The sequence below is a fragment of the Fusarium phalaenopsidis genome (genome assembly GCF_050370095.1).
Source record: "Fusarium phalaenopsidis strain FUZ10S chromosome Unknown contig_32292, whole genome shotgun sequence".
Lineage (NCBI taxonomy): Eukaryota > Fungi > Ascomycota > Sordariomycetes > Hypocreales > Nectriaceae > Fusarium > Fusarium phalaenopsidis.
This window is the reverse complement of record NW_028145410.1, coordinates 79142-215709: the sequence shown is the minus strand read 5'-3', so window position 1 is coordinate 215709 and position 136568 is coordinate 79142. Positions and strand designations below refer to the sequence as shown.

The 136568-nt window shown below is 44.1% G+C and overlaps 29 protein-coding genes across 29 annotated transcripts; 14 read left to right on the top strand and 15 right to left on the bottom strand.

The window, feature by feature from the left end:
• Positions 1-19259: 19259 nt before the first annotated feature.
• LRP88_04385 (alpha-L-fucosidase) lies at positions 19260-21797 on the top strand (the record flags this gene model as incomplete). The annotated part of the gene is made up of 4 exons (XM_083240959.1): positions 19260-19738; positions 19791-20008; positions 20061-20493; positions 20543-21797. 4 exons carry the CDS (start codon positions 19260-19262, stop codon positions 21795-21797), a joined length of 2385 nt encoding a protein of 794 aa, XP_083102107.1.
• A 1406-nt stretch (positions 21798-23203) lies between these two features.
• Positions 23204-25253, top strand: LRP88_04384 (Zn(II)2Cys6 transcription factor; the record flags this gene model as incomplete). The annotated part of the gene is made up of 4 exons (XM_083240958.1): positions 23204-23215; positions 23335-24247; positions 24303-24367; positions 24417-25253. The coding sequence occupies 4 exons, from the start codon at positions 23204-23206 to the stop codon at positions 25251-25253; spliced, it is 1827 nt and encodes a 608-aa protein (XP_083102106.1).
• A 1500-nt stretch (positions 25254-26753) lies between these two features.
• On the bottom strand, positions 26754-28373 carry LRP88_04383 (glycoside hydrolase family 43 protein; the record flags this gene model as incomplete). Its single annotated transcript, XM_083240957.1, has 5 exons — positions 26754-27419; positions 27499-27666; positions 27725-28115; positions 28174-28217; positions 28281-28373. The coding sequence occupies 5 exons, from the start codon at positions 28371-28373 to the stop codon at positions 26754-26756; spliced, it is 1362 nt and encodes a 453-aa protein (XP_083102105.1).
• A 1286-nt stretch (positions 28374-29659) lies between these two features.
• LRP88_04382 (fungal specific transcription factor domain-containing protein) lies at positions 29660-30878 on the bottom strand (the record flags this gene model as incomplete). Its single annotated transcript, XM_083240956.1, has 2 exons — positions 29660-30462; positions 30533-30878. 2 exons carry the CDS (start codon positions 30876-30878, stop codon positions 29660-29662), a joined length of 1149 nt encoding a protein of 382 aa, XP_083102104.1.
• A 3592-nt stretch (positions 30879-34470) lies between these two features.
• On the top strand, positions 34471-35318 carry LRP88_04381 (uncharacterized protein; the record flags this gene model as incomplete). Its single annotated transcript, XM_083240955.1, has 2 exons — positions 34471-34731; positions 34830-35318. The coding sequence occupies 2 exons, from the start codon at positions 34471-34473 to the stop codon at positions 35316-35318; spliced, it is 750 nt and encodes a 249-aa protein (XP_083102103.1).
• An 825-nt stretch (positions 35319-36143) lies between these two features.
• On the bottom strand, positions 36144-38000 carry LRP88_04380 (sugar porter family MFS transporter; the record flags this gene model as incomplete). Its single annotated transcript, XM_083240954.1, has 3 exons — positions 36144-36882; positions 36961-37412; positions 37497-38000. The coding sequence occupies 3 exons, from the start codon at positions 37998-38000 to the stop codon at positions 36144-36146; spliced, it is 1695 nt and encodes a 564-aa protein (XP_083102102.1).
• Positions 38001-40474: 2474 nt separating this feature from the next.
• On the bottom strand, positions 40475-44393 carry LRP88_04379 (ABC transporter ATP-binding protein; the record flags this gene model as incomplete). Its single annotated transcript, XM_083240953.1, has 3 exons — positions 40475-40844; positions 40892-44130; positions 44178-44393. 3 exons carry the CDS (start codon positions 44391-44393, stop codon positions 40475-40477), a joined length of 3825 nt encoding a protein of 1274 aa, XP_083102101.1.
• Positions 44394-45270: 877 nt separating this feature from the next.
• LRP88_04378 (uncharacterized protein) lies at positions 45271-47333 on the top strand (the record flags this gene model as incomplete). The annotated part of the gene is made up of 6 exons (XM_083240952.1): positions 45271-45371; positions 45505-45670; positions 45723-45818; positions 45866-46569; positions 46625-46954; positions 47009-47333. The coding sequence occupies 6 exons, from the start codon at positions 45271-45273 to the stop codon at positions 47331-47333; spliced, it is 1722 nt and encodes a 573-aa protein (XP_083102100.1).
• A 1139-nt stretch (positions 47334-48472) lies between these two features.
• LRP88_04377 (alpha/beta hydrolase) lies at positions 48473-49306 on the bottom strand (the record flags this gene model as incomplete). Its single annotated transcript, XM_083240951.1, has 2 exons — positions 48473-48826; positions 48893-49306. The coding sequence occupies 2 exons, from the start codon at positions 49304-49306 to the stop codon at positions 48473-48475; spliced, it is 768 nt and encodes a 255-aa protein (XP_083102099.1).
• A 5460-nt stretch (positions 49307-54766) lies between these two features.
• On the bottom strand, positions 54767-55475 carry LRP88_04376 (uncharacterized protein; the record flags this gene model as incomplete). The annotated part of the gene is made up of 3 exons (XM_083240950.1): positions 54767-54995; positions 55051-55183; positions 55286-55475. 3 exons carry the CDS (start codon positions 55473-55475, stop codon positions 54767-54769), a joined length of 552 nt encoding a protein of 183 aa, XP_083102098.1.
• A 1211-nt stretch (positions 55476-56686) lies between these two features.
• On the top strand, positions 56687-57899 carry LRP88_04375 (glycoside hydrolase 5 family protein; the record flags this gene model as incomplete). The annotated part of the gene is made up of 3 exons (XM_083240949.1): positions 56687-57491; positions 57542-57631; positions 57688-57899. The coding sequence occupies 3 exons, from the start codon at positions 56687-56689 to the stop codon at positions 57897-57899; spliced, it is 1107 nt and encodes a 368-aa protein (XP_083102097.1).
• A 602-nt stretch (positions 57900-58501) lies between these two features.
• Positions 58502-61332, bottom strand: LRP88_04374 (beta-mannosidase; the record flags this gene model as incomplete). The annotated part of the gene is made up of 7 exons (XM_083240948.1): positions 58502-59263; positions 59321-59556; positions 59607-60037; positions 60091-60394; positions 60455-60716; positions 60771-61140; positions 61199-61332. The coding sequence occupies 7 exons, from the start codon at positions 61330-61332 to the stop codon at positions 58502-58504; spliced, it is 2499 nt and encodes an 832-aa protein (XP_083102096.1).
• A 943-nt stretch (positions 61333-62275) lies between these two features.
• On the top strand, positions 62276-64053 carry LRP88_04373 (general substrate transporter; the record flags this gene model as incomplete). The annotated part of the gene is made up of 5 exons (XM_083240947.1): positions 62276-62320; positions 62374-62755; positions 62836-62862; positions 62916-63889; positions 63940-64053. 5 exons carry the CDS (start codon positions 62276-62278, stop codon positions 64051-64053), a joined length of 1542 nt encoding a protein of 513 aa, XP_083102095.1.
• A 1396-nt stretch (positions 64054-65449) lies between these two features.
• On the top strand, positions 65450-66346 carry LRP88_04372 (fungal specific transcription factor domain-containing protein; the record flags this gene model as incomplete). The annotated part of the gene is made up of 1 exon (XM_083240946.1): positions 65450-66346. The coding sequence occupies one exon, from the start codon at positions 65450-65452 to the stop codon at positions 66344-66346; it is 897 nt and encodes a 298-aa protein (XP_083102094.1).
• Positions 66347-68006: 1660 nt separating this feature from the next.
• LRP88_04371 (uncharacterized protein) lies at positions 68007-68357 on the bottom strand (the record flags this gene model as incomplete). Its single annotated transcript, XM_083240945.1, has 1 exon — positions 68007-68357. One exon carries the CDS (start codon positions 68355-68357, stop codon positions 68007-68009), a length of 351 nt encoding a protein of 116 aa, XP_083102093.1.
• A 2412-nt stretch (positions 68358-70769) lies between these two features.
• On the bottom strand, positions 70770-71627 carry LRP88_04370 (uncharacterized protein; the record flags this gene model as incomplete). Its single annotated transcript, XM_083240944.1, has 2 exons — positions 70770-71291; positions 71346-71627. 2 exons carry the CDS (start codon positions 71625-71627, stop codon positions 70770-70772), a joined length of 804 nt encoding a protein of 267 aa, XP_083102092.1.
• Positions 71628-74151: 2524 nt separating this feature from the next.
• LRP88_04369 (uncharacterized protein) lies at positions 74152-76620 on the top strand (the record flags this gene model as incomplete). Its single annotated transcript, XM_083240943.1, has 4 exons — positions 74152-74830; positions 75029-75117; positions 75181-75394; positions 75443-76620. 4 exons carry the CDS (start codon positions 74152-74154, stop codon positions 76618-76620), a joined length of 2160 nt encoding a protein of 719 aa, XP_083102091.1.
• Positions 76621-78231: 1611 nt separating this feature from the next.
• Positions 78232-79245, top strand: LRP88_04368 (alpha/beta fold hydrolase; the record flags this gene model as incomplete). Its single annotated transcript, XM_083240942.1, has 2 exons — positions 78232-78290; positions 78345-79245. The coding sequence occupies 2 exons, from the start codon at positions 78232-78234 to the stop codon at positions 79243-79245; spliced, it is 960 nt and encodes a 319-aa protein (XP_083102090.1).
• A 6090-nt stretch (positions 79246-85335) lies between these two features.
• Positions 85336-86533, bottom strand: LRP88_04367 (uncharacterized protein; the record flags this gene model as incomplete). Its single annotated transcript, XM_083240941.1, has 4 exons — positions 85336-85761; positions 85810-85932; positions 86137-86293; positions 86466-86533. The coding sequence occupies 4 exons, from the start codon at positions 86531-86533 to the stop codon at positions 85336-85338; spliced, it is 774 nt and encodes a 257-aa protein (XP_083102089.1).
• Positions 86534-87216: 683 nt separating this feature from the next.
• Positions 87217-89046, bottom strand: LRP88_04366 (uncharacterized protein; the record flags this gene model as incomplete). The annotated part of the gene is made up of 6 exons (XM_083240940.1): positions 87217-88064; positions 88123-88320; positions 88383-88536; positions 88593-88698; positions 88756-88781; positions 88837-89046. 6 exons carry the CDS (start codon positions 89044-89046, stop codon positions 87217-87219), a joined length of 1542 nt encoding a protein of 513 aa, XP_083102088.1.
• A 742-nt stretch (positions 89047-89788) lies between these two features.
• On the top strand, positions 89789-91153 carry LRP88_04365 (NAD(P)/FAD-dependent oxidoreductase; the record flags this gene model as incomplete). The annotated part of the gene is made up of 1 exon (XM_083240939.1): positions 89789-91153. The coding sequence occupies one exon, from the start codon at positions 89789-89791 to the stop codon at positions 91151-91153; it is 1365 nt and encodes a 454-aa protein (XP_083102087.1).
• A 96-nt stretch (positions 91154-91249) lies between these two features.
• LRP88_04364 (Zn(II)2Cys6 transcription factor) lies at positions 91250-93047 on the bottom strand (the record flags this gene model as incomplete). Its single annotated transcript, XM_083240938.1, has 2 exons — positions 91250-92922; positions 92981-93047. 2 exons carry the CDS (start codon positions 93045-93047, stop codon positions 91250-91252), a joined length of 1740 nt encoding a protein of 579 aa, XP_083102086.1.
• A 566-nt stretch (positions 93048-93613) lies between these two features.
• Positions 93614-97847, top strand: LRP88_04363 (uncharacterized protein; the record flags this gene model as incomplete). The annotated part of the gene is made up of 6 exons (XM_083240937.1): positions 93614-93782; positions 93835-94599; positions 94657-95319; positions 95389-95822; positions 95871-96354; positions 96412-97847. 6 exons carry the CDS (start codon positions 93614-93616, stop codon positions 97845-97847), a joined length of 3951 nt encoding a protein of 1316 aa, XP_083102085.1.
• Positions 97848-99653: 1806 nt separating this feature from the next.
• Positions 99654-100784, bottom strand: LRP88_04362 (uncharacterized protein; the record flags this gene model as incomplete). Its single annotated transcript, XM_083240936.1, has 2 exons — positions 99654-100180; positions 100457-100784. The coding sequence occupies 2 exons, from the start codon at positions 100782-100784 to the stop codon at positions 99654-99656; spliced, it is 855 nt and encodes a 284-aa protein (XP_083102084.1).
• A 340-nt stretch (positions 100785-101124) lies between these two features.
• LRP88_04361 (uncharacterized protein) lies at positions 101125-102795 on the top strand (the record flags this gene model as incomplete). The annotated part of the gene is made up of 3 exons (XM_083240935.1): positions 101125-101180; positions 101249-101290; positions 101343-102795. The coding sequence occupies 3 exons, from the start codon at positions 101125-101127 to the stop codon at positions 102793-102795; spliced, it is 1551 nt and encodes a 516-aa protein (XP_083102083.1).
• A 1519-nt stretch (positions 102796-104314) lies between these two features.
• Positions 104315-106826, top strand: LRP88_04360 (uncharacterized protein; the record flags this gene model as incomplete). The annotated part of the gene is made up of 2 exons (XM_083240934.1): positions 104315-106440; positions 106808-106826. 2 exons carry the CDS (start codon positions 104315-104317, stop codon positions 106824-106826), a joined length of 2145 nt encoding a protein of 714 aa, XP_083102082.1.
• Positions 106827-107888: 1062 nt separating this feature from the next.
• Positions 107889-108714, bottom strand: LRP88_04359 (uncharacterized protein; the record flags this gene model as incomplete). Its single annotated transcript, XM_083240933.1, has 2 exons — positions 107889-108260; positions 108328-108714. The coding sequence occupies 2 exons, from the start codon at positions 108712-108714 to the stop codon at positions 107889-107891; spliced, it is 759 nt and encodes a 252-aa protein (XP_083102081.1).
• Positions 108715-110499: 1785 nt separating this feature from the next.
• Positions 110500-112138, bottom strand: LRP88_04358 (uncharacterized protein; the record flags this gene model as incomplete). The annotated part of the gene is made up of 11 exons (XM_083240932.1): positions 110500-110524; positions 110573-110711; positions 110761-110878; positions 110934-110968; positions 111022-111168; positions 111231-111333; positions 111385-111411; positions 111582-111656; positions 111773-111829; positions 111888-111980; positions 112034-112138. The coding sequence occupies 11 exons, from the start codon at positions 112136-112138 to the stop codon at positions 110500-110502; spliced, it is 924 nt and encodes a 307-aa protein (XP_083102080.1).
• Positions 112139-112959: 821 nt separating this feature from the next.
• LRP88_04357 (uncharacterized protein) lies at positions 112960-114906 on the top strand (the record flags this gene model as incomplete). The annotated part of the gene is made up of 8 exons (XM_083240931.1): positions 112960-113041; positions 113097-113156; positions 113212-113405; positions 113463-113622; positions 113852-114181; positions 114230-114449; positions 114505-114636; positions 114693-114906. The coding sequence occupies 8 exons, from the start codon at positions 112960-112962 to the stop codon at positions 114904-114906; spliced, it is 1392 nt and encodes a 463-aa protein (XP_083102079.1).
• Positions 114907-136568: the final 21662 nt, after the last annotated feature.

Here is a 136568-nt window from a genome sequence, read left to right as displayed (position 1 = left end):
TCGATGGTAGCTCCGTTCCTATTAGGTAGCAAGATTTCCATGCATTGCAGGAGTAGTATGACGTCAGGAGAGTGATACTCTTCGGAGGATATCTGTTGATGCAATGTCCTTTTAGAGACTGCCAAGACATACAAGTCAGATCTTGTGGTCATTCGTAATAACACGTGTCACCGATCTCACCGATAGGAAAGACAGGATGAATCATCGCAAAAAATGAGTCAACGACATTGGAGAATTGTTCTGGGCCTTTGCCTATCATCCCCAAAAACTCTTGGGGAAGAGCAGATACTGAAGGACTTGAGATTGTGCATCCCCGTTGCTTGAAGGTGTACGAGTCAAGGAAGAAAAGAGCCGGGAAGGTGTTTTGCAAGGTAGTCGGCTCCAATAGGCATATCCAAGTCAGTCAAGTCAACCCGAAAAACTATCCAGTGTCGAAGGTTAGGCAAAGTAGCTTACCACGTGGACTTGATACCCACCTCCTATGGCCTGGCTCCCAGGATACACACATGGCCGGCCGTTTTTTCGGCAAAGATGGCACGAAGGAAGTTCACGTGTGCATTTCCTCTTCTGGCTCCTACAACTCGCGCAGGCCAGTCTGCTTGACTGGTCTACAAGCCCATCCATGGCAATGTTAAAGATTGTGCTCAGATTAGTGAAGGTGTAGGATGTGGGCCAGCTGGCTTGGCTTCACTAAGGTCTGATTATCACACGTGACATGGGCTAATAATGAGAGGCGTTGATTAGTTCATCGGCCGGTATTTATGCAAGCCGGCTTGATGAGAGCATCACGTGCGCCATTTATTCAAACGAGGCGAGGATCCACCTGAGGGTGAAAAATGGGCTGCCCATAGAATACCCAAATAGAGATGAGTTTGAAAAATGAAACTAAGTCAAGACTATCACGTGGAGGAAATAAGATCTTGGCAAGTGTTAATAAGACGAGATAGTAGGTCCGCGAAGAAAGAAGCCCAAGTCCTATGGAGGCGAACCCATATCAAAAGGAACAGTTTCCCATAGAAGGCTCGGCAGTATACTACACAGCAAGACAAAGGAAAGAACTCGGGCATTCCATTTGGTTGGATCGTACCAAACCTTTGAGAAAAACTGTGCTGTGTGAGGCTGCAAGATGGTTGGGCATGTTGAAGAGCGCAGTGATGGCCATGGTATCAAGAAGCGCGTATACTTATATGGTTCTCTAAATAATTTTCATTCCATTTCTCACATTAAGATCTTTCTTCATGTTTAAATACGGCAAACAATGAATTTTATTCTGTATTGATAAAACCTGGGGGCCTCTTTATATCCCGCCTAGATTGGAGACACTTGTGACACCGCACTCATCAGCCTCAACAAGAAGATGACATAGAGTTCTGCCTGTTGACAGTATGCTTTCCCACGCCCTTCACGCCCTTCACTCTGCACGGCCGCATTGGTGCTTACACTTCTCCATCTCGCCATCTGACTAAGCCTGCATGCAGTGAATCTCGAAGGCATAAAAGAAAATCATGGCCCATGTCTGGTTAGTCCCTTTTCTTCTCCAACATCTACACAGCCTGCACCATGACCTTGTTCGTGGATCGTCCCCAAGAGATCGCTGACTCCATCCTGCAATGGCTTGCTCCAAAAGACATCTACGCATTATGCCTCGTTAATAAATCCTGCCAGGCGGTCGCCCAGCCTTGGTTGTATTCCAGGATTGAGTGGGAATGGGCCGCCAAAGTACCTCCCGTCGATGCCCTCCTCCATGCCCTACTCGAAAAGCCGGCCCTGAGCGAATGTGTTGAATCCGTTATCTTGAAAGCCACCAACATAGGGTACTATTGCTTCCCTGCTACACCAGCCACACCGCGATTTGATGATGGCGGCGTGGACGACTTGGTGGCTTTTGTCAAGTCCAGGGTATTTCCACGGCGGTACACCAACGACTGGATCAAGGGGCTACGTATTATTCACTGACTTCCGCCGAGGTGCTCGAACGGAGACGGCCTGGTGATGAGTTCTGCCAAGTAGTAGTGTTGGAAGACTCGCAGGGAGACGGATAAGTCTCGAATAGCATCTCTGATACAGATTAGGACTTTTTTATTTTAAGAAGAAACTGCCACAACAATAGAGTGAACCTTCCCTATTCGACCTTTTCGGAGGAACTTGGTGTGTTTTACTACTCGTGTGGTTTTGCATCTCGATGCTCAGGCCTTTAAGGTCGCAAAAGGTTAATAAGCAAAGCCAGCCGCCCAGCGTCAAAGATGTCAGGTCTTAGTAAGATACCTCTTTTTATCCCATTGACATGCGTAATGAGGTTATGGATGATGGATTGCCCTCTAACAAGTCTACTTGTTCCGAGTTATGGACTGGCGCTATATATTTTTACCCTTAGTGCTTAGCCGGCGTCGACAGGCTAAAATGAACCATTTACGGGAAAGAGGAAGGCTAATTCTGACTCAAGAGCAGGAGTTACAGAATCGAAGGGGAGTTAATATGCAGCCACAGGACGGAAGCTGAGGACATGGTCGCCAGGCGCGGAGGTCAGACACGAAGCCCCGGGGCCGTGCCAAAAGTCATCGGGCAGGGCACAATGCGCAGAGATGTCAAATAGAATTGAGGATGCCTCGGTAAGGAGGTTCTAATAAACTATACAGATATCGCTTGATAGGGGCGGATATTAGAAGGAGCATCCCTAGGTGGGTGTGATATTTATTTATCTTATGACATTCGCAGATTAAGTATATTACAAAGAGGATTTAATAGAAATATAATAAAACTAAAGAGTAGAGGCATCTATTATAAGGTAATTTCTTTTCTTTTCTTTTTAGCTTTAAAAGTAGTTATATAACTCCTTGACTTAAGTGGAAATATTTGATATACTAACCTCGGCGCTGTAGAGATTTTTAATATACCTATCGGCTTCATCGATAACCCACAAGCTTTGCTCAACGCTGGGAGAGTCTCGGCCCAAGGAAAGTCGCCGCCAGCTTTGGAAGAGGTCTGTCAGATGGTCTCCTAGCTTTACAACCTCGGGCTTGATAAGACCCCTGAGGACAGGTGTTTGACAAGCGCTAAGCAGAACAAGCATGGTCCCGGCCATCCTGCGGATATCTGGTCAGCGGTGTTCGTTGAATTGATCAGAATTTTAATTATTCCAAAGCTTCGGTTTTTAGACTTGCTTATCAGGGAGGGACTCACGAAAGGGAACAAATCCATGTATCAACCAGGACCGTATGTGAAAAGCTTCTTAAGTTGAGCACGTGCATGAGACAAGCGTCTAGACAAGCCTTGCAGCTGCTGAGAGCGCCCGGACTTGGTGCATCTGCAGTGATACCACTTCCTCCGCCTAAAACCCACATAAGATATGGACGATAGATCACGCCCTGGCATGTCAAGTAACGCTGCCTCAGGAATCCGCCACACTCAGTCGCCGTGGGTTCTGTACCAAGGCTGAAGGCGAATGCTGGGGGCAGGATATCGCGCCATTTGTCTAGCTGATGCTTCAGCTCGGCAACTATGCGGTGAAATCGTGCGGTGTCTAGGGCTGCGCCGGAGTCACGAGAGTAGAGGAGATGATGCACACGGTTCAGTAGACGGCGCATGCTTATGCAAGCAAGGAAGTAAAGCGAAGACTGTTCCTCTTCGGATTCCTGTAGATGGGTATGATATGTCCCAGGCAACAGTACTGATGATTCGACGCCGGCAATGCCAGAAGGTGGGCAGGCCGAAAGCTCAGCCACGTAGTCGCTGGGGGTCGATCAGCTTCATGGGAAAACAGAGTAACGTGCCAGGTTTGTACTACCTTTCAAGAATATAACAGGACCAAAATATCCTCCGGATACGTTCTTGCTCCTCAGATGTTTGCTTGGCTCGGGGGTATGCCAGGAGTAGAAGACACTTTGCCGCCGTTGTACTAAGGTACTCCCAGCCCTGGAGCGGTCGAACGAGAAACGCAAAATAAAGCCTGTACTCCGAACCAATGTCAACGTCTCAACGCAATATCGCCTGTTCCAGACACTTACGCAACGAACAAGAAGCATTGCGCTGCCTCAGAACTGACTTGCAGGTGGGCCACGTGGATCTTCTTCAGGGCAGCTTCGAAGTAGGCATCCCCTATCTTCCGCTTCAGTAGTCTCCTTTGTAGCTCATCCTCCGTAAGGCTGCGTCCCTGGTTCAACCCTTCAGTGGTCTGGCTTGCGCATCCGAGTGCCATGGTCAACAGTCCTAGACATGTTTCTACGCTGTCCTCGTCAGGCACCCCGTGCTGAAAATTGGACCGTATGTGTCGGAGTTGGCGTTGGGACATAGTCGGGTACCAGAAATTGACGTGATGTCCGAACGAGTCGAGAATAGCGCTGACATCATCTGTTGTCACATATGGACTAGTCGTCGCCCTCTTCGTGACCAGTGCAGGCTGTGACTGTTCTAGGCGAAAAATGGGCACATAGTTGGCGCGCAAAGAAGGAAAGTTATCGAAATGAGGCCATTGAAGTATTGACTCGGTGGTTGACGTATGCATTGGGTCGAGCACAGCATTGTTGAAGCTGTACTCATCGTCTCGTTGAACTTCACTGGTGGGTGTTGGAGCTAGGTGGCTAGCTTGGAGCGTGCTGATGCCATGTTGAGGGGAGGAATGGGCATACGAGCCTTTTAACGATACATTTGGTGATTGCTGCTGCTGCTGTTGGTGACTGTTGGGATGAACAAACGATGACTACGTCGGCGGTTGGTAAGTCTAACGTCTAGGCTCAGTGTGGAAGCACATATGTCAAGATTCACTTACAATGCTGGTATTCAAGTCTAGGAGAGATTTTTCGATGCGTAAAATCCCCTCCAAGACGAGATCCCCCTTTCCTCTCCTAGAACATTTGCGCGGTAAGAAGGCTGGACAAGGTTGCTGGGAGATGCGCAGACCTACGAGTTTGCCTCAGACCCATAGGTGCAGTCTATGTCGGATGCACAGCATTTGGTGCATGGATGAGCTCCATTGCATCTGATTGCCTTCTAATCAGCATTGAAACCTATGGCGTTAAGAAAGCAGATGAAACTGACCGTATCTTTCGCGCCCGACAGGTATCACACTGGCTCAAAGGTTAGAGCTCCGCGAGAACAGCACACAAATAATTGGCCTTACCGCATGTGAAGTTCGTAACCTTTTCCTTGTCGAACCAGCTGATGCAGCGTCGCTTGCGTCCATTGTGGAGATGCAAGGGGGAAGAATGAGCTGGCACGCGCCGAGGCGGGCCGAGAAACGCGGGGAACGCGTTGATATAAAAGGAAAATATCAGCCGAGAATAGGTAGGGTGCGAGTGGAGAAATATTAGTGCATGCGACTTGACGGGCTAGAATTTCTGGATTCCTGACTCGCCTGATCCAATTCCAGCCATCTGTCGATCGGGTAATTACAAGACGGTGACTACCTAAACGCCACACTTGAGGTCATGTTGTGTTGGTAAACCTACGAAATTTATTCGCCCTTTTAAGTGCGCTAAGGTAACTTTTAGTATATTCTCCTCACTAATTAACGTACTTGATAAGCGAGTTAAACAGACAAGTGAATTGAACACTTGCACTGTATAGTTAAAAGGCTAAACTTTAAATTTTTTAAAACGCGCTATATAATTTATAAAAATATAAAAAAATAAATTTTAAACTATATTTAAAAAATTTATAAAATAGGCTTTTTTCTAGATTTTAAGAAAATCTATTTAGCTATTAAATCTTAAAAAACTATAAAAAGACAGTATGAATAATATATATAATAAGCATGCGACGCATCCAAGTATGTAACACACTTTTTACTACCCTATAGCATTTAAACTATAATAAAAACGTAATAAATTAATTAATTAATTAAAACTACTTATTATACTCTTCCCTAGACGTCTTAATTACTACCTAATAGGTCCTTGCATTATGCCCGGGCTTGCCGCATATACTATATCGCTGAACGCCCAGCCTAACTGACCTTCCTTAACTACCACTTCTCAATAATTCCGCAACTACCTACGCATCCACATCCATCTAATTAATTACTTGCCTTACTTAATCTACTATTATTACCCCTCCTTTCTATAGTTAGGTCTTTTTTGCCCTATGGTTCCGGCTTAGTATCTTATTTGCCTACTAAAGGTCTTAGTTTTTAGTAACTAATAAGGCAACCTTATGCATAACTACCTTTATCCCTTTCTTAAGAGACTTTATAGCCTTAATAATTAACTAAGGAGAGCTATTATAATGCTTCCTAATTTGTCTTTCGAGGTATTTAAACTAAGACCTAGCCTTAAGCATAGTCTTTGGGGTCTTTAAGACCTAAGGGGTCATAGGGCTAATTACCTCCTTAGTAGGCATTGGAGTCTATAGCTATATATTAAGCTTTAAGACTATACTTTCTAGGTTAAAAGGAATAAGCCTAGCTCCTCTAAAGATTAACTTAATATTTCTTTTTATTATAATAGCCTAATATATAGCATAAAAGACTAAAAAGAACTTAGTCTTAGAAATATAAGTTATAAAATATTTAATTAAATACTTTATTTCTTAATTATAAGCTTATTTAAATAAGTTAAAATACTTAATATTAAGAGGCTAAAGTAAATAAAATAAATAAGGTAATATATAAAGTAATATATATAATAAGCAAGTATATTAGATAAGCAAGTATATTAAAAATCTCTACCTTAAAGATAAAAATCGCTATAAAAATACTATAAATTATTTAATTAATTAAAACTACTTACTATATTCTTCCCCTAATATCTTAATCACTACCTAATAGGTCCTTGCATTATAGCCGGGCTTACCGTAAATACTATAACGCTAAATACCTAGTCGCGCTGACCTCCCTTGACTATTACTTCTCGATGATTCGGCCACTACCTACGCATTAATATCCATCTAATTAATTACTTACCTTCCTTTCTCTATTATTATTACCCCTCTTTTCTATAGTCGGGTTCTTTTTGCCCTCCGGCGCTGGCTTAGTATCTTATTTACCTCTCAAAGGTCTTTATTCTTAGCGGTTAATAAGGCTACCTAATGCATAATTGCCTTTATCCCCTTTGCAAGAGACTATAGAGCTTCTAAAATTAACTCTAGGGAGCTACTTTAATGCCTTTTAATTTATCTTTCGAGGTATTTAGACTAAGATCTAGCCTTAAGTATGGTCTTTGGGGTCCTTAAGGCCCAAGGGGTCGACGGTTTAGCTACCTCCTTAACCGGCATTGGCGTATATAGCTACATATTAAGCTTTAAGATTATATTTTTTATATTAAGAGGAATAAGCCTAGCTCCTCTAAAAGCCCCCTTGATATTTTATTTTATTATAATAGCTTAAAATGCGGTATAGAAGGCTAGAAAGAACTTAGTCTTTAAAACGTGGGTTATAAAGTATTTAATTAGATGCTTTATTTCTTAACTATAAGTACTCTTAAGTATATTAAAGTACTTAATATTAAGGGGCTAAAGTAAATAAAAGAAATAAGGTAATATATAAAGCCTAATAATCTTATTTTCCTTATAATATCTCTTAAATTTAATAAAGTAGTAACTTTTATAGCTATTAAGGATTAAGAGATAATAGATACTAATTAATTAATTAGTTATATATTAGTTAAAGTGCTTAAGCTACTTGAGACTAGTCTTATTATCGGTCTAGCTATTTTAGGTCGTCGCAATAGCCTAATCGCCCGGGAGGTTACTTTCTCGGTACTAGTTAGCGAGATGATATTGGCTCGCACTGATGATAAACGGCGGGATCGGCCAGCCTTCCGCATTGATCGCCTGAATGACCGTAATCTATTCTTAGTTTCTAGGCTGCACTGCTTTTAGCTTTTCACGCCTTTCTATGCCTATGACGACTATTCCGCTTATAATTATGCCTATAAGAAAGCTAATCTCATTAATATTATAGATATTATCTAATTAGATGCTATACTTCGCGATTATATTTGCTATAAGCTAAAACTAATCGCAGATAATAATTAGATCTTTATACTTAGCTTTTTAGTAGTTATATTTATAAAAAAAACGCGTCTTAAGGTCTAGGTATTGCTTAACGAAGTTTAAAGCCTAGCGCACGCTAACTAATAATACGTCGCGGTTAGTAAGTAATTAATTAGTTATTTCTTTTATATTATATAGCCAGGGGGGAAATCCTTATAAATCTAGGTTAAGAATAAATTAAATAATAATCTATTCCTCTAGATCTAATAGTTTATATGATTTTAGGATAGTATTGCGTTAAGATTATATACTATTATGCCGATAATATAAGGCATAGTAGTTAACCTAGTAGAGCCTTATAGTTTATTATAGTTTTAAATCTAAGTTATTTTAAAGGGCCTAAAGTGTAAGAAGTAATCTAGCTTCTTTATTTAATTAAGATATCTCTAGTTATAAGGAATTAATTAATTAAATAATAATAATATTAAATAAGGGATTTTTAGTGCACTTGCTTATCTAGTGCACTCGCTTATTATATATATTATAATAATTTTTTTTATAATATTTCTTAAAATTAATAAAATAATAACTTTTATAGCTATTAAGAATTAAAAGATAATAAGAATTAATTAATTAATTACTTATATATTAATTAAAGTGCTTAAGTTATTTAAAACTAATATTATTATTAGTTTAATTATTTTAACTTATTATAATAACTTAATTACTTAGGAGGTTACTTTCTTAATATTAATTAATAAGGTAATATTAGCTTATATTAATAATAAATAACTAAATTACTTAGCCTTTTATATTAATTACTTAAATAATTATAATTTATTTTTAATTTCTAGGCTATATTAATTTTAGCTTTAAATACTTTTTTAAGCTTATAATAACTATTTTAGCTATAATTATATCTATAAGAAAGCTAGTTTTATTAAAGTTCTAGATAATATTTAATTAGATATTATACTTTATAATTATATTTATTATAAGTTAAAATTAATTATAAATAATAATTAAATCTTTATATTTAGCTCTTTAGTAATTATATTTATAAAAAAAATATATCTTAAGCTTATAGTATTATATAATAAAGTTATAAGCTTAGCGCTTACTAATAGGTAGCGCATCGCGGTTAGTAAGTAATTAATTAGCTATTTCTTTAATAAAATATTATCGCGAGAGAAATCCTTGCGAATCTAAGTTAAGAATAAACTAAATAATAATCTATTTCTCTAGATTAAATAATCAGCGTAACTTTAGGATCTAATCGCATCGCGATTAAATGCCTTATCTGCGACGATGTAGCCTTGGCTCAGAGACCTTATAGATCTTTGCAGCGCATCGGATGCTTAGCTTTGGGTCATTTTAAAGGGCCTAAAGGGCAATAAGGGTTCTAGCCTCTATATTTGGGTCTAATATGGTTAGTGGTTATGGAATTAATTGACTAAGTGGAAGGTTAGGTATAGGAGGGAAAAGTGCGTTGCATACTTAGATGCGTCGCATGCTTATTATATATATTAGGTTTTTTTTTAATAATAAATATAAATCTTTTTTTAAAAAAACTAAGAAAATTCTACTATATAGGATTTTACTTAATCTACCTAATCTAAAAGTTTAAGTTATTTTTACCTTAATTTAAATTTTTAAAGAATTCTTTTTTATTTAGTATAAACTAGTATAAAATTTAAGTATTTAATTCGCTTATCTGTTTAACTCGCTTATTAAGTACGTTAATAGTACTAATTTTTATATTATTTACATAGGTATTTCTAGAATTTTTAAAGTATTACCTCTTACTTTAGGCTTTTAGTATTTATAATTTTATAATAACATACATACATAGCAAACATGACAGTCAACCGAGCGAGATAAAAATCCCTCAACCTATATTATCTCTATTTAATTAATTAATTCTTAATAACTTATTATATCTTAATTAAATAATAAAGCTAGATTACTTCTTGCACTTAGGGCCCTTAAAGGTACCTAAAAATGTAAAAGACTAAAAAATATAGATTATAAGGTCTGAATAAGGTATAGGGTAGGTAACTAAAATAAGAGGAGAATAGGCAGAGGATTCAGTCCTTATAAAAAGTTAATTAGCTAGATAAGACATCATAGGCTAATAAAAGTGGGTCATAAGATAAATAAGAGTATAGGGTAAAAGGCCAGCTCCTGATTAGCGGTCTTTATACTTATATTACTTTAGTATATAAAGCTCTTAGAAAGGAAAAAATATTCTAAGAGAAAGCTATTTTTTTATAACTGTAAAAGACTAAAAAATATAAACTATAAGGTCTAAATAAGGTGTAGGGTATGTAATAGAGATAGGAGGTAAATAAGTAGTAGAATTAGTCCTTATAAAAAGCTAATTAACTAGGTAAGGAATTATAGGATAATAAAAGTAGGTTAAAAGTAAAATAGGGTTAAAATAGAGAAGACTAGCTTCTTATTAGTATTCTTATTATCTGAATTAGTTAAAGATCTAAGGAGTTATCTTAAAGAGAGAATCTATAGCTTATATATCTAATTGCTCGGAATCTATTAGCCCGATTTAGATAAAAGTTATACTATCGGATAGCTCTTTTCCTAGGCCTTTTAACTATATATAGTATATATTAATTGAATAGCTAATAGCCGGGCTATTACATAAGGAAGATAAAACCTATAGGGTTTTATATTCTAGGTATTAAAAACTAGATAGAAAATACCTATATAAGAAGACCGGCTTTAATAGAGTTATTAGGCTTTAAATAAAGTCCTAAGTCCGGGTTACGTAACTTACCCTATATATCTAGAATCACCTAGGAGGAAAGTTTATATAACTCTATAATATCTTACTTATTTAAGCAGCTATGGCTTAGGTAAGTATATTATTAAATAGCGCTAGTAGTATACTATAGGGTAATAGATTATTAGACTTATATTTTATAAGCTAACTTTCTTAAAATTATTTATATAAAAGACCTTTTTTATAAAAGTCTTTAATACCTAGAAACTTAAAATAAATTATAGTTATTTAAGTAATTAATATAAAAAGCTAAGTAATCTAGTTATTTATTATTAATATAAGCTAATATTACCTTACTAATTAATACTAAGAAAGTAACCTCTTAAATAATTAAGTAATTATAATAATATATAATATATATAACATACTTAATAAGCATACAGATTAGACAAGCATATAAATTAAAAATCCCTTATCCTATAACATTTCTATTTAATTAATTAATTCTTAACCACCCAATATGCCATAGTTAAATAGAGAGGCTAATATCCTTCTTGCGCTCTAGGCCTATTAAAATAACTTAAAATTAAGTCTCTAATGCGCCGCAAAGGTCTATGAAATCTCTTATATTACTCTCTATCGCCGATAATATAGCATATCTATGCGTTGCGATTAAATCCCTAAATCACGCAAACTATCTAATCTAGAGAAATAAATTATTATCTAATTTATTCTTAACCTAGATTTATAAGGATTTCCCCTGCGACTATGTGGTATTAAAGAAATAGCTAACTAATTGCTCGCCGACCGCAACGCGCTACCCATCGGCAAGCGCTAGGCTAGAGACTTTATTAAGCGATACTTAGAGCTTAAGACGCGTTTTTTTTTATAAATATAACTATTAGAGGGCTAAATATAAAGATCTAATTATTATTTGTAATTAGTTTAGGCTTATTAAGAATATAATCGCGAAATATAGCATCTAATTAGAAGATATCTATAACTTTGATGAGACTAGCTTTATAATAGGCCTGATTCAGAGCGGGATAGTCGTCATAGGCGCAGAAAGGCGTAGAAGACCGAAATTAGTGCAGCCTAGAGACCAGGAATGGGTTATAGTCATTCAGGCGATCAATGCAAAAGGCCGGGCTATCTAGCTGTTTATTATAGTTACGGGCTAATATTACCTCGCTAATTAGTACTAAGAAAGTAACCTCCCGGGCGATTAGGCTATTGCGACGTCTCAAAATGGCTAGACTAATAACGAGATAGGTCTCAAGTGGCTAAAACACTTTAATTAGCATATAACCAACTGATTAACTAGTCCCTATTATCTTTTAATCCTCGATAGCCACGAAAGTCACCACTCGGCCGACTTTAAGATATATTGCGAGGAGAATAATATTATTATGCTCTATATGCCGCCTTATTTATCTCATCTACTCTAGCCCCTTAACGTCGGTTACTTTGGGCTACTTAAGAAGGCTTATAATTAAGAAATAAAGCATCTAATTAGATGCTTTATAACCCATATTTTAAAGACTAAATTCTTCCTGGCTTTCTACGCTATATTTTAAGCTACTATAATAAAGAAAAATATTAAGGCAGCCTTTAAAGGGGCTAGGCTTATTCCTTTTAACCTAGAAAGTATAGTCTTAAAGCTTAATATATAGCTATAAACTCTAATGCCTACCGAGGAGGAGGCTAGCCCCTTTAACCCTTAGGTCTTAAAGACCCTAAAAACTATCCTTAAGGCCTAATCTTAGTCTAAATACCTTAAAAGAAGAATTAAAAGGCATAAAAGTAGCTCTCTTAAATTAATTCTAGAAGTATTAAAGTCTCTTTCTAAGGGAATAAAGGTAATTATATATAAGATAGCATTAATAAGGGCTAAGATCTAAGACCTTTAATAGGCAAATAAGGCATTAAGCTAGCGGCGGAGGGCAAAAAGGACCTACCTATAGAAAAGAGGGAAAATAACTCTAGATAAAGAAAAGTAAGTAATTAATTAGATAGATATTAATGCATAGGTAGTAGCTAAATCGTCGAGAAGTAATAATTAAGGAAGGTTAGCGCGACTAAGGGTTTAGCGCTATAGTATATATAGTAAGCCTAATTATAATATAAGAATATATTAAGTAGTAATTAAAATATCTAAGGAAAAATATAATAAGTAGTTTTAATTAATTAAATAATTTATTATATTTTTATTATAATTTATATCTTAGAGGTTAAGATTTTTAATTTATATACTTATTTAATTTATATACTTATTAAGTATATTAATAAATAAATAAAATAAATAAATAAATAAAATACTTTTTTTAATCTTTAAAATAAAAATTATTATAAAAATATAATAAATTATTTAATTAATTAAAACTTATTATTATAATATATATAATAAGTAAGTATACTAAATAAGTAAGTATATTAAAAATCTCTATTTTAAAGATAAAAATTACTATAAAAATACTATAAACTATTTAATTAATTAAAACTACTTGCTATACTCTTCCCTTAATATCTTAATTACTACTTAATAAGTCCTTATATTATAGCCGGGCTTACTATAGATATTATAACGCCGAATACTTAGTCGCGCTGACCTCCTTTAACTACTACTTCTCGATAATTTAGCCACTACCTATGCATTAATATCTATCTAATTAATTACTTGCCTTCCTTTCTTTATTATTATTACCTCTCTTTTCTATAGTTAGGTTCTTTTTGCCCTCCGGCGCTAGCTTAGTATCTTATTTGCCTCTCGAAGGTCTTTATTCTTAGCGGTTAATAAGGCTACCTAATGCATAACTGCCTTTATCCCCTTTATAAGAGACTATAGAGCTTCTAAAATTAACTCTAGGGAGCTACTCTAATGCCTTCTAATTTATCTTTCGAGGTATTTAGACTAAGATCTAGCCTTAAGCATAGTCTTTGGGGTCCTTAAGGCCCAAGGGGTCGACGGTTTAGCTGCCTCCTTAACCGGCGTTAGCGTACATAGCTATATATTAAGCTTTGAGATTATATTTTCCGCATTAAGAGGAATAAGCCTAGCTCCTCTAAAAGCCCCCTTAATATTTTATTTTATTATAATAGCTTAAAATGCAGCGTAGAAGGCTAGAAAGAACTTAGTCTTTAAAACATGGGTTATAGAGTATTTAATTAGATGCTTTATTTCTTAACTATAAGTACTCTTAAGTATGCTAAAGCACCTAATATTAAGGGGCTAAAGTAGATAAGAGGAATAAAGTGGTATATAAAGCTTAATAATCTTATTCTCCTTATAATATCTCTTAAATTTAATAGAGTAGTAACTTTTATAGCTATCAAGGATTAAGAGATAATAGATACTAATTAATCAATTAGTTATATACTAGTTAAAGTGCTTAAGCCACTTGAGACCAGTCTTATTATTAGTCTAGCTATTTTAGGTCATCGCAATAGCCTAATCGCCCGGGAGGTTGCTTTCTTGGTACTAGTTGGCGAGATGATATTAGCCCGCACCGATAATAAACGGCGGGATCGGCCAGCCTTCCACATTGATCGCCTAAATAACTATAATCCATTCTCGGTTTCTAGGCTATACTGCTTTTGGCTTTTCACGCCTTTCTATGCCTATGATGACTATTCCGCTTATAATTATGCCTATAAGAAAGCTAGTCTCATTAATATTATAGATATCATTTAATTAAATGCCATACTTCGCAATTATATTCGCTATAAGCCGAAACTAATCGCAGATAATAGTTAGATCTTTGTATTTAGCTCTCTAGTAGTTATATTTATGAAAAAAATATATCTTAAGGTCTAGGTATTACTTAATAAAGTTTAAAGCCTAGCGCATACTAACTAGTGATACGTCGCGGTCAGTAAGTAATTAATTAGCTATTTCTTTTATACTATATAGCTAAGGGGGAAATCCTCGCGAATCTAAGTTAAGAATAAATTAAATAATAATCTATTCCTCTAGATTTAATAGTTTATATAATTTCGGGATAATATTACGTTAAGATTATATATTATTATGCTAATAATATAAGGCATAGTAGTTAACCTAGTAGAGCCTTATAGTTTATTATAATTTTAAATCTAGGTTATTTTAAAGGGCCTAAAGTATAAGAAGTAATCTAGCTTTTTTATTTAATTAAGATATCTCTAGTTATAAGAAATTAATTAATTAAATAATAATAATATTAAATAAGGGATTTTTAATATACTTACTTATCTAGTATACTTACTTATTATATATATTATTCTTTCTTAAATATCTTAATTATTACCTAATAAGTCCTTATATTATAGCTAGGCTTATTATAGATATTATAATACTAAACCCCTAGTCACGCTAACCTCTCTTAATTACTACTCCGCGATAATTTAGCTACTACTTATATATTAATATTTATTTAATTAATTACCTACCTTCCTTTCTCTACTATTATAACCCCTCTTTTCTATAGCTAGGTTCTTTTTACCCTCTGGCGCTAACTAAGTATCTTATTTACCTCTTAAAGGTCTTTATTTTTAATAGCTAGTAAGACAACCTGATATATAATTGCCTTTATCCCCTTCTTAAGAGACCTTAGGGCTTTAAGGATTAACTCTAGGGAGCTACTTTAATGCCTTCTAATTTATCTTTTAAGATATTTAGACTAAGATCTAGCCTTAAGCATGGTCTTTAAGGTCCTTAAGACCTAATAGGTAAAGGATTTAGCCCCCTCCTTAACCAGTATTAGAGTTTATAGCTATATATTAAGCTTTAAGAGCATACTTTCTAGGTTAAAAAAAATAAACCTAGCTCCTTTAAAACCTCCCTTAATATTTCTTTCTATTATAATAGCTTAATATATAATATAAAAGGCTAAAAAGAACTTAGTCTTTAAAACGTGGGTTATAAAGTATTTAATTAGATACTTTATTTCTTAACTATAAGCCTTTTTAAGTGGCCTAAAGTACCTAATATTAAGAGGCTAAAGCAGATAAGATAAATAAGGCAGTATATAAAGCGTAATAATATTATTCTCCTCGTAATATATCTCAAAGTTAGCTAAGTGGTAGCTTTTATGCCCATCGAGGATTAGAAGATAATAGGGACTAGTTAATCGGTTAGTTATATGCCGATTAAAGTGCTTTAGCCACTCGAGACTTATCTTATTATTAGTCTAGCCATTTTAAGACATTGCAATAGCCTAATCGCCCGGGAGGTTACTTTCTTAATACTAATTAGCGAGGTAATATTAGCCTATAACCACGATAAACAGCTAGATAGCCTAGCCTTCCGCATTGATCGCCTAAATGACTATAACTTATTCCCGGTCTCTAGGCTATACTAATTTCAGTCTTCTATGCCTTTCTACGCCTATAATAACTATTCTACTCTAAATTAGGCCTATTATAAAGCTAGTCTTATTAAAGTTATAAATATTACTTAAGATAATACTATATTTTATAATTATATTCTTTATAAGCTTAAACTAATTATAAATAATAGCTAGATCTTTATATTTAGCTCTTTAATAATTATATTTATAAAAAAAATATATCTTAAGCTCTTAGTATTACTTAATAAAGTTAGAAGCCTAGTGCTTACTAATAGGTAGCGCATTATAATTAGTGAGTAATTAATTAGCTATTTCTTTAATACTATATAGTTATAGGGGGAAATCCTCGCGAATCTAGGTTAAGAATAAACTAAATAATAATCTATTCCTCTAGATTAGATAGTTTCTATGACTTTGGTATAATATCGCGTGGAGAAAGAATGCCCTACTGCTGGCGCCATAGCATCATAGGACCAACTTTATAGATCTTTGCGGCGCATTAGAGAGATAATTTTAGGTCATTTTAAAGGGCTTAAAGAGCAAGAAAGATATTGAATTGGGGCTCGGGCGAGCCTGTTAGTCACGTGCTTAAACACGTGACCACTTGATCAAAAGAGGTATCTTCCGCCGCAGCTCTTAGCTAGCCATCCTTTTCATCTTTAACTTCTAATTTACCTCTTTTTCAACTGCTTATTAAGCAGCCCTCGCAGCCTCAATTGGCTGTGGGTGGTCTGTGTGTTGTGTTGTTATTCCTCCACAGTTAAAATATTAGCTTCTTTATTTAATTATAATATACTAGGTGGTTAGGAATTAATTAATTAAATAGAGATAATATAGGTTAAGGGATTTTTATTCCACTTGCTTATCTATTCTACTCGCTTATTATATATATTATATATAGCTTGCGTAATAAACAAGCATGCGTGATATAGGTATTTATATCTTATAAAGAGAAATTAAAAAAGCTCTTAAAATTTAAGGTAAAGCTTAAAATAAATAAAATTTTAATATTAGACTTATTATATAATATATTATTTTATATATTTTTTAAAAAAATCTTATAATACTCCTTATAAGGTAGTATAAAAAAGTATATTCGCACTGTATACTTAATTATTTCTCTATAAAGGGCTTTTTTAAAAAATTTAAAAAAATTATTATAAGGTTTTTTAAAAGATTAGGTTTATAAAAATACTCTTTTTAGGTTTCTACCTATTTTATAGAAAAAGTTAAGAGGTCTAGGGTAAGTGGGATTTTAGTAATATAATATGCTGTCACGTATACTTGTTTATCACGCAAGCTATATATGTATATTAATCTAAAATAGCTAGATTAATAATAAAACTAGTCTTAAGTGGCTTAAATACTTTAACTAATATATAATTAATTAATTAATTAATTCTTATTATCTCTTAATTATTAATAGCTATAAAAGTTATTAATCTATTAAATTTAAGAGATATTATAAGAAAAAAAAGATTATCTAGCTTTATATACTACCTTATTTATCTCATTTACTCTAGTCTCTTAATATTAGGTGCTTTAGCATACTTAAGAGAGCTTATAGGCGAGAAATAGAGCATCTAATTAGATACTCTATAACCCACGTTTCAAAGACTAAGTTCTTTCTAGCCTTCTATGCTATACACAAGGCCACTATGATGGAGAGAAATATCAAGGGGGCTTTTAAAGGAGCTAGCATTATTCCCCTTGACCTAGAAACTATGGTCTCGAAGCTTAATATGCAGCTACGAACTCCAACGCCTGCCGAGGAGGGAGCTAAGCCCTTAACCTCTTAGGTCTCAAGGACCTATGACGTTTCCCGCTTAGGACATTAAAGGCGAGGCTCTAAACTTCTGCACTTGGACGGGTGATTGTGATAGTGCCGTTTCGCCGCCGGGTACCGGAACCTAGAAAATACCCGCCAGGTAACTTCCGATCATCCAGTAGTAAGCTACTCTCCGCGGGTCGAGAACATATTCCCGTAGGCCTAGTGCACTGACATTGACAGTCATAGTTCGCCCCACTTCAACCGATGCCATGACCCTGGCACCATCACCCATTAATTTCCAACAGCGAATCTCATTTGCGCTCAACTTTGAGGTTTCATCAGCTCTGCCCACCATTATCCCTGCCTTCCCCGCTCTCCCCGCTCTGTCAGGTAGGCCAAAGGGGGCTGAAGTGGGCCGAGAATGCTTGAGCAAAGGGGAACTATACTCTCCCTGTGCAGGGCGAACCATCAAGCTTTCGTCCGTGCACGTTTTCAGGGGTTGCGATACTTGGTATCAGCTGCTATTCGCTCCGGATCGGTGAAACGGAAAGTATCTCGCAGGCTCTTTGGTATGGATTTCGGCTTCACAATATCGGCGGTCGACTGGTGATGGCATTGTCTCCTACCGACGACTTCACGGTAACGACGTGTGTCCAATCCCCAAGTTGCTGTCGCTAGAGTGGTCGCTCATGCCATGGTACCCATGAGCCCTGAGAGGCTCGAGCTAGTGACACATCTGTGCTCGTTGCTGCAGGGGCTCTGAATCGATTTTATCTTCTATTCCATTACAGGCAGTTCTTCGTATTCCTGCGTTAGTTCGTAGTTCATGCCAGTGGCTCATTTCCCCACGGGGCTTCGAAGATCGAAGACCTTCCACTTTAGGAACAGAGATTGTGGGGAACTCTTGTGCCTGACAGCCGCTGATGAGCCATGCCTCATGGGGGTCACGAGGGTATGTCGAGTGGTCCTCTATTCATTGCATTTCAAGATGTGGTCACAACTCAATCTAGCCGAGCTTGAACAGAGCTGTCGGCCCGAACCGGACCAAGTGGTTATTAGCGTACGCAGCCTAATGAGCGCGAGGCTTTTGTCCCCGCATCTTGGGTTCTGCAAGCATTCGACAATACTCAAACTGGGGATAGCTCTAGCACGCACAGAGGTCTTCACACCCTAAAGTAAGCGGAGTAAGCGCCTGAATTCAGGCTTGGAGTTCTACGTTACGTGATGTGTTCCGTAACGTCAAGGACCAACAAGCCATTACCGACGTGTGTGGATGATGTAATGGTAACGATGAGCACCGTTAATTGCCCGTGCCGGAATCTAGGTCTCCCGTCGGGTATTTATCCCTTCGGGTGGATTAAGTGTGGCTTGTGTATCCCAGTTTGAAATTCAGACCCGTGGCGGGCAGAAATCAGTAACTTATATAAACAATTGAGACAACCCCTCTTGACTCATATCCAAACCAAACATCTAGACCTTCGAACCGCCGACGTCTCAAATGCACCTTTCCTTTGCAACTCTAATTGCAATCGCCGGTTTGGCACTGTGCCAGCCACCACAATATGTGGGAACACGTCACCTCTGGTATGACTGGCCGGGGTGGGATTTCAACTCTGCTCTACCCATAGGAAACGGCAGGCTGGGGGCTTTGGTATTTGGTTCCCCCTCGGAAAAGATCATCCTCAACGAGAATTCTGTATGGAGTGGGCCTTTTCAGGACCGTATCAACCCTGACTCTCTCGATGCTTTTCCCAAAGTCCGCGACTATCTGAAAAAGGGCCAGCTCACGAAAGCAAATGACCTAGTCATCGACCATATGTCCTGCTCTCCGGACGTTTCGCGATCTTACAGCGTCACAAATACTCTATATCTTGATTTTGGTCACTATGAGCAAGACTGGTCAAACTATACTCGGTGGTTGGACACCGCTGAGGGAACCATGGGTGTGAGCTATGATTATGAAGGGGTCACTTATAGGTAAGTCGAAGACTACTGGCATGCTTTTGGGTTCTAACAAAAGTGTCATCAGGCGTGAATATGTTGCCAATTTTCCGGTGGGTGTTATTGCCGTTAGGCTAACAGCCAGCGAGGCGGGTAAGCTGGGTGTCAAGGTCAGCTTGTCCCGCGATCGGGGCATAGTCAACCATTCGGCTTCTACAAATCCGAACACCATAGTACTTGATGTTGGAGGATCCGATGCTGGATCGATTGCCTTTTCTTCTGCTGTGCGTGTCCAGTCAGACGGGGGTGAGTACGAGAGCCCGTGGCAAACAAGTAAGGGAGGTACTGACATAGAAAGATGTTGCGACTTCGAACGATGGGAAGTCCCTTGAGGTCACCGGAGCTAGCAGAGTGGACTTGTTCTACGATGCGGAGACAGAGTTCCAGTGGGACAGCGAGTCAAAATATAAAGCCGAGGTCAACAGAAAGTTGAGTGCCGCCGCCTCAGCTGGTTTCAACAAGCTTCAGGCCCAAGCGAAGGAAGATCACAGTAACTTGATGAATCGGTTCACACTTGACCTCGGGTCTAGTGGTGAGGCAGGTCGTTTACGCACCGATCGGCGAGTCTCCAAATACCAGGATGATCCGCGCGCGGACAACGAATTCATCACCCTGATGTTTAATTTCGGCCGTCACCTGCTGATATCTTCCTCTCGTGATACCGGTGGCCCCGGGCTCGGTGTTCCGGCAAATCTGCAAGGACTCTGGAATGATAACTACCAGCCGGCATGGTTTGTCAGCCGAATATTGTGATAAAGCAAGGGCTAACACTAGGGGCAGGGGAAGCAAGTTCACTGTCAACATCAATACCGAGATGAACTACTGGCTCGCAGAAACAACCAACCTTGTCGAGACGCTTCCGCCACTCTGGGACCTACTCGAACGCAGTCGTCAACGCGGTAAGGATGTTGCCAAGCGCATGTATGGCTGCCCTGGCTACGTTTCTCACCACAATCTCGATCTCTGGGGTGACTCTGCACCACATGACCATGGCATCAGGTGGACCATGTGGCCCATGAGCAATCTCTGGTTGACGAGCCACATGATGGAACATTACCGCTTCACCGGTGACAAGGAATTTCTGAGAAATACCGCCTGGCCTTTATTCGAAGATGCTGCTGCATTCTTTAACTGCTACATTTTCGAATATGAGGGCTACCATTCGACTGGCCCTTCCATCTCCCCCGAGAACTTCTTCTACATCCCCAGAGACATGGCTGAGGAAGGATTGGAAGGGGCGATCGACATATCACCAACCATGGATAATTCCTTGCTCTACGATTTCTTCACCAATTATGTTGAGATCGCTTCAGCTTTGGGAATATCCGGGGATGACAACAAAATGGTCACCAAAGCGCTGGATTTCCGTTCTGGGCTTCGGCCAACTGCTATTGGCCGCCACGGCCAAGTCCAGGAATGGCGAAATGACTATGCTGAAAAAGAAGAGAATCATCGTCATATATCGCATCTCTGGGACCTTTTCCCCGGGAGCGCCATGAGCCCCCTTCTCAACAAAACGCTGTCTGAAGCTGCTAGGGTATCGATCCAGCGTCGCCTTGATGCTGGCGGTGCAGGCACCGGGTGGTCGAGAGCTTGGACAGCGGCGTGCTTCGCTCGTCTGCTCGATGGCGACGCAAGCTTGGACCAAACCAGAACATTGCTCCGGTATCACCCAATGAACAATTTGCTTCATAGAATTGAGGGCAATGACTGGACTTTTCAAATTGACAGCAACTTCGGCCTCGTTGCGGTAGTTGCTGAATGGCTTGTGCAGAGTCATGCTGGAGTGGTACACCTCCTTCCGGCCCTAGGCAGCGATCTCCCCGCCGGGTCGGTCAAAGGGCTTGTTGCACGCGGCGGGTTTGTCGTCGACCTGAGCTGGGACGATGGGATGCTGTCAGAGGCCAAGATCAAGTCGACACGGGGTGGAAGGCTGGCGGTGCGTGTGTCTGACGGCAAGGCCTTCAAAGTGGATGGAAAAGAAGTCAAGGCTGTGGATACGGAGCCTGGAAAGATCTATAGAGTCACCCTCTGAGTAGACTCTACCACTTGTATAGTTAATACTTCAACCGACAAGATACTCGGTACGGGGTTGCATCTCAAACCATGGCTCGGCGGCCCGGGGTGTTGATCATGATCGCCGATAAATATATGCTATACATTGGCCCAGAAGCTATATTTCAAGTTTCTTTTGCTTGCCCGCCGCTTCTTGATATCTCCACACGTGTCTATCGAGAAGTCCCATTCATCTCATGCAACACATCCAGATAGAAGTTATCAAGTCGGGTGCGATATGTTATCATAGCCCCGACAAGCAAGACATCCAAGCGTTCGGTCGTTAGCTTCGCTGACCCGCCTGTGATAATACAGTTACTTTTCACTTCCTCCAGCGAGGGGAAATATTCCCCAAGTTCTTGAACAGGGCCTGATGATTTGGTACTCCAGATGGTCAGCTCGCCCTCGATGATCTTTGGGTCTTGGGCTGACACTATGGCCTGGTACTTCACTATGCCGATTGTTCAAGCGAAATAACCAGTAGCGATCGATACATGACAAGGATTAAGAGATAGCAAGGGAAGGTGAGGCTCTGAGAAAACAATTTCTCAGTAGATCAATTGTGGTGGTTAGGTTAGGTTAGGCAAAAGGTGTAAATGTGGGGCCAGTGACCAAAGCATGTTGGAAGGGAGAGGGGCCAGGAGCACTCAACATGCCTCGGGGATGTCGGAGCCGAGCCAGGTCTCACCACCGGTCTGCGTGAGAGCCACCCGTCACGGATCGTACTGTGCATCCAAAGGAGTTCGGGCAATTTCTGCCTAGCACGGGACGAATACGCTAGCGACTCAATGTCACTATGCTCTGCACGGAAAGGACCCAAGAGAACCGAGCCATAACACCCCCAGCGCGCAAGGGGTCCATCCATCTGATCATTTTTTCATTTCCATTTTTCACCAGGCTCCCCGTTCGATTTCCCTCCTGTTTTACCCAAATCCCAACTTCCATCTCCTCGAAAGTGATCCACATATCCAGCTCTCACGTCCTTCGACTTCGCATCCTGGAGTTGCACTCCCAGATTTTCCCTTTCAGCCAGATTACCCCACAACGAACGCACCCACCCCATCGTCATCCAAAACGTCGTCCTAGGGCCCAGATCAGGTTCTCTGGCTGGTACAATTAAGAATGATTGAATGAGCGGATGGATGGGTAATGAGTAATTAACTAGCCTCGGACATCGCAAACCGCATCATGTTACTGTACACGAGACTTGCACCACCAAAGATCCCCAAGAAGCGCTCCCGCGCAGGTACGTTTTCCGGGACGTTTGCGACGCAGAATTTGACCTTTAAACCCCCTTGCTCTTCAGTTTAGTTTGCCCGTGATTTCCTGAAGTTTTCGACCGTTCAAGAACCTGCACTGACCGTTGGAATTTATCTCCATTTCAGGATGTTGTTCCTGGTAAGTCCCTCCACCATCTGCTGTCCATGATGTCGCCAACACGCCCTCCGCAGCAAGGAAAAGGTATACCACAACCACGGCTCCAGCCTTCGCAATCGGTCCTAACACGCTCGTTATAGAGGAAGAAATGCGACGAAACCCATCCCCAGTGCGCCCTCTGCCAGAAGCACGGCTGGGAGTGTCGATACGAGCCCATCAAACCTCGGCAAAGGCGCAAGCGTGGATCCATCGCAACCCTCCCGCTCGACGCCAACTCCTCGTCCTCCGACTCAGACAGAACCCTTCAGTCACCTGATGATACCGCTCTCATTCCGCAATGGAAGCAAGAGAGACGAGGAAGTGATACACCATTCGATGCGGCGCCGATCATTACGGAGCAGAACCCTCTCTCGGGCAAGCAGATGAGCAGCCCTATAAGTAGCCTCCTGACCCGGAGCCCGACCGATCTGCCCATCGTATCCCGGATTGACTCGATCGACTTCGAATTCCCGAGCCTTGACGAGACCATTGTCTCCAACCAAGACGATGACGCCAAGGAAAGTGCTTGGCAAGACTCACTGGCTTTGGCGAATGCAATCCTCCAAAGCCCTCGAACCCCGTCGCTATCCCTCAATGCGCCTGTCTCGGTTCCCTCTCCACGATTCGAGTTCTGCTCGCCGGCATTTACCGAGTTCTCAGAGCGCACCAACAGACGCGCTCTTGTCGACCACTTTTGCAACGTGCTCTCCCATCTCATCGTTTTGCAGGAGGAGTGCGGCAACCCGTTTCAGCAGCTGATCCTTCCCTTATGCCACTACAGCCAAGTAGTTCTAAATGCAGTGTATGCCCTGGCTAGCGCGCACTTGGAGAACAGGGGCGTTGAGAATGAAGAGAAGAGTGTCTACTTCCATAACGAGTCTATTCAAGGGCTGGCGAATTTGATTGAGAAGGGAGAGGATACCAATCCCAACGAACTCCTGGCTGCAGTTATGCTGCTAGTCTACTACGACGTAGTGGGTGAAGTGTTTTTCGAGTTCGAGGTAGGCGCTGATAGTTTTGCAGTTGGTTCAGAAAAACCATTCGAATATCGTGGATAGCCACCTCAAAGGCGCCATATCAATCATGGGCAACAATCAAGCTACCACCGACCCAACCAGAGTCTTCTTGGAGCGGGTAAGTTGATCCTCTATCTTCCTCTAAACTACCACTAACATATTCCCAGATATTCCAATACTTCGACGTGATTACAGCACTTTCATTCGGTACAGCACCCCTATCGACCGCTCCTAGGTCTAGATACCTTGCCCCGCCCCCTCCTCTGGACTCGCGCGGAGCTTCGTCTCCTCTCGGAAGCGTCGACACCCTTCTTGGCATGGCTACCTCCCTCTGGCCCATCATCCACCGTCTCCTCTACCTTCTCGCCCTCAAGGACCAGCTCGACGTCGCTGTCAGATATGGAGAGCTCTCCACCGTGTTCGTTTTGCGGACCGAGTTCGAGACTACCGCCTCGGCTATTGAAACTGCCCTAAAGGAGTGGCACCCTATTTTGCCACTTGACACAACATCCACACAGGATCCACAGGATCTATCTGCGGACAAGGCGGCGGAGAGGGCTCACGTCCAGAGCATCCTCAACAACGCATTGGCCTATTACCACTCAGCTTTCGTGTGGCTGTATCGCGAAATCCACAGCTACTCTCGCGAGCACCCACTGGTCCAACGCCATACGCACGTTAGCTTGACCCATTGCGTGGGAGTAGTGAGCAATTCCGGTCCCATGGGGGCGCTCCTATGGCCACTGTTCGTTGCGGCATGTGAGGCGACAAGTCTGGGAGACCGAGAACTCGCCCGACAAGCATTCGTTACGATCGGCCGCCGACAAGGCATGCTGAATATCGAAAGGGCATGGCGTATCGTTCAAGAGGTTTGGAGACGCGCGGACAAGGCTGAGATGATGCAACATGAAGAAGGGGCGATGATGATGACATGGATGAGAAGGGGCGGTCATCTCTGGAGGAGGGTGAGTGGCGATATGGGCATGACAATCGTTTTTGGTTAAGATAAAACACATGACATCTCGAGATGAGGTGCTGGTGGACTGAAGATACCCTCACAATGTGCCAAGGGTCAAGCACTCCTCGCCTTTCGGCCGCTTGGACTTCGGCGACCAACCGATGAGGAACAAGGTTGTTAATTATCCTGAGCTCGGTGTGGGTATTGGGACGTGACGGCTTTGTTGGACCAGCTGGGGAGATTAGGACACTGGTTTCAAGTCTCGAGGGTAGGCTATCTGGACTACTAGAGCGTCCTATGACCCCTTTGAAACAGAGAGACAATGCATCGGTATCAAAAGAGGAGGGTAACCCTAGAAGGTCAGCCATCAGTAAATGTGGGATGGATGTGACAATTGCGCAGGGCTAGCTGGGGGAAGGCCCTTGAGTACGGAGGCCGATAGGGAACACTGTTGCAAAACCCCCCTGTCAGTTATCTTTTGGGCCCTTCCCCACTCTTAAGCTAGCGCAGTATTCCTCGCGCCGGGTCAGCAGCGGACTAGCGCGGCGATCTCATGCTCAGGAGAGTCTAGTGATCATTATCCACCATAGCAAAGGGCAACATTATTATGGTTTATAAAACATTAAATTTCGTTCCCAACATCAGTTTGGTTCTTTTTTTTGCTTCCATTTTCTCAACGTCTCTCTTCAAATAGAATGGCACCCCCAGAGATCCCCCCTGAGTACGTCTACTGCGTCAAAGCTGGGAAGAAGCATTTTGATCTCTTTACCACCATAGTTTGCTTCGTTGCGATGCAAGACTGTCAGACGGCGGGGCACTCCGATATCACATAGATGTATGGTGGAATTCAACCAATGTGGCTACGAGGTCGTTCGCCCATTGTGCTTGTCGTGCGACTGTGAGATCACGTACGGCCGAGTCAGTCACACGTATGGCCTATCTAGTGTTGACTGTAATTTTAAAATTAAAGTCTAGTAGAGTGCGAAAAAGTATATTGGAATAAGAATTGTGGCATATAGGCCAAAACTAAGAGTTAATGGGATAAAGCAAATAGGCCATGAAGTGTTGCTCTAATCACCAGAGAAGCAAGACAAAAAGGATAGCAAAGCCACTTCAATCACATTTGACAAACCAGGAGTTTGTATTGTCGAATTCGAACCATACGGTCCTGCGGGCAGCAGAAGGTAAAAAAAAGGCCACTGTGTTAGCATTGGGTCATGATGCTATGATATGTTGACAATGTGTTCTTTATTATAGTTGAAGCCCGGCCCTTGATGGGTTAACTGAGCCAGAAGATCGAACCATACGGTCTCAGCCATAAGTTGGGTACTTCTTTCCAATTTATGTCAATTCCTTGTCTTTCATTGAAGCTGGACACCTTAGAGTCCTCCACTGCGAAACATGACTGGAGAAATGGAGAAATTTATTCCTAGTACAAAGATTGACCGTGTACTAATATTTAGCCCAATAGTCCTCTGCTGACGTGCCAGAGGGCTGAAGGAAACCATCTCCCCAGGGAAAGTGGCCTTAAGGCCATTCCAGTCCCCTAGTCAGTCGGCACCAAGAGCCGATCTACATCCGGACCCCAACTTTTATCCTCCGTCGAGATCACAATAGTGTTTGATCCCTTCTTCAAGTCGCAGTGGAGCGAAGCGCTACCTGCTTCCCACCAGCGCAGCTTCGTCGATTTGAATGCCAAAGTCTGAGACTTCCCATTAACCGTAACGTTTGCGAATCGCGTTTCCCAGGTTCCATTACCAAACTTGATGGTAATGGTCTTGCGGCCAGCAGAAGAGCTCTGCACATCCTTGAATGTGACAGTTCCTCCCTTGTCACCCCCGATATATCCTGCAGACTGTCCTCCACTGCACTCACTGCACCAGATGGCGACGGCGCCGTTCTCAAGGCCTGCGGCTTCACCTTCCAAGCTGGTTTCTCCAAGGCGCTCTGACCAGGTGCCTTTGGAAACATCAGGCCTCCAGCTATCGCGCCATTCAAGAGTGACCTTGGTGCCATCAAAGGTAAGGGGTAGCCAGACATAGGTGCTCGAAGCAAGGTCACCGCCATGCCAACGGTCGCCCATGTAAATCGTGTTGCTGGTACCAAGGGGCTGGATGTAACTGACTTGACTATGGTGAGTCTTTGTACCAACGGGTGCGAAGGTTGTCCAGTCAGACCAGGGGCCAGAGAGAGATTTTGCGTAGCTATACGTCTGTTAAGTAGAAAGAAAAGAGGGGTTAATACTATTTGACGAATTTAGGATGAGAGGAATGCGTTTAGTGTTCTCTTACGTTGTCGTTTGCGTCCCAGCCCGTCAGGTGAGAGCCGAAGATGAAGTAATGCCCGTCCTTCTTCAGCATGGCTGGAGATTCAGCCCAATAACCCGCGAATCCAAAGGTGATTTCGGTGACGTTGAGGTAATCGTCCGACAAGGCCATGATGCGAGTGCCATACGAGCGCTGTTCCCCATTAGTCGGTCACCATCCATCGAGTACACATAGGCAGGGTCGTCCTTACATCTTCAGTCAAAAGATATGCAGACCCGTCATTATCTTTGAAAAGGCCCATGTCTCGGCTTTCACGGTCAAGAGGCCTAAAGCTACGATGGTAGGTGTACTTGCCGCACACGGTGTCACTGGTAGCGACGCCCACGCGAGCGGTTTTGTAATCGGGGGGAGTGTCGGCATGGAAGTACATGACATACTTGCCGGTGTTGTCATTGTAAAGAACCTTAGGTCTCTCGACAATGCGGTTTGGGCCCAGATCTCCGTCCTCGTCCGTTCGGGAGAGGAGAGCGCCTTCGTAGGTCCATTCAACCAAGTCCTTGGACGAATAACAGTTCACGTTCTGAAAGAGAGCGCCGTCTGTTTTGTCCTCTCCTATCATGTAGTAGGTTCCTTCGACTTCGCTGAAGTTAAGTTAGTTTACCAGAAGATGAGATAAATGGTGAGGTCTATTTAACTTACATGATACCAGCGCCATGAGCTTGAACGGGCTTCCCGGTGTCGATCTGTCAAGGTTAGTGGTTAAACATGGATCAGCATGCTTAAGAGCATCTGCAGAAAACACGTACGGCGGTCCAAGTTGCTCCAGGAATAACATCAAGGGCAGCTTGCGCTTTGCATACTGCAAGTACAGTCAGGAGAACCGAACTAAAAAGAGCCATTGTGAAAGCAGTGGAGAGTCGAGTTGCTGAGACGGTGGCTCGAACATTTGGTTTGAGAAAGGAGCGCTTGCAAAGATTTATAGATGGTCTTGATGCACTCAGTACAGCCCAGGTGGTTCATTGCTCAGCTTCTTACGACGTCTCGTATTCACATGAAGGGAGCCATAGAATCACAATGGATGCCTCAATCGGGCGGTCCAATGGGATAATTTTTCAGGGGGGGTGATTCAAGCTCAAACAGGAAGGTTTTAATCCGGGGAAGTCGGAGAACATACTTTGCACGGCCATGAGGTGATGTTTAGTCCGTGAGTATCAATTCTCGTCTTCCAGCATTAGTTCGGGGAAATGCCATAAGCTTATTTCCCCACGGGGCTTCAGAGACCAAAGACCTTCCTCTTTAGGAACAGAGATTGTGGGGAAGTCTTCTGCTAACCGCCGCTGATGAACCGTGCATCATGGACGTCACGAAAGGGGCCCGTGTGGTCCGATACCAGTTGCAATTCCAGCTGTGGCTTCAAGCTTTGTCCGCGACTCGACCCGGGCGTGCTGGAGAGCATTTGTCGGCCCGCATCGGCCCGAGAGGATAGTTAACTCACAACAACTTGCACGAACTGACAGGGTTTTCTTCCCCACATCTTGAGTTTTCTGCCAGCATTCGATGCTCCCAAGCTCGGGATAGCCCGTTTCCCTGGCCTGGAGCTCCGATGATGTCGAGAAGTGGTGGCCGAGGAGAGTCGGCGCCACCGGAGGAAGGCCATTGTAGAATATACGGCAAGGCCGGTCATAATAGAAGAACATGTTAAATTGCTATTAAGAGATCTAGGGAGGAAGATAGCGATTGAATTTTATTAATTACCTGTCGACTTATGGTAGGGTAAGCCCTAAGGCGATTTAACTAAGTAAGCTTTATTAGCTATAAAATTCTAAGATAAATCCAATACTGAGAGATGCTTGATCCAATGTCCTGTATTTGTGTTTACAAACTTTGGTCAAGAATGAAGTGGAGCTTGACCAATGTGTTGCTGTATTTCCTTGCCATTGCACTTCGTCCCTAACCAGGAGCTCGTCTTATATCTTTCTTCTCTCCAAACACCATTGAAATGAGAACCTATATACGAAGGCCTCTGGCACCCTTGGTCCAGCGGTAAAGAGATAGAATCTGTCGTCTAGCTTGTTTAAACTCCTCCCATCCGGACGCATTTGCCCCTTGCACGCTGTATAATGTCAAACGAAACACACGACGAAGGTTTCTCTAAAGGTCTTCGGGTCAGTAACTACTGCAATGTCTAGGACCGACCGCGCTTAGCAAATACCTGGAACTCTGTGTTCAGCGTCAAGACACAAACCTCATGCGCTCTTATGATATTCTCGCATGCCTGTTCGACACTCTGATTCCGCCCCAGTTGTGGCATGCGGTCAGCGAACAGTAAGAGAATCAGGCTGCCGTGAAGAAGATAGACTCCAAACAGACACGGCATAAATGTCAACTCTGGGTCTAGCCTGAGGATCTCTGACAAAGCCGCTGAAGCATCTACAGCAGGCGAAGCGCATTCCATGAATGAAGGGGTCGTGATCCAACCATCATCGTTATCCAGCATGCTGATCGCATCCCATTTGCCATAGAGTAACACACGCAGGACGTGGAGGATGTGTGTGCTGTATGCCAGTGCCAGTCTCAGCTCAGACCATTGCGCGGCGGCGTCGGCTGCTGGAGTACCACTGCTATATCGCCCATCCTCCTGTGTTTGGGTAGATTGTTGGCCGGCACCGAGGTTGTCGGTATCCCGTAGCGTTCCCAGCGTTGTATCGCGACCTCCAACCTCTTGAGCAAGGCGTTTGACGCTTTCTTCGCACTCGGCGATCGTGTCTACAATAGCCAACGGGGCGAGTGCATTGTTCAACTTGGCAAGCCGGGGGTGATGTCGTGCGTGCCGCAGCACGATTATGTCGCCGAGTATGGCCATCAACGGAAGGAAATACTGGAAATAACCAGCTCCAGAAATGGTTGTCGGGGGACCCATGCACCGGGGTGGCAGCATATCGTAAGGGATGTCGTCGAGATTCTCCCATACATTATCAGGAAGAGGAGCTGGTCTGATGGTTAGCATGGTAAGTATCAGAGAGAGGTACTGCCGAAGAGTACTTGCTGTAAACTTCACACATGGAGTCGGATATTTGTAGTGTTTGGTTGGAAGAGAGAGCAAGGTGGCGATCGATTGAATACAGGTACCAGAAGACTCGCCGCCTCTCCTCTCGAGCTTGCAAGCCAATCAACCAAGGCGGAGACTGGTATTCTCGGGTCGGGTCGAGAGAATCGTTGCCGTTTTCCATGTCTTCAACATTCAGTTGTAGTGACATGGCGAGCCTTGTCGCTTTGCTCCACCACTTTTGGCAATCGGACTTGAAGTCTCCAGCTGAGACCCCGATGCAGAGCAGAAGGAATGTAAGGACATCGTCAATGGAGCTGGCCTGTTCGCTGCTCCCCGCCGCGTTGGGGACAGCCATGGTACTTGGACCGTAGTGGTGTACTTGTTCGCTCTCAACTCGCCATCCGCCTATCAATATCAGCCAACCCGGACTGGTGTTTCTGGAGAGGAAAGGCCCTACCGTGTGTCCGCCGCCATCCATCTGGGTCTCGACAACTTATCAACGATACTGCCAACTCGTAGAGGAAATCCGTGAGCATCGACCTAGACCCTGGGACCAGCAGCGTGGCGAGGTCCGCAGTTTGGGCACAGCACCAGAGGATTGTGGCTAACAGGGCTGGCGACGTTTGCCGCGGGTTAGTCGGATGCAGTAGAGACTTTTTGCGGAAAATACGTGTGATGATGCACGGCGATGTGCTGCGAGAGAGCGACGTTCTGTGATCCAGAAGGTAGACATCGAATAGGTCGCATGCCAATGATGCAGGAAAGGTATGGCTGAAGAATGGGAGCAGAGGATATAGACATGAATATCGACACTCAAAAACTGCAGAGGCTCGCTGCGGAGTCAAATTTCGGTCAACGCTGGCTTCGACGGCGAATTCGCTCGGGCTGAAGATACTCAGACATGGCAGGGCACCAGTTGTGCTAGCGGAGCCTGTCGAAGAAGTAGGTGTCTGTTGTGAGCCATTCGACTCTACCGGGGAAGGGCCATCTTGATTAGAGGGGTGGATAGAACTCGAAACTATAGCATGTTGAACTCTACCGGGCCCGTAACCAATGCTGCGATCCTCTCGTGAAGAGGGACCGCAAGCAGCGGGGTCTTGTTGCTGTGGATGCTGTGCACGCCGCGACTCACCCAGTCTTCTCGAAGACGGCAAGACGCCAATATCACCCTCCTGCTGGTGTTGGCCTGAATCCAAAAACTGTGCTGATGCAGGGTTCGGCGATGAGGGCGTGGATTGTTGATCATTCTGATATCCGGGTCTGGTAAAGGTTGACATCTGGGCGGCAATGACAGAATCCGCAGTCCCACATCGCCGAACTCGACCGCGCTTCTTGATCCGACGGTTGTATTGGCAGGGGTAGCCATATTCTACGGCGATAAGGCAAGTCAGAGCTATCCAACCTTTTCCAAGGTCTTGACGATTCCGAGACTCTGTGAAGTTCGCAAACAGCAAATAGTGGCACGAAACGCACCTTCACATCTACAACTAGCGCGTTGAGAGTTAGCGGATTTTGGACAGCACCAAGCGGTTTGAGATGGGGTTCTTTTTTTTCACTTACCAAGGATGCAACCCGTCACAGCGAGTCCGGGAGGAGTGACATTTGTCACACGCCATCCTGGTTCGTCTTCTCAGCCTGCCGTCGGCGGGTTGGTTTGTCTCTAGCTCGGCTGTATCGGCCCAAGCCCGGCTGCTGTGTTGATCCATATTCAAACTGATGCTGCGGGCTGACCAAGTTAATGGATCGGCCCTCTTCGGTTTGCAGGTGTGTTGTGTGTAGTGGGGAATGCCGCTTGACTGTGGGCATGCGCGCAATTTGCCGTCGGGTTTATATCCTTCATCGAATAGCGGCCTGATCCCCATCCGTCGGCATGCTTCTCCCAACCTTCCTCCATCCTTCTCTGCAGCCTAGTCAGAAGGGGGAAGGAGCACTGCAAGACACTCAGGCCGCCAACGCCACAACTCTGTAGTCAACGGAGTGGCTGGAGAGGTTGACTGAGAATGCACCTTGATGGGTGGTTTCACATCCTCGGAGCTTACGACGGACCTTGTCGTCAGAATCGAAAGTGGATGGGGGCGGGTCTGATGAGGAATAGTTCCGCCTGTGCTGGTGGCTGCGGCTGCGGTGATGATGGTGTCCAGGTCATCTGCCATTCGTAGCGGTCTTGGTGTTGCCGTCCGATTAAGGTTGGCCACACTCCATTGACGTTTTGCCACTATTCTTACAACCGTGCGCCCTTCCAGTCTGGTAACGCCCCATAGCGTAGTTTTAAACTGACGCTGACGTAGTGTCCTGTCGCAGGGGTGAAGAAGCGATGGCTCCTCCGGCCCTGCGCCCCTGACGATCCAACGCGCTCATCAGGAGAATATCAGTCTGCTAGCTTGAGTTTAGCGGGACACTTGCGAATGTTTATTCATCAAATATCTGCACGATTACTATAGCTGGACCGCAGCCCCGGTATTGTGGGTTGCGTTGTCGGGATCGGCCGCCTCGGCATCCTCTTCTCTCATTCCCCTCATGACTCAACGTTATCTTTAGCGTGACTCGGGCACCGCATTAGCGCCTATCTTCGGCATAGTTTGATTGAGGCCTCGAAATCCTTGCCAGATCGACTCGTCCAGACTAAAAAAGGTAAAACGCCGTGGGCGGCTCCGACATCCCCGAGACGGTCCAGAGGCTTCCAATCAATTGAGGCGCCTCCAGCTAGCCGGACGAGGAGGTAAGAGACAGCTGGTTGATCGAGCACAATCGCGCAGTACGGATAGCTCTTGTCGAGTATTCCCAGTCTTCTGAGTCACCTTCGGAACAGTAACACAGGGTGCTCTGAGTGCTGTTGAGAAGTAATAATAGTTTATCTCTTAATAGCTATAATAAAAAGTTAAGTATTAATAAATAAGGGGGATAATTCTATATATAGAAGTAATGCACGGAGGAAGCAAGGTGATTTAATAAAAACAGAGAATTTAAAAGAGTGAAATATATAACCGGGTCGATATACGGAGTATCAAAGATGGCATCCGCCCCGAAATACAAGGGGTGTAATCTAAGGTGTGGGCAGAAGAGACGACGGAACGCCCCGAAGCATTTAAGCTTACTTGCGGACAAACCCACCCCGCCGGCACCGCACACGTGTAACCCATTCAATAGCAAGCATTTCTTAATATATTCCTCCCAGGCAAATGAGGCATTTTATCAAGCGTGGCCGAGGTAGCTTGGCACAGAAAGCTTGAGGAGGATTTTGCCAACTTAACAGGAGTGAACCCCTTAGAGTGAACGGACGCTGGTTTATGCCTCGACCTGCAGGAGGCTTAACAGTCATGAGACACAGCGAGTCTCCATTGTGTCCTCGACAGTCTCATGCAGGAATCTGCCAACCCCGGTCCGCTTCGGACCGTCCAGGCTCTTCCACTTCCAACATGACTGAGTCGGTTACGGGCTGAAGTCCGATACAGACACAGCTTCCCACCCCCAGTCTCCTGGAGAAGCAATCACCCTGTGGCTTTCTGTGGCTTTCTGTGGCTTTTCTTTTGCGGGGTAGATGCCAGTCGAGTGGAGGGAAATCCAGTCAGTCGGTCGCCAGAGGCTTTGCTAGCCTCTCCTATGCAAAGGCCCGACTGGCTAGCCCGTAGTTAAAGCCTCTGCCAGGTCAGTGCCAAACCGCAGGGGTGGCAGGCTCCATGCAGCACCAACGAACAAACTTTGATCAAAATGTCACAAGGATGAGAACTGCCAAGAGGGACAAAGATGATATCTCCCACTCCTCTCGGCCTGGTATGTCTGTGGCTTGCTCTGCTCACTGCACTCGTCACATTCACCATTCACGCTCCCTTTCAAAATCCCTTCACGTGATAAGCCTGGGGAGGGCAGTAAAACATGCCTAAAACCACATTGCGGGTCCATGAATCACGTTGTGTCTCTCCTCACTGGAATCGTTTGAAGCTGGCGTCATGGCCGAGAGTCCTTCTCCACCATCAGCATCCGCATATTTCGAGCTCAGTTGGGCCATCCTCAGCACCATCGGACTAGCCAACGTCGTCCATGGTTTTATGGTCGTCGGCATCATTGGCTGGTCCCGTATTGTATTTGTACCCATCACCGTCTCGGCCGCCGGAGCCCTTGCCAATGGGCTGTGTTACTACGCCTTCTACTCCAACCACGCACTGGAGGGGAAGCTTGCTGCTTCTGCCTTTGGTGATTTCTTCTGGCTGGTGAGTCGCACGACAACTGAGACGGCGGTCCACGGCCCCATGTGCACGAGAGGAAGAAGACCTGCTGACCAAGCCTCCCTGTGTCGGGCACAAAATAGATAGAAGAAGCCGGCCTATCGTTGTACAACTATCTCATCCTCATCAAGATCCTTGACTTTCGCAGTCGAGTTGTGTTTCAGGCCTGCTACTGGGCAATTATTGTGGTCGTCTCCGCCTTGAAGCTCGCCATTCTATACTACCGTATCCGATTACTGTTATCCCCATCCGACGACATGATAACCCTCATCGGCCGCTTGCACATTGGTTACTTTGGCGGCATCGCGGCAGCGGAATGCATCAGTGCCGCTCTGCTGTTGAGACACTTCAGCTCCGCGTATCGGACATCCACCGTCATCGCGCTGCGTGGCGGGCTCTTCAAGTATTTGATGCGGAGCACCGAAATACGTGTCGCAATGCTCTGCTTGATTGGTGTTTCTCGAGCGATAACATATTCGTTCCAGGCCACCGCGCAGAGTGCGACTACCTTGGCGGGGCAGTTTGATCGTTTCGCGGCGACCTTGGAGATGCTTTTCCCTGTTGTCATGTAGTGTGTTGAACCATTTACCCTCCTGGCTCAAGTAGATAGCTAACTGGTGCCTTGCACGACAAGTATCGACCTTTTGGCATCGCGACTCAAGTTCGCAGACGACGTACGGGCGAACTCAACAAGCCTCCAAAGATGCTCAACCAGCGGATCAAGAGTCCATCGCCAGCCAGCAAGTGTCTTGAAGAACACTGATACATGGCATCTCGAAGATCGTGAATATGGCATAGAGATGTCGTGTAGGATGAAGAGGAGCGACGAATCGATGATCACGCAGGCGGCACCTCAGACGGGAATTAAATGACCGCGCTGAGTTGTTGAATGAGCCGAGAACAAGAAACGTTGTGAATGAAATCTTGCATGTAAAGACTGATGAGATATTTGCATTCATCGTCAACCTGGACAATACGTGCATTCCCTCAACCTGACAGATTAAGACTATCGAGCTCGGAAGCAATGATGTAACATTTGATCCAGCTTTGAGCTGGCGTACTTGTCAATGTACCTGTTTCGAAGGAAAAGGGAAATATTGTTGGTCCTGAGCACCTTGAAACCCCCAAGGTTCTGTGTATTGATCTGTTTGTCACTTGAACAGCCAAACTTCTATGTCCTAGGGTTCAGTGCCGCACTGTTGCTATCTACACGCCACCTTCAAACGCCATTCTCGCCCCACCGCATCCTGCGCCATTGTCTCGTACCACGGGTTGACATCTCGCTGTTGGGCCCGGAGGTTAAAGAGCAGCCAAGTTCGTGGCAGGTACGCGGCGAGCCCCTTACTTGTTCTGTTTCACGGAATCGGTGGGAGCCGTGGCGTTTGTTTGCTGATGCTCTAGAACCCCGAGCCATTGCGCTCGACATCAGCGCTGTTCTTCTTGACAAGCGTATTGACCCCAATAGTGCTGGAAAATGTGGTAGTTGGCTTCCACTTGGTCGACGTGCGAGGTGTAGTCTCTTCCATCATCTGATCGACCTGCTCAAGAGTTAAACCCTTGGTCTCCGGGACGAGGAAATACGAGTAGATAAAGGCGCAACTACAAAGGCCACCCCAAACAAAGAAGACAGAGGACTTCATGTTTCCCTTATCTTCACCAACCATGAAAGGTGTGATAACGGCAATGATAGTATTCCACAGCCAGTTAGAAGCGGTAGAGAGCCCAACGCCGCGGGAACGAATAGGCAAGGGGAAAATCTCCCCGATGACGACCCACGCACCAGGACCCCAGGTGGAAGCAAAGAAGAAGATAAAGATAGCGATAAAGGCGATTTGTGCATTGACGGCGGAGATGTTATCGGCGATGGCATGGTCGGGAACCTCCGGATCCGGGTGTGTCTTGTTAAAGCCGACAGTGACACCGACGATGGCGACAAGGAATTGGCATACGAGCATGCCGAATGCGCCGGCAATAAGAATGAAACGGCGGCCAAATCTCTCAACAGTCCAGAACGATATAGGGGTAGAACAGACGTTAACAAGGGTGAAGATTAGGGAGATCAAGAACGAATTGCTGATAGCTCCAGTAGACTGAAGGAACTGAGTCGAGTAGTAAAAGATGAAGTTGACGCCGGTCCTGATTACCATGTTAACGTCCGACCGATTAGTTGGGGGCGGATGGTGGGCATTGTTAGTGGAAAGTAGGACAACACACCATTGTTGCATCATCTGCAAAGAGGTACCCAGGATCGTTCGGCGCAGGTTAGACTTAGCCTCAAAAAGGCTACCCCGGAAGCAGCTGGCCCAGCTTCCCAGCCAGGTGGTCGATGGGATAAGGGCTCGTTCATACTCTTCATTGGCGATGATCTCGGAAAGTTCAGCCTGAACGTAGTGGGAATCCTCGGGCTGCCCGCGGATGCGGGATACAGCATAAATCGCGTTCTGCACTTGACCCTTCTTGATGAAATAACGAGGCGAATCTGGGAGAAAGAGGAGGCCGCCACCCAGGACCAAAGCCCATGGGAATTGGATCGCGATGGGGATTCGATACACGCCAGTGTCGTCGCGGTTTTGGGTAGCGTAAACAACACAGGAAGCGAGTAGGATCCCAATCGTGATGCAGAACTGGTATCCCGCGACGAGGGCACCACGGACCTTGCGGGGACACTGAAAACGGGACAGGAAAGTCAGCATGTGCAATCATGATCACTGTCATGCAGTGCCGCGTGGACAGTCGCATGTTCGACTTACAATCTCAGACATATAGAGAATGACAATAGCAGACTCAAAACCGACGCCGAAACCGGCAATAAGACGGCCAGCCACAATAGGGGCAAGTGCAGAGGCCGGATTAGTTATCATCTGGATTACCACCCCGATCATATAGATAACGCAACCGAAAATGATGGTCCACTTGCGGCCGATGAAGTCGGCCATGTCACCGGCGATCAGAGCGCCGAAGAAAGTGCCGCAGGACAGGATCGAGACGATGAGAGAGCTATGGCTCTCGGAGAGCTTGTCGACCCCGGGGCCTTCGACAGCCTCAATGAAGATAGAGGAGCCATTCACGCCGTTGATGTAGCCAATATCGTAACCAAAGAAGATACCCCCGAAAGACGCGAAGGCGCAAAGCAGGTAGGCTTTCCAGGTAACGGGTGCCTCGACGTGATCGAGGTCCTCGGCGGTGTGCAGGGCGACAGAACCCGTGCGGGCCTCCACAGCAATGGTCTCGGCCTTGTGTTTGGGAGAAGACATGGTGAGGCCTTATCTCGACTTGTGTTACGGCTCTGCTATCGCCAATGCCTTATGATGGTGGGGAAACGATGACGAGGTCAGTGGGAAAGAGAAGAAAGAATGGGAATGAGAAAGTCGTGTGATGCGGATCGAGTGAATCAGTACGATGGCCAACAGTTTGAAGAAGATACAAGTGGCTGCCAACAATGTGCGTTTAGGACGACGGTTGGGCTAAAGGTTCACCAGTAGGATGAGCAGAGATTTATATCATGCGGCTGGCCAAAGGATGAAGCAATCCTGACTCCGATATGCCTGAAGCAAACGCAGTTTGTGGGGCCCCACCGTTGATCTGAGCTTGTTCCCCAATCGTTCTGGAAACATGGGCAGGGACTGGGTGGCAGGTCTAGAATGGACCGCCTGCACAGCATTCGTGGAACATGCGAAGAAGCGCCATGGAAGTAAGCTAACATGACGCCCGACTCTGCGGTCGGCGACCGCGGGTCGAGCGACTCGGACCGTCACGGGCCGGATGAGGTTCACGTAACACACCAACGCGCCAATGGGCCGGCCCAGAAGAACTTCCCAGGTGCACAGATGAAACTATACATGGATTGAATGAGGTTAGAAGCGTGGTGAGGGCTTAAGGCCACTTGACAAACAGAGCCGTCGGGTAATTTATCACGTAGCGTGGCGTGATCTGTTGATAAGTCGGGTTTATCCTTGAACCTGTGTGTATTGCATGTGTTGATCATCTTGAGATAATTCCTTCCTTCCCTTTTGGGCCGCGACGTGACCTTCCTAATTGGGACTAGTCCGTCCTACTAACCGGAGATCACCCGGCCGGCCATTGAAGGCACGTGACCACCCTCAGAGCTATCATACAGAAGAGTGGCTGAGGGACTGAGGCTGTGGTTCCGTTGTGGTTTAATCTGTGCGCTTGCACGCGTGTATTACGCGCATTGTATATTGCTTATCCTTCTTAGATCCCCTTTAAATGCTCAATGAAACCTCGTGAGTCAATCCGGGTTTTGTATTCGGCGGCGTTGGCAGGATGGACTGAGTAGACGATACTGTCTAGGGGAAGGGAGAGGGATGCCCCGTAGTTAGCATTGGTCGCTGTGCAAACCGGAATAATGAGTCAGACACACCTTTTTTTAAGACGACCCAAAGCTTAGAGGGGGTCAACCGACGGGGTAAAACCGGAGTGAGAGGTAGTGGCCTGGAGATTGTTGGATCTTTGCGGGTGAAGGATCTCGCTGCTTGCGTAATTTGGGGTGAGATGTCGAATGAGGAACAATTGGAGCGGAAATAGGCACTAGACAAGGAACGGCTCCTCTAGAAGCACCCTCAAAATGAATGCATACATTGCGTGTTTGCTGGCCATGCTGCCAAACCTCAGGTATCTGAAGGTCGAGCCCGGATTTGCCTATCTCAGCAAACTGTCAAGCAGGATGTTCAGGGCTGCTCTTTCAGTCTTTCCTCGTCAAAACAGGCCCAAACTTCCCCATTTCGAGCAGCTTCGGGATGTTGCTCATCTGCGTCGGATCGGTTCAATTCCACGTGGCAGGCCCAAGGGCGCCAACTTGCTTACGCCCTTCTTCTACCTGCCGGAAGTGCACCGCGTCTCAGCCTGTATCGATAACACACCGTATTGGAGGTGGCCGGAGCACAAGCCGGCCCTTGAGACGCTTACGACACTGAACATCGCCTTTATCCATGCCAAACACCTCAGCACGTTCCTATCTGAGAAAAAAACCCTTCAAACCCTTCGGTGGGACTGGCGCGGTTGGCCATATACTCATTCTACTAACGGCCACTGGGTCAACCTGGACGAGATAACGGCTGCCCTCCAACACGTCCAGAAAACGCTCATCGAACTAAAAGTCCTAGGCTCATGCAAATATCTAGGCTTCTACCGCTGTTCAGTGCGTTGAACAGGATGCTTACAGGGCATGGTATCCTTTAAGAAATTAAAGACGCTTGAAATCCCATTGGCATTCCTGGCCGGCCTTTCCGCCTCTGTTCCGCCAACGCATATTGACGAAACCTTGCCGACAACCGTCGAGCACGTTGCTCTTAGCGACGATTTTTCAAAGAGCATAATTGGCGAGGTCAACAGCAGCTAGAGGTAGTTTCTTTGTGGATGGACAATTTGAAAACTGTGACGTCACGGCTCCGGAGGTTCGTGTGGGTGACGATGCTGAGGGACACGGTGGTGGAGTGGCACAACAAGTCCGTATGAAAAGCACGCCTTTTGGCTGTGTATGGTAAGGCTGGAGTTGAAGTTGAAGTTGTTCAGCGCTATGACAATTTAGAGAGAAAACATTTGAGTTGGGACTAGTAAGAATTGCCTGTTATTACTGCTAAATGTTCGAAGATGGGCGAGCAAAGTAGTGTTTGCGCATAATCTCACTATGTTAAGAATATTATTTCTTGGGGGTATATCTTCAAGGATACCTTTAATGAATGCGTATTTCTTCCAAACTTCTGTGCCATTAGTTGACCTCTCCAGACCCAACCTCGAGAGCCTGAGCTCGAACAAGACTATAATACCTCGCTCCCATCCTCATTAACTCGGTATGTGTACCTGACTCCACCATTTGGCCTTTCTCAATGACATAAATCTTATCTGCGCTGCGGACGAAACTGAGACGATGTGCAACTGAGATGGTCGTCCGGCCTCGTGAGGCCTTCTCCAGAGCGTCCTGCACGAGCTTCTCTGATGTGGAGTCAAGGGCAGAGGTCGCTTCATCTAGGAGGAGAACTCGGGGGTTGCGAATGAGAGCTCGCGCGATTGCGATACGTTGTTTCTGGCCCCCGGACAGCATCACGCCGCGGTTACCAACTGTGGTTGCGAGGCCGTCGCTGGGATTGTTAGCGTGGAGCCTTTTGAAGTAGGATAAATCACTTACGGAAGAGAGCAGATGAAGTCGTAGATGTTTGCATCCTTGCACGCCTGGATGATGGCCTCATCGGTCTCATCAGGGCCACAACCGAGAGTGATGTTGTCTCGGATCGTCCCAGAGTATATGGTAGGTTCTTGACTAACATAGGCCAACGCTCTCCGGTACTCAGCCACACCAAGTTCTCTAATGTCTTGACCATCGATCTTAAGAGTTCCTGAATTGGGGTCGTACAGACGCTCTAGTAATGCGAAGCATGTGCTTTTGCCGCATCCGCTGCTCCCGACAAGGGCGATGTGTTCACCTGGCTGAACGGCGAAACTCAGGCCATTGAGGGTCGGATGTCCTGGACGATTTGGGTATGTGAAATGAATGTCGTTAAACTCGATCTTCCCTTGATACTTCTCGGGTAGATGGGTGGTACTGTCGCCATCAGAACCGTCGATGGTTGGTGTCTTTTGTAGCATCGTGTGAAAGGTCCTTGCAGCCTTCTTCGCCTTGCCAATATCGGTCGCGAAGGAAAAGACCAGGCCCGCAGCTTGAGATCCAAAGATTATCTCAGCAAAGCATGCAAAGAACTGGAATATGGAGTATTCCCCATCCGCGATGCGTTGTCCGCCATACCAAAACGCTAGGGCAACGCAGAAGAAGGCAAACGACTGCGACGCTGCATACGGCACAGAAGACTTGAGAATAGAAACAAAACTCTTTCGCTCCTGGTCTTTAAGGTGTTGCTCATAGTGGCGAACGAATTGCTCCTCTGTGGCGAGGGCAGCAATGGTGCGCGCTGACATTACGGCTTCGCTGGCGTATGCGGAGGATTGCTTGTGTGCTTCGTGGGATCGCTGGGCGAACTTGGCGATCATCCAAACGCGATAGAAGCCGCAGCCCAGCAGGACTGGTATGGTGGAGATACATACAAGGGCAACCTTCCAGCCAATGGCTAGCGCAATAGCCATGGAAGCGACGAGCGTAGTGCAGCTCATGAAGATGGTCCCAAGCGTTGAGCCGCTCACACCAGAGAGACTCTTCGCCTCGACACCAAGAAGCGACGTCAGAGCGCCAGTCTTATTTTCATCTCGATCGAAGAAAGAAACGTCCTTTTCTATGATGGAGCGGAAGAGAGTGCTTCTAGCTCTATAGATAAGACGCTCGGAGCAAATGGCGAAGGACATGCCCTGGATGGTGAGGTTGAAGACGTGTATGAGGCCGACGACAAACATCATCAGACACCAGAAGTTAGCGCCTTCTCTCATGGATGAGACCATGGTGTCAGGCTTGGAAAGCTCGTTGATGGCTTTGGCCAGGAGAAAGGCCAGGGTCGGACCACCGCAGCCGGCGAGGATGGAGAATGTTAGACCGATGGCGAGGAGTTTGGCTTCGGGGCGGTTGAAGGATGCGGTGAGGGACACTAAGGACCAGAGTGACGTTTTCGCATCTTGGGCTTTTTGGTCCTCTTGATCTAAGGGAACGATCTCTGTATCGTGTCCAGCCTTGTCCATTTGGTGTGGCAGCGGCTGATCGTGCGCAGACTGAGGAGCTGTGCTGTTGACTCCATGACCGGATGGATGCTCCTCCAGTTGCTGCGCCTCAAAGAGCTTCGAATAAACACCATTTAGACTTTGAAGTTCACTATGCGTTCCCTGCTCCACTACTCTGCCCTCTGACAAGACAATGATGTTGTCGGCATACGTGATAGTCGAAAGCCTGTGCGAAATGACGATTGTTGTTCTCCCAACAGAGGCCGACTGGATTGCTTCTTTAACAGTCTGCTCAGATTCCGAGTCTAGTGCAGACGTGGCCTCATCGAGGAGAAGCACTGCCGGGTTGCGGATCAGAGCGCGGGCGATTGCGATCCTCTGCTTCTGGCCGCCGGAGAGCTGAGACCCGCCCTCGCCAAGCTTAGTGTCGTAGCCCTTGGGGAGATTTGTGATGAAGTTGTGAGCGTTGGCTTGCTTGGCGGCTTCGTGAACTCGTAACTCGAGAGACTGGACCTTTTCTTCGACCTGGTCTGGAAGGTCGAGGGCGCCCATTGCGATGTTATCAAAGATAGAGGCTGCAAAGAGAACGGGCTCTTGGGCCACAAGGGCCAGCTTCTGTCGAAACCATCTCAGATTGAGTGTGGATATGTCTTTGCCGTCGCAGACAACTTGTCCACTAGTTGGGGAGTAGAACCTCTCGATGAGGCTGATGACAGTACTTTTGCCAGAACCTGATGGCCCAACAATGGCTGTGGTTTTTCCGGCTGGGATATGCAGGTTGACACCATCCATTATGACTTGCTGAGGTCTGGCAGGGTAGATATGCTTCACGTTGACAAAGTCGATGGATCCTGATATTTGGTCGAGCTTGGCGCCCTCCTCCGAAGTTGGATCAAGAGGTGATTCTCGGTCGATGACGGAATACACCTTTGAAGCTGCTGCAACAGCTCCAGCAAATGCAGGAATATGAGGTGCAATGCCACCAAGAACGTGCGACCCGATGAGGATGGCAAAGGCGACGGTGATGACATCAGAAAGACTCGCCTCTCCCCTGCCGATAAAGATCGAGCCGGTCCAGAATGTCAGGGCATGGCTCATGAACGTCATGGTCGTGACGATGGCAATAAGCACTGCGACGCAGATCTGGGCCTTTCGTCCCCACGTCTCAACAGAGACGAGATGTGACTCAAATCTCGAGGAAAACACGTCTCTTACGCCAAGGGCTTTGACGGTTCGAATGGAGCTGATGACTTCTTCAGCGAGACCGCCTGCGATGGAGTAGTTCGCCATTGACTTTCCCTGGTACTTGATGATGAAGCGCGTGCACACCGTGCTGGTAACAATGATGCCAACGAGGATGGAGGACGCAACAAGTGTGAGCTTCCAATACTTGATGAACCCAATCACGTAGGCGCTAACAAGCGTAGCAAGCGCTGTGATCACAAATGCCACCTTCTCCGAGACGCCCTCCTGGATATTCTGACAGTCGAGTGAGATTCTGGACGACAGCATCCCGGGCCCGACATTGTCGAAGAAGGCCATGTTCTGTCGGAGTAGAGCGCAGAAATACTGCTGCCGGATAGTGCGCGTCAGACGCTCGCCGACGCCCATGAAGCCGACGGTCGAGATGTATGTGGCGACGTAGGCACCAATGCCGAGGTAGACGAGGGTCAGAGACTTTTGCGTTAGGATTCTGTCGAATTCGGACCGGGGCATTTCTTGAAGAGCGATTGACTGGAAAAGCCCGGCCATGTCACCGAAAAGAAGCTAATGAGTTAGCGGGACAGTTGGCCCGAATTGTTTTTGGGTCTTACTGGGAAACATGGTAGGATTGCGCCGGCAGCGATCGCAGCGACGGTGCAGAAGGCCAGAATCAGGAGGTCTTTCAGAGTTGCGTAACGGAACAGATCCTTGAACCCAACGGCGACATTTGGAGTTTCTGTCTGGAGTTTCAGTGTCTCCACCAAAGACGCATCTTCAATTGATAATATCGGCTCGTCAGTCGCCTGAGCTGTCTTGTTGCTGTCCATGATGCCGGTGCCGTAGGGTGAAACGTCTACATCAGGTTGGGCCAGCGGCGAATTGTCTTGAGTCGTGACGGTAGCTATCGAAGCTCACGCCCAGGGTCAGTCCTCGCAAAACGGCGAGAGGAGTATCTCAAGAGGCCATCATGTGAGGATTAGAGGAAGAATAACACGCGGGAATCTTCAACTTTGAAGCATCAGCAGACGCCGAGGCTCGGAGACCGCCGCTGCAGCATTGGGACATTTGCTGCAGAAAATTGCTGCTGAGGATCATTTTTGACTCACTAGCGACTTGGCAGCCATTTAGCTTAGCCCATGACCTGATGGTTACTACATTGCGGATACGGAGTACCGCATCGGGCTCTGAAGCTCCAAATGTTGGAATGGGGGAAATCAGCTCAATCTAGGCTTGGCTACCCAATAGGAGGGAGGCCGGTGGATTGGATTTGGCAATTTGATCCTGATCAGATTAGATAACTCACCATCTGATTAGATCCCACCGTCTTTTTCGTATTGGTGGCTGTTTGACTAGACACCTTGGCTTGTCGTATGATCATAGCTTTTTTTCCCTGGATCCCACGCCCAGACTCTGAGCACCCCATGCATCAGCCCACACCTTTAATAACGCAGCGGGTTAAGCGCAGCTTTAACCATATTTCCGGGACGAGGGGATCTAGAGTACCCGATTACCTTTCGGTCTCAATCCGTGCTGCCTTACGCCATGGGCGGGGATCAACGTGGGATGAACCATGGCAGGGCTTGTGACTGAGCCTATTTTGCAGATTAAATAATGGGTCTGCTTCCGTGCATCTTGGAGTGTTCATGCAGCATGCAGAAGCTTTACTTCGACACTCTTACCCCTACTTGCATTGCTTCCTTCACCATGGCTGACAACGCTATTCGACCAGAGCCCGAGCGTGTCGATGACAAGAACCTCGAGGCACAAGAGGTGCGGAATGATGATGCTACCTCGGTGCATAGCGAGTCATCTAGCATCCAAGCTGGTGTGCAAAAGGCCATGATTCTAAAAAAGGCATGGTCACGTACATCCTTGGCCATCGCTTTCTCAAGGTACGTCTTCTCTTCATTTGAAGTGACACTAGCTAACAGAAGTCAGTTTGTTCCTTACAACTCTCGTCATCACCTTCTCTGACTACTCTGGACTGGTACTTGAGCCCTATGTGACCAGCGAGTTCAGGTCACATTCAGCGATGAGCTCCGCTCGCGTTGTCATGAACATCACTCGCATTGTTGCCTACCCCGTCATTGCCAAGCTGAGCGATGTGAGTTATTGAGAGACCAATGAGAGAACACAATAATTGATAGCAAAATTAGGTCTTTGGCAGAGCTGAAATGTTCACCTTTTCCATCCTGTTCCAAACTCTAAGCTTCATCCTCTATGCGACGAGCAAGAACATCGGCAACTACTTTGTAAGAAATACCTTGCTCTTACTGTCCGTTTGTCTAACCCGTCAAAGACTGCAGGCCTCTTCGACGCAATCGGTGCCACTGGCTTCACTCTAGTCCAGCAAGTCTTCCTCGCCGATGCCACGAACCTCGTCGACCGTGCCTTCTGGTCGACGCTTCCCGAGTCCATCACCACCATCCCGGCGCTCTACCTGGGTACCATCATGGGTGAAGGCTTCCTCAATGCGACTTGGCGCTGGGGCTATGGTACATGGGCCATCGTCACTCCCATTGTCGCCATCCCGCTCATCGCCACCATTGCGGTCCTTCAGAAGCGCGCCAAGAAGCACGGTCTGCAGGTCAAGACATTCTCTGCTGTCGCGGGGTGCTCCCCGGATAGTCCGATGTGGAAGAAGGTATTTCACCTCATCTGGACCGAGATTGACTTCTTGGGTTTGATCCTTCTCATTGCTGGTCTTTCGTTGATCTTGATCCCCGTGTCTTTGACTGGCTCATTCAATCCTCAGCGCTGGAAAGAAGGTTCTTTCATCGCCATGCTTGTTATCGGCGTCATCTGCTTTGGGGCATTTCTGGTTTGGGACCTCAAGTATGCTCAGAAGCCTTACATCCCCTGGCGCATGGCCAATAAGACTGTCATTGCTGGATGTGCCATCCAGATGTTTGACTTCTTGGGATACTCGCTTTTCACCATCTTCTTCCCCAGTTATCTCCAAGTGGCGGGTCAGTTCTCCCCTGGCCATGCCACACGCATCGAGTAAGTCACAGTTACTACTTCGCATCTCTTGACAAGATTGCTAACGAGTCATTAGCAACTCCCTCCGAGTCGCCTTCCAGATCTCGGGCTTGTTTGTCGCCGTTGGTATGAAGTACACCAAGAATGCCCAGTACTGGGTTCTTGCTGGCCCTCCAATGGTGATTCTCGGTCAAGGAATCATGATCTATCTCGTCAACATGCCCAATGGTGGCCGTGCGAACGAGGCATCTTTCATTGCTTCCAAGGTTCTCTCTGGTGTTGGTCGCGCATTCTTCCAAACCGCTGGTCAAGTGTCGGTTCAAGCTGTGGTTTCTCTTCAGGAAGTGGCCGTCGTCACAGGCCTCTTCCAAGCTGCGACCAGCGTTGGAGGTGCCCTTGGTACTAGGTAAGATGCCAGGTCTCTCATCTTCTCTTTAAGCAAATGACTGACTCGTGGCAGTATCTCTGGGGCCATCTGGCGCAACACTCTCCCTACGAAACTCGCGTCCTATCTCCCCGAAGAGAACCGAAGCAACTCCACCCTCATCTTCCAGGACATCGTGACCGCCAAGGGGTACCTCCCTGGCACGCCAGCCCGTGCAGCAATTAATCGTGGCTACAGCGAGTCGCAGATGATCCTCGCTATCGTCGCCACGTGCTTCTGTGTGCCTAACCTGGTTATTATGTTTTTTATGAAGAATATGAAGCTTGACGAAGAGGATGAGAAGGATGAGAAGGGTATTAATCGCGCTATTGCCAAGATTGAGCAACAGGGGGAAAATTAGGCTGGATCTATAAATAGCTCAGAGCCGTTTAAGCCGAGGTAAAAAAAAACAAGAGGAGTTAATTACATAATCTTGTTAGCGAGTGTCCAGGTCTAGGGTAAGGCCTACGGTCCTAGAATATTGCTGAAACAATATCGTGCTCCTGAAAGCCTTTCTGACTGTTCCGCCGAGAAAGAGTAAATGTAAGATATCTGAGCTTTTTAGAAAGTCAGAGACTTCAATGCATCTGGATCGCATCCTTCTCTTGGTGAAAAGAAAGTTCAACAACACGGGGTGCATATTCGATTATATCGTGTGAAGTGGATCTAATTAGGTATCACGCTTTTTTGCAGCCACAACCAAAACACCCAAAATGTGTACACTTACTTGACCTAGCTATTGATGGATTGTGCACGTACTTGATAAAATCTGTCCGATAGCCTTGAAAACTACCTAAGATATAGAAGCTCAAGCTGTGCCCGTCTCTTTCCCAGCTCACGGGAGCACGCTGGCATTCGCAGCAAAAGGGGTTGTCATGTGACACAAACAAAGGGGCGCTGGAATCACGTGACCAAGAGTGGCTGTCAGGAGCATGTCTCAGAGTCCAAAACGTGACGTCAGTGAGTCAGGGTGTTCGTGCAGACTTGGGGTCTGGAAATGAGGGGAAGGGTTGAGACTAACAGACCCGCCCGTGGATGTCGACATGGGATTGGACCCCTATCGAATCCTTGGAAACTTTATTCGTAAACTAATGAAACTAGAGATGGCTCGGTATGATCGTCTTCGAATGCTCCTGTCGGATGAGTGATGGTCAATTGACTAACTAACAACCCGGTTGCCGAACAAAACCCCTCTTCCGACTTTGCCTTCACCGCCCTCATCTGCATCGACACCTAACCGCTCCGACACACCTGTTGAAGCCGTCCGCACTGGTGGTGCCCTCCCTCTGCGTGTCTGCTGCCAGGAGGAGAAGTGAGGGCTCTTAGTGACGCGTACGTGGAGTACTACATGGTCAAGTCACACCAATTGGGCATTATTCATTATTCACTAGGAACAAAGCTACAGTATGATGGAAGATTGAAAGTCCATAAAGCATATTTAAAAGATATGTATCTTGACTACTCCAGTCAACCCTTGTCTTATTGCAATCTACCCTCGGATCAGACCTGAGGCACCGCTGTCTTCGCCAGCCCCACCTTGGCCGCATATTCGAGTCCTTCAACCACTTCTTGGGGCTGCGAGAGGAATGGGGAGTGAGAGCCCTGGGAATGGAAGCTTGCCGCATCAGGCCCAAGCAGCGAAGCCATGTGTTGCTGAATCGGCAGTGCCAGTGCCTGATCAGCGTCGCAGAAGAAGTAGAAACAATCGATGTCATGCCAGGGCTCATATGTGACGGTGTCAGTGAAGACACGGCCAGACTGGTGTTTCAGAGCGTCAAGGGCCTTCTTTTGAGCCTCTGGTTCCACGTCATGATAGAAGATCGTTTCGGGTGTATCGGCATAAACGTAATCCCCCTGTGCACACTAATCAGTAGCAGTTCCATCACCAATGTAACCTTCATCGATTCCATGGGGACTTACCTCAGGCCTCATCCATGGTAGAAACTGGCCTCCTAGCATCTCTTTGATGCTTTTTCCAAGCGGCGTCACAAAAGCCGCCAGATAAACGAAGAGTATCACACCACCCGTCTTGCCCTTTCGCAGGCGCTGTTTATAGCCCAACCCTTCAACCGCGTTTGCGCCAACCAGGCCGCCGTATGAGTGCACAACGAGGACAACTTTCTTCCCCTCGTCTGCGAGACGCTCAATACTAGCACGCACAGCGTTTGCGTCGTCAGCTAGGCCCTTGGTGGGTGGTTCAGCGCCGACGGAAGGGTATTCAACAGCCTCGGTAGTCCAGTCGCGGGCGTGGAGTGCTTCCCGGACAACGTCGAAGCAGTTTGCAGTATGCCAGGCGCCGGGGGCAAAGACGATGGTAGGCTTGACAGAAGACATGATTTCGTAATAAATGATGTTCTGATAGTGAAATGAGTAACTGAGCTGCGGATGTGTTGTTCAATGAAAAGCAAACCCGAGGGGGATAGCGCCAACATAAGTACTGTTGCATTGACCGCTAAACATGTTCATGGGCTAGTTTCAGGCACTACCAACACGGGTCCGGCAAATAATTGACGTTGCAACCACTACGGGGGCAGCATGCCAAACATACGACGGAAAGGGGTCGACTGCTACCTAGTTGGCACTAAGAACCAACACCAACAACCAACACCCGACAACCGACATTGGAGTCTCGGTTCTCCTTACCAGCCTTTTTACAGTAAGTCTAACCGCATTCACCTCGTCCAAGACTACTTTTGTCATATTTGCATTGTCTGAGCCATTGTTTACCAGAGCCACCCAGCACCTTCTCAATTCTGGAGCCATGGCCGCATCGGCAAAACTCCAGCCCCGCGTTGACTTGCAGGCCGACAGAAGCAGGGAACTCAATATTACGACAACAGTTGTGCTAGTCCTTTCGGTGGTGTTTGTTGCTTTGCGTTTCTGGGCGCGTCATATCCGGGCTGGCTACGGAGCCGATGACTGGATGACAGTCGCCGCGTTGGTACATACCTACCCAGGACCCTCCATCATACAGAATAAGATCTGAACTTTGAACTCTAGGTGGCCGTTTTCATCTCTGGTGCGGTGAATTATACTAGTAAGCTGCAGTTTTCTTTCATCGACAGTGACCTGACGATTGCAGTGATCAGTCATGGGCTTGGTAGACATGCCGATGCTGTGCCCACCGCAGACCAGGTTGCCTTCTTCAAGCTCCTTTTGGCGTTTGAGTGCATCTATGTCACAGCAGTGATGCTTGTGAAGCTTGCTCTGTTGCAAATGTACTTGCGCATCTTTTTATCCCGCGGCTTCAGGGTGTGTGCAGCTGTGATAGCCGCCATCGTGGTCGGCTGGTGGGTCGCCATCGTCGCCGTCTCCATATTCCAATGTACGCCGATCAAGAAGGCGTGGATGCCGTGGATTGATGGATCATGTATCAATCTCAAAGCCTCCTTTATCGGTAATGCAATCCCAAATATCGGCACGGATGTTGCCATCTTGTGCATGCCAATGAGGCAGATCTGGAAGTTGCACGCCAACCTGGCTCAGAGGCTATCTCTGTGCGTCATGTTTCTCCTTGGAAGCTTGTGAGTTGTCCCTATTCCTCTTCCTTTCGGGCAATTGTAACGATTGATCATGTAACTAGCGTTCTGTTTGCCAGCATCTACAGATTCACCACCATTATGCAGTTCGACCCAGTCGATACTACGTGTAAGCGCCTACCATAGTAGCGACTTGATGAGAATATTGCTGACCTTGAACAGGGACACTCGCCACAGCCTGTGCCTGGTGTGTCGTCGAGGTAGCTTGCGGAACTATCGCTGTCTGCCTCCCAACCCTACGGCCGCTCATGGTGAAGATCTCTAAACAGTTCGGCAGCTTCACCAATAGCAAGGGAGCACATAGTGGCAGAAGCACGGTAGCCACAGAGCTTATCACGATAGGCGGAACTGGGGGCGCAAAGTCCGGACAGAGGTACTTCCAACGGCTTGGGAACGAGTATGAGCCCAACAATAGCCATGCGGAGATTGCCAGGTCAGAAGCAACGAGTCAACATGTTAGACAGAGTGATGCAAGCTCGGGAGATGAAATCCCACTGCACAAAGGGGATAAGGTGTCACAATAGAAGACCATACCGGCACCGTTATATTGTGAACGCTGTTGGTCACTCTTGGCCAAGCTCGTGGCGAGGAAGCAAAACAAGGATTAGGATAGACATTAGAAGGTTACTCCGGATGGCTCCAAGATGTCCCTCTCGAACTCAATGATGTCGCTAAGTTATTAACCTTAGCCTGCCTGTTCTCTATAGAGTTAGTCAGCGGTTACGGAGTAGACTAGTCTCTCTTGTGATCCCCCGCTGACCTACCTGACGTGTCCCGTCGCTTTCCAACAAACAATTTCTATTATTCTCAAAGTTTTACCAAGTTTCTCACCACACATCAACCAACACCGCACTTATACCACTGATAGCACAGGCACAGGCTTAAATTAACTACCTAATAAAACGACACAAGGCGGGGAATTCTGACCTCGGTTGCAATTGCCTACTACATAACAGACACTGATCCCAATGCCCTCTCGGAATGCCCAAAAGCGGAACGGGTCGATCAGCACGACTGGCCCGTAACCAAAACATACCAGTTAGTAGTGTGGGTAGCTCTTCCGCGAACCCAACAGAAGTTGCCATCAGGGTCATAGCACTTGTCAGAGACGGCCTGAGCGCCATCAGCAACTGAGCCAAAGGAGTTGAGAGTCTTCTTCCCAGAAGATGTGTTGCACCAAAAAATACCCGAGTTATACGAGCCTATTTCGATTAGCCACTAGAGTCACTTTGCGGTTGATACGAGATGGAAAGGGAGAGACACTTACAGCTAACACGGCCACACTTTCCAGGATCATTAACGGGCTTTCCCTTTACCTTCCTCAGATACTCTATTCCCTTGTCGATGTAGTAGCAGTTGGCCCAAGTGTTGACGTTGCACTTAATGTTGGAGCTCAGGAATGTGGAGCGTTTCCAAAGGACGCTGGCGGGGTTGTCGCTCTCCCTCTTATCCACGGTCACAAGTCCCTTGTCGCCAGTTTCATCGTCGTGTCCGGCCCAATCTTGATCATAGGTTGGGTTAAGATCGAGAAGCTGAGGGTAGACTTCCTCCACGGTACCGGTCAGGTGCACAACCTCACCACCGGGTTTGAGCTCAAGCTCCCACTTAACTGGGACAATCTCCATCCCGTCAATGGTGTCGGCAGAGGCAACCTAGTTGATGAAAATTAGTATGAGTCCATCTGGCTCTAGAGAGAAGGGTCACATACATGGGCCACACCACCCAAGAGGGCGAGACCAGCGAGAGTAACACAACGCATCTTGAGGAAAGGATTTCCTGTTGACTCAAGAATGGTGAAGGTGTTCGGCTTGTCTGGAACGGATGAAGAGCGATACCAAGAGAAGAATAGCAACCTAGGTGTGTACAGAGGTAGACAGAAGGCTGGTGGAGAACAAAGGAAGCAAGAGCAAGTTTAGCCTGGGCCGTTCGACTCTTAAATAGTTGGATAACCCGAATCCCTCAAACGTTCATGTGAGCCCATCACAACGACTGATAGGTAGAGGCGCCTCGGCATAGGGAAGACGGGTGCGCGATTTGATTTGGGCACCTGATGATGGCATGGTTGAGGGACTTGTGGTACAACTTGTAACTAACCTCAACGTCGAATGTTGGTTGCAGAAGGATTTTGGCTGCAGCAGGATGTTGGTTCTAGACGGATGTTGGTTCTAGACGGATGTTGGTTCTAGACGGATGTTGGCTGCGGAGACACTTCGTGGGGGATTCACGTTGTCGAAATACGCCCCCTGCCCATCCAACATCAAATCCAGAAGCATAATCCTGACTGTCTGGGAAGAATCAGCAGTGAGAAATGACAACCTCGGCGCGACTCCGGTGAAGTTGGGGAAGAGAGGACAAACATGAGCCCGCGCAGAGCAATACAAAAGGCCATACAGGACGAAGGAAAACTTGACCTGGAGAAAATGGAAGGTATCACCCCACATACCGACCTATCCTGGTAGATAGGTAGGCCCAGAAACGTTTATCGAAGTGCAGCGAATCTATCTACATTGGGCTACCTGTGCGAAACAACTGCCCGAGCAAAACCACTGAGACGTTGCAGCGAGGTACCAGAGAGGAAGGTGGCTGCCTACTTCTCCGAGCCCCTTGTCGTTCTCTATATGTTCTAGAAGTCTAGATAAAGATTCTAGAAGTTAGGCTAATATTCTCATAGTCTTTGCTTAATATTACTAAATGGGTATGCAATGCGAGGTTATATTTTAAATTTTAAATTTTAAGCCTTCCTCTTAGATAGATATCTTAATCAGAACTAGCAGGATACCCATTTAGTGCAATGCTTTAAGTGTAGTCATAAAAGTAAATATTAATTAATATAAGACTTTACAGAGGACTTCAAAAAGAGGCAAGTACTTCGCTCATGAGTGGAGAGCGTTGAGGAAGCACAAGCACCCGCCATGGGGCCTGCGGATCGGCCCGATTCCCCATGCTTGGTCTTCCATCGGCAACCAAGCACGGGGAACCAGGCAGGTCTAGGCCCTCTCAAGGAACAGGCCCTGATCTGCAGGCTGAGTGCCGACTTCCGCCCTCCTTACCCAAACTCGGGTCACCAAACAGTCCATGTGCCTCGAGGAACGAGATCCTTCCGTCCCCTTCGAGAGCAACCACCCTGTTAGCGATGGCAAGGCCGATTATCTCTGGATCAATCCCCCCAACGGCATTGTCCGCGCCTGGACCGATAACTACCCCGACAGCCCAGCATGGCTCGACAGCGGAGGACAGACCAGGTACAAGCATCCGCTTTGCCAAGTTACAATCCAACGGCCGCGCGGGCCTCGCGGCGGTGGATCGCAGCACCAACGCCATTGTGGCGGATGGTCATACACCCTAGCACTGTACTGTGAGCGGTAACAGTCAGGGCGGAGGAAGCCCGAGGACCCGGACACCTCGTGCACGAGGCTATGGAGATGGATAGGGACATGCATAGATGACTAGGTAGACGACGTAAACTTGAAGCCCGACGCGAGATAATAAAGTATCCTCTTGGAACGGAGCTATCCTGAAAAAAGGTGTAGCATATAACACCTTTCGTAATAAATAGCAAGAGACATCAAGAAGTTGATGCTCGAAATAAGTCGAGGGCGCAACATAATTATACAGCTCTTGTTGTCTCTCAAGCAGTGAACTCTAGAGCGAGCCCATTAGAAGTTTCCAACAGGGAGAAAAACAGACGGTATGAGACACTCTTAGTTTAGTAAGTGACGTCTCGGTCTACCGACCAGCAGACTGCTGCCCTTGAACATTGATTGATCCCAGTTGGGGTGCATACGAGGATTTTCGTCTCGATCAAAAGGATGGGTGTCGGGTATCTCGACGTCCGCCTTTGTCACTGCAAGTTTCTCGTTTTCGGGGAATGCCAAGGTTTGTAAAGGACGGGGGAATGATGGACAGTGCAATATTTCAGATCTTCGGCGTTACAAGCTCAATCTTCAAGCTGGAAAAACCGCCCTAGACGCTGAAGTAGTGAAGGTCAAGTGGGACAGAAGGGGGTTGATTATCTTGATAGCAGGCAAATAGGGCTTTTGCCATGGCTTGGATCGATCACATCATATATATACCTAAGGAAATACGAAACTGTGTACAAAAAAAGAGAGAAAGCCCTTCAGCCTCAAGAAATTGACTTTGCGGTCCATTCCGCCACGATCTCCCTTGCCAACCCTCTTAGACTTGTTCAACTTGGCCCGCCTAGTTGAAAAGCCAATGAGATCCAGGAGAGCCGAGAAGTTTGCATGCCGTCTGCTCAGATGGGAGTGACGTCAACCCAGAAGCGGGTGTCGTCAGACTTGTACTTGGAGTCAGAGTCGATCTGGCTCTGAATCCACTCAACAGACTCGCGATAGAACTTGATATCTTCGGTGTTGGGGTTGCTCAAGCCGGTAGCACCGTTACGGTGGCCAGCAAACCACATGTCATAACCATAATGATTCTGGCAGTCCCATCGGCTGGCCACGTCGGCATAGATGTCGGAGCTACGAGTTTGTCAGATGGTCAAGCCTAGGCGCTGGCGAGCTAACTGCTACTTACTTCAACTTAGCACCGTTGTTCCACTGGCTTTCGCTCTGACCCACGAACCCAGCGCGAGAGGCGCAGACGCGGAGCATACCCCAGTTAACCTTGAAGAGGCCAAAATTGGCGGCATCACCGGTCTTGCCATCACCTAACAATATCATTAGCAATGACCTAATGACGATTGAGGTTCCAAGAAGAAGTCGCTCATGCCCGTGTCATTATGAAATACAGTTTGACTGCACTCACTCACCGTACTTGTAGTTGGTTTGCATGTGCTCGTCCTCGAGCATAGCAATGGCGATATCCAGAGTGTTTCCACCGGCGTTCAAGATCGCTTGTTTGCGAGCACCCAGCCCAGAGACGGTGTAATGGCCACGATCCCCGGGAGCTGCAAAGGCAGCAGCAGCGAGGGAAAGGATAGTAATGGCAGTGAAATGCATGGCGAATCTGGTTGAAGCTTGTCGTGTTTGAGAAATGACTGTGAGTATCGCGTAGAGGTAATTAAAGCTCTTTGTATCGATAGCTGGAATGGGTAGGAGTGGAAGACTTTGATCATTCCAAGTAGTGCTTTTTATAACGACTTGACACGTTTCTTGATGGTCACCAGACAGGGATATGGCAAGGACGTCAGTTTGACCACTATACTCAAATTGCCACGGGTGGGCATGTTCCGAACTCGATCGAGCGACATTCCGTCTGTGACTTCTCAACCTACCCAGGAGTCGTGTGAGTAGCGGAAATAATTGTTCAAGTCACGGAAGATCTCCTTGTTTCAACGTGGCTATGATCTGTGTCGATGGAACAAAAGGGGTGTGTTGCGACAGTCCGAGGCAGCCGGATCCGTTCTGACGGAAGCCAATGGTACTAAAATGGGTCAATGGCCCACTTACTCCATTTTCTTACGAACGAGAATACGGAAAGATTAACGGGTGCCTGGGAAGATCCTAGACTGGGTAAAGCTTATATTGAGGAGTTGCAAGGATCTGGCCGGAGCGATTCGCCCGTTCGCCGACACGAGGTTGGTTACGTTAGTCGACCTGAATTAGTTTCACCGAATCCCAGCTCGGAACAATTCTCCGGCAGAGCGAGATCCGCTGGCGAGGATGGTGATGGTTACCTGATACATAGCGCAATGTAAGTTGCTGACGATGGAGACGATCCGCCGGAGAGGAACCGAGCTGGCTGGCAGGGGTTGCATGATAGCATCACAGCGACATTGAATTCACCGCCAGCATAAGGATGGGAGGTTCTTTCACAGGATGACGACGCCTGAGAACAAAGCGTCGCTGTGGATAGACTCTACTACGTAGTGTCAAGCCTCCGTAAGAAATGCAAGCATAGCCCTGTGGCGTCCAAGTCATCAACTCGAAACCTGCCAAGAAACCAAATTCCTGATTCCATGCAACGGATGGTCGGTCGCCGTGTACTTGAAAGTCACGGAAAAAAACTACATCACGAGCGAGGAAGAGAATATGCCGGCAAAACAACAGATTGTTACAATTCCCTCACTTTTGAGTCAACGGCGAAGGATAAGAGGGCATGCTCCGCTCTGGAACCCCAAACACTGACACGCTTCTACATTCCTACTAAAACACTCTTTTATTTACATTCTACAACATTCTTTTATTCAACCATTCCATTCACTTTCACGATGCGATTCGAGATCGCACAACTGTTCACTTTCTTTGCAGCCGCGTCCCTATGGACGACATCAGTTCAGGCAGGCCCTGCATCTGCATCTGGCACCAAGTTCACCATTGATGGCGAGACGGGCTACTTTGCAGGCACCAACTGCTACTGGTGCTCGTTCTTGACCAACCGCGCCGATATCGACCAGACACTGGATAACGTCGCCACTTCTGGCCTTCGCATCCTCCGTGTTTGGGGCTTCAATGACGTAACCTCGATTCCGGGCAGCGACAAAGTTTGGTTCCAACACCTTTCGGCAAACGGATCTACCATCAATGTCGGGGAGAATGGCTTGCAGATTCTTGACTACCTCGTCAATGGCGCTGAAGAGCGAGGCATCAAGCTCATCATCCCATTCGTCAACTACTGGGGCGACTTTGGTGGAATGCGTGCGTACCTATCGGCATTCGGTGGCGCAAGCGAAAGCGACTGGTACACCAACAACGCTGCGCAGTCCCAGTACCGGAAATATGTCAGCGCCGTTGTTGAACGATACCGAGACTCTGATGCAATCTTTGCGTGGGAACTTGCCAATGAGCCTCGTTGCCCTGGGTGCGATGTCGATGTCATCTATAAGTGGGCTGCCACGACGTCCAAGTACGTCAAGAGTCTCGACCCTGGTCACATGGTTACTCTTGGAGATGAAGGATTCGGTGTGGATGGTGGCAGTTCCTACCCCTATCAGAAGGTCGAGGGCACAGATTTTGCCAAGTTTTTGACTATTGAGACGCTGGACTTTGGCACCATTCATCTTTATCCAAGTCACTGTGAGTTTTCCTTGGAGCATGCTAAGTTTACTCTACTGATTGCGTTATAGGGAGCGAGTCATACGAATGGGGCAGCGAATGGGTCACCGCCCATGCCAAGGCATGTGCGCAGGCGGGAAAGCCATGCTTGTTGGAAGAGTGTAAGTTATCTTCTCGCTCTAGAGGATCCATGTTAACCTCCTATTTCTATTCTTAGATGGCGCTGTCGGCGAGCACTGTGCCCGTCAAGCTCCGTGGCAGAAAACTTCCAGAGAAACCGAGGGCATGGGAGGCGACACATTTTGGCAGTGGGGAGAGACCCTTTCCACTGGCAAGACACATGACGACGATTTTACCATTTTCTATGGCGACAGTGACTGGGAGTGTTTGGTTAAAGATCATGTTGCTGCGATCCAGGGGTCAACCTGAGGCGCAACGTTCCAGGCGTTGCTCTGCCAAGCGGAACATGGCACGTGGATAAGTGGTGCAGTTTCTTCGACATTTTGACAGGAGGGTTTTGATTCGTTCGCCGGTTTTCCCTCTCTATGTTATATAAAAGAAGTTGCAATAGCTTACTCGGTTTTATCCCGTCTTATCCCGAATCTGATGATCCACGTCAAGGATGGACAACCAAGCCATTTCGTATTCTCATACCCCCTGAAGGCCACCATTTGCCTGTCTTGAAGCATAATGCTTTCCGCATATGTTTGGTAGTAGTCCTTTGTGATGCTGTTGCCTTTTTTTTGATCACTATTCGTCTCCTTTAATCCGTAGCAACCGGTGTTCAGCGCAGACAAAGCTCATGTTGCAAAGATAAAAAGATAGCAGTTTATGAAAAGGTTTACATAATGGTATACTAATACATTCATCGCGATTCTCAAGCAATACAATGTAGACGTTGATCTTACGTATGTGTCGGTGGTTTTCTGGGCAGTGCGTAGCCGTATAGGTCAACACTCAAAATCTATCTCATTGGTGTACTTTCTAATCACAGGACTCCAGCTACATCATCCTGTAGTTCTATGTCTAATCTAAGGCTGACCGAGGTACTTGAACTTGGGCGACGGTGCCACTGATCCCGAACCACTAATTGCAATCCGAACCTCATCACCAGGTACAATATCGACGCAGTTGTCGCTCAACGTGACTCCATCCACTTCTTCCAGCACAACTCCCTTGGTAGGTCTCTGCGCGGTAATGACGTACTGTCCATCAGAAACATCAACCTTGACATTCCTTTCCGAAAGGTCCAGGTACTTCATCGGCTGCGGCCAATCAACACTCCTAGAGACACACACTCCATCGACAAGAAGTCGTACAGCAATCACGTGGGGTTCTTCTTTGCCATTGTCGACCTCCCCAGACAAGACCTCAGTAGTACCATTGCCGGTGATGGCGACGTCCTTCCGTAGGATCTTGTCTTTGATGTCGTTGCCCGTTTTGACCGAAATGAAACGAACTTCGACGTCTCCTTTGACCTCACGCTGACTGCTGACAGTCCAGACGCTGAAAGGGGATTTCTTTGCCGGTCTCGCGTGGCAGACGCTCCAGTCGTGATGATCGCGTTCGACTGCAACTGCGAGAGGCTCGAGGGCGCGGGCAATGGCGTAAAAGGCAGGCTTCTTTCGGAGGAAGTAGTCCACAATCGCCCATGAAATACCAGGCCAGCAATCGTTCAGCTGCCAGACGAGAACGCCTCCGCAGCGGCGATCATCACCCCATTGGCGTCGCCAGCCGCGGTATGCGTAGGTCAGCGCCTCACTCTGGCAGAGCTGAGTCAAGTAGACGTAAGACTAGAACAGTTATTAGCCACAGCAACACCAAGTCGGGTACAATCCTGTGTATCATACTTCTAAATCTTCTCGGGGACGAAAGTTTTCGACTAGGTATGTTGCGAGGCGCCGCTCATGTCCGTCAGCCTTGTTGTGGAAATCCATGGTCTGGGACTGTTGGAAATACTCGGCGGTATCAGTAATGAAGTGTTGGATGGTTGACAGAACGGGAAAGGCCTCCATGCCGAATTCACTGTTGAACCTGCCGCCCAGATTGTGGAAAGTCTGGTATTTTTCCTGTGTTCCGTGCCAAACTGCTGTCGGTTAGCCAACATTCACCAAAGTTTCGTTGCGGGAAACTTACCATTCCATTGATGAATATCACCGACCGTCTTGTCATTTGTAGGCTTTCCACTGGAAAAGGGCGATGCAGGCCAGTAAATAACACCCTGACTCTCCTCAGCCACCGCCTCGGGCAAGAGATGTTCGTAGTAGTATCGAGCAGGGTAGTTCGTCTTTAACCAAGATTGCGGGTCTTTGTCCTCCCAATCGTAGTCAAGGTTGCTCGCCTCTTGAACTTGGTAATCTTCATTGTTACCGGCATAGATAACCACAGAGGGATGGTGCCGAAGACGCCGCACGTTCTGCTTGGCCTCATGACGAATTGAGTCAATAAACTCTGGCCAGACTGGATAGTTGCCACACGCAAACATAAAGTCCTGCCAGACTAGGATGCCAAGTTCGTCGCAGGCATCGTAGAATGCGTCTTCTTCGTAAATGCCTCCACCCCAAACTCTAACACGGCCTGGTTATTTCATGTCTCAAATGGGAGACACTGGGAGACTTACCGTGTCATAATCTGATTGCCCTCTATCATCAGCTGCAACCACTTCCGATACCTGTCTGGTGTAATTTTCGGTAGGAGGCTGTCCGCTGGAATCCAGCATGATCCACCACAAAAGATATCAATACCATTGATTCGAAAAAAGAACGATTGACCGTGAGAATCGTCCTTCTGAATGAGCTCACTGCGTCGGAATCCCGTCTTCTTGGTCCAGCTGTCGAGGACTTGACCGCCCTTGATGATGTCCACTGTGATTTCGTACATGTGCTGGTTACCATAGCCGGCGGGATACCAGGGCTTTGGGCCTTCTAAAAACGAAAAGGTTATTCAATGTGTAGATGATGAATAGATAAAGTGAAGGGACTTACTGATATTAAATGGAATGCTAGCACGGCCTGTCGATGGCGATGATGCCTCACTGGAAAACACAACATTGTCTTCGAAACGAATAGACAGGCGTGCTTCGTCAAATCCGCCGTCCACATCGATATCAACGCTGCCCTCCACAGTCTTGAGGTCATCAGACAACTCGTACTTTACAAACACATCATCGATGTGCGCATAAGACACCTCGAGCCTGACTGGTCTCCAAGGCCCAGCGGTCATGAGCTTGGGACCCCAATCCCAACCCTATTTCACATTAGCGATCAGATTTCCAGTGCGGCTCGGAGTATCAAGACTCACCCAGTGATATTGGGCTTTCCGAACTGCTAGCCGCCCAGCCTCTCCGTTGAACAGTACAAACTGGTGATCCGACATCTTCTCCTTGATCTCGCGACCGCGCAGCAGCGCGCTGTCAAAGTATATGGTCAAGGTGTTGTCCTTTTCGAGCAGTTTTGTAACATCAACCCTATGACTAACAAACATGTTGCAGCTCTCAAGGATAACGGATCCGTTAAGCTTGACTGTGGCAAAAGTGTCAAGTCCGTCAAAGAGTAGGTAAACTGACGAGCCCTCTTGGGCGGGAGAGGCAAAGGTGGTGCGGTAGCTCCAAGACGTTTCCCCAACCCACTCGGCGTCGATTTCGTTCATGTTAAGAAAGGGGTCAGAGATGCTGTGATTTTTAGTGAGCAAGATGAGATCGGTTTTCAAGGCATCACTAAAGCACTTACACGCCATTGTCCATCAAGTCAATATGGACTACTGTTGGCACTCGAGCGACAGGCTTCCACTCCTCATCTCCATCTCGGCCGCTTTTGAAGGACCACCCTGATTCCAGGTAGGTTCTTTTAGCAGCAGCAAGCATCCTGAAAAGAGGAGGGGTGTGGCAATGAAACAAGATGACTTGTGCAAGGGTGGCGCTATGGCGGTAGCAGACATATAGGTACCATGAAGAAATTGTCCAAGTGATGCGCGGAATACCCTTTTTATTCTGTACAAGATGGAGCAATCCCACGTACTCGGCTAACTACCTACACACATTCAAGGGCAGCTCTCAAACCTCTGTTCTCTAGACCCACTAGCATCACCCGGCTGGAACGTCGGCTTCCGTCTCCATTTTGGGTACGGGTATAAACTTATGAGGACAGGGATATCCGCGGAACGTGGCCTTCCGTGTCCAAATCGGGACTAGACCATCTTACGATGAGGCTCCCGGCTCCCCGGTTCCGCATGCGGCATATTGAAGCCCGTTGGATTTGCCGGTGAAGTTCTCACTCTGGAAGGTTCTGTTTTGTCAAAAGGTGGGTTCCTTGGTCACCTGTGATCTGATGGGTTAAGACGGCCCTTCTGTGTGAGATGATTGAAGGAGATATGGGTCGAGAAGTTGTCACTTGATGACCTTCTTGTAGCAAGACTTATTAGACCCAATGATCCCTGGCAAGCCAAGTGATGTGAGAGGTATAGGTACGTTTCAGTTAGCGGGAAGTCCCCTACACCTTGCACTGTAACACAGCAGTTCGGATGGGTCATGATTGAGGTGCGGAATCCGTTGTCCGCACCACCGTAACGCGGCTGGACAAGTTTCCCGCTAACTACCTAGGTTAGTTAGTTTTTGGGCGTCTGAGCGGGCATGATGGAGCGATCCAAACCAAGCATAAAATGTGAACGGGGCCACACTAGATCTTGGCTTCCTACATCCTCGTCGATCATATTCTCATCTGTTATCACCAGAAACTTTGACTTCTTCTCCATAAAACTCGTGGATCGTCATCTTTATCGCTGGGGGCCACCATAGTTGAACAACCGCGATGGAGGACAAGATCGAACCCCACATCCACCATGAAGGCGACGAGGTAATAATCAGACATTCAATTCACCTCGAATGTTTCTAACTGAACTGGTTTAGGGAGAAATCGAAACCAAGGTCGTTGGCGGCCACGAAGCTTTCCAGAAAGCCATGATCCAAGACCCCCCTTACGCCTGGTCCAGAGGCCAACTCTTCATCTACCTCTTCTCCCTCGTCGGTTTCCTCTGCAGCACGATGAACGGCTACGACGGCTCGTTAATTAACAATTTGCTTCAAAACCCCTGGTTTCGCGAAAAATATGGTGTCGACAACAGCGGTATCTGGGCGGGCATCGTGTCTTCTATGTACCAGATTGGTGGCGTGGTTGCCCTGCCCTTCGTCGGACCCGTCATCGATGGGTTTGGCCGACGCTGGGGCATGTTTTCTGGTGCAGCCCTCATCGTCGTTGGCACCGTGATTCAGGGCCTTTCGCATAATGCCGGTGGGTTCATGGGTGGACGATTCCTCCTTGGTTTTGGGGTGTCAATTGCAGCATCTGCGGGGCCCATGTATGTTGTGGAGCTGAATCATCCGGCATACCGTGGACGTGTTGGAGGTACGTTGTATCCTGCGAGAAAAAGACCAAAAGCTAACCTAGCAAGCCATGTACAACACGCTCTGGTTCTCTGGAGCCATTGTTGCCGCCGGCTCCGCCCGTGCTGGCCTCAATACTGGAGGCGACTACTCCTGGAGACTCATCACCTGGCTCCAGGCTCTTTGCTCAGGCCTCATCATGATAACAAGTCTGTTCTTGCCCGAGTCGCCCCGTTGGCTGTATGTCCACAACAAGCTGGACGCCGCCAAGTCCGTCCTCACACATTATCACGGCAATGGAAACCCAGACTCCCCTTGGGTGAAGTTGCAGCTGTCCGAGTACGAAGAGGCACTGAACATGGACGGCGCCGACAAGCGCTGGTGGGACTATCGTGTTCTCTTCAGAGACCGCGCTGCGGTGTACCGCCTGTGCTGCAACCTCGCAGTATCCATCTTCAGCCAGTGGGCCGGAAACGCCGTCTTGTCCTACTTTCTGGGTGCTGTCCTCGACACGGCTGGGTACACAGGCACGATCGAGCAGGCAAACATCACCTTGATCAACTACTGCCAGCAATTTGCGCTTGCTATTCTCGGAGCCTGCCTGGTTGACAGACTCGGCCGCCGACCCCTACTGATCTTCTCGTTCGCTGCTTGCACTGTGGTCTGGCTGGGCATGACGATTGCGTCGTCCGAGTTTGCCAAGTCATACGTTGGAGATGATTCCAAAGGCGACCCGATCTACACCAATCAAGCAGCTTCCAAGGCGGCTTTGGCTTTGGTGTTTATCTTCGGCGCGGTTTTCTCGTTCGGAATCACCCCTCTGCAGGCGCTTTATCCCGTCGAGGTTCTCTCATTCGAGATGCGAGCCAAGGGCATGGCGTTTTCCAATTTGGCAGTTAATGCTGCTGGACTGCTGAACCAGTTTGCATGGCCGGTGGCGATGGACAAGATTGCGTGGAAGACGTATATCATCTTTACCATCTGGGACCTCGTTCAAGTGGTGCTGATCTACATCTACCTACCCGAGACCAAGGGCCGTACTGTAAGTTTCAACGCGTTCACCAAATGAAACCCTTGCTAATGCTGTGACAGCTGGAGGAACTTGACGAAATATTTGCGGCTCAAAACCCGGTCAAGGCGTCAACCCAGAAGAAGGTGCTTGCTGTTTCCAAGGATGGTGGTGTGGTCAACCTGGAGAAGGTCTAGAGCATCGGAGCCGCGCCGCGTGATCGAGCCCCATTCATAGCACCCCACTCCTTGAACCAGGGTTATTTATCGTCAGCAGTTGGATATGAGTAGATTGTGCAACAATTATGAACTTCTGTAATCTCTAAATACACTGCAAGTTACGGTGCAGTGTCATTTACAATGCCTATTTCCCTTAGGCAACATTCTTAATTGTCCTTGGGACATCTGCAGGCTTACATAACAGCGCTCCCACGTGCGCAAATGCTCGGGACTTCATGCCACGATCGTGTGCTGTCTAGATTACTAACCCTGAAAAGACACGGGGCCGAGGTTCCACTAACATTTGAGCTTCCTAAACTGGCTTAGCATTGGTCCATGAGTTTTGAAGTGCGGGAGATCAGCTGATTGACAGGATGCGGGGTGGATACGCGCGGCCAGGTTTCAGACAAGTCCATCATGTTGGCTCTCGAGAGGTGTTGTTGTTCTTTGCTCCTCGTGCAACCCTTCCCGCCTTCATGCATCCAAGTCAGGTGACTATGATATTCTGTTAGGTCAAAGGCTCGTCTCGCGTGGCGGTTCTTGTGGTCTGGCCACTCACCCACTCCACGGCCTTCCCCCCGCCCCCCCGAATGCCGATCTCGACTCCTTTTTCCCGGCTTTCCTCGGACAGGCATGGATGCATATGTACCCCAGGTCTTGCCCTTGGCCCACTCCGGTCATTCTTATTCGCCGTCTCCTCTTTTACTGTCGACCTGGGGCATTCTTAACCTCTCCAATTCTTTCTTGTCTTCGTTATCCCCATATTTCATCTGCCTCAACTCCACTCATCGCACACTTTGAGGCCGATGAACAACACTGGATTGTCCCAGCGCCGAACTCTCATCAAGCTAAATACGGACAGCCTCTAACAGAATGTTTTATTCTTGTATGTCTAATAACAATACCGCACGCTAGGCCCATGCTGATCGGCACAGTCCAGAGTTCTCAGAATGAGGATACACCACTCCAACGCAGCGCCAATAACAAGCCTGCCAAAGGACTCCATGCCTGCGTCGAGTGTAAGCGGCGCAAAATACGCTGCGATGGAAAACAGCCATGTGATCGATGCCAGTCAAGGCGCTCTCAATCTCGCTGCGTCTATGACCATCATCGCCAGCGGATCGTCCCCTCAAAGAGGTTAGTTATTCGAACGCAACCCTCGGAGTGACAACCCATTAGTAACTCCCCTGCAAGAGTTCTCGAGGAGCTTTCCCAGGATTTACAAGACTGCCGCTCTATCCTGAGTCGTCTCTTCCCAGGACACGACGTGTCATCACTCCTTCCGCTCTCGCGTCAGGAGCTCTGCCAACTCTTGGACCAGCCATCATCGCAGTCAACGGAGCCCATAGAAACCCTCCCATCACCAGCGCTCAGCATGTCGAAAATTCAGCTGCTCGACGTCCAACAAATCCCAGCGGGAGATGCGGAGTGGGACGAAGAACGACGAGAACGAGACCCCTTGCCAGCGGAAGCTGACGATGTCAACGGCCTGTCCCTCACACTGGACAGACAGGCGTCATATCTCGGAATATCATCCATCAAAGCAGCTTTCGGGGTCATGGTCAAGATACAACCGCAATTAAGAACTTCACTTGCATCTCTCCAACGGAGTGGTTCCAAGAGGACCCTGGAGCTCCCTATCCCCCAGACAGGTCATCTTGAGGAGACGGGCCCTATTCCCTGGACGTGGAAAGGCCAGTTACTCATCGATAACTATTTTAAAGGTCTCCACGTCTTTACGCCTATGCTTGACGAAGTTGCCTTCCGCGCCGACTACCTCGGCGGCCAGAGATGCGATGTACCTTGGCTCTCACTCCTCAACATGGTTTTTGCCATGGGTGCTATAATGGCGACAAAGTCGAGTGACCTAGACCACTTCAAGTTCTATGAGAAAGCTATGAAGCACCTTAGCATGGGCGCATTGGGGAGTAGCCACATTGAGACGGTTCAAGCGTTGGCTCTGCTCGGAGGCTATTATCTCCATTACGTGAATCGTCCCAACATGGCGAATGCTATACTGGGTGCCACAATCAGGATGGCAAGCGCACTTGGCCTCCATAGAGAGCCGATGGCTGGCGACAACACAAATACTGCGCTTGTTGAGATGCGGCGACGCACTTGGTGGTCCTTGTTCTGTCTTGATACCTGGACCACCACCACAATGGGCCGTCCATCTTTCGGGCGCTGTGATCCCTCGATCGACATTCAGCCCCCTCAGATAAGCATCGATCAGGTGAGGCTCCAAGTCCAAATGCAAGTCCCCAGCTTCTAACCCATGTTTCTACCAGGAGGAGCGAGACTATGCTCAGCATGCAGGAATCATGCCTCTGCTAGAAAACATCCGGTTTTGCAAGATTGCAACTCAGATTCATGATATGTTGGCAGCCGCCTCTCAGCAGACCGCGGAAAGCCTGCAACACCTGGATGGCTTATTGGTCGGCTGGTATGAGCAGCTTCCCTCAATTCTTCGTAACCGGGAGAGTTGCGCCGAGCCCTTACATCTTGCTCGGTGCGTCATCAAGTGGAGATACTTGAACCTCCGGATGCTTCTTTGCCGCCCAATCCTCCTCGCTGTAGCCAGCAGCGACAAAGATGCGCCAGTGAGTGAAGATGACCTTGCTGCGATAGCAACTTGCCAGGAACTTGCGAGACAGACGATTGATGATGTGGCGAGTGGCTGGACGAAGCATCAGATGTCAGGATGGAATGCGGTCTGGTTGCTTTATCAGGCAGCAATGATACCTCTTCTCAGTATCTTGTGGCAGCCGCAAAGCCCATCTGTCGCTGATTGGCAGGCTCAGATCGAAAAAACTTTGGAAGTCCTCGAGGCGATGGAAGATTGGTCGCTCACAGCGCGTTGTTCGCGGGACGTGGTCAGGCGGATATATGAGGCGAGCTGTCAGCTTTCAGGCCAGAATGAAGATGTTTCTGCAGTAGAGACAGACAAGTTGCCAGAATTTATGGAGGATGACTTCTATGCTTGGGCGGAAGGGCTCGAGTTGGACCATATGGTAGATATGCTGGATCAAGAGTGGCAATGGGATATAGGGCCAGGGCAGTAGCATACATCGGTAGTCCCAACAAGGGCAGGCCTCTAGGTTACTTTGTTTTGCGGTGTTGCAGTTGGGAACGTTATGTATGTCTCCTGTGACTAATGGCCTCTTTGAAAGACGTCGTCGATGACGAGACAGAAGTCACAATAGAACCTCGGAAGACTAGCACTAAGAAACAAAGAATCGGACGATAGACCAAGAAGAGTGTGTTTAACACACTCTACAAGCTCACCAGCTGCTCGCAATCTGTATAAGTTATCGCTGTGAAGATTGTGAAAGTCGGAACGGGAATGGGTCAGTATTTAAGGCGTGAAATTGCTGTCATGCGCAGCGTCAAGCATGTGAGTTGCGCAGCACACAACCCTCTCCACCTTGGTTGACAGCTATTCTGAAGGGGACTTCAACGTCTGTAGAAATACATGGTTCTGCTACTTGATCTCAACATCGACTCCTCCGAGGTCAGCATCATCGCACCTGTCCAGCAGGTAAGGGTGGCTCGACAAGAAACGCCCAGGGTGAAGCGCTCCCTCTTTCAGTTGATCATACGAAGTCGGCGAAGTTGTACTTACCCGTTGGCTCATGTGGGGCTATCGCCCCAGGCGAGCCAACCTAGCAAGCTAGGTTGGCCCGAAAACTGCGGGACAGGCTGAAAACCCCGGGACATCGGAGAAGCCCGATTTTAGCCGTGATTTGCGCCCTTTCCGATCTTTTGATGTTCACAAGGCGTCCAAAGTGATATTTGAAGCCCCAAGAGAAGCAGAAGTGATGCCTTTTGCGATGCTGAAGGGAATGACGTTCCTGAAGACTAAGATTGAGCTATAGAGGCCGCTATTGCGGCACCCAGGCCCTGCCGCCTTAAGGGACGGCTCTTCACGTATTTTAAGGTGTATCAACGTCAATTGAACGCGGCAGACTGGCTGATTGAACCTCTCTTTCCCTCCTGATGATCTCAAGGATCTGATCCAATGCTGAAGTGTGTGGTTGAGGTCGTGAAGGGCACGGTGTTGAAGCCTCTTCCGGCGGGGGCGATGACTCGTATGAGGGGGTCATCGGCGGCGAAGATCGCTGCCAACGGGGGGTTGCTCGCTCTTCGTGAAGAGTAGTGATCTCGATCAAGGGAAGGTCTTCTTCTTCTTCTTCATCGTCTTCATCATCTTCTTCGGCCTGCCGTGGCGGCTCGAGGTTGAAGGTGACCGTATCGTCGCTGCCGGGGAGGGCGGTCCAGTCCATCGCGCTAAGGGGCTTCGCGGCATATATTGCTTCACGGATCGAGTCTCTGACTTCTTGCGGCAACTCTGTATCTATTATAAACCCGTTAGTCTTTTCATTAAGAAGTTAAGTTATCTAAGAATGTTATATATCCATAGATAGATAGTCCTTATCTTTCCCTATGTATTTAAGCCACTTCTTAAACTATAGCTTCTTCTTTACGCTATTAATAACGACTTCCTTATTATCTCGCTACTCTTCCTTAAGCTTCTCGATCTCCCTAAGGAGTACAGAGCGCATAGAGCAAATCTGCCGCTAATTCTCCTTCTCACGGTCTACGGCGATGACTTCTGCTTGCTAGTCACGGAGATCCTATAGACTAATACTATGAGTAAAGTCACCGATAGGCTTAGCCCTCTTTCCCCTCTTCATCTAGTTATATCTCTTCTCGATGCGACTTCGCCGGTCATCCATATACATAGTTACTATCTCCTCGAGAAGAATAGCTTTTATAACGACCTTGTGGACTTCCTATAGCCCCGCACGCGTTAGGGAGGAAAAGATATTAAGATACTCCTCTATAACGCGTTTTGCGGTATTAGAGGCGTATTAGAAATATATATCTAATAGAAGAAGGGAAGCAAAGGTAAGGTTAATTGCTTTCTTTGCCTTTATTTATTGCCTAAGGAAGAAAGCTACCGCGGGGTTAGGGTTAGGGGGAAAAATACTAGATTTCTTAAATCTTAATATAATATTCTTTTTAATAAATCCTTTATTAATTATTTCCTAAAGTTATACCTTAATTAATAAGTCTTCTTATTAAATACTAATTAACTTATTTATAGTCCTTTTATAAAGTTAAGGCATAAAAAAATAATATTATTTTTATATAAAGCTTAATAAAAAATCTTTTAATATATATTTTTTATTAATTAAAAGACTCTTATATTTATTAGCTAAAGAAAATATATAAAATAAGGAGGTAAAGAAATTATAAAAATTTAAAATTTAAAGTAATACTTATAGAAGGGAAAAAAGCTATATCTTATAAATTTATTAAGGATAAGAAGTTATTAGATCTCTTTACTTAGATTATAAAAAGTAAGAAGAATATTATATTAAATATATTACCTTATGAGATTATAAAGGAATTTATTATAACTAAATTACTCTATAAAAGGCTTCTTATAGCTCTATACCCTTATAGACTTCTCCTAGCTATATTAGTTAAATACCTATACCTACTTAAAGGTAATCTCGCTATTAAAGAAGGTAGTCTCTAACTTAGTAAAGCATATCTGCAGATTAGCATTAATATAGGCATAATCTAATATAAGGAACATCTTAAAGATAGCCCATAGTGGCACTGTGTCGCCTATTGCGTTTCCTATACCAATAAGAGAGCAGGTCTCGCGGTTTAATAGGTCAAGCACCTAGGTATATATCTTCTTCCTTATATAGACGACGAGGTATTATATCCGCTCACGCAAGTAGCTAACTCAGATCCCGGCCTAGTCGGCATTCCAGCATTCAGAGGCATAGATATTAAATCTCCTAATGGCCTTAGTAAGTTATTTAAACTATTCCTTTAGGTTAGTAATACCGCCTGCTTCCTAAGACTCACGAGACTTATTGACGGCCTTTAGGAAGGTCTTCTAGAGCTCCGGATAATCCTCACAGAAGGTTACATACTATGACTTACCCATAGGCTTCGCTTCTAGGTCCCTACGGCGGCGAAGGGTATTAGCGGCGTCCTTAATCTTAGCCTTGGAGGCAAGAAAGCCGGCTTTTTCTATCTAGGTGACGAAGGCGACGATGGCATCTTCTTCCTCGCTCATCAGGAGGCGCAGGCGGCCCGGTGGCCTCATAGAATCAGGGTTCTCGAGCTTCTTAATAAGGCGATTAACTATAGAAGAAGAAGAAGCCTTATGCTTAGCCATAGCGGCCCTAATAGAGATTAGCTTAGTGATGCCGGTAGCAACGCGATATGGCCGGTTAGCGAATCTAGCACGTAATGCGATTACTTCCCTCGCAGCCTTAAGGTTATTTGTGGCACTCATAATAAAGATAGACGCGAATGCACTAGATTGCACTATCTTATATCGCTCTTTTTGGTGTTTTCAGGTATGAAGTTCATATAAATTCGGATGCGTCACGGTGAGGGGCTATCCCGGGGTTTTCGGCCTGTCCCGCAGTTTTCGGGCCAACCTAGCTTGCTAGGTTGGCTCGCCTGGGGCGATAGCCCCACATGAGCCAACGGGTAAATATCTCCCTAGCCTTCTCCAACTTCTCCTTCCACTGCTGGTCAGAGCCCTGTTTTTTAGTAAGGACTTCCTCAAGATTTTGCCTACATTTCGACATGCGAGTTACCAATAATCTCCAGAAATACTCGATGGTTAGATGCACGTACCAGTAAGCCATTGGGCTAAGAATTTAATTTTCAGGAGCCTTCTTTGTCAAAGTATTTCTTATCGGGTCTAGGAGGATCTCTTGCGGAGCCAGCTCCAAGCCACTGTTGCTGTCCTCGTGGCCCTGGGCTCCCCGGGCTTGATCCCCTCCATTGTTGTCGTTGGTGCTATCCCACAAGTCAAAGAGAGCAGCGGTAAACCTGCCCTCATCTGTTCTCATGTTTTGAGACTTGCTGCATGAATAGAGCTCATAGTCTATGGGATTTTGGCTGCCGTCCTCGAGGATACCATCCTTGGCATCTTCCATAATCAGTGCATATGCGCTGGCCAAACCCTCGCCGAGTGTAACCTGAGGATCCTGAGGTTTGTCGGCGCATGAATCATGACCGTCAGCATTGCCGCCACCGTAGTATATGTAGTGCTCCTGTTGCGCAAGATAGGTGAAAAAGTGGCCCCATTCATGAGCTACAACCAGACGAGTGGCTTTTGTGCCAACCCGCATCATGGGTCTGCCGTCTTCGCTGAGACCGAACGCTCCATCCTTGTTCTGGGTATCCGGTTATACCACTGTAAGCAGCGGAAAAGGCAAGCCCAGCTGTACCGTGTTCGCGGCCATATTTCGAAGAACTTCATTAAGTCGCAGGGATGGGTTGGTGGCGTCGTCTATATTCACCGTCAAACTGGTCGGTGGTTGCTCCAGATAATTTTTGACGTATTGAATAGGCTTGTCCGGGTCCTTGTCATGGCCAACAATGATGTAGCGGGAGCCAGCAGGTCTACCATCAAGTATAGCAGTAATGTCAAAAGCGACCCCCGTCGTTGGCCAGGCAGGGTCCTGAAACCTGGCTTTTCCGTTGTCGTCGGTGACTGCGTTGATGCGCATCTGGCCTCTCAGGGGATGCTTATAGCTGAGCCGTACGGGAAGATTTTTTATCGGATAGGGCTTTTTATCGAAAGTGTATATGAAATCAACGTTAAGAGCTGGGCCCCTGGCCGCGAACGTTGACTTGGGGTTTGTCAAGGGCTGTTGAACGTTGGCACCGGGCTGAGAGAAGCCATGGCTGTGTGTCTCGTCGACGTGAGCCAAAGAATGATCGGAGACAATCGGAGTAGCCCACGCATGATGCGATGGTAGAAGCAAGAAGTCTCGCCAGTTTAGAGAGCATCTTGGATAAGTCCTGTATCTCTCTGATGTGAATGAAGAGGGTGTTTGAAAGGGAGATCGCCGGAATGCAGGGCGGAGTCATTGACAGAGGGATAGCACCTCCTTATTAAGCTCCAAACTAGAACTCACGCGATTTGTGCAAACCCGGGACAGCTGTATCCTTACTGTGTGTCACGAGTTTACTTCTGAAAGTCACAAAGTAACAAGAGCAAGAGGACGAGGAAGGATGTCGTGCACCCAGATTGATTGAAGGAGGTGGCCACGAATGCCGGCATGTAGCACATACCTAGCTCCCCAGGGCCCTTCCTGGGCGAGACCACGTACAGAAAAGAATCTGCGCTCAGCGTCTGAGAAGCGTTGTGGCGCTGATAGACATCGATAGTCTATCGATAGCCTTATGGGTCGATCAGCTCCTCAGTCACTGGGTGGTTGAGGGGGGCGTTACCAATTTGGAAGCGGGAATTGTTGGGCTCTGCTCAGCTGGCCTCTAACCAGCCCTCGCACAGCAGTCTTCCCAGGCTCGGGAACTCGCCAGCCTCATCGTAAAGGCTGGAACGTCAATATTGAGCCTGTGATTGAACGAACTGAAACTTGCAGGAAACCATTTGTCCAAGGGCTAACCCCCCACCCTTCCTGGGAGGCGACCCAAAAACGGAGGCGACATGGCACGGCACGGCACGAGGCGGGAGGTAAAAAAGGAACACGTCCGCGTTGAGAATGGCGCCAACTCTATGATCACATTCTAGCACAATGATAGAAATTCCCACTGTGTTAGCATTGGGATATGATGTTATGATGTGTTGACATTGTGTTCTTTGTTATAGTTGAAGCCTAGCCCTCGATGGGATAACTGCGCCAGGAGATAGACAGAAATCCCTTAGGACGAATTGACAGAGGCCCTGTCCCGTCTTCCACGCCGTCGGTCCAAGCCGCTGGCGTTCCCCACGTTCCCTGATGGCATGCCAGCTTGGTTCAGGCCGAGGCCCTAGATGGAACCATATTGAGCGATATCGGGCGCACTGGCTAACTATTAGTTGCCCCAGCCGCTGCCGCTAGCGATACAGCCCATCGTTCAGTTGACGCGGCTGAGCTGAATTAAACGCTCATCTGATCCAATACAGCAAGTGGCTGGACATTAACTCCCTTTTTGGACTGCAGTGAACACCAATAGACACAAATCATCGGTGATGTGTTTAGTTTCGGGGTTAGTCTTTGTCAAAGGGCTCGAAGAAGCAGGGGGGCCTTCAATAATTCGTTGGTGAGATGGTGGTTTATTCGCGCTTGTTCTAGAGCTAGATTGACGGGATGGACTCGAGCCCTCACGCGGGCAAGCTTACCTCTCGCTTGTATCTAGTTGCGAAACTAGCTCTGACTCAGGCTCGTCCTTGAATCTGGAGTTTCTTGCGAAGGATCACGCTTCGCCAGAGCAAAAGAGAACGCTCTCTTCTTTGATCCCAGGTAGGGGTATCTATCTATCAACCTTGATACTTGTCATTAAAATTGACGACGGGATCTCGGAGTAAGCTCGGTGCTGTGCCACAGAAATCATGAAGTCTTTGAAGCTAAGGTAGAGTGGACCGGTCCAAGCCTTGCCTGAGTTAGATGTATCTAGTCTCCGCGCCTCTAGAGCGCTTTCTTGTCCAACTGCGTTTCAGTGCCATGGTTAAATGTCGTAAATAGCAGGGGGCCCTGCTATCCAAGTGCAACTGATAGTATCTAACACTTTGCCACTTTGTGATGTCTCACTTGGTCAGTGAATCTAGAACTCCCAGGTTTGCATCGTACGATCATTCGCCTTCACGTAGCCGCCGTGCGCCAGCAATGGATGCCCGGCATCTTATCTTGGTCAATAAAAGTCGACATCACACTACCTGTCCATACTATCACATTGGGAACCATCAATAGTGCCAAAACCATTGACCTAGCTCAGCGCCTAACAGGACGCCTTCTCCGGAAAGAAACCTCATGATTCCCCGGCAAAGCCATGAGATCAAGCGTAGTCAGTTCTATCCATGCTCGCTCACCAGATGTGCGACAATCAGATTCAGCTCCCAGCTACCACTGAGAAGGTATTATGCGAACTATTCATGTAACAACGCCGCTGTGCACATTGCGGACAAACATATATATAATCTCTTTGCTGTATCGTTCTGTTCTATTACCTCAACCTCAACTCTTCACATCTATATCATTCTTCTCGCTAGAATATCAACTTCAACGATCAGAGATCTATTTCAACGACATGTCTACCACTCCAACACCTCATGCGGCTGCGGCTGCTGATAAAGGACCTTGGATGGATCAGCTGTACGACCAACTGAAACAGACATTTGGCAACGATGAGGGTTCTCTGTTTCAGATGGAAATGCCCGCGCGGGCACTCGAGATGGGAAACTACTATTACAACGGTAGTGACACCAACAACTCCCAACAGGTGAAACCGCCTGCTGTTGCCGAGGCCGAGTTTCGTCTCGCGGACGGGATGCTCGACATCTCGAAATTGGTGGGAGGCCCCAATGGCGGCAAGCTGTCTGAGCAATACAATGAGGCCCTTTTCTCACTTGCACCCGCCAACGTTGAGACGAGCTCGGCGTTGCAGTCAATGGCTCCCGATCAGCAGCATATTATGGACTGGCTGTACGAAGAGGTCCCAAACATTGACCCTCCGGCCAGCGATCTCCTCAGTATGATTCCCGACGACCTTGGTCTTCCCAAGAAGCCCCCTGTCATTGAGCAGAAGCAGCCGAGTGAACACGTCAAAGCACTGAGAGACCCCCTACAGACCCCAAAGATCCCGCGCATCGATCTCTATCAGAAGCTGCTGGACACGTATGAAGCCGAGCGCTTCCGGTGGGCGCAGTTCAAGAACGACTCCAGGCCGGATGACAATGCTACGCAGGACATATGGAATGCATACGACAGTAAGTGCTACCCTCATCAATTGAAGATTTGTGCGATAACTTGGAGTTAACACCCATGCTAGGATTCTTTACTATGTATGCACTTGTCATTGATTCTAAGTTGGAGGGACTTTTGTCTGTGCTACTTGTCCAGGGACGGTGTGGGTCCACCAACCAGAGACATGTGGCTGCACCAGGTACTAACATGTCCCATCTCAGATCATCGCGTGAGGAAGTACATCTCGTACCTCGATATTGAGACCGTCAGCGAAAGCTTGCAGAGAGCCAAGGAAAGTCTCAGGGCTTCGGTTACTCGCAGCATCGACGACACCGAGGACATCTACCCCATCTCGTTCACACCAAACAACTAGGCCAAGTACCTCAGCACCAACTTCCGTCCCGAAGACCTGCTCTCCAATGTCGACTACACACGCACGCAGTTTCAGAACGCTACCAAGGAGCGGACGATTCTCATCATGCGCCGCAACGCCCTTGTTGACGGGCGCAAGGACATCAAGGCGCTGGAAAAGGCCGCAACAGATGCAAGCAACGCCCTTCGAACTGCCCAAGTGAACATAGTCAAAGGTTACGGGGACAACGCCATCAGCTGCATTCAGATGTAGTTTGATGTAGTGTCCAAGAATGCTCAAAACAAGACAGCTGCCATCAAGGGACTCACAGACACCAGTATGACGGAGTTGAACGCAGCTCTTGAGAAGACCTCTGAGCCGACATTGAGCCCCGAACAGTGGAACTCTCTCAAAGACATGCAAGCAAAGTGTCTGCAGAACCAGGCCAACGTTGCGACTGCCAACGATGCCCTTCTCGATGCCCAGATGGCGGCCTCGCAGGCTCGCGGCTCGGATCCTACAAACGCCCTCGAAGTCATGAACGAGAGGATCACGTCGCTGACCATGGACATCGACTACTACAACAAGATGCTCGAGGCCTCGAGTGTTCCGATGCAGGTTCCCATCACCGTTGCAAATGTGGATGCTGAAGGGAAGCCCATTACAAAAACGACCGATCCTGAAGGCAAGAGAGCTCCCGACCCGGCCCCGGCCCCGGCTTTACCCCCCTCCCAGGATAGCGATGGGGCCTCAGTCTGGACAGACTTTCTCCTTTCGAGCAAAGCCTCCACTTCAAAGTCAACCAATGCCAGCAGCAGTTCGGTTTCGCACAGTGACTGGTCCGTTGGTCTGTGGTTTGGTAGCGGATCTGGACACAGCGACTCGTCTAGCACCGACACATCCAAGAAGGCTTCAACACAGAACACCAACATCCAGATTGGTTTCCGTGCCATGAAAGTCACCATCGATCGGTCATGGTTCAACGCCCAGCTTCTCGGCCAAACGGAAGAATTCATGCATTTCAACGCAGCCAAGATCTCGGCAGGCAAGCCACAGGAGGTTCACGACAAACTTGACAAGGGGGAGACCGTCAACGGGGCCAACTGCTTCCTCCCAAGCTGGGCAAGCGCCTTCATCGTTGTCAAAGACGAACACATCGTTATGAGCTCGGCTTCGACGTTTGACGCCAGAGAGACCAGCGACATGCAGAGCTCATCCTCATCCGGCGGTGGATTTCTGTGCTTCTCGGCATCCAAGAGCAGTTCCAGCTCAGACCATCGCGAGGCGTTCTCAATGAGGAATACCGAGTCCGACATCTCGATCCGTATCCCTGCCCCGCAGATCCTTGGCTGGATCTCTCAGCTGGCGCCCGAGGACCTTTCAAAGCAAGACTACGTGACGTTTGATGCCAACGAATTTATGAAGCCTCCTCCTGTCAGTAACGGGACTGTCACGGCCTGAAATCTATAAACTCGTAGTACAGCAAATGGGTAGCAACGCTGAGTCAGAGATGAGGTTGAGTGTTGCAGGACAAGTGATTTCGTCAGGAGTTAGATATTACTAGTGCTTCAATAACATTCTTCGAATCATATCTTTTAGATGTATTAATGGCCGTGTCTTTGACTTTGTGGCTAATGGCCTCTTTTGAAGGTCATTAACTTTGGGAATGAGAAGAAACTCCCAAAATATTAGTAAAACACATTCCCCAAGGCTGCTATGAGCGTCATTATCGCTCGCACCCTCTACTCAACACATGACTTGCTCCCTGTCCGCTCAGTCGGACCTGCTGCACAGTCTGAATCCTCTAACGACCTCTCGGGAAGTTTTTTATTCTTATTATCTGCGATGATGACAAGAAGACATCCGCCATAACAGCAAAAAGCACAGCCATTGACACATGGCGGTATTGAAACCCAAGGCCGTAAAACACCGTAAATACCCTAAAACACCGTAAGCCAGTACAGGAGAAAAATGATAATGCTTTAGTTGATACCCAGGGCCGTGTGGCGAGAGACTATGGAGTGTACCCCATATTGCTATATCATGAGCCATACAAGCCGGGGATGCACTCTCATTCCTAGTATTGCCTATCCTGCTCGCAGCGAGCTCAACATGCAGCGGATTAATCACGCTGCCATCGTCTTGTTTACCATGATGACCTCTCTGTCAATGTGGATACGTCTGGCGTATTATCAAAGCGACGAGCTGCAGAGGAACGTCTGCAGGTGCTGCCATGATGGTTTATATAGACTGAGAAGTGAGAAACAGAAAATATCAGGCAGAATTATCTTACAGGAATCAGAACTTGAAGCTATCACTCTCGTCTCAGTCCCCACCTTTGGCCTGCAAGATCAGACGGAGGATTTAGGTAATGGGTAGACGAGGCTATGTCTTAGAACAGGTTCGATTCGATTAATCATCTTGGATGATGGATTTTGTATTAATGATCGATGAAAGGGCTCCGCAACTCCGCAACGCGGCAATTAGCAAACACTCACTGCTATAATAATATAGTTAATAGTAGAAGTGCGTACGGACCGACATGACTTAATCTCGGCGAGAAGTTAACAGGATCACTAATCAGTCTGTCAATCTCATACGTTCGGAGCCGATGTGTGGCCATCTGACCCCTGTCAGAACGTGCACGATACACATACTGAGTATGCTTGTCTAAAACTCTAAATGGCTTTCCTTAGAATAGTTAGCCAGTCGGGCATTCTAGAAGAACCCGACCCCGGCTCCGGATGTACCGACTCGAGAGCGGCTCTTGGCGCTCCCCGAGCCAGCTGCCATGTTAAGAAATAACCCTCCAATCATAGCATTGCTACAGGACAGGTGTTTGACTCTGTAGAACACAACGGCGGTGGGCATCGTGGGGCCGATTGTCCCGTAACGATTCATGAAATCATACCGGTGGTGCTGTATAGTATCCGAAACCTTTCAGGCAGCCGCTGGTTCGGCCGAACACATCTATTTAAACACGCCTTGGAGGCCTGGTATGATGTTCTTCATCACTCTCAACAACAATCGACTTTAACATTGTACATCTTACTCTTTACAAGACTAACTAACATGAGAATTCACGCCGCTGTTCTCTCAGCCCTTGTGGCTTCCGCCATGGCCAAGCTGAAGTAGGGCTTGCACCCGTGTAGCGTCGATTTCAATTTGCTGACAAGTTACCCCAGCGCGCAATATGACAAGCACTTGACTGCCTTGACTTCACTCGTTGACCCGCCGGCGCCGTTGGCACAGAATGCTCGGACCGAATTCGTCAGCGTGAACGGTACCAAACTCGCCTATAGACGATTCGGCAAGCGTGGTGGCAACCCTGTCCTATACTTCAACCATCTGCGGGCCGCCATGGATGTCACCGATCCTCTGCTGTTCAACTACATCGCCCAGTACCGAGAGGTGATCCTGTTCGATAATATCGGCGTCGGCCACAGCGAAGGCGAGGTTTCAACCTCCGTGGAGCAGATGGGTAACAACGCCGTGGCCCTCGTCAATGCTTTAGACCTCGACAAAGTGGTCGCGTTCGGGTTCTCTCTCGGAGGCGGCGTGGCTCAATACATCTCCTGGACATATCCCGACCTCGTGGAGAAGGCAGTTTTCTTCGGCACACAGCCTGGAATCGGCCCTAACGTTACCGCTGGGCCACCCAAGGTTTACGAAATTGCGTCTGAGGAGGGTGAGCCCACAGAAAAAGCCATGTTGACACTATTTTTCGAAACCACCAAAACCAGCCTTGCCGCTGGACGGGACTGGTGGAAGCGAAGGACCGATCGCCGCGTCAAGGGGGAGGAGCTCAGTGGATCTGTCTTGGAGCCCGGCGTAACGGCACAGCTGAAGGCGATCTCTGACTTCACCGCCGATCCCAGCAACTTCGGCAAGCTCAAGGATATCAAGGTCCCTGTTCTGGTCACCAACGGCAAGAACGACATCATGGCGCCCACCATCAACAGCTTTATCCTGCAACAGGAGTTGTCCAACGGCACTCTGCACATCTACCCTGACTCTGGCCACGGACACTTGTTCCAGTTTCCCAAGCAGTACGCCCAGGCCCTCCAACAGTTCCTTGACGGCTAAGGGTGATAGCTATGTTGGCGGAAGTTTAGAGGGTCAGGCAGAATTCTACTTTATCTCCAGCAAGGGTTGATTACCCTTCGGGTGTTATAAACTAGAGCCCATTTGTTTAACATCTACTTCAATTTATTTCTATTACCGCCATACTCTGAGACTTGCTACCATTCGTGCTGATATATATGTTGTCTTATTGCGTAACTTATAACTTATCTCTATTCAACTTAATAACATCTCTAAAAAAGCTAACATAACATACTTAATAAGCGAGTTAATTAGATAAGCGAGTTAATTAAAAATCTTAACCATTAAAATAGAAATTGCTATAAAAACACAACAGACTATCTAATTAATTAAAACTACTCGCTATACTCTTCCCCAGACGTCTCAGGCCCTGATGCCAATCATACATCTGAGGATGACTGGGATATCTAATTTCCGCCTAGATGAATGCCAAGACACGCTTAGCTCAAATTATTAGCTATAGGCGCTATGTGTGTGAGTGTAAGCTATCTAAATTGCATATGTAGGGAAAATAAATATCGCTATATGTATCACGCTAGCCTAGAGCGCCGGAGCTCGCCTTCTTTGCCATATAAAGTAATCCTAATAGCTTTCTGCCGCTTTCCCTGACTAACATAGGAAGGTAATAACTATAGATCAATATAAGCTAACCGCAGACTAATATAAAGCTATTCATAGATGTATATTAACGAAGATAGATAAACCTAACCTCTATGGGCTATTAGATAATGCCCTCTTGCTATCTAATGATATTAATAATGCCGAGATGTCCTTAGATAATGCTGCGGGCGCGAGGAGGCATGCGAGGATATACCTATATACTGCCGAGGAGCGCCTAGATGATGCTAAGTGCATAGAGAAAGAGTTTCTTATAAAGCTTCTAATTAAGGATAATATTAGCATAAATTAAGAGAGACTATTTAGGATACTTATTATCTTTAATAAGTAAAATAAAAAGGCGCCTTACCTAAGAGATTATAGTAATCCTATTATATAGGGTATATATTAAACTACTAACCCATAGCTTATAAGAGTATATTTTAAGTAGGTACTTAAGGCATTAGAGCTAGTCTTTAGTGACTTATTTTATATACTAAAGGCTATATTTTTTGCCCTCTATAAGTAGCTTTAAAATAATATTATTACCGGCGATAGTTAGGAGATATATCTAGAATAAAAGGTATTAATTATTCTTTAGATCTTTGCCTTTAGCGCTATGTAGAGAAATATAGTAAGTATCTTCTCTATTAACTAAAGCATAGTCTTAAGGGTATTCTATAAGATTATTAGATTGCTACTTTAGCTATATAATCGCTTTATAATATAATTAATAGCAAGGGAGCTCTCTCTTAATATAAAATTAAATAGCGATTTTATATAGTTTAATAATGCTATAGGGGCAATAAATAGGACTTATATATATATCTTTATCGCCCTTAAGTAGTAAGGAAGGTAGTGGTTAAGGAAGAGCTAAGTCTCTTAAAATATACTCGCCATAGTTAACCTCAAGGGCCAGTTTATATATATACTCATAGGTATAGAAGGCTTAACTTATAACTCTATACTACTTTAGATCGCCCTTATATAAGTAAACCCGTGGAAGCTTATATTGCCTCGCGGGCGCTTTTACCTTACTAATATAGGATTTCCTTTGAGATATAATATCTTAATGCTATTTATAGGGCATATATATTACCTTAAAGACTTCTAAGACCGAGGAATACTACTAGACTACGAAGAGGAGGTATTTAATTATAGCCATGCTAAGCTACGGCAGGTAATTAAGCGGGCTTTTAATATATAAAAGAGGAAATTTATAATCCTATATAGGTGCCCTCTTAAGTATAATTTTAATAGTTAGTAGCTTATTATATATACCACGGCGAGTATATATAACTTTATCTTAAATAAAGGGAGAGAACCTACTAAGGAGAGGAAGCTACTTAAAGAAATGCTTATAGAAGAAGAGAGTAATATTATAGAGGCGGCCAGAGCTCGTGCTGACTCTATCGTGCCTTTCTAAGCTGGTAGGCGTATGCGAGAGTATATTGCGGCGTGGATATAGACTCAACACGGCTTTGAAGAACGTATTAGAAGGCGGCGAGAGCGTGAGGGCGTTGATGATGTTGATGATGAAGTTGATGAAGCTAGAGAGTGAGAAGGAAGGAGTTGTAACTATGAATGCGGGGGCGGTGAAAGTGGCGGCGGTAGAAAAAAAACGAGGCCTATTATTAAGGGCTATGATAAAGATATTAAGGCTAGTATAAAGGTATTAAAAAATACTATAATTTATATATAAAAAGCAGCTTTTAAGCTAATCTAATTATATAAGTTAATATTAATACTACTAACTATTATAAGCCTACTTATAAGGCTTAGCTATGGGCCTAATTTTCCTTATAATCTAAGCCTCCTTTATAGTAACTAAACCTAATACATTCTATACCATAGCGTTGCCTAGATCTTTCTAGAACTAATAAATCACTTAGATTATTAGTAAGAGCTCTTTCTCCTTTATAACCTCCTTATAATTAGCGATAGCCTTCTTAATATCCTATAAGCCGACTAGGCGGGCATAAGAAACCATATTATAAGTCCTTTAGGTCTCCTAATGCATTAGAATCTCTTTTATTTCCCCCTAGGGCATACCACCGAGATCCTTATAATTATTACGCTTCCTCTTCCTGCGATGATTAATAAAAGGGTTATTTAGCGGTATATTACTCATAGGATAAGAGCTAGAGTAATTCTAAGTGCATTAGCGAGGCTACGGAGGCGATAAGACCACTAAGCGGCGACTAAGTGAGTTTCCCGCCTCATAAGAGTGATCCTGCGATACAGGGAGAGATTGCTAATTATCCTATGTATCTTATAATGATGTAAGGAAGGCATAGTTATCTCTCGGCGCCGCTTATTCCTTAGCTTTAGCTTTATCCGCCGCTTCTTCCTCTATCGCATTATAAGTAGCTACTACTTCCTCTACTATCTCTATCCGCGCTGCCCTGCCTCGCGCTCTTCCTCGCTAATAGGCGCTATCTCTAAGTAGGTGAATTTACTTCTTAGCGGGCTTATTATTTAAGAAGATCTTATTATATTTCTTAAAGTTAATATTATTAAAAATAAATAAACTATTTATAATAATTTTATTCCTTAAAGAATTATATCTCTTAAGGTAGAGATTTTTATTATTTTTATTTATTAATAATAATATATATAATAAGCTTATATCCCAGACAAGTATATATCTTATTAATATTTATACCTTAAATCGCAATTTTAAAAAAGCTCTTATAAAACTAAGCTAAGCCTAAAATAGCTAGAATTAAAACTTTAGTTATTTTATATAATAAGCTACTTATAATAATTTTTATATATTTTTAGAAAAATCTTAGTAAGCTAGTATTTAAAAAGTCTATTTATACTATATAATAAGCTATTTCTCTATAAAGAAGCTTTTCTAAAAGTCTATTAAAATTATATATAGTTAATATAATAGTTAAATACCTAAAACAGCTTTTTTTAAGTTTATAGCTATCTTAAAGCTATTTTTATTAAGCTTAGAAATCTGTACTTTTAGTGCATAGTATACTTAAGACATATACTTATCTAAGACATATGCTTATTAAGTACGTTAAATTAAACTTATATTTATAATATAATTTAAAGTAATATTTTATATCTTTAAAAGTATATTAAAAGGTCTTAATTTATATAATTTTTATTATTATTATTTTTAATGCCTATTAAGTATTTAGTTATTTCTTTTAAAAGCTAGAGATAAATATCTTAAATAATAACTTATAGGTAAATCTTTTTTTTACTTTTAGCTTTTCTTAATAATAAGCTTTTAATAATCTCTTAAGGAAATATATCTCTTAGTCCTTTAATTAATACTAACTTATTAAATTCTTTAAGTTATTAATATTATCTTTATATTAATAATCCCCTTATTTTTTAAATTCTTTACCTATAGCTAATATAAACCTTAATAGCTAGCTAGATAGCACTATAGATACTTTAGCTAGTGATTTTATATATATTATTAAATTTTATAATAAGAGCTAAGAATGTAGAAGTATCTTAGCAATCTTAGTGTCTCGAGAGCCTTATTTTAAGTATTAAAAGGCGATATTACTATAGCTTAAGAATCTATATTATAATAACTTTAATAGCTATAGGGGAAAGTAATAAGAAGAGGTATAGTATTAAGCTTAATAAGGTTTTAATATAAGACGGTAGGTATACTAATTTTATATATTATAATATCTTAAGCTATAATCCCTAATAGACTAATTGCTTATTAGCATTAAGACCTTAATCACTACCTAACACGTTCTTATATTATAACCGGGCTTACCGCAGACACCATAGCGCCAAACCCCTAGTCACGCTAACCTTCCTTAATAACTACTTCTCGACGATTTAGCCACTACCTACGCACTAATATCCATCTAATTAATTACTTACCTTCCTTTATCTAGAGTTATCTTTTCTCTTTTCTATAGGCGGGTCCTTTTTGCCCTCCGGCGCCGGCTTAATATCTCATTTGCCTATTAAAGGTCTTAGATCTCAGCCCTCATCAATACTATCTCATATATAACTACCTTTATTCCCTTAGAAAGAGACTTTAATGCTTTTAGAATTAATTTAAGAGAGCTACTTTTATGCCTTTTAATTCTTCTTTTAAGGTATTTAGACTAAGATTAGGCCTTAAAGATAATCTTTAGGGTCTTTAAGACCTAAGGGTTAAAAGGGCTAGCCTCCTCCTCGGTAGGCATTAAAGTCTATAGCTATATATTAAGCTTTAAGACTATACTTTCCGGGTTAAGAGGAATAAGCCTAGCACCTTTAAAACCTCCCTTAATATCTCTTATTATTATAATAGCTTAATATATAGCATAAAAAGCTAGAAAGAACTTAGTCTTTAAAATATAGGTTATAAAGCATTTAATTAGATGCTCTATTTCGTGACTATAAGCCTTTTTTAATAGCCTAAAGCACCTAATATCAAGAGGCTAAAGCAGATAAGATAAATAAGGTGGCATACAAAGCGTGATAATGTTATTCTCCTCGCAATATATCTCAAAGTCGGCCGAGTGGTGACTTTCGTGCCCATTAAGGATTAGAAGACGATAGGCACTATTTGATCGGTTGGTTATGCATTGATCAAAGTGCTTTAGCCACTCAAGGCCCGTCTCATTATCGGTCTAGCTATTTTAGGTCATAGCGATAGCCTAATCGCCCGGGAGGTTACTATCTTAGTACTAGTTGGCGAGATGATATTGGCCTATAACCACGATAAATGGCTAGATCGCCTAGCCTTCTGTATTAATCGCCTGGATGACTATAACCCATTCCTGGCTTCTAGGCTGCACTAATTTTGGTCTTCCACGCCGTTCTACGCCTATGATGACTATTCCGCTTATAATTATACCCATTATAAAGCTAGTCTCATCAAAGTTATAGATATCTTCTAATTAGATGTTATACTTCGCGATTATATTCTCCATGAGCCTAAACTAATTATAAATAATAGTTAGATCTTTATACTTAGCTCTCTAGTAGTTATATTTACGAAAGAAACACATCTTAAGCTCTATATATCGCTTAACGAAGTTCCTAGCCTAGCGCTTACTGACTAGTAACGCGTCGCGGTCGGCAAGTAATTAGTTGGCTATTTCTTTAATACTACGTAGTCGCGGGGGAAATTCTCGCGAGTCTAGGTCAAGAATAAACTAGATAATGATCTATTCCTCTAGATCAGATAGTTTGCGTGAATTAGGGATAGTATCGGCTCGGGCTTGCATGCTATTGTATCGGTAGAAGAGAGTGCTATAGTTAACTTAATAGACCTTTGCGGCGCGTCGGAGACTTAGTTTTAGGTTATTTTAATAGGCCCGAAGTGCAAGAAGAATTCTAGCCTCTCTATTAGACTGTGACATACTGGGTGGTTGAGAATTAATTGATCAAATGGAGAGGATGTAGGTTGAGGGATTTTTGATCAACTCGCTTGTCTGATCAACTCGCTTATCAAGTACGTTATATGCTATGATGGCATATATAAAATGCCCTTTACAGCATCGAGACAGGCCTGGCAGCATCAACCTCATCGTCATCTCCAAAGAAGACTCTCATAGGCAGCCACGAATCGTCAGCAACCTTGAAGCGATCAGGAATACCCGAGAGGCTGGCCATCTCTTGATCCGTAAGCTGCCAGCCTCTGAGTCCCCCAAAGTTGGCCTCGATGCGCCCCTTGGTGACCGACTTTGGCAGCACACTTGTCCCCCTTTGCAAACCCCACATCAACAAGATCTGCTGCGCAGTGCGGCCGTGGGTCTTTGCGATTGAGATGACGGTGTCGTTGGAATATATTGGCGAGTTTGTGCTGCCAAGCGGCGAGTATGCTGTTGTGTGAATCCCCTTGGACTCGTTGTACTTGATGAGCCTGGAGGAAGGGTTGAAAGGATGGAGTTCGACCTGATTTACGGCGGGGGTTATCTGCAAACGTTAGAGCCTGTTCTTAGTATAAGCGTCTATGTAGATCACCTTGCAGCTCTCCGCTGACAGTAGCTTGTCCAGGTTCCTTATACCAAAGTTGCTGACACCAATGTTGCGAACCTTGCCGGTACCGACGAGCTTCTGCATCTCGCGCCAGGTATCTAAGAAATCCTAGTCTTTGAGGACCTGGCCATGGTTGTCGGGATCGAGAGCAACCGGCCAGTGCATCAGATACAGATCAACATAGTCAGTGCCCAGGTTTGCAAGGCTCGTGTTGATTGCCTCAGCAACACGGTGGTGGCAATCATTGTTCAGTTTCGTGGTGAGCCACATCTGCTCTCGAGGGACCCCGGATGCCCTGATGCCTGCGCCTACTTCCTTCTCATTGCCGTACGCAAATGCCGTGTCGATATGACGGTAGCCACACTCGAGGGCCCATTGCACGGCGAGTTCTACCTCGCCAGGCTTGGACTGCCATGTACCAAGGCCCAGGGCGGGCATCGAGTCCCCCGTGTTGAGGACATACTTCTTCCTGTTTGCTGTTAGTCGATGTAGAGGACTGGTCGCTTGGGGCACTTGCGTCGTGTTTTCTAGGTATGTCATGGCGGGAAAGTCTGCAACAGAGAAAGTTGGAAGGGATGGGGGAAATATTACCGCACATTTCAGGGCTCTCTATGTTTTTATACGAGGTATTGCTCCCGAACAGACTTGAAGAGGTGGTTCGGCGGGCCCACTTAGGATCTCGACGGGAGAAGGTCCAGGCGAGGCGCATGATTTTATCGGCTGGGGCTTCCACTAGCTCTGGCCGATGCAGGGTGGGATGCTGGCTTCTGAGAGTATCTAAGAAGAGGGGCTAAGAGTGTAGTCTGAGCCCCGCCCCAGCATCTTTGGATGTGGATCAAGGGAACTCTGGTCTCCAGGCTGATCGTCTGTATTGGCAGCGTCAGTAACATAGATACAGCGCCATCTAGAGGTACTCAAGTAAATACTTGAATGGAGCAACTAAAGAAAAGCGGTATACATTGTAATATTTACTTATAAGACCCAATCACACTTGATTTATGTCTTGGTACCGTGGAGTAGAATCGCAAGCCCTCTCTTCGCTTGCGAAACCTTGAGACCCCGTCATTGTACTATATCAAGTCGTAAGTATTATCTAAATAGTTATCGGACAATGTTTTTGAGATCTGGGATAGCAACAGAAGGTAGTCGACGTCAGCGTGGAGGGAGCATCAAAGGAAGCAACGCAACTGGAAAATTGTATGGCAAGCACAAAAAGGCCCCTCATGTGCAAAGACACCACCGTTCCTGGCAAAGCGCACGCTTCTTCATATTACTATCAACTTATCCTAACTTTCGCTCTCTTGTCTAGGCAAGACAGTAGTTGCCGTGTTGAGATCAACCAACACTTGCACAGCAATCCCCAGACCCAGACACCTCTTTCTACTTGAACGACTAGGTAGTGTAAATGAACGTCTTCTGCTCGAAATCGGTCTCATCCAAGAATGACTCCATCACATCCTCGTCCCGGTCACCAGAAGTAGCTAGGTTGTCAGCATTCTTCTTGTTCTGCCACGCGGCAATGGCCCAGTACGCAGCCATGATGGCCATGCAGACGCCGTAGCATACGATCATGGAGATGGTGCCGCCGACATATTCCGGAGCCTGGTTGGCGCGGAACGTCTGGGGGCCGATCAGGTTGCCGACAGCGTATCCGATGTAGAGAATGGCGAATACAACCGACTTCTTGGTGTGGCCGGCGGTATTAGCCTGGGCCAGGCCGATGCCGACGACATAAGGACCAAAGTAGGTGTACAGGAGGTACAGACCAACCATCTGTCCTGCAAGGTTGCTTCGGGGGAGGGCGAAGACGACGGCGGTGCCCACGATAGGGACGAGGCAGGCCAGAATTGTGACCAGGCAGCGACGGTTCTTCCACTTGGCGGACAAGAGCGAGAAGGTAAAGGAGGCGATGGTAGACATAACACCGGTCGGCATGGTGAGAAGCGATGCGTCAACGCCGGAGTAGCCAAGGCCCTGGATGATCAGCCCGCCAAAGGTGACGAGGCCGCCGTTGGGGATGTTGATGGCGATGTTGAAGAAGAAGAGGAGCCAGGTCTTGGGGTCGATGACCGCCTCTTTGACCTGGGGCCATTTCCAAACGTTGTTGGAAATACCAGTCTTGTTGGCAGCCAGACGGTTCACGACGTGGTGCTTCTCCCGATCGTTGAGGAAGAATGCGTCCATTGGGGTTCCGGGGAGCCAGATGAATGCGATGATTGACCATGTCATGGAGACGGAGCCTAAACCGAGCTTTATGAGTGTGTTATACCTTTTGCGAGTAGCCCAGCTATGACTTACCGGTCAGGATGAACAGATATTGCCAGATGGCAAGCGGCGCACTCTCAGGAATGTGACCAACAGCCCAGGAGAGGAAGCCGTTGATGACAGAACTGGCAGCAGCAAACACAAGGGCGTTTCTAGGGGGCTGCTCCTCCTTGAGGTAGAAGCCAGCAAGCATCAGGGAAATGCCGGGGACGATAATGGCTTCGAAAGCGCCTGTTTTGTTGCCATTCTCGTCAGACACAAGCCTCGTAAAAGGCGCTTCCTTGATGACTTACCCATCAAGAACCGAAGAGCGGCGAGCCCTGCAAAGTTGTGGCATGCTACCATAAGCAGGGCGCACGCGGACCAGCCCATGGAGCAGGCGGAGAGATATTTGGCGCTTGGGAGGCGGTGGATGAGCCAGGTCGAGGGGAACATGCCGGCAAGTGCCTGCGTAGATCTTGTCAGCTAGGTTTATTCTCTATCTGGAGGAGAGGGCGACTAACACCCAGAGGGAGAATGGAGCCGAGCCAGCTGTACTGCTGACCGATGAGGTTGTTATCCTCGCGGAGCCCGTAAAGAGCAGCCGTGCCGAGAGCAACTTTGTCAATACTATGGAGAATAGGGTTAGATGCTTGCACCCTAATTCAGCTCGAAGGCGCTTCTTACGCTCCTAGAGTGGCCACGAGGAAGAGCTAAGGAGCCATAACCGTTAGTATTCATTCTTCTCTAGGTCAGAGCTTTCCATACCATTGGCAGCAAGATCCAGTCAATCTTGCGCATGACCTTCTTCTCCTCGGCAGGAGTGAGAGGCTCATAGTGTTCAGTGCTGTTGAGGTAGACGGCCGCCTTGTCAGCCTTGCGATTGTCGAGCTTCTGAGCCTCAATCGTCCCGGCCTGTTGAATGGACGGAGCCTCCGAGATGGCGTGCTTCTTGTCGTCCGACCCTGGGGCGCCCATGGTTGCAGGTGTGGTGAGAGGTAGTGATGATGGTTATGGGAGAGATGGATATTGAACTTGGACGTTTTGTTGTAGGAGGTTGCAAGTTTTGGTGGGTATCAGGAGGGTTCTTATGCTTTTGGTGTGAGGCTAAGAAAGGCAACGTTATTATCGGGAATAACTAGCACGCGCCTAAGGGCAACCCATGATAACGCCTCGGGTCAAGGATTCATAGTCTTGGAACTAGAGGAGCACAGTGAGGAGAAGTCATGACATTCCGGGGTAAGACGAGATAGCTCCCTGCTGGACTATCCGATCAGGGTTCCCCGGGGACTCGAGCCGTGAACCTCCCCTGATAAGCCAATTCCAGGGTCTCCAACGACATGCAAGGTCGTTTCGACCTTCCCTCCATCGCGCCGTGCCAAGCCTGGATGCGGGGAAGCTGGTAGTCACTACTATTGGCTGATTTCGGTCGGTAGTGGGGATAAGGTAGCGGTACGTACAATCTCTCAAAAACTCCACACGCCAAGATAACAACAGCAAGATTATGGAGGCCGTCAAAGATTTGATCAGGCGGAGAATGATTGCACCTAGTAAGTCAGTTCAATATCAGCTGATATCTATAAGGGTAGCCGATATCGCTCAACTGCCAAGTAATCACCGTTATTGCGAAAATATCTTGCAATATATCTGCTAGCGTCCCTCTCACGTTATCTTCCCCTAACCACCCAGCCAACAGGGTTGATAACTCTGATTCCCAATCATGGCCGAACTCAAAGAGGCATCTATCCTGATTGTCGGGGCCGGCACCTTTGGTCTATCTGCAGCCCTTGACCTCTCCCTCAATGGCTACCGCAACATCACCGTCCTTGACAGGGGCAGCGATATACCCTCGCCGTACTCGGCTGGGTGTGATCTCAACAAGACTATCCGCGCCGAGTATGAAGACGACTTCTACACTAGCCTTGCCCTAGAGGCTATTGCAGCTTGGAAAACACCATTCTTTGCGCCGTTCTACGCCGAGCGAGGCCTCGTCGTCGTCAATTCACCCACCGGGCCGAGCAAGTCAGAAAACTCGGTCAACAGGGCTGTTCTCACGCTGAAAGGCCGCCCGGAATACCCTTCCGGCACGCTGAAACAGATCAAGTCGGGGCACGATGTGCGATCTATTGTACCCCAATTGACAGGACCTATGGGGGGATGGCACGGCTACTTCAACAAGTACGGGGGATACGCCCGCGCCGGAAGGGCCATGGCCAAGATCTACGCGACCTGCAAGGAACGCGGCGTGCGCTTTGTCCTCGGAGAGGAGGATGGAAACGCGGTGTCGTTGCTCTTTCACGGGAAGCGATGCAAAGGCGTCAAGACAAAGTCTGGCCGTGAGCACTTCGCTGCCCACACAATCGTGTCCCTGGGCGCTCACGTCGGCCGTCTCATACCCTCCATCACGCCCCAGATCACCGCCAAGGCATGGGCCGTCGCTCATATTCAGCTCACGCCCGAGCAGGCGAGGAGTCTAGCTGGCATCCCCGTCGTCAACTGTCGCGACCTCGGCTTCTTCTTCGAGCCGGATGCCGAGACGGGGCTGCTGAAGCTTTGCGCCCACAGAGCAGGCCTCACCAACTTCGAAGTCTCAAACCACGGCCGTGCAAGTCTCCCAGCCACCAGCCGTCGAGATGAAAGCACGGCCACCTACGTCCCGGGTGAGCAGATCCCTAAGGAGGACGAGGACAAGATTGCTGCGCTGATCGCTGCGACAATACCCCAGTTCTCCTCATTGCCTCTGCAACGAAAGTTCATCTGCTGGTGTGGCGACACGACAGACTCCAACTTTATCATCGACTATGTCCCGGGTACCGAAGACAGGTCGTTGATGGTGTTTTCTGGTGATAGTGGCCATGCGTTCAAGATGCTGCCTATTGCTGGACACTGGGCGCGGGAGGTCTTGGAGCAGGGGGAGCAGAAGCTGGGGAGGTGGAAGTGGAAGGGGAGCCCTGAGGGAAAGGTAGACGACATCAGCTGGAGGTTTGGAGATTTGCAGGATGTAAAGGATGTGCCGGCTTGGGTTGGCGAAGGGGAGTGCAGGACGGAGCAACTTGGCGGCCATCAGCTCAAGTCGAAGCTGTAATGCGGTCCATTGAACTAACAAAGGGACATCCATAAGAAAAGTTGGTATATTGACATAACGACAAGGATTAAAGGTGGCTTCGATTCTTCTTCCATCCTATGCCAGGCTTAGTAGTTTACTCTTTGTCTCTACCAGATCCTCCCAGCTCCCAGCCTTGCCCAAATCCCTGTCAAGCCACACGTCCATAACCACATCCCTCGCCCTCACAACAAATGCAAGCCACCTCGCCTTGATCAGGCTGTCAAACTTGTCCACCACAAGCCGCCGATCATCCTCGTTAGATACCCCCAGGGTGCCCACGACGAAGAGGATAAAGGTCAGCGACGGTTTGGGTGGAAGATCAGCGAGGAGATCCATCACCCGTCGTGTCAGGGCTTGAATGACGGGTGACGTGGGCGTGGCGTTGTCGATGCACGCGTACAGGTAGATGAGGGAGCATAGTCTCTTGCCCTCGGCTACTTGAAGCAGCACGTCGTTGGACTCACTGGCGTCGCTCCCTGTTGAGATCCGCTGATGCAGGTCCTTGAGGCCATCTTCAATGGAATCGCGCCGTGACTTGATGGAGGGGTCTGTCGCATCTTCTTGGCCATCGTGTACTGCAAGCGGCTCTTTCTCCCTCTTCCTAGAGTGCCGTAGATCCATTATCAAGGTCCCAATTGCTGAGACTTGCTGTATCAGGCCCCGAGAGCAGGCAATCATCGGATCGATCTCGGCTTCGTCGTCGCTGGCAAACCACTCGCCTGGGTCGAAGAGGGTCTCCTGAATCCAAGCCGTGCGGCTCATGATGTCGTGGGAAACGAACCACATGATGCAGAACTGGCGAAACTTGTCTGGCTCGCACACACTAGGTTGGCGTGGCCAGACCATGCTGCACAAGACTCGGGCAGCTCTTAAATGAGTCATCCAGACAGTCGAGCACAGGATCGCAATGTCGTTGCATGAGAGTATGATTATCGTGGTGAGGATCGAGGCTGAATGGCCCGACGCAGTCGACCAGTCGCCCTGTGCAGCCTCGATCTCCATCCTCAGGCCTTTCAGGGCCCGGCCTTTGTTCTTGACCGAGGCCACGCCGTAGGCATCTTTGGCGGCAGGGTTGGTGAAGGCGGCCTCAGTGGCGGCCCAACTGAGGAGGGCGTGGAACAGAGGCTCCGACGTGAAGGACAGGGGCACTACAAACTCCCAGTACGGGTTCTCTTTCGTCGAGTTGCTGAGGCCGGGACACATGTAGCTGACGAAGAAGTCGAAGAGGCGCAGGTCGGCAGAGGTCTCGGCAGATGGGAATAATGATAGCTGGCTGCCGAACCCTGGATGATGATTGCTGTTGAATGCGGTGTAGACAGTCTCGTCTTCTCTTACTCTTGCAACTTCATCTTCGCCCTCGGCCTGGTCTACACTCAGAGGGCCAAGGTGCTGTGACCCTTCGGTCCTGCCGACATCGGCACTCGCTCGAGGCCGACGCCGAGGCTCCTCAAAGTCAGTCGTGGTTGTGTGCAGAAAGTAGACGTCTCCGATAAAGCTCTTCGATTCAAGAGGTTGACTAGAAAGCGGAACCTTAGATGACTGGCCATAGACACCTGCGGGACCACGGTGAGCACCGGGCGGGTTCCACGGCTGGGGGAGGGAAAGGGAGGTACCTTGTCGTCCAAAGCAGATGCCCCTGGCAAGGGCCTCTTCTCTCCACAGCAGCTTTACTCCGTACTGGCACGCGTGCTTCCACCGAGCACAGTTGCTGCAGACGGGTCTCTCGAGGGTGCACTTGATGCGGCGCTCTAGGGCACGCTGGGTCAGCCTAGGTCGACTGGGGGGGCCGGGGGGATGATTGCCTACCCTTGCACTTCCAGCAGGCATTCCTCCCACGCTTCTCTGTGGGCTCGTTCTGTCTCCGGCGGGGCATCACAAGAGGCGAGCGAGAAACAGCTAGGGTGGGAAAGGGCTCGAGTGATGATGTTTTGCGGCCGAGATTGCGCAGATCTGGGGGGGGTTCAAAGGTGGAGTGATGGAATGAGGACGTTAAGTGGCAGCTCGGTCATGTGTCGGATAACGGGGGGCGCGAGAAAGAGAAGGGAGAAGGTCGAAACGACCTGACCCGCCTTTTGCTTATCAGCTTGAGCCATTCACAAGGCGCTATCCAGCCCTTGGCCCCGGCCTAGATATGAGCCGGAGATTCGGAGTGATGGCATCGCGGGGAAATAGTGGGGCGGCCCCCCGTCTCACGAGTCAGAGGTCTAGGGTGGATGGACTCTGTGGGAGTTATTGAAAGAGAGAAGGTCGTTTCGAACTGTGATGCAGGCTACATATCTATCTGTGCATATTCCGACGAGATTTCGTTTCGTTATCTGTGTTTAAAACCAGGCTTGTCCCCAGTCAATGGACAATGATCTCGATCTTCATCATCCCATTCTTATCCCTGCCTCTCCATCTATCTCCTTCGATTAGGCAGATAGCTAGCCAATCTTTATCATGCCACACGCCAGTACAAGCACAGAGTCAGTTGAGGACTCTATCCTGGTCGCTATTGACCGAGGCGGCACCTTTACCGACGTCTGGGCGTCTGTCGAGGGCAAGCCTGACCTTGTCTTCAAGCTTCTCTCTGTAGACCCGGATCACTACAAGGATGCTCCTACAGAAGGTCAGTTAGCGGCGTTCAGTTGGCCTTGCCGGTCCCACTAACACGCCCTCAGGCGTTCGACGAGTGCTCTGCCACTATCTTGGAAGAGACATCCCCAAGTCAGAGCTTCTTCCCAAGAAGCCTATCCGCGCAATCCGCATGGGCACCACGGTTGCTACAAATGCCCTTCTGGAGCGTAAAGGAAGCCGACACGCCTTCTTGGTGACAAAGGGCCACAGAGATATCCTGGAGATTGGCTCCCAGCAACGCCCCAACATCTTTGCCCTCGACATCCGCAAGGCTGCCGTGCTGTACGACACCGTAGTCGAGATCGACGAGCGCGTCACTCTCGAGCACTACGACGAGGAGGCTGACCGCGTCAACGGCGTCCGCAAAGTCATCCAGGGCGAGGTTGTCGAGGGCGTTGGCGGCGAGCTGATCCGGGTCCTGGAGAGCCTCAACGAGGACACGACAAAGGCATCACTCCAAAACCTCCGGGATCAAGGCTACACCACCGTTGCGGTGTGTCTGGCCCATTCCTTCCTCTTCCCCGACCATGAACGGAGAATCGAGGCTTTGGCAAAGGAGATGGGCTTTGAGCACGTCTCCCTGTCGTCTGCTGTTGGCGCCAACATGGTCAAGATGGTGTCTCGTGCCGGCACGGCCTCTGCGGATGCCTACCTCACACCGGAGACCAACAAGTACATTGCCGGTTTCGCAGCCGGCTTTGAAGACGGTAACCTTGAAGGGTTGCGCTGCGAGTTCATGCAGAGCGACGGTGGTCTAGTCAACTACAAGTCATTTAGTGGTATGAAGGGCATCCTCAGCGGACCTGCAGGTAAGTTGCCCCGTGCCCCTGACATCGCAGACCATTGAGGCTCATTTATTATGGTAGGTGGTCTTGTCGGCTTTGCTCGTACATCCTACGACGGCAAAACACCTGTCGTTGGCTTCGACATGGGAGGAACCTCTACCGACGTGAGCCGCTTCGGAGGCACCTTTGATCACGTCTTCGAAACTGCTACTGCCGGAGTCACTATCCAAAGCCCCCAGCTGGATATAAACACAGTCGCAGCAGGCGGCGGCAGTATTCTCTTCTGGGAGAACGGCCTCTTTAGGGTCGGGCCCGAGAGTGCTGGTGCCCATCCCGGCCCAGCAGCGTACCGAAAGGGAGGCCCCCTCACCATCACTGACGCCAACCTACTCCTGGGGCGTCTACTGCCGGAGTACTTCCCCAAGATCTTTGGGCCCGATGAGAACCAGGGCCTCGACGTGGATATCGTGCGGCAGAAGTTTGAGCAGTTGGCCAATGACATTCGAAAGGACACTGGCCGAGATGTGACACCTGAAGAGGTCGCCGTTGGCTTCATCGAGGTCGCCAACGAGACCATGTGCAGACCAATCCGATCTCTGACGGAAGCACGAGGCTTCGAGATCGACTCGCATAATCTAGCCGTGTTTGGTGGAGCGGGAGGTCAGCATGCCTGTGAGATCGCAGAAAACCTCGGTATTTCCAAGGTTGTGATGCACAAGTATTCTAGTCTTCTGTCGGCATACGGTAAGTTTACTTTTCTTTTATTATTCAAGAAGCCACGGAGATGTTTCTGAGATATCTAACATCACCTAGGCATGGCCCTTGCCGAGGTCGTCCAAGAAGCCCAGGAGCCATGCAACGAGGTCCTCACAGCCGAAAGCCTGCCCAAGATCAGTGCCCGCCACGAGCATCTGCGAAAGTTTGGCACAGACGCCCTCATTCAGCAAGGAGTTGACCAGGCAGCCATCAGGCACGACGTCTATCTCAACCTCCGTTATCGTGGCAGCGACACCACCCTGATGATCCTGGAGCCCGCTGATGGAGACTGGAAGAGGGAGTTTATCGCCGAGCATCTGAGGGAATTCTCCTTTGTTCTCCCGGCTGATAGAGAGGTGCTCGTCGATGACATCCGAGTTCGGGCTATTGGTGTCAGTACCGAGAGCACCAAGGATAACGAGGCCCTTGAGCAAGAGCTGAAAGGCGATAGCTTCACTCCCATCAACGCAGACAAGCTCGCGGCCGAGACGGTAAGGGCATCGCTCCTCCCTCTAGAGACACTATCTAACACTTCTCAGCGACCCATGTATTTCAAGCACGGCGGCTTCCACCAGGCCAGCGTTCTGCTGCTCAAGGATCTGTCCCCCGGTAACCTGGTCTCAGGACCTGCGGTGATAATCGATGACACAGCGACTGTTGTGGTAGCCCCCAAGTGCAAAGCTCGAGTTCTCTCGAGTCACATCATCATCGATGTGGAGGCCCAGAACCCCTCAAAGGCCGATGCCCTGACCGTCGACCCAGTCCAGCTCTCCGTGTTCGGTCATCGATTCATGAGCATCGCGGAGCAGATGGGTCGCTCGCTGCAGAAGACATCTGTCTCTCTCAATATCAAGGAGAGACTAGACTTTGCTTGTGCCATCTTTGGCCCTACCGGTGACTTGGTTGCTAACGCACCTCACGTCCCCGTCTTCCTGGGTAGCATGAGCTATGCGGTAAAGGGTCAAATCGAGCAGGTCGGTGACAAGATGCAGCCTGGTGATGTCTTTGTAACGAACCATCCCGGTAAGAGAAAGAGCCCTCTTTGTTCAGAATCTTAGAGCCGTGGCTAACAGTTTGGAGTGAGCGGAGGAACACATCTGCCGGACTTGACCGTCGTCACTCCGGTGTTCGACCAGGCTGGCAAGGAGATCCTCTTCTTCCTTGCCTCTCGTGGCCACCACACTGATATTGGCGGCTCTGAGGGAACGTCCATGCCGCCCAACTCCACCGAGCTGTGGCAGGAGGGTGTTGCAATCCACACATTCACCATGATCCGCGGCGGCCAGTTTGATCACGAGGGCATTGCCAAGATTTTTGCCGAGCCAGGAACCCGACCTGGATGCAACAGCACGCAACGTTTGAGTGATAACATCACTGACCTCCAGTCCTTTGCCGCAGCCAACAACAAGGGCGCCAAACTCCTCAACAGGCTGATGGACCAGTACGGCCAGAAGACGGTGCAGTTCTACATGGACGCCATCCAGTCCAACGCCGAGATTGCCATCCGGGGATTCCTTAAGAAGGTCCGCACGCAGTACCCCGGAGGCAAGCTCAGTGCCGTCGGTTACATGGACAACAGTTCCCGGATCTGCCTCCAAGTTCAGATCCGAGAGGATGGAAGCGCCACCTTTGACTTTACCGGCACCACTCCCGAGCTCCACGGAAATATGAACGCGCCCAGGGCCCTCACATACTCTGGCGTTATTTTCTGCCTTCGAACTATGATTGGGGCTGATATCCCGCTGAATCAGGGATGCCTGACACCTATCGATATCGTCATTCCCGAAGGCTGCTTCTTAAATCCTTCGGGAGCTGCGGCTGTATGCGCCGGCAACACGCACACTTCGCAGCGCATCTGCGACACGATCCTTCACGCGTTCGAAGCCGCTGCTGCCTCTCAGGGATGCATGAACTGCGTCGGCTTCTTCGGCGGCGAGTCCCTCGACGAGGCTGGCCGCACCAAAGGCTTCCGGTATGCCTTTGGCGAGACTATCTGCGGCGGTGCAGGTGCTGGACCGACCTGGCACGGCGCCAGTGCCGTGCACACTCACATGACCAACACGCGCATAACCGACGCAGAGCTCGTCGAGAAGCGGTACCCGGTCCTCATAAGGGAGTTTAGCATCCGAAAGGGAAGCGGCGGCAAAGGTGCGTTCAACGGCGGAGACGGAACCCGGAGAGTGTACGAGGCTCTGGCGCCGCTTAGCTTCAGCGTTATCACTGAGCGGAGGACAACGAGGCCTTATGGTCTCCGCGGCGGTGACCCGGGCGCGTTCGGATCGAATACCTGGAACCGCAAGCTCGAGGATGGATCGGTTAGGGCGGTGAACCTTGGACAGAGGAACATGGTGAGGATGAAGGCTGGTGATCAGTTGGTGATTGAGAGCCCTTCGGGAGGTGGTTATGGTCCTGTTAGTGATAAGGTGAATGGGAAAAAGGCATCGAATGGAGTCAATGGATATAGCAAGGTTGTTAGGGTTAACGAGCATGCTAACTGGGCGGCTGATGGATTTTAACTTATAGAAATTATAGAAAGAAATAGCATCATAATTCTGGAGAGGTTGTCAATAGCAGCCTGTTGTCAAAGACCAGCAAATCTGATTATAATGCCCGAGGTTCACATCGAGCTTGCAACGGCCTTTAATAACAGCTTGCAAGTGTGACGACCGTGTGTTTCCTAAGGGATAAACCAGTCCTACCAGGTTTATATTAGTAAACAGTGCTAGGCACTGTCTAAGCAAGCGAGGCGTAAGTTATATCTAGTAGTGTACTTAACAACTAGTTAATTTCTAGCAGCACTCTTCCGCCTTTTATAATGCACCATACAAATCCAACCACCTAATAAGATAAAAAACACACCAATAATAGGCAGGCCAATCAGTAAAAACTTGCCCATACTATCCGACAATGGACCATCATCAACCGAGCTTTCATCAAATTTACCATCGGGAATATCCTGACCAGGCGTCCAGGTTGGAACCTCCATGTTGCTCGTCAGGGAAGGCAGCTTTGGCCTCAGCGTCGATGTGTCAGATGCATGCCAGGATATACTCCAGGCCTCGTGTAACATGAGAGTTCGGATTGTGCTCACGCTGGACGCTGCGTTCACCTCGCTCGTGGTGGATTGTTCATCGGTGTTCTGCACCCAACGTCCACAATGGTGCGTGCTGATGTCCGCATAGGCAGCGAGCTCCCAGTCGTCATCGTTTAGGCGAGTATAGCCACTAAGGTAGATATCTCGGTTAGCATATTCGCTTTCCCCAAGCAAAGAACGTGTCACGGATGAGTCGCGACTGACCTGTTGCAGCAGAAGGCTGTGGAACCCCCTACGGCTCGATCTTCACCCATGTTGTAGTAGGTCCAGCCGCTGGGGCATACGGCCGGGTTGAAGTGCCAGCGACTCTCGGGCACGACATCCTCCCAGCCAGATGGGTAACATGATGGTAGAGCTTTCGACAAAAGAACCGGCACCGTAGATGTGTCGCCCTCGGTTGAGAGAATGCTTGTGCGCTCCCAATGTGAATCGCATCCGTGTGGTTGTTTGAACGGCGTGGTGAGGGCGAGAAGCTGCGTGGCCGTGGCCGTGTCTGTGGCCATCGACGTCTCGGACGAAGACAGACTGGTGTCTGTGTTGGAAGACATAATTAGGGGCGATCGCTCGTGGGGTCCTAGAGGTGGGCTTGGCTCCTAGATCACTCTAACTCTTCTACCCCTGCCCAGGGTGGAGGCGCAGGGGACTCCCCGACTCAAACCCCTGCCCGCATGGAGTGTGGTAGTAACAGAGCGGGGCTGTTAAGATTAGGCAGGTCAGTTAGGTCCGGCCGAGGACCAACGAGTCCAACAGCACAGCCCATGGCCGAGATAAACGATCAGAGGGGTGTGGAAACGACGGTTTCAAGTCTAGTGAACCAAAACATCATGGCCTTGCGCGTGCCGCGCGACTGGTGATGTTGAAAGAATGAAGATCTCTAATAGGGTACGAGAAGATGAGCTTGATGCTCGAGGTCATGGTGTTTTATGGCATCGGGCTTTATGCTGCGGTGTATTATCGAGCGTATTGACCTCTTTTAGAAACGTGTCACAATAATCAACAACAAGAAATGATTTTGATGCCTCCTGTGTAGTGTTCATTTGCTCGATCACTGCCTATTCTGCGTTATTTGCTTCGTGTATATGCTTAAACGCAATCCACCACAACATATGAAAGTTCTCTTCCCTCTCTTCTCGTCATCGGCTGCCACCAGCTCGACTTCAAACTATACTATTCAGCCCTGCCCCATCCCCGTCAGCACACCGGCCACTGCGCTGGTGATTGTGTTGGACTAAGCACGGCCGGTAGGTGTGGCGAACACACTGCTCGTGGTGCTCGCTATTCGCGCGGCTGTCCTCAGCGCAGACGCAAAAGCGCTCAGTGTAGGCACAGGAGTGCTCAGCGTAGTCACAGAAGTGCTCAGTGTGGACTCGGAAATGCCAAACGAGGGCAGAGTATAAATCTTGGGAGGCCCCTTGGTGTTGCAGTTGGGGTTCGGCATGGCCTTCTCCAGAATCGTTCCATTGCCGAATATAGTTCCCTTCTTCAAGGTCTCGATGTAGCCTAGATGTAGGTCGGCCGGTGGGTTGTCGTCGACGGTACCGTTCGCGTAGACGATTCCGTTCCGCTGTGGACGCTGCTTGCCACTGGCGAGCCTCTGTCTCTTGCTCTCCTTTGGAAGCAGCGGCGGTCTCTTGTCGGGGTTGACACCGCAGTTCTCGCTCATGGCGTACAGGTTTAGGCCGATGGCCATGGCGTAGGCCTCGGCGCTCAAGAGATTCCAGTCTGTCTCACCCGAGACAAACACGCCGATGTAATCTATCAAAAAGACAGAGGATACATTTCCGACTTGGGGTTGATTGTGTTGATAACCCTCCAGGAGAAGACGCTGTTCATGACTTCCGCGTTCCAGGCTCTCGCCCGTGTTGCCGTGCCATATGCCCCCCAACTCTGACATGTGCGATATCTAGAATGAATAACCCTCATCGGCCATGGAGCCCTTATGACTTGAGACTACTCGCAGATCATACCATCGCGATCCGGCCCAAGCTGTTCATTGATGTTGGTCCCCTGAGTCTGTGTTTCTTGAGATACCATCACCGTGGAACTTGCCCGAAAGATAACTCATGCCGGCATCGTGTGAGCCAGGTACGATGACCTCCTTCAGCTTGCAGTCCTTGATGGTGTCATGTATCATGTGCATCCAATCGCCCCGCCCGAACCTGATGGATGTGACGAAGCCGTGTTCATACTCAGGGCTACCTGTGATGACGAGCGTGGCGGCGGCCTCTTGGTCTGGGCATTTGACCTCCCGCTGCCCTGCGCCCATACACTTCAGATCCCAAATCACACGGTAAGGGTGTTCCTCGTCCCTGAAGTTGTTTGTCATGCGGACCACGAACTTCTTGCCAGTGTCGCCCAGGGTGTAGTAGGCCTAGGCGACCCTGTCTGTACCCGCCTCCACCAACGTCGGAGAAGACACCAAGCCTGAAATAGACCACTGATAAGTTACTCGCTTGCATCGCGACTAACCCCTCACCCCGCTTTATTCATACACCCATACCCACACCAGATCCGCTATCGCTATCTCGCTATCTCGCTATCAGCTTCCTGTGACCTCGGCGTTCGCCTTGCTTAAGTCTTCTACCCAAGCAACCCCGCCTGCTCCTCTGGTTTCGCCTTGACATCTTACTAGGATCTTAACACCTACTTGCCAACATTCGCGCTAAACCATTGTCAAAAAATAGACGTTCCATATCAACATGGAGGCATACCATCTTTGGATCGGCGGCCAGACGGTGGCTGGAAATGGGCAAGAGTGAGTGACCGAGACCACCCTTTCCATATCTACCTTTGCACATGCCTTAGTCTGACATACCTGGATAGGCTGACTATCAAGAGCCCAGCCACCGGAGAGCTGGTTGCGAAGTGAGTCTGGACTCTCGTTTCACGGCGGCATGGCTTTTTGCTGATCCTTCAGATGCCATACAGCGTCAGAGCAAGACATCGATCTCGCAGTCCGGGCGGCGCAGAGTACGTTTGAGTCTGGAGTCTGGTCAAAATGCCCACGCCAGACGCGAGCAGAGGTACTAGAAAAGGCCGCCACCTTGCTCACCGACAACCTGGAGGAACTCATCTTGCTCGAGGTTGCGCAGACCGGGCGAGCCATTCGAGAGATGCGAGCTCAAGTGCCCTCTCTCGTCCGCTGGTTTCGGTACTACGCAGCCTTGCTCCGCACCGAAGAAAGGGCTGTGCTTCCCACTTCTGGCAAACTTCACAACTGGGTTGACCGCGTGCCCCTCGGCGTCGTGGCGCAGATCACTTCCTTCAACCACCCTCTTCTGATTGCGGTCAAGAAGCTCGCCCCTGCGCTGGCAGCGGGAAACAGCATTCTCCTCAAGCCGAGCGAGCTGACACCGCTTACAAGCCTGAAGCTGGGGCCAATCTTGAAAGCGGCAGGCTTGCCCGACGGTGTGTTCAATGTCGTCCCTGGCTTTGGGGCCGTCACTGGAAGAGCGCTCACCACCCACCGTCTGATCAGAAAGATTGATGTGACTGGCGGCACCGCAGCAGGGCGCCTCATTGGGGCCGCGGCTGGGCAGAACTTGGCTCACCTGACTGCCGAGCTCGGGGGCAAGGCGCCAGTTGTGGTCCTCAAGGACGCCGATATCGACGCCGCTGTGAACGGTGTCGCCTTTGGAGCCTTCATCGCAAGTGGCCAGACATGCGTTGCAGCAACGCGCATACTCATCGACAAGAGCATCTCGTCAGCCTTTCTATCCAAGCTGATCAGAAAAGCAAAAATGATCTGCGACAACATCGGACTTCCCACCAATCCAGCCTCGTCCATGGGTCCTCTCATTTCTGAACGGCAACTGGACAACCTGCAAAGCCTCATCGACGATGCAGTAGCCGATGGTGATGCCAAAGTCCTCTTCGGAGGAGCGCGGTTGAGGGGCTCGTCCAAGCTCGACGGTGCTGACTTTGGCCGGGGGTTCTTCTTCCCGCCAACCATCCTATCTTCTACTCTTGACAACAATATCACGCATAGCAGGATCTGGCGCGAAGAAGCTTTCGGGCCCGCGATAGTGGTTGCCGAGTTCGAAACAGTGACTGATGCTATTGGGCTAGCCAATGATACCGAGTTCGGCTTGGGCGCTGCAGTTTGGACCAGGGACATCAGCCAGGCCTTCGAGGTTTCGCAGAGCGTTCAGGCCGGCATTGTTTGGGTAAATACACACCATCGCAATGATCCCAGCAGCCCTTGGGGAGGGGCCACCAACGCCAGCGGGGTAGGTAGTGAGAACGGGATGAGCGCGTACCACGCCTACACTACCATGAAGAGTACCATCATTAACTACGCATCCAGCGAGGAAGCACGGGAGCTGGAGGACTGGTTCGGAGGGGAAGATAGGCAGGTTCGATATGGATAATAGATTCACGCAAGTGTTAGTTTCAATTTTCACTGGATATTTCGAGCCATTGGTACTCCGCCCAGCTGAATGCACTTTTGGATGGGGGGTCTAGGCTACGTTGCCTACCTTACCTGGAGCGGCGCATTCAGCTTGTGCAAACACTGGTCAGGTGTGCAAGAAGGTAAGGCCAACTGCATTAATCCGAGCTGACCGCATGTTCATGCCACGCGCTGTACAGGGGCTCTGAGCGCCTGTTTGTCTGCGGTGACTTGAGGTTAAGAACACGTCATTCTTATCGCCCGGCTGGTGTGAAAGAGATAGGTCGCCGCATACTCATCGCTCGAACTTGATTTGCAAGTCTTTTCTATGAATGCAAAATTTCAATTCTTTGAGCAATCTTTACTAGAGCCCTTTGATAATCTGTCTCGACATATGGCCTCACAAGGCCTTTACCATCCTCTCGATGTCACGCGCCGGGAGATCAGGCTCCTGGAGATTGACGACGGGGAAGATATTACCTGTCGTTTGGTCACGGTAACTCTGCACGATTAGACAGCGAATAAAATAAACAGTCAATCATACTACGGATAAAACGAGCAGTCTCCACTCAGCACGCGCATCCCTGCCCTTGACTTGGCATAGGATAAGATAAGATAGGATAAGATAAAAGGAAAACTGTAATAAATATTCATCTGGACCGATATAACCTTTATCTTTTGAGAAGACGCCTCCTCATTTCCCTCATATATGATAATAATTATTACACCTTTATTCAAGTTAGGCCACTCGAGGGTACCTAATAGGGCATGCAAACTCATACCACCTACTATAACTACTGCCACTAAAAATTGAAGTGAGGCCTGCCGCTAAAAAAAGAATTAAATGAGGCCTGCTGCTAAGCCTTGCCAATTAAGTGACTCTGAATGGAACCTAGTGACTGCGCCCCACTGGTACTATACTCCCAGTTGTGTCTATTGTTTATTGTAGGCTGCCGCCTCTCCTTCCTGGCATCCAGTCGTGCTGGAATCTTGACGTGAGTCGACCAGCGACTGAACGAAGGCCGGGGCAGTGCAACGAGGGTGGCTCTGTTGTGCTACTTCGAAAACACAAACACTGCCACAAAACACTACACTAGGCACGATGGCTAATCCTTCCCAACTTCTTTTTAGAAACGAGGCTAAATTCGAATCTCGAGACGAACTCGGCTTGCAGTGATCTCTCCTGAGGCTTGTGGAGTCTATCAGGCTGCGTCTCCAGGGTAGGGCAGGATCTACTGGATGGTCTGACTTTTCCCCTCACAGCCTAGAAAACAACAAACCAAGACACCTGTTTAATGGTTGCTTCGCTGAAAATGGGCGTACTCCGCCACCGCCACAAACTCACCGATAAGATCACTCAAAGCCCCGATAGCTTTCATGAGACCTATTAACCGAAGAATGCGGGTTTTGCCATAAAACCAACGACGCGCACTCTTGCTTGATCGGTTCTTGCTCCTTAAATCACTGAACGCTTGGAAAGTGCTCTACGAATCGTCGAGATGGAGGCCGTCAGTCTTGGAATCGCCCTCGTGACAATCGTGGGTACTTTTAAAGACGTGATCGAGCTCATTGACCTCATCGCATCCGCCAAAAATACCGACCGGGACTATATGATCCTGGAGACCAAGATCGACATTGAAAAGACTCTGCTGCTCAATTGGGCGTCTGGAATCCGGCTACTGAGCCCCCACGACTACGACAAACGACTCAACGATGATGGGACCCGAAGCCTAATTTGTCGAGTCTTGGACACCATATCGCAACTAATGGGCGATGCAAATAGCCTGAAGAAGCAGTATGGAATGCGGGAGAGCACTCGAGAAGATAGGGAGTGGCTATCTCGGCCTCGCGGGGCCAGAATCAGCGCACAGAGCATGGTGCAGTTCGCCGATGACTTTGAGAACCTTACCATGAACGCCCCATTATATCAACAACCCCATCGCTCGTTCCGAAACCGCATCGTGTGGGTGTGCCAGGACAAGAAAAAGCTTGAGTCTCTTGTAGAGGAACTCTCACACCTCGTCGCAAGTCTTCGCAATCTTATCCCACCCTTGACGAACTCCGCCACCCCGTTGATAACCGTCGAGGATCTGTCCGATCGTTTCGACATACCAAACCTTCGCTTGCTCCGGGATGCCTCCAAGGGACGTGTAGCAGCCGTCGCCTCGCCGGCATCTGAGGCACTCGCGGAAAAGTACAAAGATCGGATCCTAATGCAGATCCGGTTCCGCACAATGAACGAGAGGCGAAATGCGGTCCACAGGGCGTATCCTAAGACTCTGTCTTGGGTTTTTGACCCCCCGGAAGATGGCTTCGAATGGTATGACCTAGCCCAGTGGCTTCGTTCCGACTCTGGAATCTACTGGATCTCCGGCAAAGCAGGCAGTGGAAAATCAACACTCATGAAATACTTGTTCGACGAGCCCAAGACCAAAGTTTTGCTGTCCCATTGGGCATCTGACTGCACTCTTGGGAGCTTTTTCTTCTGGTACGCGGGCAATCAGGAGCAAAAGTCTCTCCCGGGACTCAGGAGGGCAATTCTCCATCAGTTGCTTAGCCATCCTCTCCATCGATCGCTTATCCCCGAGTTACTGCTCGATATGTGGCATTACATCCACGTTCACGAAGACAACCTGCAGGATCCTTCTGAGGGAGATTTGCTTTACGCTTTTCAACAGTTTGAACAACGAAAGATGGATGGCCCGCTTGCAAAGGCCAAGTTCTGTTTCTTCATTGATGGCCTGGATGAGTTTTCAGGCGTCATACGCGAAAGCATCGCCTTCGTCGAGACCTTGGCACGAGATCCAAATATCAAAGTGGTTGTATCGAGCCGGCCCATCCCGTCATGCCACGCTGCGTTTCGCAACCTTCCAAGCCTGCTTTTGCAAGAACTGAACCGGGTCGACATCAAGGAATATGTTTCGAGTGAAGTCGCTGAAAATGACGGCATGCAACGATTGAAGGAACAAAATCCTGAGGAGGCAGCGGATATTCTTGAAGAACTCGTGCATAAATCTTGTGGTGTCTTCCTCTGGGTCGTTCTTGCCTGCCGGTCGATACTTGATGGACTCGATGCCTGGGATACGATTGGACAGCTTCGAGAACGAGTTGACGAGCTTCCTGATGAACTCAGAGAAATGTTTCAGCACATGCTTCGAAAGGTTCCTGGCAGATACGCTGTGGAACGTGGCAGATGGCTTGGGCTATGTCATGCTCTGAAGGAAGACGGTGGCTCCTCGACTAGTGGCGCGGTGCAAGTTCTGAGCCTTGCCCTTGTAGAGAGCGAAAAGATTGGCAAGTCATATCTCCAGGGCCAGTGCCTCGAGCTCCAGAAGAAGCGCCAAATGTGTCAAGAGATCGGCGAGAGGATTAGGAGTCGGTGTGGAGGGCTACTTGAGCTATCGCACGACATGGTCCATCCGTTATATGATGATGCGGATGCTCTATGCTTTTGCAACGGAAGAGAAATAGGAAGAAAGGACTGGAAGAGCCACGACTTCTGGATCGACTCCAAAGTTGAATTCATGCACCGCACGGTCTTTGAGTATCTCAACGACCAGGATGAGTCCGAGGTTGAACACCTCGGCCGGGAGAATCCATCAGCGGTTTACTCAGCTTTATCCATGTGCGAACTCTTTACGGCGGTGGGACTGCTTTATTCAAGGGATCCGAATATTCCTCAGGCGAACGCACATTTCATCAAGGCACTCCATTGGGGGGCGCAAGCCGAGATGGAAAATCCGTCCGACAAGTCCAACGTTTTCTGGAGACTGGTGCCTCTATTGGATCACTCGAGAGAGTTGTGCTCATGGTCACTCCACCGAGAATGCCTCTTTCAACAACTCCTCAGCCACCCACAACTTCAGGGGTCGTGTCCTACTTCCCATCAGGCCTATCAGCTCGCTGTTGAATTTAGAGCCATTAACTACGTGCGCGAGCATTCAGATATAGCATGGCAAATAAGCAGTTCCAGTTGCTGCGTTGCTCAACAGCCACCCTCTATGTACTTAGTTGAGGATGAGCTCTATATGCCCGAGAGATTGGTGAAACTGGTTGCGTCTACATTCACAGTCTGGCATTCGGCCGATGTCAACGCAGCGTGGTCATCGTGGCTCAACGCCATCGAGGGGCTTCCAATTGGTACAGTGAAAACCGAGGAGCATCTTGTTGTCGTTACTCGGCAGCTACTTTGCGCCAAACCCGCGGTCCCTGACTGGTTCAAAATAATGGACACAATTCAGAACAGGCCGTCTCAGAGCAATATTAAGGAGGTGGACGCAATTTGGAGATCGCTGGAGGCTGAATTAGACGCATCGCGGGCGTTTCCTTGTATTCCTGAAACAACGAATGGCACCAAGCAAAGCAAGAGACGTCCATCGCATGCAAAGGTCGGTCGAAAGAGAACTTTGAACACTGAAGCAGATGGCGGAAAGGACGAGCTAGATCCAAGAAAGCGACAGAGCAAGCTCCCCCACGGACAATGGCGGGGAAATATCTGACAGCCATCTTGAGCTGTATACCCAAGCCTTCGAGTGGGAAAAGCTTGTGACGATCGTGAGGTTCCTAAGGGATAAACCGGTCGTACTGGGTTTATGTTGGCGGAGGGAATGCTGGCGTTGTCTTAAATAAGGGGTGTAGTCACGTCTGGCGATGTGTTCAAGGTATTGAGTGTAACTAAGTTGTAATGATAGCTGAAGTAGCTGGTATACAAGAGAGTGTGCAACATGCCTGGACTTTTCACATCCTCTCGCCGTGGCTGGAGCTCAGTCAGTGACATCTCTAGACCTGGCGTTGCCGTGGTAGGCATAGCCACAGCAACATGCACAGGGCCAGAAACGCCAGAATGATGGGCTGAAGCACCGTGACACCCTTGGCCTGCGCAATAGCACCAACCAGAAATGGCACAATGGGGGCACCTGAAGCACCGACTGCTGCACAGATGCCAATTGCAACCGTTTTCATCGACGGAGGTAGAAGCCTCGAGATACAGACGATCACGCAAGGAAACAGAGGACCCAAGAAGAATCCTGGATGCACGTTAGCCTCACTTCCTTACCTAGATTCGTAACGCAACTAAGAAGACTTGAACTTGCCTAGAAAAGAGACGCAGATGGCCGAAGACACAAAGTTTCGGATGAGCCAGAACATCAACTCCAGAGCCATCGCAGCGGCCAGATACCAGATAACAGCAACCCTCTCAGAGTTGAAGAAACGGCCAGTGACAAAGCCAAGACATATTCGACCCAACGTGATGCCCGCCCAGAGGCCACTGGTGACAATACCACTCTTGAACGCAGAGCCATGCCTGACTTTCATCATGAATGTCACAAGCCAGCCGCCCAATGCAACTTCAGAGCCGACATAAGCCAGCAGATAGAAGCTACAGAGAATGACAACCTTGTTCTTGAAGCAGTGGAGCGTCAAATTTTGCGATGTCGCCCTTGCCTGGATTTTATGTCTGGTTTGAGCCTCTATCGGATCCGCCTGGGGCCGGTATATCGGATAAAACAACAGCATTCTCAGTTGCTTGTTCCTGGAGGCCGTGCTTGACCAAGTAGGCTTTGGCGTTGTGCTTTCTGAAGGCGTAGGTTGACAATGCTAGATCAACGGAAACAAGGCCCACCAGTATATAATAAAGCATATACCACTTCCAGCCATATGACAGGAGAAAGCTCGAGATCAACGGAAGAATGGTGGCTCCCAGGCCGTAGAAGCCGTGTAACAGTTCGAGAAGCTCATTGGAATTCTTGAAGCCGCTAATGAATCCATTCCAGGATGCATTCTTAAGTCCAGCTCCGAGCCCAATGAATGCGAAGGCAACAACGAGAGCGTAGAATGGAGGATGGAAACATGCTATCGTGTAGGCAATGATTTGTGAAGCGCTGGCCAATGGTGCCATGCCCCGACGGCCAATTGTTGAGTGAAGAGCATGGTTAGACAAGGTGCTTATAATGAACCCAATGACCGGAGACAGGAACAACAGGGAGACCGCTAGGTAAGACACATTGTAGTACTTCTCGAGCTAATGACCGGGCGAATGTTAGCACTCTGGGTTGTGGTCGAGGTCTGTAATGAGAATGCCTACATGTGGTAAAAGAATCTACAGGTAAATCAGCACGCGATCGCCAAACTGACAACAGGGTCTTGTAACCTACCCCATAGGAGCTATCGTTCATGCCGAGCAGTAGAAAGGACCAAAAAGTGGCGATGATGTTGAGAATGTTTGACTTCGGTGCATTCCAAATTTCCAGTTGTCCGGCTCCCTCCAAAGCTACCGGAGCCTGAGTCAACTGTTGAGGTGTTGAATGGAGCGCTACCGCGGGAGCAGGCCCCTGGAAACTCAGTGATTGACCCTCAACACCCTCTTCCTCGACTCTCGCCCGTAGTTCGGTTGACTGTCTGTTGCAATGCATTCTTTTTGGTGACCTCAATGGAGAAAGGGGCGACGGTCTTCAATGTGTCATTTTGCGAGAGAAGAAGTCTTTGTAGGCAGGGCCTGTAGGATAAACGAGGAGAAATGATGGATTTGTCATGGCGATCATATTCTGTGTACACATAGGTGGGGGAATGTGATAAGCTTTTCATGCAGCTGCGGACACAAATGTGTCTTCGTGACTCACATTTTGGCGCAGGCCTGTGGCTCTTTGCTGCTTCCGTAACTAATTATGGAAGGCTATCAAGATTGGGCCAGTAAGAATCGACAGGCCGTACATGACAGTCTCAGTGTCGCGTTCAACCGACCGTATATGTTTACACCCATCAGACCCGGATGACTGAAGCCCGAGCTTCTGACGGAAAACGTCACCTTACCAGGTATACGTATCATCTGGGAGACTCCAGGAGTAGGTTTAGGAGGCCTGGTGGCACGGCCCAGCTATTCACATGTCGGGAATGTGGAGATGGGCCCAGAAGGACTAGGACTGATGGAGGGGGTGATTAAGCAGAGCCCGGTACCTATCCCCTGTTCACTTGCGGTAAACCGCTGACCGATCTGGAGCTGCTCTCCCCTGAAGAACTAGGGCAAGCTTCGCTCTCTGGGCTAAGCTGCTTGCGAGGAGTAATAGATCGTCAATTCTCCCAGTTTTGATTCAGCCTTGCACTTGTGGAGCCGTCTCTTGTTGGAAGAAAGGAAAGCAAAAAGAAACACGGGACACAACAGCACCATTACCGCGTTTAGGGATCTCCGTCAACTTAGATATGTGAACGCCTTTTGGTCGTCGTATTTTGGAGATGGTATACAGCGATGTCTAATAGTACAGTTGCTTACTTAGCGCAGAGATTCAATAGTACTTCAGTCACCAACCCTCCATCACCGTCGTGGCCCATCTTTACATTACTATGCCTTCCTACAATATGCTGCCTCCAAGGTTATGGCTATAGAATGGTCGACAGCAGTAAGGAAAACTCTGTATAGACTTTCATGAAAAGGACACTGTGGCAAGAGTTCTATTATGTCTAACTTCTGAGAAGCGGCCATAGGAAGAGGAGCATGGGTGAGAGATGACTATCCCCGGCATAACACTGATAGTCGCAGCTTCAATGTCAATGTCTTTCTCGATCGTCCCGTTAAATCGGTACATCAATTACTAAATCTAAGACCTGCAGCCCTCCTCTTACACTTTAAGGTCCTGCTACATGTGTGACAGCCTTTCTAACTGACGTCATATTCTTGCTTGAGTTCCTCTTAGGAAAATCCCACTGTTGATCGTCTAGATTGGATATCAGCATCTGAACTGTACACGGGCGATTTGGCTCACGGTTGGTATGGCTCCTCCAGAAATCTCATCTCCTCATCGCTCAACTCGACGTCCAAGGCCGCCATGGTATCCTCAAAGCGTTCTATCTTGGAAATTCCGACGATGGGGGCGGCGACACTGTCCTTGTGAAGGACCCAGGCTTTGATTATGAGCACAGTTTCGAGTACTAGTGGTCGGTCATAACTTACCTTGAGCAACTTGAGCCATGGAGAGGCCTCGTTTCTCGGCGAGTTGTTCCACCCTTCTGTTGATCTCTTTTTCCCACTCTACTCCCAGAATGGCTTCATCATGGTAGGCATCCGAGGTCTGAAGGTGGTCAGTTTGAATCCAAAACTGCGTGAGTTTAACACACCGATCGAACAGTCTCGTATGCCTTGGAGAGCGGGCGAGTGAGGTCTTCATGAGGTAAGCAGCGGGCTTCGAATGGTTCAGAGAGTTAAACTACTCACGGCCCTTGGCCATTGGGCTCCACGGAGTAGAGCCTATCCCCAGGTGCTTCAGAAGAGGCATCATCTCTCTTTCTTCTTCCCGGTACAACAAATTGTAGAAGTTTTGGCAGTTGATGAATGGCGTCAGATTGTTCGCAATTGCATAATCTGAATGGTCAGCATAACGGCTTCTCGAAAGTTTACTGACAAGAGATTGGGAATTCACTCACTCTGCATTGCGTGAAACTGCCAGGCCCAACAGCTGCTCATCCCAATGTACCGGACATAGCCTGCTTGGACGACATCATGGAGAGCCCGCATTGTTTCTTCGATCTAGTGGGGCACGTGAGTATTTCCATTAGCAAGAGCTGTAGACAAACATACCGGTGTCTCATAGTCGAAACGATGAAGCTAGGTTGATAATATTAGCCGCCCGCTCATGTAGTAGTACAGACGCTGTCCTTGCCTGAAGCACGTCGATGTAATCTGTTTGAAGTCGTTTCAGTGCTAACTTGACGTTGTCAAAGATATGCTGCATCCGGTCAGTGGCTTGCTCCAGATGTTACAATACCATGACTTACCTTGCGGTTGTTACCAGCCGTCAGTGTGAGTCCTGCCGGACCCTGCGTCTCTGAGTTCCCGACGGGGAAGTGAGACTGGTCATTTGTTAGACGGGGTGCAACTGAATGTTGAGGGCTGCTACCTTTGTCATCACGACTACAGCCTCTCTGGGTACTGTCTTTAGAAACTTCCCCAGTATCTCCTCACTGACTCCATTACAATAGAAGTTTGACGTGTCAAAAGTGTTGAAGCCAAGCTCCCAAGCGCGCTGACTTCTGTTAGTATGAAACTCCCCAATGGTAGTCCGAAAGCCTGGATTTACACACCTGTAGATGCTTGAGAGCTTCCTCTTCCTCTACGCGCCATACCACATCGCTTTTGATACCGTAGGTTGCGGTCCCCATAATTAACCGAGAAACCTATTTGGTTCGTTAGTGGCGTTGTTTATGGCTTTCCGTTATGCCCTGCTGACCTTCAGGCCACTATTTCCCAGGCGAACATATCGCATCTTGGGAGCTGGCTTTGAGTGCCCATACTCGATGGGCACGGTACGGCCTTTAATCTGGTTCTTGATCATTTTGAGATGATGTTGAATTCTTGATAGCTATCGGGAAAGAGAAAATGATCTAACAATACTGTAGTGTTTCGACACTTCGAGCAGAAGCGCGTCTTGATTAAAGGTCGTATTCTTCGCCTTTAAGGGTAGGAAAACTGTCCATCCTCTCCAAAGACAGGGGCCTACAGCCAAGTTATTGCGGTTTACCGCTTTACCTACTGCCCTTGTCGGAGAGATTTGAAGCCAGGAGAGGGCGGAGCGGCAATTCCGCAACAGTCGGTGACCTGATGTGAAACAACAGCGCTAGTCAGCGGTATCCCACTTCTAAGCTCGGGTCCCAAACCATAGCCGGGCCTTACTCCGGCGTCTCAAGCCCTGCATTTCTCAAGTTGGGCCTAGTCGACAAGCGGGGCGAGCGGAAGTAAACTCGGAGACACGGTTCGGTAGCCGCTGTCGCCTTTCTTCAGACATGTCATTGTGGATAGCCCCGGACTACCCCAGGTTGACCGTCTAGCGTACCCCAGATTTCCCCGGGCTGCAGTAACACCACCTTTTGAGCCAAGTTCAATGCGCTAGGAAGGTCCAGTGATGCCTCTCGCGATGCCTCGGATGATTCCATCCCATGCGAGTCATGTCGTCGTTGGCTGTGGTTCGCTACGACAATTTGCGGCCGTACTGGCTTGCCTGATAGTCAACACTGGCTCTGGGCAGGTCATTTTGGATGGTTTCCCATGTAACCTCTTCTTGTCTATAAAGGCCCGTCGCAGGCTCTCACTTCATACTCTATAACACCTGTCGAGTACTATCCTAGTGATTTGTTGAACTCCAATACCTCTATCACCATGGCACCCCAAACTGATGATATTGTCGTGAACTTCAGAGAAGTCCCAAATAATACCAAGAGCAAATGGTGGCTTGATCCGTGTATGTTGAGCTATTGATGACAACCCGTTGATTCTTGGACCTAACTTCGAACCAGGTTTGCGATGGAACATGTTTCACTGCGTTGGCCTCTGCGGCACCCTATTCTTTAATGGCTGTAAGACCAAAACTTCTCTACAAGTCCTCATTTTGCTCATTCACTCTACGAACAGACGACGGCAGCCTCTTCAACGGGCTGCAAAGCATCGATCAATGGCAGGCCTACTTTAACCACCCTGATCCTGTCACCTTGGGCTTGATGAACTCTGCTGGTTTTCTGCCAGGATTCATCGCGAGCTTCTTCGGTGACAGGGTTGCGCACTTCTTTGGAAGACGCTGGAGCGTGTGGCTTGGTTCGGCTATCGTGGTACGTGCCTACAGAAACTAGTCTGGAATGTGTGACAACTCACACGACCCTATACAGATCGCCGGTGCCATTGTGATGTCGCTTTCGACCAACACAGGCATTTTCTGCGCTGGGAGAGCCGTCATGGGCTTTGGCACATCTACCGCCCTTGCGGTGGCACCTACTCTGCTACAAGAAATTGCACACCCTCGCTTCAGAGCGCAGATCTCCTGTTTCTGTAGGTCATGCTCTTGGAATCACTTGAACGCGGCTAACAAGACAGACATGTCCATCTACTACTTCGCCGCCATAATCTCTGCTGGCACGTGTATGGGCTGCATGTCCATTGGGTCCAGGTTGTCGGGCCTGCTCTGACGCTCATGGCGACAGCCACGATGCCAGAGTCCCCGCGGGTGAATGTGGCACTCCCCCCTGCACGATTGATGCTGACCTAGTCTAGTGGTTAGCCAAGAACGACAAGGCCGACGAGGCTAAACGGATCTTGACGAAATATCACGCCAATGGCAAGGATGATGACCCGCTAGTCGAGTACGAGTTTCGGGAAATCTGTGAGGCCTTGAAGGACGAAAGCGCCAACAACCAGACCAAATACAGCGACTTGATCAAGGGTCGGGGCAATATCCACCGCATGGCCATTTGCCTGATCGTGGCTGTTGGCACCAACTGGGTTGGCAATGGCATTGTTTCCTACTACCTGAGCCCAATCATGAATTCACTCGGCATCACGTCCACGATGACACAGCTCCAAACTCTCCTGGGGCTGCAAGTCTGGAATCGTAAGTGGACTAGACCCTAGTTCTAAGTTGGCACTGACATTTCGATAGTCATAATTTCCACCCTGGCAGCGGTCTACGTTGACCATGTCGGCAGACGGCCACTGTGGCTGAGCTCTACCGGTGGCATGTTGGTTACATTCTCCGTCGTCATGGGCCTCTCGGCTGAGTACGCCAAGACCTCTCGCAAATCTATCGGTGCAGCTGCCATTCCGTTTCTCTTTCTCTTTTATGGCTCCTATGACCTTGCATGGACACCTCTAGCCTGCTCGTAAGTGGCATTTTGGAGAGCGTTGGTTAGCCAGATTTAAGCTAACAACGCGCAGGTACCCCGTCGAGATTTTCCCCTTCTCTTTACGCACCAAGGGTCAAGCCATCTTCATCGCGGTTCAGACCATGGCAGTTTCTCTCAATACATGGGTCAACCCGATTGCTCTCGATGCGCTTCAATGGAAATAGTAAGCCCTCATCCGAACCGCAGGGCTTCATCATGTCACCTAACATCACTCTGTAGCTACGGCATGTACATTGCGATCCTCGGTGTCCTCCTGGTCGTCATCTGGTTCCTCTTTCCAGAGACAAAGGGACTTACTATAGAAGAGATCGCCATGGTCTTTGACAAAGATCAAGCCAGCGGGATCATCAGGGCAGCAGAGGAGAGTAATAAGACCAACATGGAGAGTATCCATGAGGAGTATCGCCATGACAGTGATGTCAAGAGCTGCTAATCAAGTTGACCTCGAGCGATATTTCAGGGACAATGACAGAGAGTCAGAGCACTTTCCTTTGGCGCTATGGCCAGTAGTAGTACAACCAGAATCCGATGTGGATATACTTAGCAACTGTTACAAAGCACTCATTAGAAATCGTCGTCGCTTGATCGAGCAATTCCATCGTTTTTGCCAAGTCCGCAACCACTAATATTTAGTAGGTTAGAGCATCAGTGATACTCCATGTCAAATTTTCATCGATTGTGCATTCTCAACTGCTCTGCTCCCAAGGCTTCCACGTAGTATTTCTGTGCCCAGCCTTGAACGGTGTCTCTCAACACCTTTCAAGACACTTCAACTGGATGTCACACGAGTTAGACAACAGGGACTATAAAAGCGAGAAATACAGAGAAAATGTCCTTTCCTCCAACTTCGGCCAGTGAACTGCGTTTCTTGTGTGATTGGAATTCCGTTGAGCGGAATGCAAAAGTCTGGAGCTGGAGGAAGTTTCATATCACTCTAATCACATTCCGATCACTTTTGTTGCCATTTCTTCACAGCTTGGGCATGTACTAACCACGGTGCTGAATAAAACCAATTCCATCCATGTTTTGTTCCGAAGGGTTCTAAACATTGAGTTTCGCCATCTCCGCCTCGATTGCCTCCCTAGCCTTGGCATCGCCCCCGTTGAACGCACCCAGAACGTCCTTCATCTTCTTCACCACAGCAGCATCCGACTCCATAGCCTCACTCAACAACTTTCCATTGTCGGCCAAATAGTCGGTGTGAATATCTGCTAGCTTACCATCCCAATCTGAGCCGGCCAAGCAGCGCTGCTGTCAGATCAATCAAATCAGATAAGGGCCCAAATCTCATCTGAACTGATAATTCACCCTCTATATCTGATCTGATTGATTAACTGATAGATATCTAATATATCATAGGTCAAATGAAGCTATCCCCAGCTTCGGCATCCTGCCCTAGGTTCTAACTAGCTTATTACTCAAGCATAAGCCCCCAAGAGTAATACGCCCTCCTCTGATCTAGTTCTTTAGTAATTAGACCGACTTAATGCTCGATCTAAGTAGGGAATGCCTCTATGAGCTAACTATAAGCTTCGTAAGACTAAATGCTCTCTTATAGTTAGTTGCTATAGCTAGAATAGCAAGGATATCTAATATAAATCTACTTAGACGTAGAAAAGTATTCTTATAATTAGTCTACCACTAAATAGGGTTATTTACTTACTTCGGCTTAAGCCTATAATATTATTTAAGCTTACTACTAGTTATTAAAAGCTTAGGCTATTGGCTTTTTACTCACTACTTAAACTTACTTTGCTTAGGTCGGGGCGTTAATAAGGGTATAGCTATAATGCTCTCCTTAGACGCGTCATCGTTATTTAAGTATTAATGCTTAAAGTAGCCTTTAATGCCATCCTTTATATCCCAAAGCTATTATAATTACTCTAGAGAGGTCTAATTAGCCTTAAGCTATTAGAGACTAAGGTCTAGGTTTAAAACAATAGAGGCTATAAATAGAGGTAACTACCCGAGGAGGATATAATACTTATTAAGCTTAATCTAAGTATTATTAATACTTGCCTTAATGCTTATATACTCTTAACCCTCTATACTAGTAATAGTACTTATTTTGACGATTATGTGTTTCCTAAGGGATAAACTGGTTATACTGGGTTTATATTAGTAGAGAGTACTAGGCATAGTCTAAGCAATAAGGTATAAGTTACGTCTAGTAATATACTTAAGGTATTAAGTATAACTAAGTTATATTAATAGCTAGGGTAGCTAATATATAAAAAAGTGCTAATAAGCGTATATTATATACTTTAAGTTATTCCTAGGACTAATATTACTAAGGTTTAGTCTAGGGTAAGACTAATATTTTTAATACTTAGTCCTAGGACTAATAAGAGTGAAGTTTAGTCCCTTTAGTCTTATTACTTAGTTAAGTTATTTTACTAGGCTTCCCCGCCTAGCGCATATTATAGCTATAATATAAAGTCTCCTCTTTATTAATCTTATTTTTAAGACTACTTCTTATAGCTAAGTATTAGAGGTAAGTAACTTAAACTTATAAAAATTCCCTTTTTATTAATATAATATTAAGCTAAGTTTTTAAATATATTTTTTCTTAAAAACTTTTTAAAATATAAAAACTTTTTATATATATTAATACTTTTAGATTTAAAATTATATCTTATACTTAGTGCTTTTATTAAGGCCTTTTTATAAAATAATATTTAATTATTTTAATTATTATTTTTATTATAATATATATAATAAGTAAGTAAAATAAATAAATAAATAAAATACTTTTTTTAATTTTTAAAATAAAAATTATTATAAAAATATAATAAATTATTTAATTAATTAAAACTTATTATTATATTCTTCCTTAGATATTTTAATTATTACTTAATAGGTCCTTATATTATAGCTAGGCTTATTATAGATATTATAATATTAAACCCTTAGTCGCGCTAACCTCTTTTAATTACTACTCTATAATAATTTAGCTATTATTTATATATTAATATTTATTTAATTAATTACTTACCTTTCTTTTTTTATTATTATAACCCCTCTTTTTTATAGCTAGGTTTTTTTTACTCTTTAGCGCTAACTAAGTATCTTATTTACCTCTTAAAAGTTTTTATTTTTAATAACTAATAAGGTAACCTAATATATAATTATTTTTATTTCTTTCTTAAGAGACCTTAAGGCTTTAAGGATTAACTCTAGGGAATTACTTTAATACCTTTTGATTTATTTTTTAAGATATTTAAACTAAGATCTAGCCTTAAGTATAGTCTTTAAGGTCCTTAAGACCTAATAAGTAAAGGGTTTAGCCCCCTCCTTAACTAGTATTAGAGTTTATAGCTATATATTAAGCTTTAAGAGTATATTTTTTAAATTAAAAAAAATAAGCTTAGTTCCTTTAAAACCTTTTTTAATATTTCTTTTTATTATAATAGCTTAATATATAATATAAAAAGCTAAAAAGAATTTAATTTTTAAAATATAAATTATAAAATATTTAATTAAATACTTTATTTCTTAATTATAATTCTTTTAAATAGCTTAAAATACTTAATATTAAGAGGCTAAAGTAAATAAAATAAATAAAATAATATATAAAATATAATAATATTATTTTCCTTATAATATATCTTAAAGTTAGCTAAGTAATAGCTTTTATATTTATTAAGAATTAAAAAATAATAAAAACTAATATATATAATAAGTAAGTATATTAAATAAATAAGTATATTAAAAATCTCTACTTTAAAAATAAAAATTACTATAAAAATACTATAAACTATTTAATTAATTAAAATTACTTATTATATTTTTCCCTTAATATCTTAATTACTACCTAATAGGTCCTTATATTATAGCTAGGCTTATTATAAATATTATAACGCTAAATACTTAGTCACGCTAACCTCCCTTAACTACCACTTCTCGACGATTTAGCCACTACCTACGCATTAATATCTATCTAATTAATTACTTATCTTCCTTCCTCTACTATTATTACCCCTCTTTTCTATAATTAGGTTCTTTTTGCCCTCCAGCGCTAGCTTAATATCTCATTTGCCTCTCAAAGGTCTTTATTCTTAGCGGTTAATAAGGCTACCTAATATATAATTGCCTTTATCCCCTTTATAAGAGACTATAGAGCTTCTAAAATTAACTCTAGGGAGCTACTTTAATGCCTTCTAATTTGTCTTTCGAGGTATTTAAACTAAGATCTAGCCTTAAGCACGGTCTTTAGGGTCCTTAAGGCCTAAGGGGTTAATAGTTTAATTGCCTCCTTAACCGGCGTTAGTATATATAGCTATATATTAAGCTTTAAGATTATATTTTCTATATTAAGAGAAATAAGCCTAGCTCCTCTAAAAGCCCTCTTAATATTTTATTTTATTATAATAGCTTAAAATATAATATAAAAGGCTAAAAAGAACTTAGTCTTTAAAATATAAGTTATAAAGCATTTAATTAAATGCTTTATTTCTTAATTATAAGTACTCTTAAGCACGCTAAAGCACTAAATATTAAGGGGCTAAAATAAATAAAAAGAATAAAATAATATATAAAGCCTAATAATTTTATTCTCTTTATAATATCTCTTAAATTTAATAAAGTAATAACTTTTATAGCTATTAAGGATTAAGAGATAATAAATATTAATTAATTAATTAGTTATATACTAGTTAAAGTACTTAAGCCACTTAAGACTAGTCTCGTTATTAATCTAGCTATTTTAAGTTATCATAATAGCCTAATTACCTAGGAGGTTACTTTCTTAGTACTAGTTAGTGAGATAATATTAGCCCGCACTAATAATAAACAGCGGGATTAGCTAGCCTTTTATATTAATCGCTTAAATAATTATAATCTATTCTTAGTTTCTAGGCTATATTACTTTTAGCTTTTTATGCCTTTCTATGCCTATAATAACTATTTTACTTAGAATTATACCTATAAGAAAGTTAATTTTATTAATATTATAAATATTATTTAATTAGATATTATACTTTATAATTATATTTGCTATAAGCTAAAACTAATTATAGATAATAATTAGATCTTTATACTTAGCTCTTTAGTAATTATATTTATAAAAAAAATATATCTTAAGGTCTAAGTATTACTTAATAAAGTTTAAAGCCTAGCGCATACTAATTAGTAATATATCGCAGTTAATAAGTAATTAATTAGCTATTTCTTTTATATTATATAGCTAGGGGGGAAATCCTTATAAATCTAAGTTAAGAATAAACTAAATAATAATTTATTCCTCTAAATCTAATAGTTTATATAATTTTGGGATAATATTACGTTAAGATTATATGCTATTATACTAATAATATAAGGCATAGTAATTAACCTAGTAGAGCCTTATAGTTTATTATAATTTTAAATCTAGGTTATTTTAAAGGGCCTAAAATATAAGAAGTAATTTAGCTTCTTTATTTAATTAAGATATCTCTAGTTATAAGGAATTAATTAATTAAATAGTAATAATATTAGATAAGGGATTTTTAGTATACTTGCTTATTTAGTACACTTACTTATTATATATATTAATTAATTAGTTAGTTATATATTAATTAAAGTGCTTTAGCTACTTAAGACTTATCTTATTATTAATTTAGCTATTTTAAGATATTATAATAACTTAATCGCCTAGGAGGTTACTTTCTTAATATTAATTAATAAGGTAATATTAGCTTATAACTATAATAAATAACTAAATAGCCTAGCCTTTTATATTAATTACCTAAATAACTATAACTTATTCTTAGTCCTTAGGCTATATTAATTTTAGTCTTTTATGCCTTTTTATGCCTATAATAACTATTTTGCTTTAAATTAGGCCTATTATAAAGCTAGTCTTATTAAAGTTATAAATATTACCTAAGGTAATATTATATTTTATAATTATATTCTCTATAAGCTTAAATTAATTATAAATAATAGCTAGATTTTTATATTTAGCTCTTTAATAGTTATATTTATAAAAAAAATATATCTTAAGTTCTTAATATTACTTAATAAAGTTAGAAGCTTAGCGCTTATTAATAAGTAATATATTATAATTAGTAAGTAATTAATTAGTTATTTCTTTAATATTATATAGTTATAAGGGAAATCCTTATAAATCTAGGTTAAGAATAAACTAAATAATAATTTATTTCTTTAAATTAAATAATTTTTATAATTTTAATATAATATTATATAGAGAAAGAATGCCTTATTACTAGCGCTATAGTATTATAAGACTAATTTTATAAATCTTTGTGGTATATTAAAGAAATAATTTTAAGTTATTTTAAAGGGCTTAAAAAGTAAGAAGAATATTAGTTTTTTTATTTAATTATAATATACTAGGTGGTTAGGAATTGATTAATTAAATAAAGATAATATAAGTTAAGGGATTTTTATTTTATTTATTTATTTATTTTACTTACTTATTATATATATTATAAATATAAAGGTTATATATAATAAGGTAAGTATAGCTTTTTTTTATAAGTTCTTTTTTTATATAATATATTTTTATTTATATTTCTAACATATATGTATAGCGAGCCAGACAGCAAGCGAACCGGACACTTTTACTTTATAATATAAATCTCACCTAATTATAAAAATAATTAAAAAAATGCTTAAAAATCCCATTTTAGGCTTTATAAGCTAGCAAGCTTAAATAAAATTTAAAAAAAATCTAAAACTTATTAGTAATTTTTTTAAGATTTTTGAAAAAATTAATAAGTAAGTTATTTAAGAATTTCTTATTCGCACTGTTTATATTAGTTTTTTATTTTTTTTAAATTAAAGGAATTTTTTAAAAATATAAAAAAATTATAAACTTATAACTCTTTTAATTAGATTTAAGAAAATACTCTTTTTAAGCTCTTAGCTATTTTATAACAGTTTTTAGAAATTTAAGGTTAGCTATTTTTAAGTGCACAGTATTGCTGTCCGGTTCGCTTGCTGTCCGGCTCGCTATACATATACGTTATCTAATATTATAATTATAAAAAATATTTATAAATATAAGAGGCTTAAAAATAAGGAGGCTAAAGTAAAGGCTACTTTTAAAGCGGCTATAGCTAAGTTAGTTTATATTTATTAATAAAAATACCTCTTAAAGGCGCGAGGTAATAAGGCTTTTAAGTATAATTTATATACTTTAAATAAATTAGGCGAGCTTTATAAAGAGTTATTTGCTATAGTAGAGGCTTATTCCCTTAGGGTAATTAATTTAATTAATTAAGATATTATTAGTCTTAATAAGTCTATATTTAGTATTACTAGTAGAAGTTTTTTAAAAGGTATTATATACTTATAAGGTATTTTAATAGTTCTTATATATTTTCTAAGTCTAAGTAATCCTTTTATTTAATAAAGTATATTATTTTATTATTAATTTTATTTATATTAAGGATAGCTTTTATAATATATTTTTTAATTTATTAATTTTTATATCTAGTTTTTTATTTATTTTTACCTAAATAATACTTTATATTAACTTAAGTAATAAAATATAAAAGATTAAATAAAGCTTAACCTTAAGTAATAAGTCTAGTTTATAATTATATTTTAAAATTCTTTATTTAATTTTATTTAATTTTATATATTTATAATTAAGTTTTTTATTTTATTATTTTATTTTAATATTTTTTATTACTAGGTATATTATATCTCTCTTTAAGAAGATTAATCCCTTAATTCTTTTCTTATTAATATATATTATTATTTTATTTTTAATAAATTTAAGTTTTATTTTTATTTCTTTATATAGGTTTTATAATTAATTACTAGTAAGGATTACCTTGGGGTTAATAATAGTATCTTAGGATTATTAATAAATATCTAATATAAATCCGAAGTTAGTATATATTAGTATAACCTTAGTGCTTTTATTAGTTATTATATTATAGGCTAGCTAGGCGGCTAGTAGCTTTTTAACCTAGTTAGTTTATTTATAATTAATATAATAGCAAAGGTATTATTTTAGTATTTAGTTTATATATTTTATTTATTTATTAGTCTCCTTATAATATATAATAAAGAGTTTATAGTTAATTCCTAAGTATTCCATAAGGCTCTATTAGAATTTAGATATAAATAGCGGCCCTTAATTAATAATAATCTTAAGTAGTAGTTTATATATTTTAGTAATATAAAAATAAAAGAGGTAAGTAAATTCTTTAGCTATTATTAATTCTCTATAAGGTATAAAATAAGAAAATTTTATAAGTCTATCTATAATAATAAAAATACTATTATAAAAGTTTCTAATAGCTAGTTCTTTTAATAAGAGTAATTTAGTAATAAAATCTATAATAATTAAGTCTTATAGTTATTATATAACTAGGAGTAATTATAGTTTCCTATATAGTTTATAGTATTATGCCTTGGTTTTTATATAAAGGTTATATTAATTAGTAATAATTAAAATAATTTTCTTTATATTAGGAAAAGTAAATATTATCTTAACTTATTCTAGGGTTTTATTAATTCCTTAGTATCTATATAATAGGTATTTATATATTTCACGTATAAGGTTTTATTATAGTTCTTATAGTACTTATTACTTATTTATTTTTTTATTATTTAAGAGGTATTTATTATATTCTAGGATTTTTATAAATAACAAATTACCCTATTTTATTATATAAGTTATTATAATAATTTATTATGCGAGGTATCTTTCTTATATAAATTATAAAAGTTATTTCTTTACCTTAGTTCTTCCTATATCTAGGTCGGGGCGTTAGCTAATAGTATTAGCTCTGCTATTCTCTATTCCTTTAATATAGATAATAATATAATTAAATTCTAAGAGATATTTAACATATTAGAGTTATTATTCGCTAAGTTATTAATTAGTTACAAAGTAAGAGATATTCTTATAGTTAATATAGACTTTAATTTAATAATAGCTTCCTAGGAAATAATATCTAAATTCTTTAAATATATTAATAATAATAAGGAATTTTTTATTATAGATAAGGTAGTTAAGTTTTACTCTATATAGCTTATAAGAGTAAAATGCAATTAAGTATAATCGCCCTTTATTATCTTATTATCCGATCTAGGCGCCTAAGGCGAAGTCTAAGGCATTAGTTTTAAGTTTAATTAGTTAAGATAGGTTAAATATCTTAAGTATTAGTTTACTTAGGATAAGTTCCTTAATTTTATTAAAGGCATTCTTAGCTTTATTCCTAAATATAAAGGTTTTATCTTTCTTTATAAGTTTTATTAATAATATAGCTATTTTCTTAAATGCTTTAAGAAACTTATAGTAATAGTTAGTAAATCTAAGGAAGGCTTATATTTCCTTAATATTAGTTAGTTCTTTCTAGTTCCTAACTACTAAAACCTTTTTAGGGTTTATATATAACTTATTATAAGAGATAATATATCTAAGGAATTCTACCTTTAAGGTATAAAACTTACTTTTCTTAGGTTTTATTAATAACTTAGCGTTTTATAATATTTATAATACCTTATAGATATATTTTATATATTTTCTTTTTTATTTTAAAGAAAATAAGAATATTATCTAGGTAATATATAATAAATATATCTAGATATTCTTATAATATATTATTAATTATTTATTAAAATATAATAAATATATTAATAAGTCTAAAAGGTATAATAAGGTACTTAAATAGTCTATACTTAGTATAAAAAGTAGTTTTTTATTTATATCTTTCCTTAATTTAAATAAGGTTATAGGCTCCTTTAAGGTTAAGTGCTATAAAATATTTTATTTTAAAAAGTTAATCCTTTAATTCGCTAATAAGAGGCAGTAGTATTTAATCCTTAATTATAATAGTATTAAGCATTTTAAAGTTAATATATAATTAGAGCTTTTTATTTTTCTTTAAGATAAATATAATAAGGTATTTAATAAATAACTTACTTTCCTTAATATATCCTTTTTATATTATATCTTTAATATATTTTTTTAATACTAGTAGTTATACTTTATTAAGTAAGTAAAGTTTATTAAAGCTAAGTTATTTCTTATTAATAAACTTAATTTCTAAGTTATAATAACGTATATAATAAGCGAGTGGGACAGACAAGTGAGCGGGACAGCTAGACTGTGCACTAAAACTAGGATTTTTAAACTTTAATAAAAACTTTAATAAAATAGCTAGAAACTTATAAAGAGTATTTCTAGCTATTTAACTCATAAATAAAGTATATCTAATTTTTATAGATTTTTAAAAAAATCTCCTTTATAGAGAAATAGCTATTTATACAGTGCGAATATACTTTTTCTAAACTACCCTATAGGGTATTTTTCTAATAATCTATAAAAATCAGGATTAATAATATATTATATAATTAAGCTAACTTCTAATTTTTAGCTTTCCTTAGCTTAATATGAATTTTCTAGAATTATTTAAAAATCCTAGTTTTAGTATATAATCTAGCTGTCCCGCTCGCTTGTCTGTCCCACTCGCTTATCATATACGTTATATATATTTAGGTAGGCCTATTTTAAGTTCTTTTATAAAGAGTTTCTTATAAATATAATATTACTATAAAATATTTTTAAGTTGCCCTTTTTCTTTTAGGTTATTTTATAGTTTCTTTTATAAAGCTAGATTTTTTTTAAGTTTATAAAATTATTATATAACTTATATAATTATTTTTTATTATTATTACTTTTATTTTTTTTAATATTTATATTTTATCTCTATAGGTAAAGAGGTATTTTATATTTATCTTTACTTAACTTTTTTAATATCTTTAATAAAAGTTTAAGATCTTATAATATATATAATAAGTATATATTATATATAAGTATGCGTCGCACTTTTCTCTCCTATACCTAACTTTTTATTTAATTAATTAATTCTTTAATTATTAAATATATTAGACCTAAATACTAAGGCTAAAACTCTTCTTACTCTTTAAGTACTTTAAAATAACCTAAAACTAAGTATCTAATGCGCTATAAACCTCTATAGGATCTTTAAGCATAGGCTATATCACTGGTAAAATAGTATTTAATCGCGATATAATTAAATCCCTTAATTATATTAACTATTTAATCTTAAGGAATAAATTATTATTTATTTTATTCTTAACTTAGACTTATAAGGATTTCCCCTTAGACTATATAGTATAAAAGAAATAACTAATTAATTACTTACTAACTATAATATATTATTAATTAATATATATTAGGCTTATAACTTTATTAGATAATACCTAGAGCTTAAGATATATTTTTTTTAGAAATATAACTATTAAAGAGCTAAGTATAAAAATCTAGCTATTATTTATAACTAGTTTATATTTATAATAAATATAATTATAAAGTATAATATCTAATTAAATAATATCTATAATATTAATAAGACTAGCTTTATAATAAGTATAATTTAGAGCAGAATAGTTATTATAGGTATAGAAAGGTATAAAAAGCTAAAATTAATATAGCCTAGAAACTAAGAATAGATTATAGCTATCTAGGTAATTAATATAAATAGCTAAGTAATCTTATTATTTATTATTAGTGCGGGCTAATATTACCTCGCTAACTAGTATTAAAAAAGTAACCTCTTAGGTAATTAAGCTATTATAATAACTTAAAATAGCTAGATTAATAATAAGACTAGTCTTAAGTAGCTTAAGCACTTTAATTAATATATAGCTAAGTAATTAAATAATTACTATTATTTTTTAATCCTTAATAGCTATAAAAGTTATTACTTTATTAAATTTAAGAGATATTATAAAAAAAATAAAATTATTAGGCTTTATATATTACCTTATTTATTTTATTTATTTTAATTACTTAATATTAAGTATTTTAATATACTTAAAAATATTTATAATTAAGAAATAAAACTTTTAATTAAATACTTTATAACTTATATTTTAAAGACTAAGTTCTTTTTAGCCTTTTATATTATATTTTAGGCTATTATAATAAAAAAAAATATTAAGTTAGCCTTTAAAGGAGCTAAACTTATTTCTCTTAACTTAGAAAGTATAGTCTTAAAGCTTAATATATAGCTATAGACTTTAATATTACCTAAGGAGGTAGCTAAATTATTAACCCCTTAGGTCTTAAAGACCTTAAAGACTATACTTAAGGCTTAATCTTAATTAAATTACTTTAAGAGGTAAGTAAAAAAATATAAAAGTAACTCCCTAGAGTTAATTTTAAAAGCTATATAGTCTTTTTCTAAGGGAATAAAAATAATTATATATAAGATTACCTTACTTAAGGCTAAGGTTAAAAAACTTAAATAAGTAAATAAGATATTAAGTTAGCGCTAAAGGGTAAAAAGAACTTAATTATAAAAAAAAGGGGTAATAATAATAAAAAAAAGAAAGTAATTAATTAATTAAATAAATATTAATATATAAGTAATAGCTAAATTATTAAGAAGTAGTAATTAAGGGAAATTAATATAACTAAGAGTTTAATATTATAATATTTATAATAAGTCTAGTTATAATAACATACTTAATAAGTATATAGATTAAATAAGTATGCGGATTAAAAATCCCTTATCTTATAATATTTCTATTTAATTAATTAATTCTTAACTACCTAATATGCTATAGTTAAATAGAGAGGCTAATATCTTTCTTGCGCTCTAGGCTTATTAAAATAACCTAAAATTAAGTCTCTAATACGCCGCAAAGGTCTATAAAATCTCTTATATTACTCTCTATCGCCGATAGCATAGCATATCTATGCGTTGCGATTAAATCCCTAAATCATATAAACTATCTAATCTAGAGGAATAAATTATTATTTAATTTATTCTTAACCTAGATTTATAAGGATTTCCCCCGCGACTATATAGTATTAAAGAAATAACTAACTAATTGCTCGCTAACTATAATGCGCTACCTATTAGTAAGCGCTAGGCTAGAAACTTTATTAAGTAATACCTAGAGCTTAAGATACGTTTTTTTTATAAATATAATTATTAGAGGGCTAAATGCAAAGATCTAATTATTATTTATAATTAGTTTAAGCTTATTAAGAATATAATCACGAAATATAGCATTTAATTAAAAGATATCTATAACTTTAATAAGACTAGCTTTATGATAGGCCTAATTCGGAGCGGGATGGTTGTTATAGGCGCAGAAAGGCATAAAAGACCGAAATTAGTATAGCCTAGAGACCGGGAATGGGTTATAGTCATTTAGGCGATTAATACAAAAGGCCGGGCTATCTAGCCGTTTATCGTGGTTATAGGCTAATATCACCTCGCTAATTAGTACTAAGAAAGTAACCTCCCGGGCGATTAGGCTATTGCGACGTCTCAAAATAGCTAGACCGATAACGAGATAGGTCTCAAGTGGCTAAAGCACTTCAATCAGCATATAACCAACTGATTAACTAGTCCCTATTATCTTCTGATCCTTGATGGCTATGAAAGTTACTACTTAGCTGACTTTGAGATATATTATAAGGAGAATAATATTATTACGCTCTATATGCTGCCTTATTTATTTTATTTACTCTAGCCCCTTAATATTAGTTACTTTAGGCTATTTAAAAAGGCTTATAATTAAGAAATAAAGTATTTAATTAGATACTTTATAACTTATATTTTAAAGACTAAATTCTTCCTAGCCTTTTATATTATATTTTAAGCTATTATAATAAAGAAAAATATTAAAGTAGCCTTTAAAGGGGCTAGGCTTATTTCTTTTGACTTAGAAAGTATAATCTTAAAGCTTAATATATAGCTATAGACTCTAATGCCTACCGAGGAGGAGGCTAGCCCCTTTAACCCTTAGGTCTTAAAGACCTTAAAGATTATCCTTAAGGCCTAATCTTAATCTAAATACCTTAAAAGAAGAATTAAAAGGCATAAAAATAGCTCTCTTAAATTAATTTTAAAAGTATTAAAGTCTCTTTCTAAGGGAATAAAAGCGGTTATATATAAAATAGTATTAATAAGGGCTAAGATCTAAGATCTTTAATAGGTAAATAAGGTATTAAGTTAGCGGCAGAGGGCAAAAAGGACTTACTTATAGAAAAAAGGGAAGATAACTCTAGATAAAGAAAGGTAAGTAATTAATTAGATAAATATTAGTGCGTAGGTAATAGCTAAATCATCGAGAAGTAGTAATTAAGGAAGGTTAGTATAACCGGGGGTTTAATGCTATAGTATATATAGTAAGCCTAGTTATAATATAAGAATATATTAGGTAGTAATTAAGATATCTAGGGAAGAATATAATAAGTAGTTTTAATTAATTAAATAGTTTATTATATTTTTATTGCGATTTATATTTTAAAGGTTAAGATTTTTAATTTATATACTTATTTAATTTATATACTTATTAAATATATTATAAAAATATATTAAGTAATAATTAAGATATTTAAGGAAAAATATAATAAGTAATTTTAATTAATAAAATAATTTATAATATTTTTATTATAATTTCTATCTTAAAGGTATAAGAAAAGTATAATATATATTTATATATAATATATACTTATTATATATAATATATATATATAGCAAGCTAGATAGTAAGCAAACTAGATACTTTTACTTTATAATATAAATCTTACCTAATTATAAAAATAATTAAAAAAATACTTAAAAATCCCATTTTAGGCTTTATAAGCTAGCAAGCTTAAATAAAATTTAAAAAAATCTAAAACTTATTAGTAATTTTTTTTAGATTTTTAAAAAAATTAATAAGTAAGTTATTTAAGAATTTCTTATTCGCACTATTTATATTAGTTTTTTATTTTTTTTAAATTAAAGGAATTTATTAAAAATATAAAAAAATTATAAACTTATAACTCTTTTAATTAGATTTAAGAAAATACTCTTTTTAAGCTCTTAGCTATTTTATAATAGTTTTTAGAAATTTAAGGTTAGTTATTTTTAAGTGCACAGTATTGCTATCCGGTTTGCTTGCTGTCTGGCTCGCTATATATATATGTTATTATTATATTTTAAGTTATTATTTATTATAAAAGGCGCCTTATTATTAAAAGAAAGCACTTGGTTAATTTTTTAATTAAAATATAAGTTAAATTAATATAACTATAAGTACCTAAGTATAAGGTTATATTACTTATTTAATATAATATTAAATAATATCTCTTAGTTTTTTTTTTAATAAAAACTTTAAAGTAATTAATCTTATTATTAATAATATTATTATTATAATTAAAAGGGTTTCTTCTAAGTTAATAACTAAGTAAGGTATTTATTTATATCTCTATAATAGCTTAAGTTTATTTATTATTTTTAAGTTAAAATAGTTTTACTTTACTTTACTATTTATTAAAGCATTTAGCTATTTTCCCTTAACTTATATTTTTAGTTTTAGGTATTATTATTTATATATTTTAATAGTAAAGTAAAGAGCCTTTTAGGGTAATATATTTCTTTATTTATTTACTTATTACCTTATATTAAATAAGATATCTAGTTTTTTAATATTATTAAAATATAACTAATATAATTAAATTTATACTTATTATTTATATAAGCATTATAATTATATATATTATCCTAGCTATATAGCTAGTCTTAGTATTATTATTTTTATTTAGCTTATAAGTCTTTTTATTTCCTTAATTAATTATCTTTTATTAATCCTTAATTTTATAAATAATTTATTTCTTTTTTTAATAATATAATAAAGTTTTAAAAAATATTATATATTAATAATATTAATAAATTTATATTAATATATTACCTTAATATATATAATAAGTAAGTAAAATAAATAAATAAATAAAATACTTTTTTAATTTTTAAAATAAAAATTACTATAAAAATATAATAAATTATTTAATTAATTAAAACTTATTATTATATTCTTCCCTAGATATCTTAATTACTACCTAATAAGTCCTTATATTATAGCTAAGCTTATTATAAATATTATAATATTAAACCCTTAGTTATATTAACCTCCCTTAATTACTACTTCGCGATAATTTAACTACTATTTATATATTAATATTTATTTAATTAATTACTTACTTTCTTTCCTTTATTATTATAACCCCCTTTTTTTATAACTAGGTTCTTTTTACCCTTTAGCGCTAACTAAGTATTTTATTTACTTCTTAAAGGTTTTTATTCTTAGTAACTAATAAGGTAACTTAATATATAATTACCTTTATTCCTTTCTTAAGAGACCTTAGGGCTTTAAAGATTAACTCTAAGGAGCTATTTTAATGCCTTTTAATTTATTTTTTAAGATATTTAAACTAAGATCTAGCCTTAAGTATAGTCTTTAAGGCCCTTAAGACCTAATAAGTAGAGGGTTTAGCCCCTTCCTTAACTAATATTAAAGTCTATAGCTATATATTAAGCTTTAAGAATATACTTTCTAGGTTAAGAGAAATAAACTTAGCTCTTTTAAAACCTCTTTTAATATTTCTTTTTATTATTATAACTTAATATATAATATAAAAGGCTAAAAAAAACTTAGTCTTTAAAATATAAGTTATAAAGTATTTAATTAAATACTTTATTTCTTAATTATAAGTCTTTTTAAGTAGCTTAAAGTACTTAATATTAAAAGGCTAAAGTAAATAAAATAAATAAGGCGATATATAAAGTATAATAATATTATTCTTTTTATAATATATCTTAAAGTTAGCTAAGTAATAGCTTTTATACTTATTAAGAATTAAAAAATAATAAGGACTAGTTAATTAGTTAGTTATATACTAATTAAAGTGCTTTAGCTACTTAAGACTTATTTTATTATTAGTTTAATTATTTTAAGATATTATAATAACTTAATTACCTAAGAGGTTACTTTTTTTAATATTAATTAGCGAGGTTATATTAGCTTATAATTATAATAAATAGCTAAATAGCTTAGCCTTTTGCATTAATCGCTTAAATAATTATAACTTATTCCTAGTCTCTAGGCTATATTAATTTTAGTCTTTTATACTTTTCTATGCCTATAATAATTATTCCGCTCTAAATTAGGTTTATTATAAAGCTAGTCTTATTAAAGTTATAGATATTACTTAGGGTAATATTATATTTTATAATTATATTTTTTATAAGCTTAAACTAATTATAAATAATAACTAGATCTTTGTATTTAGCTCTTTAATAGTTATATTTATAAAAAAAAATATATTTTAAGCTCTTAGTATTACTTAATAAAATTAAAAGCTTAGCGCTTATTAATAAGTAATATATTATAATTAGCAAGTAATTAATTAATTATTTTTTTAATACTATATAGTTATAAAGGAAATCCTTATAAATCTAAGTTAAAAATAAATTAAATAATAATTTATTTCTCTAAATTAAATAGTTTTTATAACTTTAATATAATATTATATAAAGAAAAAATACCTTATTACTAGCGCTATAATATTATAAAACTAACTTTATAAATCTTTATAATATATTAAAGAAATAATTTTAAGTTATTTTAAAAAGCTTAAAGAATAAAAAGATATTAGCTTTTTTATTTAATTATAATATATTAAGTAATTAGGAATTAATTAATTAAATAATATATATAATAAGCAAGTATACTAGATAAACAAGTATATTAAAAATCCCTTATTTAATATTATTACTATTTAATTAATTAATTCCTTATAACTAGAAATATCTTAATTAAATAAAAAAGCTAGATTATTTCTTATACTTTAGGCCCTTTAAAATAACCTAGATTTAAAACTATAATAAACTATAAGGCTTTACTAAGTTAATTACTATGCCTTATATTATTAGTATAATAATATATAATCTTAATGCGATATTATCCTGAAATTATATAAATTATTAGATCTAGAGGAATAAATTATTATTTAGTTTATTCTTAACCTAGATTTATAAGGATTTCCCCCCTAGCTATATAGTATAAAAGAAATAACTAATTAATTACTTACTAATTATAATATATTACTAATTAATATATACTAGGCTTTAAACTTTATTAAGTAATACCTAGACCTTAAGATATATTTTTTTTATAAATATAACTATTAGAGAGCTAAGTATAAAGATCTAACTATTATCTATAATTAGTTTTAGCTTATAGTAAATATAATCACGAAATATAATATTTAATTAGATAATATCTATAATATTAATAAGACTAGCTTTCTTATAGGCATAATTATAAGCGAAATAGTTATTATAGGCATAGAAAGGCATAAAAAGCCAAAAGCAATATAGCCTAGAAACTAAGAATAGATTATAATTATTTAGGCGATTAATATAAAAGGCTAGCTAATCCCGCTGTTTATTATTAATGCGGGCTAATATTATCTCGCTAACTAGTACTAAGAAAGTAACCTCCCGGGCAATTAAGCTATTGCGATAACCTAAAATAGCTAGACTAATAATAAGACCGGTCTCGAGTGGCTTAAGTACTTTAACTAGTATATAACTAATTAATTAATTAGTATTTATTATTTCTTAATCCTTAATAACTATAAAAGTTATTACTTTATTAAATTTAAGAGATATTATAAGGAAAATAAAATTATTAGGCTTTATATATTACCTTATTTTTTTTATTTACTTTAGCCCCTTAATATTAAGTACTTTAGTATACTTAAGAGTATTTATAATTAAGAAATAAAATATTTAATTAAATACTTTATAACTTATATTTTAAAGACTAAGTTCTTTTTAGCCTTTTATATTATATTTTAAGCTATTATAATAAAATAAAATATTAAAGGGGCTTTTAAAGAAACTAGGCTTATTTCTCTTAATATAGAAAATATAATTTTAAAGCTTAATATATAGCTATATATACTAATACTAGTTAAGGAGGCAACTAAACTATTAACCCCTTAGGCCTTAAGGACCTTAAAGATTATACTTAAGGCTAGATCTTAGTTTAAATACCTTAAAAGATAAATTAAAAGGCATTAAAGTAGCTCCCTAAAGTTAATTTTAAAAGCTCTATAGTCTCTTATAAAGAAAATAAAGGCAATTATATATTAAGTAGCCTTATTAATTACTAAGAATAAAGACCTTTAAGAGGTAAATAAGATATTAAGCTAGCGCTAAAGGGTAAAAAGAACCTAATTATAGAAAAGAGAAGTAATAATAATAAAGAAAAGAAGGTAAGTAATTAATTAGATAGATATTAATGCGTAGGTAGTAATTAAATTATTAAGAAGTAGTAATTAAGGGAGGTTAATATAACTAGGTATTTAATATTATAGTATTTATAGTAAGCCTAGCTATAATATAAGGACCTATTAGGTAATAATTAAGATATTAAGGGAAAAATATAATAAGTAATTTTAATTAATTAAATAATTTATAATATTTTTATAATAATTTTTATCTTTAAGATAGAGATTTTTAATATATTTATTTATTTAATATACTTACTTATTATATATATTAAAAATAATATTAATTAAGGGATTTTTATTTTACTTATTTATTTATTTTACTTACTTATTATATATATTAAATAAATTATTTATATTTTTTATAATTAAATTTTTATAATATATAATAAAATCCCTATAAAGAGACCTTATAGTAAGTAAGTAATATAAGATTATACGCGGGAGTAATAGCTCTAGAGGGTAGGTTAATATTACCTTAAGATTTAATCTCTTATATTACTTAGGGGAGGTAAAAGACTACTAGGCCTTAAATACTTCTTTTAGTTTCTACCTCGTAATTTTTCATAGGTAAGCTAATATAAGTTATACGCCTTTAGGCTTAAATAGCGAGGATATTATTTTTACTAGTATATTAGCTTATTTATTACTAGGGATTTTAATATAGCTAGGTACCTAGCGCACTTAAGTGGCCCTATGGGATATTATTAAGGACTAAAACTTAAGAAAGACTTCCTAGGAGGAGTCTAATAATATGCCTCGCAGGTATATAACAGCAGCGAGGTTATCTAGGTAAATAAAGATATCTCGGGTTATTAACTCTTATAGGCTCAGGGCGGCCTTAAAGCCCTTTAATGCCCCCGCCGCTTCGGCGTTAAAGACCTCGGCCGGTCTAAGTCAACCGGATCTATCCAGGATAGGGATACTATCCTGGTAGATAATAAAGCCATAGCTCATAGCCCCTTCCGGGGACAGAGAGCCATCCAAGTATATAACCAAGGCGAGCGAGTCAAGTAACTCGACCCAGCAGGTAAAAGCATTAACTAATTCCTCTTTTAATGCTATTTATAGTAGCGCTACCTATTCTTAATAGAAGCAATGCTAGATAAGCTTTGGCCGCGCATAGAGTGCAAGGAGTTTATTTATATATAAAAGATATATCTTAAAGCTATTTTTTATCTATACTTAATATTTTAGTTTAATAAGGTTATAATAAGTAAGCTAGCTAGGCAGGCGCGTTTATCTCGCTAGAGAGTAAGCCTTATTAAGTAACTTAAGCCACGCCGAGAATCTAAGTCACCTTGCTTTAAGTAGCTAATTAACTAGCAATATCTTACTTTCCCGGTAGAGAGCAGCGATTAATATAGTCCTCTAGATAGGAAGTATAGCTCTTATAGCCTAGTTTTTAGCTTTTATTATTCTTTATATAAGATATTAATTACTTAATAGCATATCCTTAGTAGGCTAGCTCTACCGCGGCTTAGTCTAGCCTAGGTACCACGCCTCAGAGCTATAGAGCAGCACTAGCTCGATATATGCTTTAATAGCACCTCGCATAGCGCTTAGGAGAGGACTATATATTATATTAGCTAGTCCTCGTAGGTAGTAGGCGATAGACTATGCCTTCGCCGCCTACTTTTCGACATAGATCCGGAATAATAGCCTACTATTAAGCTAGATGCTAAGCTAATATAAAGCTAGCTTAGGGTATTTCTTAATATCGCCGTGATATACTACCGGTATAATCCTAAGTTTACTGCGGGAGAAGTATATAACTTTAGTCTTCTTTAGGTTAAAAGATATATTATTTTCCGCGCCTCAGCGCACTATCTCTATAATAGCGCTAAATGCCATAGTAGAACTCTTATCTATTATATCGCCTATAGATAGGATAGCTATATTATCTATGTAGCTAAAGTGGCCTTAGGGGTTGGCTAGTTAGTAGATTAGTTTAATATAGAGTAGAAAGAAAATTAATAATACTAGTAAACCTTAAGGAAGGCTATATTAAAGAGAGGTAAGGGGAGTAAGGGTATCTTAATATTTAATACGGGCTAATTAGTCCCTTATAAAGGACTTAGCCTATCTAGCTAGATAGTTAGGCTAGTCTTATTTATAAAGATATAAAACTAGTCTATTATATATAATAGTATTAAAAGCGTCTTAGATATTTATTATAACTAGGGTAATTACTTTCTTATATATAAATACCTCTTTAATATTATAGATTAGGGCGGTTATTAAGTCTATTACTAACCTTTTAGGGAGGGCCCCTGCTTACTATAGGTAAAGGACGCTATAGTAGATAGCTACCTATAATAAGCGGCGTGCGATTAAATATTCTAGCCCCTTGCTAAGGTAATAAAGCAAAGAGATAAGTCGCTAAGCCCTTAGTAATATAAGGTCACAGCGTCTAGGCTTAGTAATTATAACTATTTCTACCTCCTTAAATAGCCTTAAGTAATAGCTTATTACTAGGTATCCTTTAAATAAGTAATAACATACTTAATAAGCATGCAGATCAGACAAGCATATAAATTAAAAATCTTAACCTCTAAGATATAAATCATAATAAAAACACAATAAATTATTTAATTAATTAAAACTACTTATTATATTCTTCCCTAGATATCTTAATTACTACCTAATATATTCTTATATTATGACTAGGCTTACCGTATATACCATAGCGCTAAACCCCTAGTCACGCCGACCTTCCTTAATTACCACTTCTCGACGATTTAGCCACTACCTACGCATTAATATCTATCTAATTAATTACTTACCTTCCTTTATCTAGAGTTATCTTCCCTCTTTTCTATAGGCGGGTCCTTTTTGCCCTCCGCCGCCGGCTTAATGCCTTATTTGCCTATCAAAGGTCTTAGATCTTAGCCCTTATTAATGCTATCTTATATATAACCGCCTTTATTCCCTTAGAAAGAGACTTTAATACTTCTAGAATTAATTTAAGAGAGCTACTTTTATACCTTTTAATTCTTCTTTTAAGGTATTTAGACTAAGATTAG